Genomic DNA, 144,179 nt, shown 5'->3' with positions numbered 1-144,179 from the left:
AACATGCTGTCTAGGTTGGTCATAGCTTTTCTTCCAAGGAGCAAGCGTCTTTTAATTTCGTGGCTGCGGTCACCATCTGCAGTGATTTTGGAGCCCAAGAAAAGAAAATCTGTCACTGTTTCCACTGTTTCCCCATCTATTTGCCATGAAGTGATGGGACCAGATGCCATGATCTTTGTTTTTTCAATGTTGTGCTTTAAGCCAACTTTTCACTCTCCTCTTTCACTTTCAGCAAGAGGCTCTTTAGTTCTTCTTTGATTTCTGCCATAAGGGTGTTGACATCTTCATATCTGAGGTTATTGATTTTTCTCCCATCAATCTTGGTTCCAGCTTGTGCTTCATCCAGTGCAGCATTTCGCATTATGTACTCTGCATATAAATTAAATAAACAGGGTGACAATATACAGCCTTGACATAACTGTTCCCAATTTGGAACCAGTCAGTTGTTCTATGTCCGGTTTTAACTGTTGCTTCTTAACCTGCATACAGATTTCTCAGGAGGCAAGTAAGGTGGTCTGGTATTCCCATCTCTTTAAGAATTGTCCACAGTTTGTTATGATCCAAAAAGTCAAAGGCTTTGGCATAGTCAATAAAGCAGAAGTAGATATTTTTCTGGAACTCTCTTGCTTTTTCTATGATCCAATGGATGTTGGAAATTTGATCTCTGGTTCTTCTGCCTTTTCTAAATTCAGCTTGAACATCTGGAAGTTCTTGGTTCATGTACTGTTTCTTCTTAAATAATCCTAAGTATGTACTAATGAAATAAGTGGATTTATTGGGCTCTATACAACTGCTCAAACCTGGGAACTAGATTGAACATGAGCCCCTTCATTTCCCGTCCTACAAAAGTTTTTACATGAAACTTTTTTTTTAAATCAGAACAACTGCCATAAACCCAGCTTCACAGAGTTATGACATCTGACATTCAAAATGCAAATTACCTTGACCTGGTAGTTTGAATGTTGGCCGATAGATGTCGCTGTGTTCCTTTCAAAAATCCTCTAAAATATTCTGTGGTGCCCAGGGGCACCTGGAGGCACAGTTTGGGAACTGCGGACCTAAGAGATGATCTTGGACAGAGGGTGTTCAGTAAACTGTAGTTGTGAATTTTTACCACCGTTCTTGCCTACTGCGTGAGCAGATGTTTGCAACATTCTGGCAAGACATAGGCTTCTACTTAGGAAGCAGCACAAGAGGGGTGCCCTGTCATCCAATCTCAGGGCTCTCTCGGAATTTAGTTACCACCCCCACCAAGCCCACCTCAGGACACATCTGTTTTCATTCTCAGACTATTCTTCCTCCCAGCCCCACTGCCTTTTAACCTTTATTGAACAGTTGCTGCTATATGCAATTTTCATGCTTTTTTCATTTAACCTCTCAGCAGCCTCATGAGGTAGGTACTTTTAGCCTCGTCTTACAGGTGAGCAAACTGAGGCTCTAGGAGGCTATATAATCTGCCCGTCTAGTGCTTGGCAGAGCTAACTTTGAACCCAGATCTCCCTGATGTCAGAATCCAACCCCTTGACCACTATTCCATGCCACCCTGCCTTTGAGGCAGTTCACGCTCGTTAAACACTTGCTACTATTATTTTGGTTGGTGTCGTCATTGTTTGTTGTTCTGGGTAAGTGTGACTTCCCACTGGCCTTGTCATCTTTGTGCTGGTTTTTACAGATGAAGAGACTAAAGGTGCTGAGGTGGAATAAGGCACAGTGGTTAGGGACTTCTCTGCTGGTCCAGTGGCTGAGTTCATGCTCCCAATGCAGGGGCCCAGCTTTGATCCTTGGTCAGGGAACTAGATCCCACATACCACAACTACGAGTTTCCATGTCCCACCTAAAGATCCTGTGTGCCACAGTGAAAGCTGAAGATCTTCTGTGCTGCAACTAAGACTCTGCACACCAAATAAATACCTAAATACTAAAAAAAAAAAAAAAAAAAAAAAAAGACACAGTGGTTAAAAGCAGAGACTCAAGTCCAACTGCCTGGATTTGAGCCTGGCTCTGTCACTTACACTCGGACATGACTGGGCGACTCAACAACTGCCACTTACCAGCTGTGTGACCTTGGGCAACTTACTTCTCTGTGCCTCAGTTGCCTTCTTCTGTAAAATGAGAATGAAAATGCTATCTGTTCCGAGAGCTGTTAGGAGGACTGATGAAGTAATTCACAGAAAGCACCATGCCTGACCGGAGAAGGCAGTGGCACCCCACTCCAGTACTCTTGCCTGGAAAATCCCGTGGATAGAGGAGCCTGGTAGGCTGCAGTCCATGGGGTCGCTAGGAGTCGGACATGACTGAGCGACTTCACTTTCACTTTTCACTTTCCTGCATTGGAGAAGGAAACGGCAACCCACTCCAGTGTTCTTGCCTGGAGAATCCCAGGGACGGGGGAGCCTGGTGGGCTGCCGTCTATGGGGTCGCACAGAGTCGGACACGACTGAAGCGACTTAGCAGCAGCAGCAGCACCATGCCTGACACACTACCAGCACTCCCCATGGCTGAATGAGTGGCTGCTCCACTCCCATTGTTTGTTGCTTGTTCAGTCGTTCAGTCGTGCCCGACTCTTTGCAACCCCATGGATTGCAGCACACCAGGCTCTCCTGTCCTTCACCATCTCCCAGAGTTTGCTCAAATTCATGTCCACTGAGTTGGTGATGCTAACCATCTCATCCTCTGCCTCCCCCTTCTTCGTTTGCAAAAGTTCTCCACATCAGAGTTCCTGCTCTCTGCTTTATTTGATTCTTAAGCCCTGATTCTGGCATCCAAGGCCACCAATACCTCAACCCCACTCTCTATCCAATCACAGAATTTGTCCTCTCCACAGCATACCTGAAACTGTCTCCCATCCAAGGCTTTTGCACACACTGTTTACCTGGAGACCCTCACCTGTGAACCTGTCTTCAGGATCCTCCTGAGTCTCCTCCTGATTCCTTCTGCTGCCCACAGCAACATGAGCCTTCACTAGCCAGCCTTCCCTAACTCAAGGGAGCAGAACCAGCAGCCACAGAAAGCCTGGGGTTGGGGATTAGAAGCTCAGATTCCTGACTCCACACTCAAAGGGTTAAGCTCAAAGTGTGCCTGCTCCTTGCATCAAAGGGTAGAAAACTGAATTGTGTTACTTTGCGAATCAACAATAAATGGGGTTGTATGTGTGTGTTTGGGAAAGATGAGAAAGGATATAATCCAAGCTGTCAACATCTTTGACACAGAACTATGCATAAAGAAAACCAAAAACAGTAGCGGGAGGAGAGAAAGAGAAATAAATGTCGAAAGAAAGGAAGAAGAATCTGTAACTATACAAGGTAATAGATGTTAACTAAACTTACCGTGGTAGTCATTTCACAATATATATGGACATAAACCAAGCCGTCACGTTGCACCTTGAACTAATACGATGTTATAAGTCTACTAAATCTCAATTTTAAAAATTGGGGAAAATTAGATTATGATGATGGTTGCAGAACTCTGGTTATATACTAAAATCATTAAACTGACTTTGTCTGGCTGTAGGACATGGGGGATTTCAGTTCCCCGACCAGGGATCGAACCCATGCCCCTTGCATTGGAAGCATGGAATCTTAACCACTGGATGGCCAGGGAAGTCCCTGAACTGACATTTTAAGTGGATGAGTTATATATATGAATTATATATCAATAAAGATCTTAAGAAAACAAGAAAGGAAGCCTGAATAAAACGCTGCATGTATAATAAAGTGGATATACATACGTGCGTCAGTATAAACCACAGTGTGTGTGTGTGTGTGTTTGTGAGTTGCTTAGTTGTGTCTGACTCTGCAAACCCATGGACTGTAGCCCGCCAGGCTTCTCTGTTCATGGAATTCTCCAGACAAGAATACTGGAGTGGATTGCCATTCCCTTCTCCAGAGGAACTTCCCCACCCAGGGATCAAACCCTGGTCTCCTGCATCACAGGCAGATTCTTTACCATTTGAGCTACAGGGAAGTCCCTAAAACACAGTGCATCATGTGGAAAGATGGACTTCAAAGGCACATTTGCAAACATTGCTAGGTGGTTAGACTTCAGGGCTTCCCTGGTAGCTCAGACAGTAAAGCGTCTGCCTACAATGTGGGAGACCCAGGTTCGATCCCTGGGTCGGGAAGATCCCCTGGAGAAGGAAATGGCAACCCAGTCCAGTACTCTTGCTTGGAAAATCCCATGGAATGAGGAGCCTGGTAGGCTACAGTCCATGGGGGTCACAAAGAGTCGGACACGACTGAGCGACTTCACTTCACTTCTTCACTTAGACTTCAGGTGATTTTTACTTTCTTGTTTATCCTTTTCTGTATTATTCAAATAGTTTAGCATGAATATTTATTTTCATAGATATAAAATAGAAAAACAATAAAGGCACTTTTATTTGGGTGGTACCTCCTCTCCAAACCCCACCCCAGGTTCACGTGATGCTCAGAGTTTGGTCCCCCATCTTAGGTGTCTGTCCCTGGACCCCCACCAAGCTATAAGCTACAGCTGTAAGAACCATGGTATGTCTATTCCTGGGCGCCAAGGGCTCCCAAGTACTGATACCTACATTCGTGAAGCTCCAAACACAGCGCATGCTCAAGAGATACTTGCCGGATGGAGCCCCGTCCACTGCTTCTGAATGAGCTTCTCATGATTTCCTGAAGATGTCTTATTCTGCGAGAACAAGGGGAACCTTGACCTTCCTTTTCCTCACCTTTGCCCCTGCCCAGCTCTGATCTGGGCACATAGTGACCCTGAAGGGTAGAAGAAAAATCGAGGCAGGAGAAACACCTGCTGAAGGAAGGGGCCCGACAACCCCGCAATGGCTGCGTCCGTTTTACTGTCATCCTCTTTACCGAGAGCAGAGGGCGCTCTTATTCCACACAGCAGAAATTTCCAACCCTGTCTTTTCTTTAGAACTCCGGGTCAGGGGAGCAGGAAAAAAAAAGACCCAGAAATCCAAGGCCCCTCCCGCATTGTTCCTGAATCAGACTTGCTAGCAAGCCTGCCAAGGAATCCCTCCTTTGAACAAACACCTCAGGAAATTTTCTCTGGATCAAGCAAGTGCAAAAACACAGCCCTCCTGGACCTCCGTGATACTCAGCCGGTAACGAATCTCCTGCAATGCAGGAGACCCGGGTTTGATTCCTGGATCCGGAAGATCTGCTGGAGAAGGGATAGGCTACCCACTACTGTATTCTTGGGCTTCCCTGATGGCTCAGACGGTAACGTATCTGCCTGCAATGAGGGAGACCTGGGTTCAATCCCTGGGTTGGGAAGATCCCCTGGAGAAAGGAATGGCTCAGATCAGATCAGTCGCTCAGTCATGTCCGACTCTTTGCGACCCCATGAACCGCAGCACGCCAGGCCTCCCTGTCCATCACCAACACCCGGAGTTCACTGAGACTCACGTCCATCGAGTCAGTGATGCCATTCAGCCATCTCATCCTCTGTCGTCCCCTTCTCCTCTTGCCCCCAATCCCTCCCAGCATCAGAGTCTTTTCCAATGAGTCAACTCTTCGCATGAGGTGGCCAAAGTACTGGAGTTTCAGCTTTAGCATCATTCCTTCCAAAGAAATCCCAGGGCTGATCTCCTTCACAATGGACTGGTTGGATCTCCTTGCAGTCCAAGGGACTCTCAAGAGTCTTGTCCAACACCACAGTTCAAAAGCATCAATTCTTCGGTGCTCAGCCTTCTTCACAGTCCAACTCTCACATCCATACATGACCACAGAAAAAACCATAGCCTTGACGAGGGAAAAGGAGTACGTCAAGGCTGTATATTGTCACCCTGCTTATTTAACTTATATACAGAGTACATCATGAGAAACGCTGGACTGGAAGAAACACAAGCTGGAATCAAGATTGCCAGGAGATATATCAACCTCAGATATGCAGATGACACCACCCTTATGGCAGAAAGCAAAGAGGAACCAAAAAGCCTCTTGATGAAAGTGAAAGTGGAGAGTGAAAAAGTTGGCTTAAAGCTCAACATTCAGAAAACGAAGATCATGGCATCCGGTCCCACCACTTCATGGGAAATAGGTGGGGAAACAGTGGAAACAGTGTCAGACTTTATTTTTCTGGGCTCCAAAATCACTGCAGATGGTGACTGCAGCCATGAAATTAAAAGATGCTTACTCCTTGGAAGGAAAGTTATGACCAACCTAGATAGCATATTCAAAAGCAGAGACATTACTTTGCCAACAAAGGAATGGCTACCCACTCCAATATTCTGGCCTGGAGAATTCTGCAAAGAGTAGGACAGGACTGAGCCACTTTCATTTTCTTCATATAGCCCTCCAGGTGTTTACAAGGTAACTAACCATGATTCCTACAAGCAAAGAGCCCAGAGAGACCTGCAGTGGTGTGAATCAAAACGAGGAAACAAATTCTTTAGCCAGGTTGTCACACTTCAGCCCCAGGGCTACGTGATGGTGTTGCCCAGAGGGCAGGCTATTACAAGCTTTCAGTTCAGTTCAGTTGCTCAGTTGTGTCCAACTCATTGTGACGCTGTGGACTGAAGCACGCCAGGCTTCCTTGTTCATCACCAGCTCCCAGAGCTTGCTCAAACTCATGTCCATCAGTCAATGATGCCATCCAACCACCTCACCCTCTGTTGTCCCCTTCTCCTTCCACCTTCAATCTTTCCCAGCATCAGGGTCTTTTCCAATGAGTCATTTCTTAGCATTAGGTGGCCAAAGTATTGGAGCTTCCATTTCAGCATCAGTCCTTCTAATGAATATTCAAGATTGATTTCCTTTAGGATTGACTGGTTTGATCTCCTTGCAGTCTGAGGGACTCTCAAAGTCTTCTTCAACACCACAGTTCAAAAGCATCAATTCTTCTGCAGCTCAGCTTTCTTTATGATCCAACTCTCACATCCATACATGGGAAAACCATAGCTTTGACTATAGGGACCTTTGTCGGTAAAGTAATGTCTCTTCCTTTTAATACGCTGTCTAGGTTGGTCATAGCTTTTCTTCCAAGGAGCAAACATCTTTTAATTTCATGGTTGCACTCGCCATTTGCAGTGATTTTGGAGCCCAAGAAAAGAAAGACTGTCACTGTTTCTATTGTTTCCCTATCTATTTGCCATGAACTGATGGGACTGGATGCCATGATCTTTGTTTTTTGAATGTTGAGCTTTAAGCCAGCCTTTTCATACTCCCCTTTCACTTTCATCAAGGGTTCTGTAGTTCCTCTTTGCTTTCTGCCATTAGGGTGGTGTCATCTGCATATTTGAGGTTATTGATATTTCTCCTGGCAATCTTGATTCCAGCTTGTGCTTCACCAAGCCCGGCATTTTGCATGATGTACTTTGCATATAAGTTAAATAAGGAGGGTGACAATATACAGCTTTGATGTACTCCTTTCCCAATTTGGAACTAGTCCATTGTTCCATGTCCAGTTTTAACTGTTGCTTCTTAACCTGCATACAGATTTCTCAGGAGGCAGGTCAGATGGTCTGGTATTCCCATCTCTTTAAGAATTTTCCACAGTTTGTTGTGATCCACACTGTCAAAGGCTTTAGAGTACTCAATGAAGCAGAAGTAGGTGTCCTTCTGTACTCTCTTGCTTTTCTATGATCCAACTGATGTTGGCAATTTGATCTCTGGTTCCTCTACCTTTTCTAAATCCAGCTTGAATATCTGGAAGTTCTTGGTTCACGTACTGTTGAAGCCTAGCTTGGAGAATTTTGAGCATTACTTTGCTAGCATGTGGGATAAGTGCAATTGTGCAGTAGATTGAACATTTTTTGGCATTGTCCTTTTGGGGATTGGAATGAAAACTGACCTTTTCCAGTCCTGTGGTCACTGCTGAATTTTCCAATTTGCTGGCATATTGAGTGCAGCACTTTCACAGCATCATCTTTTAGGATTTGAAATAGCTCAGCTGGAATTCCATCACCTCCATTAGCTTTGTTCCTAAGGATGCTTCCTAAGGCCCACTTGACTTCACACTCCAGGATGTCTGGCTCTAGGTGAGTGATCACACAATCGTGGTTATCTGGGTCATTACGATCTTTTTTGTATAGTTTTTCTGTGTATTCTTGCCCCCTCTTAATATCTTCTGCTTCTGTTAGGTCCATATCATTTCTGTCCATTATTGTGCCCATCTTTGCATGATATGTTCCCTTGGTATCTCTAATCTTCTTGAAGAGATCTCTAGTCTTTCCCATTTTGTTTTCCTCTATTTCTTTGCATTGATCACCGAGGAAGGCTTTCTTATCTCTCCTTGCTATTTTTTGGAACTCTGAATTCAGATGGATATCTCTCCTTTTCTCCTTTGCCTTTAGCTTCTCTTCTTTTCTCAGCTATTTGTAAGGCCTCCTCAGACAACCGTTTTGAATTTCTTTTACTTGGGATGGTTTTAATCACTGCCTCCTGTACAATGTCATGAACCTCCATCCATAGTTCTTCAGGCACTCTGTCTATCAGATCTAATCCCTTGAATCTATTTGTCACTTTCACTACATAATAGTAAAGGATTTGATTCAGGTCATCTGTGAATGGTCTAGTAGTTTTCCCTACTTTCTTTAATTTAAGTCTGAATTCTGCAATAAGGAGTTCATGATTTGAGCCACAGTCAGCTCCTGGTCTTGTTTTTGCTGACAGTATAGAGCTTCTCCATCCTTGGCTGCAAAGAATATAATCAGTCTGATTTCAGTATTGACCATCTGGTGATGTCCATGTGTAGAGTCGTCTCTTGTGTTTTTAGAAGAGGGTGTTTGTTATGACCAGTGCATTCTGTTGGCAAAACTCTGTTAGCCTTTGCCCTGCTTCATATTGTACCTAAGGCCAAACTTGCCTGTTATTCCAGGTATCTCTTGACTTCCTACTTTTACATTCCAGTCCCCTATGATAAAAAGGACATCTTTTCGGGGTGTTATTTCTAGAAGGTCTTGTAGGTCCTCATAGAACTGTTCAGCTTCAGCTTCTTCGGCAGTAGTGGTTGAGGCGTAGACTTGGATTACTGTGATATTGAATGGCTTGCCTTGGAAACAAACAGAGATCATTCTGTTGTTTTTGAGATTCCACTCAAGTACTGCATTTTGTATTCTTTTGTTGACTATGAGGGCTATTACAAGCTTTGCCTTGTACTAACTGTTGATCTGAACGTTCCCATAATCTTTAAACTCATTTCCTCATTTCCAAAGTAGGGACGAGGTGGACCTGAGAGACTGCTATGAGAATTCAGTGAGATAAACGGCAATTGTATTTATACAGCAAGCAGGCATTTGGTTAAACGTCAGTTGTCATCCTTCTAAAATTAGCTGATTTTTGAGCACCTACTACCAGCCAAGCCCTGCTTCACATTTTACATTCAAGTGGTGTCCATTTATCTTCTTTTTGTTTTGCCATGCAGTATGTGGCATCTGGAGAGTCCCTTAAACAGCCAAGAAATCAAGCCAGTCAATCAACCCTGGTTGATTCAGGGGAAATCAAGCCTGAATATTCATTGGAAGGACTGATGCTGAAGCTGAAGCTCCAGTATTTGGCCACCTGATGCAAAGAGCCAACTCATTGGAAAAGACCCTGATGCTGGGCAAGATTGAGGGCAAGAGGAGAAGAGGGTGACAGAGGATGAGATGGTTGGATGGCATCATTGACTCAACGGACATAAGTTTGAGCAAACTCCAGGAGATGGTGAAGGACAGGGAAGCCTGGCGTGCTGCAGTCTATGGGGTCGCAAAGAGTTGGACACAACTCAGCAACAATGTGGGATCTAGTTCTACCACCAGAGGTAGAACCTGTGCCCCCTGCCTTGGACTCACAGAGTCTTGACCACTGGACGGCTAGGGAAGCCCCTTATTTGCTCCTTTAAGCCTCGAAACAGCCCTATGAGGTAAGTTCTGTTTCTCTCCCTATTTCACAGATAAGCAAACTGAGGCAAGGAGGTTAAGCAACTGGCCCACTGTTTCCCAGCTAGGAAGTGGCAGAACTGGAATTTGAATTCAAGAAATGTGGCTCCAAGCCCCAGGAGGAACTGACCCCATGGGAACAAAACTAAAACATCATTTAGGAATCCTAATAATTGGGACTTCTCTGGTGGTGTAGTGGTTGATTCTGGGCTTCCAATGCAGGGGCCCAGGTTCGGTCCCTGGTCTGGGAGTTAAATCCCACATACCCCTGTCACAACTGAAATCCTGCATGACCCGGGGCAGCCAAAAAAAAAAAAAAGTTGCCCTTGGTTTCTTTGGGGAAAAGTATACCACTCAGGTGAGGGAGTCCAAAAATGAGTTGAGGGGCCAAATGCAGGCTGCCAGCCAGGATTCCTCATCCTAACTTGTTTGCCCGGATTGACTCTTACACACCTGAATTACCAGGAAGGGCTTAGGGTCTTGCTAAAGCCGGTTCCTGTTGGCCCACCTGCCTTGGACTAATGTCCGTTAGTTGCGATCTCAACATCACTTCAGTTCAGTTCAGTCGCTTAGTCGTGTCTGACTCTTTGCCACCCCATGAATTGCAGCACGCCAGGCCTCCCTGTCCATCACCAACTACTGGAGTTCACCCAAACTCATGTCCATTGAGTCAGTGATGCCATCCAGCCATCTCATCCTCTGCCATCTCCTTCTCCTCCTGCCCCCAATCCCTCCCAGCATCAGAGTCCCTTCCAGTGAGTCAACTCTTTGCATCCGGTGGCCAAAGTACTGGAGTTTCAGCTTTAGCATCATTCCTTCCAAAGAACACCCAGGACTGATCTCCTTTAGAATGGACTGGTTGGATCTCCTTGCAGTCCAAGGGACTCTCAAGAGTCTTCTCCAACACCACAGTTCAAAAGCATCAATTCTTTGGTGCTCAGCTTTCTTCACAGTCCAACTCTCACATCCATACATGACCACAGGAAAAACCACAGCCTTGACTGGACGGACCTTTGTTGGCAAAGTAATGTCTCTGCTTTTGAATATGCTATCTAGGTTGGTCATAACTTTCCTTCCAAGGAGTAAGCGTCTTTTAATTTCATGGCTGCAGTCACCATCTGCAGTGATTTTGGAGCCCAGAAAAATAAAGTCTGACACTGTTTCCACTGTTTCCCCATCTATTTCCCATGAAGTGATGGGACTGGATGCCATTATCTTTGTTTTCTGAATGTTGAGCTTTAAGCCAACTTTTTCAGTGTCCTCTTTCACTTTCATCAAGAGGTTTTTAGTTCCTCTTCACTTTCTGCCATAAGGGTAGTGTCATCTGCATATCTGAGGTTGATATTTCTCCCGGCAATCTTGATTCCAGCTTCTGCTTCTTCCAGCCCAGCATTTCTCATAATGTACTCTGCATATAAGTTAAATAAGCAGGGTGACAATATATAGCCTTGACGAAATCCTTTTCCTATTTGGAACCAGTCTGTTGTTCCATGTCCAGTTCTAACTGTTGCTTCCTGACCTGCATACAGGTTTCTCAAGAGGCAGGTCAGGTGTTCTGGTATTCCCATCTCTTTCAGAATCTCAACATAGGACCTGGTTAATTCCAGAAAGCCCTGGTTTCTGGACTCCGCCCACTGGAAGCAAGGCCTTTGTGTGGACACAAAGGGGCAAGAGGGAAATCGCACTGAACCAGTGTCCTCCCCACATAGCGTTGGGGTCACGTCCACTCACAGGCCTGGCTTGACTCACAAGTTATTGATAATCCCGAACAAGCCAACAGAAACCTCGCAGTCACATTTCTGGATGGAGAGATGCAATGGAGCCTGGGAACACTGTTTCCTGGGGGAGGGGAGCCCAGAGTCCAGAGGACAGGATGGGACGAAGATTTTGCTTTTGTGCAGCTTTCAGTTTTACACCCAGAGCGAGGTGGTCAGGGTCCTGGCAGGACACAGCTGGCACTTTCTCAAGTGTGTGCATGAGTGCTCAGTCACTTCAGTTGTGTCCCACTCTTTACAACCCCCATGGACTGTAGCCCACCAGGCTCCTCTCTCCAGGGGATTCTCCAGGCAAGAATACTGGAGTGGGTTGCCATGCCCTCCTCCAGGGGATCTTCCCGATCCAGTGAGATGATGCAAACAGGCTTTCCTGCCCAGGATCTTTACCAAAGTGGGAGCAGATGTAGGCAGGCCTAGGGATGGCGTGTCCAGGGGTGGGGCTGGGGCAGGTAACAGTGGGGAGCTGTTGGCAGGCCTGGGCCTGGCTGGGTGGGGGGGGCTGGGAATGGCTACCAGTGCCATGGGAAGGGCTGTCCTGGGAGGACTGGTGACTCAAAGCCCAGAGGCGGGGAGGGGCAATAAATACCTCCACCTCTGCCTTGCTTCAGTGCTGCCCTCCAGCCTTTTTTTTTCCCCCCAAATATTTATTTATTTGGGTGTGCCAGTTCTTAGTTGTGGCACACAGGTTTTTTAGCTGCCGCACGAAGGATCTCTGACCAGGGCTTGACCCCGAGCCCCCTGCATTGGGCGCTGGGAGTCTCAGCCAGCACACCAGCAGGGAAGTCCCTGCCCTCCAGTCTGCTGCTGGCCGCTCCACTTGCTGAAATCAACCACCAGGCAGAGACGGGGGAGACTCCGAGGGGCGCAGAGCAGGGTGGAGGCATTCAGAGACCACCTGTGCGGAGCAGACGAGACCCCCGCACTGTAGGCATGGTTATGGAGATCTGGTGGTGTCAGAAGACATGTGTGTTTGGTCTCCATCCCAGGTTCCTGGCACAGAGCTTGTAAACCCTCGTAAAACTGAGCGATGGGGTGATCAGAACGTCTTTTGTTACACTGTTTGATGTTAGTCCCCGTTCCTGACGTAGAGCTTCTGAGACCTTTGTACCTCCAAAGTAACTGAGTGTCTTTCTGTATGTAAAGGAGATGATTGATGACTGGGAACTACACGGTGAAGGGGTGGGTGGTCTTCATCTGGACTGGAAAGACCTGGGCATGGTTAGAGGGTTAAACTTTTCAGCCCCATCCCCACCCCTGACCTCTGGGGGTGGGATTAGCGATTGAGGTAATCACCTGAATGGGTGACTCATTCATGCTTATCTAAGGAAATCTCCATGAAAATCCTAAATGAAAGGGTTGGCTTTGTTTGTGCTTGGGGATATTTTCATGAGCCTGGAGGGTGGGACACTTGTGTCCTTTGTAACATCCTTTATGCGTACTGGGCAGGCTTAGTCCAGTCCGATTCTTTGCAACCCTACGGGCTGTCACCCACCGGGCTCTTTTATCCATGGAATTTTCCAGGCAAGAATCCTGGAGTGGGTTGCCATTTGCTACTCCAGGTGATCTTCCTGAGTCAGGGATCAAACCCGAGTCTCTTGTGTCTCCTACATTGTCAGGTCCATTCTTTACCACTAGCGCCTCTTGGGAAACCCAAATATCCTTTATAATAAGTCAGTAATTGGGACTTGCTTGGCGGTCCAGTGGCTAAGACTCCATTTGCTTCCACTGCAGAGGGAGCAGGTTTGATCCGTGATCGGGGAACTAAGATCCCCCATGTCCCGCGGTGCAGCCAGAACAGTAACAATAAAGCGGTAAGTTGGCGCTAGTGGTAAAAGATCCGCCTGCCAACGCAGGAGATGCAAGAGATGTGGGTTTGATCCCTGGGTCGAGACAATCCCCTGGAGGAGGAAATGCCAACCCACTCCAGGATTCTTGCCTGGGAAATCCCATGGACAGAGGAGCCTGGAGGGCTACATTCCATGAGGTCACAAAGAGTCAGACACGGCTGAGCGTGTACAAACACTCGCAGTAATATGTAAAGTGTTTCTCTGAGCTCTGTGAACTGTTATAGCAGATCATCCAATCTGAGGAGGAGGTCACGGAAGCCCCTGATTTTGTAGCCAAGTCGAGTAGAACCATGGATGCCCCAATACTTATGAATCCAATATTTGTGACTGGTGTCTGGGGTGGGGCTATCTTGTGATATAAAACCCTTAACCTGTTGGATCTGCATGGACCCCGGGTGGTTAGTTTTAGAATTGAATTAAAGAATTAATTAATTAATTAAATTAGTTCATTGAAGTTAAAAATAACCTTTAATTAAATCGAATTAAAAGTTGAGTCCTCTAAAAGTCTCATGCAGGGTTTGGTGGTCCAGTGTTTAACAGCTTTCACTTCTGTGGCCCAGTTTCAATCCCTGGTCGGGGAACTAAGATTCCACAAGCTGAGTGAGTGGTGTGGCCAAAAAAAAAAAAAAAAAGTCTCCTGCAGTATTTCTGCCTGTGATTCACTGAACAAAACGCAAAATCACACGACCACACCTTGGTGTGAGAGAGGCGGAAAAGTATCTTTATTGTAGGCAATGAGACCAGGGTTCTATTACTAAAGAAAAAAAAGAGGAGAATGTATATTAGGTATGTAACTAGCTACAAAGGATAACCATAGCATCTCCATTTATTGAGCACTTACTGTGCAGGAAGCACAGTGCAGAGCACTTAATCAGTGTGGTCTGGTCAAACAAGATTGCCCTCTGGTAGCCAGGAAAACACACACAAACTCACAGAGAGAAGCCTTTTAGGCTCAGCCTGTTCACTGGGAGCCATTGATGTGGAAAGTCTCTGTAATGTGATCCAGCGGGAGGGAGGGGGTGAGGTCCCCTTAGCATAATAAGGTCAGGATTACTGAAATCAAATCAAAATCTGTAACCTGGAGGAAATATGAGTGTCCCGCGCAGAAGGTAAGGGGGAGGGATGTTTTCAAAAGGAAATTAATCTTTGTGGTTTGTGACATGTTTGATTTTAAGTACCTTGAGAGAAAAGCAGCCACTACCTGACCGGGGAAACCCCCGCTGTTCCAGCCAACCCCATCCTCCCCACTCCTGTCCCCAGAGGAGTCAACAAACGATGGGGACCAAAGTCCCTCTGTCCCCCCTCTGCGAGTCAGCAGAAACTCGGAGAAGAAAGACTTTTAACAGTCAGCAGACTCCGCGAACTGTGTACTTAGCAATTTACAAAGAGGGGCTTCGCCAGGGACTTTGACATTTTTACAGAGAAGGGTGATGTTTCATGAGTTGTGAAAAGGTTGGAGACAGAAGTAGGCGGTTCAGAGAGAAAGGGAGCATCGCAAGGCTGCCATTTCGCACAACCCCAGGGTCATGCCCACCCACAGAGAAGAGAGGATGTCACCGGCTCTAAAGACTCAGGACACAGGGGATTGGAATGGGAGGAGAGGGAAGGGGTTGGAAGAACTGTTGGAGGGCTAAAGGCTGAAGCAATGGGAGATGCCCTGGGAATGGAGACAGGCTTGGGGTTCCCAAGTATCTGGGGAGGCTGCATCTGAACTACAAGCAGCCAGTCTGAACAAAGACGCCTGAGCCAACACTTGGCACAGAGAGAGAGATGTTGCCAGTGTTCAGGGGCTCCGTAGGACTAATCAAAGGGCATGTGAGGGTCACCGGTGTAGACCAAAGAACAGCTGACCCAACTTTGTCACATAATTCCATCTGGCTTTGCTAGCTAGTCTGGCCTGAACAGGTGGACCAATGAGATGCAAGGAGGACCGTGGTCTGAGCTAAGGCCAGAAGGCTTCCCCCAAACTGTTTTGCCTGGATAGGAATCCCACCACTCCCGTACAAGACAAGAGATAGGAAGCCCTGAGTTACGATTAAGCGTGCATGCGTGCGTGCTAGGTTGCTTCAGTCGTGTCCGACTCTGTGATCCCATGGACTGTAGCCCGCCAGGCTCCTCTGTCCATGGGTTTCCCCAGACAAGAATACGGGAGTGGGTTGCCATGCCCTCCTCCAAAGGATCTTCCCAACCCAAGGATGGAACCCACGTCTCCTGTGGCTCCTGCATTGTCGGGCGGACTCTTTACAGCTGAGCCACAGCCTAAGCCTACATACTGACTTCCCTAACACGTGGAAGTCTTGGGTCAGGAATAAGTTGATTTCAGAACGCTTAAGTGATGTTCCCAGATTCCAGTCACCATCACCATCATCCCAAAGCTGAGAGGGTTTGATATCATTCAGTTCAGTTCAGTTCAGTTCAGTCACTCAGTCCTGTCCGACTCTTGGTGACCCCATGAATCGCAGCACGCCAGGCCTCCCTGTCCATCACCTACTCCCGGAGTTCACTCAGACTCACATCCATCGAGTCAGTGATGCCATCCAGCCATCTCATCCTCTGTCGTCCCCTTCTCCTCCTGCCCCCAATCCCTCCCAGCATCAGAGTCTTTTCTAATGAGTCAACTCTTCGCATGAGGTGGCCAAAGTACTGGAGTTTCAGCTTTAGCATCATTCTTTCCCAAGAAATCCCAGGGCTGATCTCTTTCAGAATGGACTGGTTGGATCTCCTTGCAGTCCAAGGGACTCTCAAGAGTCTTCTCCAACACCACAGTTCAAAAGCATCAGTTCTTCGGCACTCAGCCTTCTTCACAGTCCCCAACTCTCACATCCATACATGACCACAGGAGAAACCATAGCCTTGACTAGATGGACCTTTGTTGGCAAAATAATGTCTCTGCTTTTGAATATGCTATCTAGGTTGGACATAACTTTCCTTCCAAGGAGTAAGCATCTTTAATTTCATGGCTGCAGTCACCATCTGCAGTGATTTGGGAGCCCAAAAAAATAAAGTCTGACACTGTTTCCACTGTTTCCCCATCTATTTGCCATGAAGTGATGGGACCAGATTCCATGATCTTCGTTTTCTGATTCTCTTCATCTTCCCTCTCAGCAGTCCACAGCATCAGCTTCCCTGAAGGTCAACTGCCCAGATGGTCACAAAGTGGCTGCCGCTACTCACTGAGGCACCTTGGTTTCGCAGAGGGTTGGGGGAGGAAAGGGAGGGGCTGCTCACACCCCTTAGCTCAGACCACGCCCCTCCTTGCATCTCATTGGTCCACCTGTTCAGGCCAGAGTCTGAATCCATCGCTACCAAAGCCAGATGGAATTATGTGACAAAGTTGGGTCAGCTGTTCTCAGTATGGTCCCAAAACCAGCAACATGCACATCGCCTGAGAACTTGTTAGAGATGCAGATCCTTCAGCCTCGTCTCACACCTGCCCAATCACAAACCCTAGGGGTGGGACCCAGCGGGCTGGATTTTCACGAGCTCTCCAGGGATTCTGATCCAGGAACCCCTGCTTTAGGTAAAGGTCTTCTGGAACTGCTCTCAAGGTCTAGTCGTGGGGATGACTTTGGAGGAAGATAGTGGGGCCGTTTGAGGGTGGGGGAGGGGAAGAATACCCTCTTCAGTGGGCATTGCAGAGCCTGCTGTGGACAGCAAGATGCCAGGGACATTGTGGACTCAGGAGTCTGCATCTGCAGTAAGGAGACAGCAAGACTAAAGTCTCCTCTTAGGACCAACCCGCCGACCCCCACCCCAGAGGAAAAGGATAAGTCAAACGGACAGGAGGAAAAAAAAAGAACTACACGCATACTATGTCATTTGACCTCACAGCTTCCCTCTAGAAGGGGTGTTATTAAATTCTCAGTTTTTAGTGATGAGGAAATCGAGGTTCAGAGAAGTCACTGCTGCAAGTCTACACACAGCCGCCTATTCCCTGTGCATCTCTTCCAGCTTCGTGTCCACGTGATGTACCAGTGGCAGGGGCAGTGGGAGTCGTGGGCATCAAAGGGGTGCATTTGGTGTAGACAACTTTAAAACTGTAATAAAGCAGGCTAAAAGTCCTTCATTGTGAAAGTGTAACAGCAATTTTTAATGATCAAAATGCAATAGCAATTCTAATTATTTCTCAAAAAAACTGGGGAAAAATAATAAAAGAAAAAAATGGAATAGCAATTCTAAATAAGGTCAGAGGCAAGATTCTCTCCCCTGAGTTGATTTTGGGTTCTAAACAATCTCTGTGGTTAACTGTTGAATTTTAATAATAGAAATGATAATATAGGGAATTCTCTGGCCGCCCAGTGGATAGGACTCTGTGCTGTCACTGCCGAGGGCCTGGGTTCAATCTCTGGTCAGGGAACTAAGATTCCACAAGCCCCGTGGCATGGCAAAAAAAAAAAAAAAAAAAAAGACAAAATAAAAGTTAAAATATGACACAAATAATATAAATTAAAAACAAGCACTTTTAAATAACTCCTCTTTTAACAAACCAGAGAAGGCAATGGCACCCCACTCCAGTACTCTTGCCTGGAAAATCCCATGGACGGAGGAGCCTGGTAGGCTGCAGTCCATGGGGTCGCTAAGAGTCGGACAGGACTGAGCGACTTCACTTTCACTTTTCACTTTGATGCATTGGAGAAGGAAATGGCAACCCACTCCAGTGTTCTTGGCTGGAGAATCCCAGGGATGGGGGAGCCTGGTGGGCTGCCGTCTATGGGGTCGCACAGAGTTGGATACGACTGAAGTGACTTAGCAGCAGCAGCAGCTTTTAACAAACATTGTAGTCTCTGCTAAGTCACTTCAGTTGTATCCAACGCTCTGTGACCCCATGAACTGTAGCCTGCCAGGCTCCTCAGTCCATGGGATTCTCCAGGCAAGAACACTGGAGTAGGTTTCCATATGCCCCTCCAGGGGATCTTCCCAACTCAGGGACTGAACCCATGTCTCTTTTGTCTCCTGCATTGGCAGGTGGGTTCTTTACCACTAAGCTACCAGGGAAGCCCTCCATGTAGGGAGCTAATTCAGAGAATTCTCAGTTATACAGCTAATCCCTGACACAGTTGGTCTCAGCCATCTTGGTTTCAAAAGAAAGTTTATAATAATACAAAATTACAGGGCATGGTTTATCACTTCCAGCCCCTTTGGTACTACATCTCCCTCATTTAAGCAGTAGATTAAAAAAAAAAATAGTACAGTGATTGCCAAGCTGAAGAAACAGAACCTAGCCTGCTTCATTTCTGTCAATCTATATGGCCACTTGGAGTTTTTATTTGTGTTTAAAATTTAAAATAGTGAAATAGCAGGTAAATGATAAGGTGGAATGCTTTTGTTCAGTCAGTGTTAATTGTAGTTCATGCATGAAATAGTTTCAGTTCAGTTCAGTTCAGTCGCTCAGTCGTGTCCAACTCTTTTCGACCCCATGAATCATAGCACGCCAGGCCTCCCTGTCCATTACCATCTCCCGGAGTTCACTCAAACTCACAACCATCAAGTCGGTGATGCCATCCAGCCATCTCATCCTCTGTCGTCCCCTTTTCCTCCTGCCCCCAATCCCTCCCAGCATCAGAGTCTTTTCCAATGAGTCAACTCTTCGCATGAGGTGGCCAAAGTACTGGAGTTTCAGCTTTAGCATCATTCCTTCCAAGGAACACCCAGGGCCGATCTCCTTTAGAATGGACTGGTTGGATCTCCTTGCAGTCCAAGGGACTCTCAAGAGTCTTCTCCAACACCACAGTTCAAAAGCATCAATTCTTCGGTGCTCAGCTTTCTTCACAGTCCAACTTTCACATCCATACACGACCACTGGAAAAACCATAGCCTTGACTAGACGAACCTTTGTTGGCAAAGTAATGTCTCTGCTTTTCAATATGCTATCTAGGTTGGTCATAACTTTTCTTCCAAGAGTAAGTGTCTTTTAATTTCATGGCTGCACTCACCATCTGCAGTGATTTTGGAGCCCAAAAAAATAAAGTACTGTTTCCCCATCTATTTCCCATGAAGTGATGGGACCAGATGCCATGATCTTCATTTTCTGAATGTTGAGCTTTAAGCCAACTTTTTCACTCTCCTCTTTCACTTTCATCAAGAGGCTTTTTAGTTCCTCTTCACTCTCTGCCATAAGGGTGGTGTCATCTGCATATCTGAGTTTATTGATATTTCTCCTGGCAATCTTGATTCCAGTCCAGCGTTTCTCATGATGTACTCTGCATAAAAGTTAAATAAGCAGGGTGATAATATACAGCCTTGACGTACTCCTTTTCCTATTTGGAACCAGTCTGCTGTTTCATGTCCAGTTCTAACTGTTGCTTCCTGACCTGCACTGAATGTCAATAATACTTTTAAAATTGAAATGCATTTCTACTTCCTAGTTGTTGACAGTTTTAAAATGAAAGAATGAATCAAGAAAATGATGATGATTAATAGTGAAAATATTTTTATCATCTAGATGTTACCTAAAGGTGAGGGGTCCAGCTGCTCATCTCTCAAAAGCCAATAAACAGGACAGGTTGGTGGAAAGGAAAGTTTGCTTTATTTCAGATGCCAGCAACTGGGGGCAAAGTCCGACTCCACCCGCACTGGCAGCCAGTGGAGCAAGAGCCTTTATAGACAGAAGGAGGCGGCTACATGCAGAAACAGCACAGTCAGCTCTGACAGTCACCTTCAGATTGGTCATCAGTGGTCTGACCAGTGTCATCTTGGTTAAGTACAGTTCATCTTCGGTTCCAGGGTTCACTTGTTCACATTTCTTTGAGGCCAGTTCTTGGAATTGTGGCGGTGTATGTCCTGGGTACAGTCTGGTCATCGTGTAGTTAATTTCTTCACCCTGGTGTTTTAGTATCTATAAGACAGCTCACAGGATGTGGCTCAGAATATTATTGGTGGCCCTTGAGAAAGAGCTAAAGGTCTTGACTGTCCTTAATCACGACATTATTTGGTCTCCTTTGACTGTTCCTTTTTTTCTGTATTTCTCATTTCTCTGATTAAACTTATTCATTGACTAAAGTTTTCCACAGGCAAAAGGCGGACAGACACTTTGTGACCCCATGGCTTGTAGCCTGCCAGGCTCCTCTGTCCATGGGATTTTCGGGAATGTTAAAGATGATATATGCTGGGTCAAGTACAATTCTTCAAATGTCTGAAGACGATTTTATGCCATTGCTGAGAGTTCTCTCTTCCTGGCTAAATGGCTCTAATTCCTTTGTCTGCTCCTCAGCTGACACATTTCAGATGTCTGCTTGCCCAGTATCACCGCTAGAGCCTGGTGGAGGCCTTCTAGGACTGTGGCATCCAGAGAGGAGAATTCTGCAGGAGAGGAGAGCCAACACAAGCCTTAGAATCGGGTGTGCCTGGCTGCAAATCCAGGATGTGGCCATGTGAGCTTGGGCAGGTCATTTTCTCACTGAGCATGTTTCATCATCTCTACAATTTGGTTAAGGATGTTTATCATCTCTTAGGGTTAATATGAGAATTAGATGAGCTAATTTATTGTTTATTGAGGTGTGGTTATTCATCCTTTTTCCATCCCCACCTTCTAAGCGGAGAGGATTCTTGCCAACTCAGCTCCATGATACATTGCCTTTATTATGCAGGACCCTAGTCCTGGGTTATATCTTGGGAGAGAAGGGGTCGGGCAGTTTTGAGATCTGAGAGTGTGTCTAGGGACTGACTTCTCTAGGGAGAGCTCTCTGTAAGGGAAGAAGAAATGTTTTGAAGAAGTCATACTTTGCATTGAAAATAAGCTCCCTCCAAATCCAAATCCATACCTATTAGAATGGCTACAACGAAAAAGACCAACCTAATCAAGTGCTGGTGAGCATGTGGAGCAAATGCAACTCTCATGCCCTGCTGTTAGAAGCATCAGGTGGGAGGATTTCCTGGTGGTTCAGTGGTTAGAACTTCATGCTTCCACTGCCGGGGCACAGGTTCAGTCCACACACACACACACACACACACACACACGCACACGCACACACACACAGAAATGTAAAGCGATGCCAATACTTTGTAGTTCGTAGTTCTGGTTTTTTGTGGGGGCTTTTTGTTTTTGTTTTTTTGGCCACAGAGCAGGCAGGATCTTAGTTTCCCAGCCAGGGATCAAATCTGTGTTCCCTACACTTCAGGGAACACTAGAGTACTAGAGTACTAACCGCTGGATTGCCAGGGAATTCCCAGTTTGCAGTTTCAAAAAGCTGAATATATAACTACCATCTGATCTAACTGTTCCACTTTTAGGTATCCACCCTTAAGACACGAAAATATGTGCAGAAGCAAACTTGTACCACTAATGTGCCTAGCAGCTTTATTTGTGAAAGTGAGAAGCGGTTTAGTCCCTCAGTCTTGTCTGACTCTTTGTGACCTCATGGACTGGAGCCTGCCAGGCCCTTCGAGCCATGGAATTCTCCAGGCAAGAATACCGGAGTAGGTAGCCATTCCTTTCTCCAGGGGGTCTTCCCAACCCAGAGATTGAACCTGGGTCTCCCCACATTGCGGGCAGACTCTTTATCGTCTGAGCCACCAGGGAAGCCCAGTTGGAAGCAACCCAGTGACCATCAACCAGTGAATGGATAAACACAGGGTGTTGCATCCATACCATTGATTGGGACTCAGCAACAAAGTGAAAGGAGTTAATTATACATAAAACTACGTGAGCAAATCTCAAAATAATTACACGGAGTGAAAGAAGGCAGGCGAAAATGAGAATTACTGTGTGATTTCACTTAGATAAAAGTCCAGAAAATACAGAGTCATCTGCAGTGACAGAAGGCAGTCCAGTGGTTACTGGGTACGGTGGGAGGGCGGGAGAGGCAGGAGGAAAGGATTCCAAAACGCAGGAGGAAACCCTTGGAGGTTACGGGTGTATTCATTATCTTGATTGTGGTGATAGTTTCACAGGTGGACTTCTGTCAAAACTTGTCAAATTATACACTTTAAACACGTGCAGCTCATTGTATGTCAATTACACTGCAACAGAGCCTTGTTAAAAATGTACTCATCCATTTGCATTCTTTTGAGAGACAGGGAAAGGGTCTTAATTACTTTCATTTTTCCTGACAAATAAGTCACCATGCAGCGACAAGGCCACCAGAAGCCCTGGGTATATTCAGTTTACATATATGACGCAGACAGCTTGGTGGCTGGCTCAATGAAAAGCAGTGATTGGGATTATTAATGCAGCATTCCAGGTACCATGTGAATGAATTCTCTATTTAGACCAGAAGCTGAAAATTTAGAGAACTTTAGGGGCCAGGCAGGTGAAATAAAGCAACAGTGAGACAGGCATATATAATAGGTAATGGTAGAGACTGGGCTTCTCTGGAATCTGCCTGCAGTGCAGGAGACCCGGGTTCGATCCCTGGGTCGGGAAGATCCCCTGGAGAAGGGAACAACTACCCCATCCAGTATTCTTGCCTGGGAAATGCCTGGTGGGCCATAGTCCATGGGATTGCAAAGAGTCGGGCAGGACTGAGCGACTAACACACACACAATGGCAGAGACTATGGCAAAAATAATTTATGTCCGGTCCAAATGCATTCAGGTTCTAAGTGTTAAACAGCACACATGGGTGGCCTGAATTGGGCAAGTTTTGGGGTAGGGGGTGGCATGGCAGTTCCCACACTATCCCTATAACAGAATACATCAGGTCAAGCAGGTCCTTGAAACTTAGTGATGTGATAGCAACAGCTGACATTTTTTTGTTTTTATATATAAAAAAATCTTGACCACACCCCCATGACATGTGGGATCTTAGTTCCCCGACCAGGGATCGAACCCTCACTCCCTGCATTGGAAGGCAAAGTCTTAACCACTGGACTGCTGGGGAATTGCAGCATCAACTGATGTTTCACAACATGCTTTTATTCGGTCCTCCTGACAACACCCTATGCTTGATAGGATTATCCCCATTTTCTAGATGAGAAAATGGATGTTCACCAGGACTCCCACCCAGGGCCAGTGAAACTAAGACTCTGCCTTGCTGCTTCTCATCCTGGCTTGAGTTTTTCCCCATCCAGCTGCACCTGTGATTGTATTAGCTTTGTTTACTCTGGTGGAGAAAACTCAGCTATCTCTCCATTCTCACAGTGGTCACCTCTGAGACCAAGGGTGTTCTGGAAGGAGAAAGAGCTCAAGAAGCCCCCTGGTGGACATTCCAGGGAAAAAAGGAGTTGGAAACGCTGCCTGTTATGACTCTGATTTTTTAAAAAATAAATTCCCTTTGTAAGGAGTTCATCTGTGTCTGAACATCCTAGGATATAATGCAGGTAAGTTCACTTTAAGGAAGCTATTATATATGGTCAGTAATTATGTAATATCTTTATACGGTGTCAGATGGTAACCAGACTTATCATCGTGATTGTTTTGAAATGTATAGACATACTGAATCACTGTGTTGTGTAACAGGGACTAATGTAGTATTGTGGATCAATTACACTTCGAAAAACAAACTGGGGGACTTCCCTGGTGGTCCAGGGACTGAGAATCTGTGCTCCCAATGCAGGGGGCTCGGGTTCGGTCCCTGGTCGGAGACTTAGGTCCCACTTGCCACAAATAAGAGTTGGCATGCCACAACTAAAGATTCTGAATGCCAAAACTAAGACCCCTAACAGACAAATAAATCAATATTAAAAAAAGAAAAAAACAAACTCATAGAAAAAGAGAACATATTTATGGTTATCAGAGGTGGGGGCAGGGGGAGGAGGAATTGGACGAAGGCAGTCAGTCAAAAGGCACAGCCCTCAGGGAATTCCCTGGAGATCCAGTGGTTAGGACTACACACTTCCACTGCTGAGGATCCCTGGTGTGGGGACGAGGATCCTGAAAGTTGCGGGGCGTGGACAAAAACAGAAGTTATAAAATCTCAGTTACTAGGGGTGTAATGTACAACATGATAAGTATGATTAACACTGATGTATGTTACATACGAAAGTTAAGAGAGTACATCCCAAGGGTTATTCTCATCACAAATAAAAATTTTTTTTCTATTTCTTTAATGTTGTATCTATGGCTTCCCATGTGGTTCAGTGGTAAAGAATGTGTCTGCCAAGGCAGGAGATGTGGGTTTGATTCCTGGGTCAGGAAGATCCCCTGGAGGAGGAAGTGGCAACCCACTCCAGTATTCTCGCCTGGGACATCCCATGGACAGGGGAGCCTACGGGGCTACAGGCCATGGGGTCGCAAAGAGTCACGACAGCGACTGAACAGCAACAACAATGTTGACAGATGATGAGTGTTCACTAAACTTATTGTGGTCACCATCTCGTGATGTTTGTAAGTCAAATCATTGTGCTAATCAAATAAAAAGCAGTCAAATAAATAAATTTATTTATTTATAAATAAATAAATAACTTTAAAAATTCTATCATCTCCATAGAGGAAAAGCGGGGTGGGCGGGAGTTATTCAGGTCTAGAGAAGTGGAACCCGTTCTGGTTTGGGGAGTCAGAGAAAGGGACTTTCCTGAGGAAGTTCTGGTGAATAAAGCGGGGGAGGTGGAATGACAGGCAGACTGGAAAACCTTGAGACAGATGGGAGAAGAAATGTGGACGTGATGCAGAAAGCCAGTGGAGAACCCAACAGAGGACAGTGGTCAAATTGGGGGTGTATTGCGAATATCGCTGACTAAGAGGGACAGAGGGGAGCAGGGGATGTCCCTGCCAAGTCCCGGCTTCCCCTCGCATGATTATTAGGAGAAAGGCAGAAGCGAGGGCAACTGTGAAGCCTGTAGCAGAGTCACTGGCTCCCAATGTGAGCGGCTCAGGGCAGTGGAGAGACCACGCAGCCCTGGGACTCAGACTTTGAGACCTCCCCTCGATGGCTTATTGGGCTTCCCAGGGGGCGCAATGGTAAAGAACCCACCTGCCAAGGCAGGAGATGCAAGAGACACGGTGGATTCGATCCCTGGGTAGGGAAGATCTCCTTCAGTAGGAAATGGTACTCCACTCCAGTACTCTTGTCTGGAGAATCCCATGGACAGAGGAGCCTGGTGGGCTACAGTCCATGGGGTCGCAAAGAGTTGGACACGACTGAGCACACGCGTGCACACACACACACACACACACACACATTCAATGGCTTATCAACTGGGTGTCCTGCAAATAGTTTGCCCTCTCTGGGCCTCTGGGGGCTCTGGATGGACTGGGGGAGGTGAGGCTGTGAGGATCTGAGCTGCCTTCTCAGCGTTTCTCAGCACGTTGTACTCTGGCCAGCCTCGGGCTGTGCTGACAACCGCTGGAGTCCCCACGCCGCCGCCTCCTACGCATGGCTTCAGAGTCTCTAGGTAAATTCCAGGCCCCGCCCGGCCAAGCCTCAGCTCTTAAATGACAGAGTGCTGCGTTAGGAGAGTGTGTCCCCACTCCAGGACTGCACCTCTGTTCCGTGGTTTCTTGAGCCCAGGCTTGTCCCCAGCCGGCCTCCAGGGGCAGGGAACAGGCTCTCTGAACTCCAGTTTCACCATCTGCATCACGAGGATTTGTGAGGATTCAAGATTTCTCGGCACACAAAGTGTTCAACCCACAATGTGGTATGCAGTGACTTCCAATAACACTTTTCATTTTTAAAAAAATATTTATTTATTTGGCTGTGCTGGGTCTTAGTTGTGGCATGCAGGATCCTCAATCTTTATTGGGGCATGTGGGATCTCTAGTCGTAACGTGAGCAATCTAATTCCCTGATCAGGGATCAAACCAGGGCCCCTTGCATTGGGAGCTTGGCGTCTTAGCCACTGGACCACCAGGGAAGTCCCTAACTTTTTTATTTTTTAAAAGACATTTTATTACATAATAGTCAACACATACCCTGTGACATATTTATTCTAAAAACATTGATGAAGGACCTGCTGGGTACCAGACCCCGCGGTAGATACTGGGGATACAGCAGGGACTAAGATCTCATTGCTGTCTCTGTAGAACTTACCCTGTAGAAAGAGTGATGGGTGCGTGAGTGCATGTGAAGTCATGTCCGACTCTTTGTGAGTCTATGGACTGAAGCCCACCAGGCTCCTCTGTCCATGGGATTCTCCAGGCAAGAATTCTGGAGTGTATTGCCATGCCCGCCTCCAGGGGATCTTCCCTACCCAGGGATCAAACCCACATCTCTTACATTTCCTGCGGGTTCTTTACCACTACCACCACCTGGGAAGCCCTCAACAAAGCAATGGCTGTCATATTATTATTTACATTTCTCTATTACAGCCTACCCCAGTTTTAGCCATCTTAAGAGATCCCCACTGGACTTCCTTGGCGATCCAGTGGTTAAGACTGAGGACTTCCACTGTAGGGGGTGTGGGTTCAATCCCTGGTCAGGGAACTAAAATCCTACACGCCACAGCGGGCATGGCCAAAAATAAAGAAGCGGTCCTTTAGTCTTTCTCCATCCTCCTCCATCAAGAGGGCTTCCTGTTTTGCCACACCTCACATTCGTCTCCTTACTGATGAGTCCTGAAGCGCTTTACAGCTCAGTTAGAAAACCTGAGTCAGGAGTCCTGGGTTCAACATGTTGCTTAAACATAGGTTCTCTCTGTGACCTTGAGCGAGTCATTGGTCTGCTCTGTACCTCAGTTTCTCCATCCTGAAACCGAAAGATAAGAGCCTCTTCAAGACCCCTTCCAGCTTAGACCATGGATTGGACTGTCTATGTTTGTATGTGTGTGTGTGTGTGTGTGTGTGTGTGTGTGTGTCTTTCCAGTCCCATCTCTCATTCCTGTAGTTTGGAGGATCCACCTTGTAGATCAGATATCAGATTTTGTATGGAACAAAAATATCAAATACTTGTTCTCACCAGGCTGGATCATTTGGATGGAATCCCTTGAAGCACAGGCAGAAGGCTCCGTGGGAGGAGAGGTGGCCTGGACTTTGGGTGGCTACCAGTGTCCCTTGGAGGCAGCAGGCTCTTTGTGGCAAAATCCTTAGCTGTGGTTTCCGTCATCTACTTCCGCTCCCCAGGGTTTCTGCCAATTTTCAAACCTGTCTCACTCGCCAATTCTCTAAGCTTACAGGTATCCTTCCAACAACCTCCTTTCTGCTAAAGTTACCTAGATTCTGTTGGCAACCCTTGGGCTCAGACCTTCAAGTGGTCCCTGTGACATAACCACAGGTCTTGCCTTTTCTTTTTTTTTTATTCTTAACTTTTTTTGTTATGTCTTGTCTTTTCTGAAAAAAATATTTATTTTATTTATGGCCTTGCTGGCTCCCTGTGGCTGCACGTGGTTTTCTCTAGTAGCATCTAGTGGGGGCCAGCTTCTATTTGCAGTGCTTGGCTTCTCATTGCGGTGGTTTCTCTTGTTGCTGAGCACAGGCTCCAGGCACGAGGGCTTCAGTGGTTGCAGCACGTGGGCTCTAGAGCACAGGCTCAATAGTTGCAGCACAAGGGCCCAGCTGCTCTGTGGCATGTGGGATCTCCCTGCATCAGGGATGGAACCTGTATCTCTTGCATTGGCGGATGAATTCTTTACCACTGAGTCACCAGGGAAGCCCTAGTTGTTTGTTTGTTTGTTTGTTTGTTTTAACATGTGTGGGATCTTAGTTCCCTGACCAGGGATCGAATCCTCACCCCCTGCGCTGGAAGCATGGAATCTTACCCACTGGACAGCCATGGAATTCCTCCCATGTGTCTTTCCTTAAGTGTGTCTTGCCTTTTGGATGCGTGTGACTTATGTCTCCTCACCCTTAACCTCCCCTCCCCAGACAGAGGGGTATCTTGAGGGCTCCAAAGCAGTGCAAAAAATCAAAGCCAGGTGTTTCATAGAAATGGAATCCTTCCAAAGTTCATGGAGCATCTTCTAGAGGGTCAAATTGTCAGCCTGATATAGCCAGGCTATACCAGAATTCCATGGAATGTATAGTCCATAGGGTCGCAAAGAATCAGACACGACTGAACAACTTTGACTTTCAAGAGGCACTTGAATTTGCATCTCTTGTTTCGGTGGGTAGAATGCTGCAGTTTCTGCCTTATTGTCCTTGTGCGCGTGCACGCTCAGTCATGTCCGACTCTTTGCAACCCCATGGACTGTAGCCTACCAGGCTCCTCTGTCCATGGGATTTTCCAGGCAAGGAAAATTGGATTTTCCAATTTTCCATTATTGGAGTGGTTGCCACTTCCTACTCCAGGGGCTCTTGCCGACCCAGGAATTGAACCTGTGTCTCTGGCATCAGTCGGTGGGTTTTTTACCACTGTCGCCACCTGGGAAGCCCCTGTTGTCCTTGAATGTGTCTATTAAGGCCATGACTGGGATAGGGGTGGCAGAGTGAGATGAGCACAGACTTTGGAGTCATTCACTAGCTGTGTAACCCTTGGAAAGTCCCTTAACCTCTCTGACCCTCAGTCTCTTCACCTCTCAAATGGAAATAATAATTTGCAAGAATGTTGTGAAAAAGATCAGCCTGACACCGAGGAGGTATTCATTAAATGTTTATGAAAGACAGGATTCTGAGATCTTAAATTTGGAAGGGCACAGCAGGAGACTTGGCTCAGAGTGGGTGCTTTGAAAATGGGCTTTCTCTTCCCTCAGCTTGTTTTTTTTCCAAAGTAATCTCTCTCTCTCTTTTTTTTACTTTTAATTTCATATTGGTATATAGCCAATTAACAATGTAGTGATAGTTTCAGGTGGACAGCAGAGGGAACTCAGTCATATGTATCCATTCTCCCCCAAACTCTCCTCCCATCCAGGCTGCCACAACTTTAAGCAGAGTTCCCTGTGCTATACAGAAGGATGAAATAATCTTTTTTGATTGAAATACAGTTGCTTTAAATATTGTATTAGGTTCAGATGTACAGCAAAGTGAGATATATATATATATATATATATATATATACACACACACACACACACACACATACTTTTAATCTCTTTTTCCCATTAAAGTTACTATGAGATATTGAATATAGCTCCTTGTGCTATACAGTAAATCCTTGTTCCCCCAGCTTTTTGATGGCTGGGCGGAGTTCCTGGCTAAGGATGTTTTGGCTGAGCTAGATTTGGGCACTCAGGCCACAATGCCTTCCAGTGAGGCCCTGTGGGTTAGAAATAGACGAGTCCCCAAATGGCTTGGGGACCATAGGTATAAGGTACGGCTCGTGGGCTTCTTGGAAACGAATTGATATCCTGTCCAGGCGGGTGAACCTGGAATTCAGACAGGCTCAAACCAGCCCAGCAGGCTTGGAGGGGCAGAAAGAAGCCAGATAGAGGGAGGAATAGGGCCCTGAGGCAAAAATCATAGGAGGAAGGCAACTGGCAGAGAGGGCAGGCTTGACAGAGGACGGGGCTGAGATGCGAGAGAACGGCTGTGCTGGGAACAATCGGAGACTGTGTGTGCCCACGTGGTCCTCGCTGGCTGTGGATGGAGAAGCCTGTGGTGAGAAGGCTAAAAGGGACTCAAGTGGGGCTCTGGCAAGGGGCCCCCCTCCTCCCTGTAGAAGGTCCACGGGAAACACGGCAGGGGTCAGCAGATAGCCTCCCTGGTCAACAGGCAGGGGGACAGGGCCTGAGACGCACCCCTTCCACCCCACCCTCCAGACAGCAGACAGCAGCTCTAGCTCTCCTGAAGTAACTGCTCTCTTCTGGGACCTCACAAAGCGCCACAGCACTTGTCAGAACCCACAGCATCACTAGGACATTCGGTGAAGGGGACCGTGTCCAGGACAGGACCTGCGTGCCCACCATGCTGTGGGGGCGGGGCACGAGCGGTTATGGAGGCCTTGGAGCACCAAGACCGTCAGCGTAGGCCTGGCTGTGGCCGTGGTCCCTGCTGTACTCGAGGCCCATCTGCAACTGTTTGTTCGCCAGCTCTATGCCAAGCTCCAACCCAGATGTACAGTGGGAGCAACAGGGAGGAGCTTCAAGGCAGCAGGGGAGATAACAAGCAAGTGATCAGGCGATCAGGTGAGTCACTGGTGATTTGGGGTAGATCAGCTGGGTGGGGCTGAGCGCCCAGGGCAGACTCGGTCCTTTGTGTCACTGTGGGAACAGTGAGAGAGGGACAGAGGGGCCACTGTTCTTTCCCCCCCAGGATTTGCCTTGTGGGGGTGCCTGGCCCACCTGAGAAGTCAGGTTGGCAGAATGGCCTGCCCAGGAGGGCAGGTCAGCCTGGTAGCCCCTCAGCAAGCCCACCCCAGCCTTCTCATCTTAGGAATGAGGCCAAGTGGGCGAGCATGCTCAGAACCACTGGTGGGGTTGGCATTGTGCTTCTGCCTGTCCAGGCTCCAGGGCTGGGGCGTCACCTGTGACTCATCCCAGGTGGTGCTGGGGAGCAGCCTGCCATGCCCCACCCCCACCAAACACACCACACACACACACACACACACACACACCCCGGCTCTGGACTTCTACGAGAGGACCTGATCAGTGGTGTTTATGGCAGTGGGGGCTTATGATCACTGGGGCAGCAGCCCAAACCCTCCCCTTTGCAAGCTCCACGGTGGCCGTGACGAAATTCAAGGCTCCTTTCCACCCCTTCCTGTGGGCAGGGGGTGTGGTTTGGGGGGACATTATATCAGCGTTTCTTAGGGCAGGGGCCTGGGCTGTCTTGCCACATCCAGAACACTTGCTCTAGGAGGCGACCAGCTGGCTGTCCCCCCACCCCCACCCCCTTTGCTTCTTCTCCCTCAAAAGTGCTTGCTTCAAAGTCCACTCTGTTTCTGCCTTTGCACCCCCATCGCATTCATTCAAACTGGGACACCCCGCCCTTTTGCTTCCCAGGTCATCACCTTTCTCTGGATTCAAAGCCTGGTCCCCGTCCATTTATTACCTCTGTATTTTCAGTTTCTCTATTCGTAAACTAGGAAGAGTCTAGCCTCATAGGGCAGTTATCAGATTTTTCATCCAGCAAGTACTGTGTGAGTTAAGAGACCCAAAGCCCTTTGAAAAGTGCCTGGCATACAATAAGCACTCAATAAATGGTAGCTATTTCACTATTACTCTAATTAAATATTTACCGAGTGTCTATTCTGCTAGGCCCTGGGGATTCAGTGGTGAAGAAAACAGACAATATTACAGTGGATGAGGTCAGATAAAGGATGTGCGGCATCTGACACCTAAGGACCCCCAATAAGTAAGGGGGGTCCTCCTGCCTTTCCCCCCAGGAGTATTCCCAGCTCAGAGACCCCTCTGGTTCTGTGTTCATCAAACCTATAGGCTTGACCTGAGATGGAGGTTGTGAGATGCTTCTGGCTGGCGGTAGGGCCCCCAGAGTGTCTAGTCACCTTGGGGTGGGCCATGTGCCACCTAGGAAAACTTTCCCTGGGGAGGAGTCCTGGGGAGAAGTCTAGCAGATGCGGGGGTGCAACTTCGAGGGTGGTGGTGAGTCCTTTCTCGTATCCCAGCCAGCTTCTAGAAATGGGGTGTCAGGAGCTTGCCTTCCATGAGTCCTTTTGGTCGGGCCCAGGTTCCCCTTAGGACACTGACTCAGGCCTGACTCTCAGCAACAAAGTTGGTTCGTCTCAAAGGTTTAAGCCTGGTTTTGCAATTTTCACATCTCATTCTGGAATGCAGACTTGCCACTCAGGGCTTCACGTGAGGGTGTGGCCTGGTGGTCGTGGTGGTTTAGTTGCTCGGTTGTGTCTGACTCTTAGCGACCCCACGGACTGTAGCCCGTCAGGCTCCTCTGTCCATGGGATTTTCCAGGTAAGAATACTGGAGTGGGTGGCCATTTCCTTCTCCAGGGGATCTTCCTGACCCAGGGATCAAACCCAAGTCTCCTGCATTGGCAGATGGATTCTTTACCACCATGCATGCAGAGGGCATGGCCTAGGAGGTCCCAATCATAGGCAAGAAAGAGCACAGGCTGAGGCGGAGGGTATCTGAGTCCGTTGTAAGAAGCACTTCCAGGCTCTGGGCTCAATTTAAAATGCTTCTTGGGCCTTCCCTGGTGGCCCAATGGTTAAGAATCTGTCTTCCAATGCAGGGGAAGTGGGTTCAATCCCTTGTTGGGGAGCCAAGATCACACATGTCCCAAAATGAAGACCTGGAAGAATTTTTTAAAAAAACCTTCTTGCTCCAGGGCAGAGGGACATCATTGGGGATGGATCAGTTGCAAAGATAGAGGCTGGGTTAACTTTGCAGAGAGAGGGATTTTAAAATACCTTAGAAGTTATAGATATGGTTTAACTCTGGAAGTTGGATTTAGGTAGGAGACAGGACAGAGCTCCAGGCAGCAGAAAAGCTGAGGATGTTTATCATAATAAAGTCTCCATGGAGTGTTTATAGGTGTCAGGTGCTGTGCAAAATACATCATGTGCATTATCTCATGGAATCTTTACAACAGCCTCATGAGGTTGCTGCTGTTACCATCTGCACTGAAGAGGAAAGAAGGCAAAAGGCTCAGAGAGGTCAGGTCAGCCGCCCAAGGCCACTCAGCTAACAGGTGACGGAGCCAGAACGTGGGCCCAGTGCCACTGTCACTGCCTGGGCGAAGCACGATGCCAAAGTCAGAGTCCTGAGCTACAGAAGAAAAGGAATACTGGTGGGAGGTGCTTTGCCTTTATTAGAGGGATTTTTTTTATTTGACTGCGTGGCCTGAGGGCTCTCAGTTCCCCCACCAGCGACTGAAGCCAGGCCACAGCCATGAAAGCGCCAAGTCCTAAGCATTGGACCACCAAGGAATTCCCATACCACAGGGATTTTTAACCCTGGCTGGGCACTAGAATCATAAGGAAACAGGGACTTCCCTGGCATTTCAGTGGTTAACACTCTCATTTCCACTGCAGGAGGCTAAGGTTCGATCTTCCATCTCCCGATCTCTCCAGTTGGGGAACAAGATCCCACAAGCCTCGCGGCACTGCCGGAAAAACAACAACAACCAGGAAACAGTATAAAATGTAGATTCTTCGTCCCTACTGCCGGAGATACTAATCCAGTAAATGGAGCCTAGCATCCTTATTTTTCAGTTTTGTAAATGACTCTGTTGATTTGGGTTGAAAACTATTGCCCTACCCTGAATGGGGGTTTTCAGGGAGCTGACCTCTTCCCAATTCCAGTGGGCTTTAGGCTGGAATCCAAATCATCCTGAAGATGTTTGGGAATGGGTGTGAAGTGGATCGAGGATACGGTTATGTCATTTGGTTGGTTTCAAATTGTGACTCTGCCGTGAACTAGGTATGTCACCTTGAACAAATGGGTTCACTTTTTTCAAAGCCTCAATTTAATAAAGGGGGCTAATTATACTGACTGTAAGGGGACACCCTGATTAATAAAAGGGTTAAAGAATGTAAGGGGTGGCAATGGCCAAGTAGTTTCATCAGAATATTTTTGTGTGTGTGGCCTCAGTTGTGTCTGACTCTTCGTGACCTCATGGATTGTAGCCTGCCAGGCTCCTCTGTTCATGGAATTTTCCAGGCACGAATAACTGGAATGTGTTGCCATTTCCTCCTCCAGGGGAACTTCTGGACACTGGGATCAAACCTGCATCTCTTGCATTTCCTGAATTGGCAGGTGAATTCTTTTACTGCTGCACCACCTGAAGAATAAAATGAGCAGTCTTGAGAGAAACAACAGAATCCAGGGTCTGTACAATAACCAGCACACAAAAATCAAGTGCTAGACATAGGAAGAAATAGAAAACGGACTCAATCTCAAAGAGAAAAAGTGATGACCCAGATGTTAGAGTTAGCATCAAGAACTTTAAAGCAACTCATAAATATTTTCAAACTCTGTGCCCCCCCCCCCAAATATAGTCATAATGAAGGAACAGATGAGGAACTTCAGCAGAGAACTGGAACTATTAAAACAAAATCAAATGGAAATTCCAGAAGTAAAAAGTACAGTAACCGAAATGAAGAACTAACTTGATAGGTTCAGTAGCAGAATGAACATGACAAAGGAAAGAGTGAATCTGCAGATTGATCAACACAAATTATCCACCCTTAAGACCAGGGAGAAAAAGAAGTCACTGGAAAAAATTATACAGAGTTTCATGGACCTGTGGGACAACATTCAAAGATCTACATACCACATGTCATTCAAATTTTAGAAAAAGAAAAGAGAAAGAATGGGGCATAAAAATATTCAGAGAGAGGGAGTTCCCTGGTGACCTAGTGGTTAGGACTCCAAGCTTTCACTTCTGTGGCCTGGGTTCAACCCCTGCTCAGGGAATTGAGATCCTGAAAGCCATGGGGTGCGACCAAAAGAAAAGTATTTGAAGATATAGTTACTGATGATTTCTCAAATTTAATAGATACATTTATAGATTCATGGGGAAAGAAATGGCAACCCTCTCCAGTATTCTTGCCTGGAAAATCCCATGGACAGAGGAGCCTGGCGAGCTATATAGTCCATGGGGTCGCAAAGAGGTGGACACAGCTTAGCAACTGAGCATGCACATGAATGATGATAGTGACATTAAGGATCTCTGCATGGATGTGTTTAACATCTTTATGTCTTCTTTGGAAAAATATCATTTGAGTCTTTAGTCCATTTTTAATTGGATTGGGTTTTTCTGATATTATTGTATAAGCTGTTTATACATTATGGATATTAATCCCTCACTGGTCATATCATTTGCAAATATTTTCTCCCATTCAGTTGGTTGTCTTTTTGTATTGTCAATGGATTCCTTTGCTGTCCAAAAGCTTTTAAGTTTAATTAGGTCCCATTTGACTTATTTTTGCCTAGGTCTCCTTTATCTTACGATATATATATATATATAACTACGATTTATGTCAAAGAATGTCCTGCCTATATTTTCCTCTAGGAGTTTTATGGTTTCCAGTCTTGTATTTAAGCATTAACCACTTTGACTTTATTTTTGTATGTTATGTGACAAAATGTTCTAATATCATGTAACTGTGCAGTTTTTCCAGAACCACTGATTGAAGAAACTGTTTTTTTCATCATGTATATTCTTGCCTCTTTTGCCATAAATTAATTGAACATAAAAAATGTATAGATTCCAAAATCTCTGTGAATATTCACCAAAATAAGTCAAAGGCTGAGCCATAAACAAACTTTAACAAATCCCAGAAGGTTGAAGCCTTACAGAGGATGTGCTCTGACCACAGCAGAATTAAATCAGCAATTAATAACCATAGGATAGCTAGGAAAGCCCCACATATTTAGAAATTAAACAGCACACATCTAAAAATCCCATGGTATTCCAAAAACCTGCACAAAGATATTTGTTCTATTTTATTCATACTTGCCAAAACCTGAAAGCATCCTAGATGTCCTTCAGTAGGTGAATGGATAAGCAAACTCTGGTACATTCATACAATGGAATATAATTCAGTGATTAAAAAAAGAAAAGTTATCAAACCATGAAAAGACAGAGAAGACTTAGCATATTGCTAGGTGGAAAGAAAAAAAAAAGGCCCAACTGAAAAGTTTACATACTGTATGATTCCAACTATATGACATTCTAGAAAAGGCAAGTCTATGGAGACAATGAAAAGATTGGTGGTTGCCAAGGATTTAGTGAGTGGGGGGCGGGGGGAGTGGGAGGGTGGGAGAGAGGGAGGGAAGGATGAACACAAGGGAATTTTAGGGCAATGAAAGTATTCTCTATAATGGTGAATACATATTATACATTTGTCAAAACAGAATCTACAACACTGAGAGTGAACTCTAATGTAAACTACAGACTTTAGTTAATAAGGATGTACCATTAGTGGGTCATCAACTGTACTGAATGTACCACGCTAACGCAAGATGTAAATCATAAGGGAAAACTTGTTGGGGAAGAAGGGGTGTGTGGGAACTCTCTGAACCTTCCCATCAATTTTTCTGTAAACCTAAAATTGGTCTTAAAAAGTTAAAAAAAAAATTTTTTTAAAGGAACTCATGATCAAAGACTGAAAGTGACCTGATACCTAATAAGATCAGCATGATGTCCCTTCCCTTCAATCCTCTGTCTTACCCATGTCCCTAAGAGAGATTTCTCTTCCCTTAAGGCTTCTCTTTCTCAGTCAGAGAGAAGGTCGTGGGGAACAGGGAGGGATGCTGAATTCGAGATCATGGGAGTCATGGGACTATCAGGTAGAACCAGTTGTTTTGAAACCTGGTTTGCCTTTTCGCTCACTCAAGCATTCATTCCATGAACTTTGAGCTTCTTTGCGCTGAGTTCTGCACTGGGATCTGAAGGTGAAACTGGCCACAGTCCCTTCCCATAAGGCATGCACAGCCCAAGGGAGAGGATGACAAGTCAACAGGCACTGACCGTTCACTGTGCTAAGTTAAAGGACACGGGGAAACTCAGGGGTCTGTGGGAATGTGGGAGAGGAGTGTCTAACTCAGCCTGGATTTGCTCAAGTGAGACTTTCTGAAGGAGGGGACATAGAATTTAGTCATTTCTGACTCTTGCAACCCCACGACTGCAGCTTCCAGGCTCCTTTGTCTGTGGGATTCTCCAGGCAAAAATACTGAAGTGGATTGCCATTTCCTCCTCCATGGGATCCAGGGATTGAACCTGTGTCTCCTGCATGTGCAGGCGGATTTGTTACCACTGAGCCACCAGGGAATCCCGGGGAGATAGAAACCAAGCCTCAAGTTTACGAGCAGCTGTTAAGAAGCAGAAAGCACAGCCCATTGGAAGCTGCAAGCGGTTCACTCTGTGTGTGTGTGTGTGTGTGTGTGTGTGCGCGCGCGCGCGTGTCTGTGTGTGTGTGTATGTGTGTATTGGAAGGGAGTGTTGGAAAGAGGTGATAAGTGGGCTGGAGAGCCAGGCAGGGCCTGGTCAGACCTGAGCCCTTAACCCTCTCAGAAGCAGCGCCTACGCAGCCCAGTCAAACCTGGCAACGCCTGCTCCCTGGAGCCTGCACCTGAGGCGGGTGACGCGTCATGGGGAGACTCACCAAGTCTCTTTTGAACACACTGGGTAGGAGGAGCAATCCTATAATTACTGTGGTGATAATTAGAGGAACTTCCCTTACCTCTTTCAACAAAAATTTCACAAGCTGTGGCCCTCTCACCTGTGCAGCGGTGGAGGGTGGGGTGCGGGGAGCCGGGCACCCCTCCTGTGGGGAGCAATGCCTGCGTCTCCTGCCAGGCACACCTGACTCCCTGGCTGAGGCCCAGAGGTGCCATGGATACCACCTGGGACCGCTCCAGCTTGGAGCTGAGTGCTGCTGGCAGAAGGACTGAAAGTGACTCCCCAGGTGCCCCAGGCTGGGCAGCCTCCAGCTGATGCACAGACTTGAGATTTACTCCGGCCTGGCCTTCTCCGGGAGGCTTCAAGCCTGAAGCAGTCCTGACCGGCACCTGGAGGTGCCTTCCCCATCTGGGCAACCTTAGCCTGACATACTCCAGCTACCAGTTTCTGGGCACACACTCCATCTGCCAGGACCACATACACAGGCTTCCATGGCCTGGGTGTCCTCTGGCCCTGCCCAGTGCTATTTGGCTTCCCATAATGGTTCGCGTTCATGTGTTTTCCCAAGAGACACTTGGAGGGGCCTCTAGTTTACATGGAAGAGAAGGAAACCTTTCTTCTCATTTCTCACCCCATACTTTCTCCCAGAACCCTTCTCGCCCCTTTCTTCCAGTGGAATCCAGGGCCCAGGATTCTCAGGGCCCAGAAGGGTCCCTTTGCTTCTGGGAAGGCCTTGACCTTCTTTCATCAGCACCTCCTGTTCCATCCCTCCAAAACTTGAGCTTTCTCTTGGCTTTGCGTCCTGTGACTCAGCGGGAATGAAAGCCCAGGTGAACTGCCCAGGGGCACAGTGTGTCTTTTTGTTTTGTTAGTGACATGTCTGATCGGTTTTGTTCTCAGTTCTCCAGGGAAGGAGCTTCCTCACCTCCCAAAGCCATTTGTGCCAGTAGCTTCTAGCCTTTTCCAGGGCCCCGATGTTTCACGTTTTTGAGACTCAGAATGACTACGTGTCACATTCAAGGGTACACTTGGCATTCTGTAAGAGCATCTGGAAAAGTAGTAAGGGCTAAATGAACATCAAAAATTTAGGCTCTTTGCTTTTCCATCTCCCCATTATATCCCCACATCCAGTGCCATTTAGAGCTGGGTAGGTATTTGCAGGGAGAAGGCAATGGCAACCCACTCCAGTACTCTTGCCTGGAAAATCCCATGGATGGAGGAGCCTGGTGGGCTGCAGTCCATGAGGTCGCAAAGAGTCGGAGACGACTGAGCGACTTCACTTTCACTTTTCACTTTCGCACATCGGAGAAGGAAATGGCAACCCACTCCAGTGTTCTTGGCTGGAGAATCCCAGGGACGGGGGAGCCTGGTGGGCTGCCGTCTATGGGGTTGCGCAGAGTCGGACACGACTGAAGCGACTTAGCAGCAGCAGCAGCAGCAGGTATTTGCAGGCTGGTATCTTTCTGTGAAAGGTCAGAGGAAGGGCCCTTGGTGGTCTGGTATATTCTTGGGGTCCTGCCTCCAAATGTCTGGGGGGAACCTGATCGTATCATCTAGCCCTCTCCCAAGACTCACTAGTGGAGCTTCAGGAAACACATTGAACCCAACTGGTCCTGGTCGCCAGCAGTGGGGGAAGGAGGAAGGAGAGATTGCTTCTGAACGAAAAGTACATTTGGCTTTCTCATGAAAGGGTTCCCCTTGGGGAACAGGCAAGCAGCAGATGTATGGGCAATGGCCAACTGATCCATTTGAAGATAGATTCAGGGCGTGGTGTTCCCCCGTAAGGCTGGGCAGGTCCTGGGAAACTGGAGCAGCGCTTGATCCCGGCCTGAAATTGGGCCAGCTACAGAGGATCTTGAGAATACTGGTTTTGGGTGTGCCAGCTCTGCTCCCTGTGGAGACTAGGGGTCTGAGAAGTCTACTGTGTCTGTTGCCCAGGCATGCTTCTAAAGCCTGGAGCTGCACTGATCATTTTCATTCATGAACCTAGTAAGTGGCCAGGAGGCTTAGCTAGGCCCTTCACAGTCTAGCCTCAGAGCAGTCTTTCAGTCTCTTCTCTGAACACTCTGCAGCAGGAATCATCCATCCCACTCCTGGATCCAAGCTCACTCCAAGCCTTCACATCGTTGGGACTTGCCTCATGTCATTCTCTTTCTAAAGAGTGTCTTATCTCCTAGTAACAGGCTCACTCTTTCAGACTGTCTCATCAACTCCTGGCAAAGCATTCCCCAGTGCCCCGGGGTTCAGTTCATCTCTCCCTTCTCTCTCCTCCTAAGCCCCAGATTCACTCTGTGAATCTGGTCTGCTGCTGCTGCTAAGTTGCTTCAGTCGTGTCCGACTCTGTGCGACCCCATAGACGGCAACCCACCAGGCTCCCCCTTCCCTGGGATTCTCCAGCCAAGAACACTGGAGTGGGTTGCCATTTCCTTCTCCGATGTGCGAAAGTGAAAAGTGAAAGTTAAGTTGCTCAGTCGTGTCCGACTCTTAGCGACCTATGGACTGCAGCCTACCAGGCTCCTCCATCCATGGGATTTTCCAGGCACGAGTACTGGAGTGGGTTGCCATTGCCTTCTCCGTGAATCTGGTCTAGCCCCATTAAATTTACTTCTATGTCTGCCTCCAGATGGACTGTTCCCTGAGCTTTGCTCTTGCGTGGTCAGCTCCTTCTCATCCTTCAGGTGTCGGCTGTCATCTTCTCTGCCAGGCCTTCCTTCACCATGGAAACTAGGCTGCACACCTACTCACGCTGTGTCGCATTATCCTGTGTTATCATCTTCAGAAAACTTAGCAGCATCTGCAAGCACCTTCACTTCTTTGTCGGCTTGGGCTACCTGTAAGTCTTTTCCTCTAGAATGTAAGCGCTCAGAGGGCAGACCCAGCAAAATGAATTGATACATGGTTGGCACCCAATAAATATCTGTTGATGGATCACATGAAGGCCAGTATGGGGTATTCGATTTGGCCCCTCGAGGACTTGGCACAGAGCCTGGGCGCAATAAAAGCTGGCTGCGTGGAGTTATTTGCTAAACGAATGAACGAAACAACGAGCAGACCAACTAAGCGAAGCAGCGTCCCGCCTGCTGACTGACAGGTTGACTGACACTTGGAAGCCCGTGGCCAGCAGACTCTTGATGGATGGGTGACAGCTGAGCGGCAGTCAACAGACGCGCACGGGGTTCCTGACTGGCTGGCCGCAGCAGCCCCTCGGAAAGGGTAAGGGAAGAAGGCCCCCCCACGAGGCGACCGCCCCGCGTGGGGAGGGCGCGGCACCAAGCGGCGGGAGGCGGCGCAACCGCCAGAAGCCGAGCGAGCAACAGTCGCCTCGAACCGAGGAACCGACGTCTCCGCGCATGGGCCCGGCGCGAGGGGCGGGGCGCGCGCGTCACGTGAGCGTGTTTTGGGCACGTGACCCGCGCAGGGCCAAGGCTCGCCCCCCGCCCCCTCCTCGCCTCCCCTTGGCGGCTGTGAGCCGAGCGGCCTCGCCTCACCGCCTAGCGCCCCCCTCAGTCGCCGCCGCCTCCGCCTCCGCCCGCCGGCCATGTCCCCGGGCCGCCGCCGCCGCCGCACGAGCGCGGCGCCCCTGCGGCCCAGCGCGCAGTGAGCGCGGGGCCCTCTTGCCGTTCGCCCGCCCCGGGGCCCCCTTGTTCTCAGTGCCGCCGCCGCCGCCGCCGCCATGTTGGGTTTAGAGCCGCAGCGGAGCCGCCGCCGCCGCCGCCGGTGAGGGAGGCCGAGAGCGGAGCCCGCCCCGCCCCGGGGCCCAGGGAGCGGGTCCGCCTCGGAGCCGGCCTCTCCCCGCCAGTCACTTTCCCGGCCCGCCCGCCCGCGGTGTGAGCGAGAGTGCGAGCGAGCGAGCGCCGGGCCGCGGCCGCGCCTTCCGCTCCCGGCCCGAACGAGCCCGCCGCCCGTTTGTTCCCCTGCCGCCGGGCCGGGCCCGGCCCGAGCCTGCAGCAGAGCCCTCGAGAGTCAGCGCCATGGCGGAGCAGACCTACTCGTGGTGAGTGCGGGGCTCGGGGAGGCCGGGGCGCGGCGAGGGTGGGGGTCGGGACGCCGGTGCGGCCGGCCGGGGAGGAAGAGGAGGAACAGGTGCGCTTCCGGGGTGGAGGGGGGCTGGGGACCGCGGCATAGGGGTGCACGCCCCCCTCGCCCCCTGCCGGAGGGGGCGGCTGGCGCTCGCGGAAGGCGGTGAGCGGCCGGGGGCCCGGCGTCCGAGGAGTGGCTTGGAGGAGGCGGCGGCCGCGGCGGATGTCATCTGGTCATGGGCGGAGCAGGTGATGGAGAAAGGGGAGCTTGACCCCGAGGTGGGAAGCCCACGCGAGGGAAATGGATTCCCATGGGCACTCAGGAACCGACCCGAGGCGGCAGGCTGCTGGAAAAGAGGAATGGACACGGTGGAGAGGGGCGGGTCGGGGCAAAGGCGGGGTCCACCGGGCCGAGAGGCATCTTCTGGGAACAGGTGATACGAGGTCGAACTTGAAAGTTGTCAGGGAGGAGGAGCCACCTCCACTGGGGCTGCCCCTTACCCCTGGGATGGGGAGTGAAGGGAAGAGTTGGTGAGGTGGGCAGAGGCCCAGACATGAGCAGAGGAAAGCCGCGGAAGGGAAGAGTCCAGGGAACCCTGGAGGCTACACCCTGCTGAAGAGGTTGGAAAGGGAGCCTGTTCGGATAACTAGATTTTGGAGAGGAAGTCGCTGATGATAGTGGGGCCTGGCAGAAATCTTTGTGAGGGTTGGTACCCTGTTCTGTAGAATAGGACGTAGCCTGATGCCCTGGGGCAAGTATGGGGATGAAGGAGCTACAAGTCGTGTCCATTTTAAAGAGACTTTTTAAAAGTTATAAAATACCTTGCTAAGGGCTGACAAGCGTACTGTGTAGTTCATGGAATGAAAACTATACCTGTCCTGAGAAGGGAGGGCTGAGCTTTGGGGCGAGAGGGATGCACCTCCCTTTAGCAGGCTGAGGTGGAATATATGCTGGAGGGGGTTGAAGGAGTGACGATAATATCCATGAGGAGTGGAGTGGAGAGGAAGCGAGAAATGGGATGATGGTAGGTGCAGAGATGGAAAATCTGGTTGCAATCTAGAGCGATTGTTCGAAATTGTTTTCTGTTGGAAGCAAATGTGGTTTTTGATAGAACTGTAGGCTTTCCCTTCTTAGAAAAGAGCATAATAGAGTGGGAAGAGCTTGGCGTTTAGAGTTGGTTTGGACGTCGGGTTCACCTCTTAACTTGCTTTATAACTCGACAAGATAGTAAGTTCTCCATTCTTTTCCCCTTACCTACAAAATAGAATTATCTTTCTCATAAGCTGTAAGGAGTAAATGAATCAAGTTTACAAACTACAGGGTGAACTGTAAGGTGCTACACCTCACTACATTGTAATTATCTTAGGGGAACAGCGAAGAAATGAGTAATACCTGAGAAGAATGGCTTTGGATGAAGGTTTAACCCAGGGGATGATTTGTGGTGGATGGGGTTATGTAAGTGAGGAACGCATTATGTCTTCTCATAGGGAAAGAGGATTGGTGATTGAAGAAGATAATTCAAAAGAGAACTTCAGTTACATACATACAAAAAAGAAAAAAAAGAAGATAACTTAGAGAAAGCAATGCTAAAGGAAGAATGAAAATCCTAATGAACAGTTGTGACAACATATATTTTTTAAAAGCTGTTTAAACTTCCTTGATGATTTTGAGCAACGGTGAATTATTTTGAGCAACGGTGAACTGCCTCTTCATAGCACGTGATTCGGAACACCGGGATTAGAATTCGCGCTTTCTCGTGGACAGAGTAAGAAAGCAAGTGCAGGTGCCCTTGCATGCCTCATCTTGAGCTTCTTAACACGCTGGCCCGGCTCAGTGTCCTGATGGCCGCCCTGCTGTCTGTAGCGCGCTGTAGAGGGGCTGTGGATGGTTCAGAGAGTAAGCGCAGCGGCTGAGAAGTGGGGATAGTGGGAGTGTTTTACTAGGTAGGCCACACTCTTGTGTGATGTTGGACGGCTCTGCTGGGGGGAGGTGGGGAGTGTTGTAAGGCGGAGGTGTTTTGTGAAGTTTGATACTCTCTAAGATTTATCCTCCTGAATACTTGCTTCAAGCTCAGGTCCCTTAATTTGCTTTAAGGTGAAGAAAGAAGCTCCTTGAAATCAGAACGCTTAGCTCCTCATCTTTAGCATGTTTTGAGATGGAGAAAGTTTTTACATTATCTTGAGAGAGAGAGTTGGGAAACCAGGCATCATCCTGAGAAAGGGGAGAGAGGATTGGGAAACGAGGCAGCTTGCTTCCTGACTAGTTCTTCCCAAGTCAGTCGGGGGTGATATAAAGAGCCAACCATGTGGCATTTAACATACACACTCAGTTGATTCTCACAAGTACCTGAGGCAGGTGATCTTTCTCTGTTTTATAGAGGAGGAAACAGGCTCAGGAGCCCAAAGGATTTGTCCAAGATACTTCACCTGTGATGCTTTTTTTTTAGGACATGAATTCCCCATCATTTTATTCATGTTCATTGAACTATTAAGTTCAATGAGAACTTAATAGTCAATGAGAACTTAACTATTGAACATATTAAGTATGGAAAAGGTAATCTCAAAGTACATGCAAACCTCTTTGGATTGTCTTGTCATATTGGAATAACTTTGTCACTGTTCTGTTGGTTTGTGTAAACAATCAAGAGTTGATTTTTTTGAAAATAGTCTTGCACTTTATTTGTATGTGCCTTTAGGAAAGTCGGCCTTGTGGAGACTACTGTGGTATGGATTTGTCTGAAGATGGAGTCAGTGAAAAATGTAGGAACATTCGAAAATAGGTTCCTTTAGGGTTTTTGTGAGGCAAACATGTAAATTATAAGAGAAAATTGACCTTGAGTTGATGATTGTTGAAGCTCAGTGGCGAGTCCATTTATCCTGTATACATTTTACATGTTGAAATTTTTCATGATAGTTTTTTTTTTTTTTTTTTTTTTTAAGAAAGCCCCTACACATATGTTCATGCTATTCTCTGGTTTCTTGTGCCTGCTTTTTTTCTAGCAAATTCGGTCAGTTCTGTTACCCAGCTATGATACTTTTTCTGACCACCTGGACTGAAAGTGAGCTCTTTGTTTTTGACACTTGTTCTGTCTGCCTTACTTCTTCTTTTCACGTGTGAATACCTAGTCTCCTCACTGGATGGTAAGCTTTTTGATCAGCAAGGCGTTTTCACCTGCTCCATTTCCGACCTGGGCAGGTTCACCCCTCCTTAGGTAGCTTGGTGGTCCCCCACTCCTGAGAGGTCACCATATTGATGCCAAACTTAGTGCAGACACCTAATCAGCATAGTACATAACAGCCCAGAACTCCTGGGCTCAAGCCATTCTCCAGCCTTAGCCTCCCGAGTAGCTGGGACTACAGGTGCACGCCACCGAGCCCAGCCAAGCTTTTTGAAGGTCTGTTGTTTAGTTGCTAAGTCTTGTCTGATTCTTTCCGACCCCTTGGACTGTAGTCCGCCAGGCTCCTCTGGCTATGGGATTTCCCAGGCAAGGATACTGGAGTGCATTGCTATGCCCTCTTCCAGGGGATCTTCCAGATCGAGGGATCTCCATTGGCAGGCGGATTCTCTACCACTGAGCCACCAGGGAAACCCAAGCTTTTTGAGGGTTAGGATGCAATTCCACTAACTTTTGTCCTCCTCTAGCGCCCAGCACTTTGTCTTGCCTATAGCTCGTGCTTAGTAATTACTGAACGATTGAATATATAGGTTTTCAAAGGGTAGTTCATCCTTTATTGAAAGGATAAGTGTCGGGGCAGATCCAGAACCTTTACACCAGGGTGTTTATAGGTGTTGTCCCTGAGAGAGCTTGACTTTGGCTCTCAGTACTGCCACTTCCTTCCTGGGCTGAATGTCATAAAGTATCTATCTCTCTGCTCAGTTTTCCACCTTCCCTTTTTCATGCAGCCAAGCCTCAGATCGTTTTTAAAATCAAAACCCAGAAAATAATCCTCTCCTGTGCACAGGTTTCCCGACTATATTCTAGAGAGAGTAGAATATGTTTTATTAATATCAGTTCAAGCCTAAACTTACATTAATCTAGCTTCCTCAACCAAAATACCAAATAGGTTATTTTGTTAACGTCACCAGTATCCTATTAACTGCCAACTTCAATAAAAATTTTTTCACACTGAAAAAAGAAAAAAATGTAAGGGGAAGCTGCAGACAGCTGAATGTTTGTAAACTTATAGTTACAGAAGAAAGCTGGTAACTTAGTTCCCTGGTGTCTCAGTGCTGTCAGAGTGAGGGTACCGTCCCTTAATAGTTTTAAATAAAAACGATTGACAGAAGTTAAAATAATTGGTAGTAACACCACAGTCTTGATCACGGTCAACCGCAAGGTTCTCCTTGTCTCGTTTTTATTCATAAACACTGAGGAAATAAAATAATGCATGTGAAAACACACATTGAAGGTGCAAACTAGAGTTTCGTTAATTTGAGAAAAACACCTTGCTCAATCTATATATATGAGCAGTTGTTTTAGCGTAAGGTGGGTGAGAAACATCCTTCTCTCTTGATGGAGTCACTGCAGTACTTGTGTATAATTGCTCTTGGTAAAAATTACTTACGTTAGGGTTCATTTTGGTGTAAGCAAGGGTTGGGGGGAGGAAGTGAGCCCATGTGAACCTCATTCAGATGAATTTGTTATCAAAGAATTGATAGTATATCATAATTTGTTGTGTTTTCTGTGTGCTGCAGCTTTAGAAGCATTGATCGATAAGGAAACCAAGACTCAAGGGTATAACTAACTTGCCCAAGTATATAAATGGAAAAATGGTTCTAAGTCTAGACTATTGGACACCAAAATTCTAACACTGACTCTCTGCTGCTTTGTCCGTAGTCACTACCCTCAGCCAACCCTCTTCTGCTTGAATCTCTTTTTAGTTTCCGCACTGGTTCCCTCCGTTCTCTGCACAACCACCATCCATTCTCCTGAGTAGTCTTCTGACAGCCTGATTCAGGTCACCTCAGTCCTCTGTTCAAAACTCTTCAATGGCTTTTGGCCACATTAGAATAGAATCCAAATTCCTTAATGGGGCTCCTCACATTTTGTGTGTTTTTGAAGGATGTCAGTAAACCACAAGTTACACAGATGAAAGTCTTTCTCTTTTGGTGCTCTGTCCAGTGCCTGGCATACAATAGGTGGTTTGGCAAATATTAATATTTACTGAACAAATGAATGTGCATACCTCCCCCTGGGCTGCCTATCTGAAGATCTGCTCTGAGGACTGCATTATATTGGGGTGATATGTTGTTGTGATAAAGGACATCGTTATGTCAGATGCTTGTGAATAATGCTAAAACTGGAGAGTGAAAAACAAGGTGGATCTCTGGAGCAAATGGGAGTTACATCTGTTTTTGGATTTCTGTTATGTATCACTGTATCTGTTGTGATCATATCTGATTGTGCATTGTGATCATTGCATCTGCTGAAAGTTTTTCAGAGGGAAACTATTTACTTGAAGATGTGTGAGCAGCATTGTAGACTTTAGATTTGCTTTTATTTTTAAAACATGTTTTGCCTATAGTTACAGTGCTGTAGTAGTAATGTTTTGGTGATACATGATTCAAGCTAAAAGTAGCCGAAGCTAAGACTATGAATTTGTATTGAAATAATTTTCCTCAGTGTTTCTTATAAACCCTTGGGGAGGGGGAGAGCTGAAGAGTTGGTAACCATGTCAGCCTGTAATTTATCAAGTAGTACTGTGAATTAAAATGCCTATTGTTCAAGCATTTCTCAAAATACATTTCAGTAATCATTTATTTTAGAGATATAAATGCCACTGCATCGAGGTATTATGTAGTTCTCTATAATTGTATTTTACTTTAACATTAGTAACTTAGTTTTCATCATTCTTACCTGTTTCATTAAGCCATCCTGTGCAAAATCAAGGATGTCCTGAGAGCGTCTCATGAGGTACTGTTTTAGTTGGCTATGTTTAGCACCTGAAACTTTTATTTGATTGCTGTCCCTGACGTAGAGCCATAAGTATAATTTGATTTTTCAGAATTCTATATTTTCTGGAGTTTAATGATTCCTTCTTAGGATTTAAAGGAAAGTAGTGATTTTATTTGTTGTATGTATAAATCAAGAAACATCAGCAACTTTGAGTTTCTATGGGTTATTTCCTAATCCTCACTTAAAGAATTAGAGGCAGAGTGCGCATCTTCTGGAATTTTTAACCCCTTGGGTATCTAGAGGAGCTCCAGGTGATCAAATTCAATTTTACAGGGAAAATCTACAGTTAGTTCCCATGATGCTCACAATGAATTACCTCTCAGATTTTGTTAATAGGTCTCATTAGAGCCGCAGCTTAAAATAAAGCAGATGCACTCATTTGCCATGATAAGACTAGATTGAGCGCCTCTGAAAAAGGTAGGTTTTTAAATACTTTTAAGGCATTAGTCTGATGAATATGCATTAGTCTAATAGAGACCTAATAGAAAATCCTATTTCTTGGTTTGTTCAGTTTACTCTATCTTGTAAAGAAAACTTGATAATCTCTGTTTTGGAGTTCCAGGTTTGATATGATGAAGAACTGCTAAAGGATTTTTTTGAAAGGCACTAAAGTAGAGGTGTGTCTTGATTGTTTTTTACATGTTTGTAAATTATACTAAATATAAGTGATTACTCATTAAATTTTATTTGAAACCCTAAGATAGGGTCTAATTCTGTTCTGGTTTCTTTAAATTGATAAATCTTTAGTTGGAGGGTGATTTTCATCTCTGATTCAGTTCAGTTCAGTTGCTCAGTTATGTCTGACTCTTTGTGACCCCATGAACTGCAGCACACCAGTCCATGTCCATCACCAACTCCCGGAGTTAACTCAAACATGTCCATTGAGTCGGTGATGCCATCCAGCCATCTCATCCTCTGTCATCCCTTTCTCCTCCTGCCTTCAATCTTTCCTAGCATCAGGGTCTTTTCAAATGAGTCATTTCTTAGCATCAGGTGGCCAAAGTATTGGAGTTTCACCTTCAACATCAGTCCTTGCAATGAACATTCAGGACTGATTTCCTTTAGGATGAACTGGTTGGATCTCCTTGCAGTCCGAGGGACTCTCAAGAGTCTTCCAACACCACAGTTCAAAAGCATCAATTCTTCTGCGCTCAGCTTTCTTTATGGTCCAACTCTCACATCCATACATGACTACTGGAGAAACCATAGCCTTGACTAGACGGACCTTTGTTGGCAAAGTAATGTCTCTGCTTCTTAATATGCTGTCTAGGTTGGTCATTGGAGAAGGCAATGGCACCCCACTTCAGTACTCTTGCCTGGAAAATCCCATGGACGTGGGAGCCTGGTGGGCTGCCGTCTATCGGGTCACATGGAGTTGGACGCGACTGAGCGCCTTCACTTTCATGCATTGGAAAAGAAAATGGCAGCCCACTCCAGTGTTCTTGCCTGGAGAATCCCAGGGATGGGGGAGCCTGGTGGGCTGCCGTCTATGGGGTTGCACAGAGTCGGACACGACTTAGGCGACTTAGCAGCAGCAGCAGCAGCAGGTTGGTCATAACTTCCCTTCCAAGAAGTCTTTTAATTTCATGGCTGCAGTCACCATCTGCAGTGATTTTGGAGCCCCCCAAAATAAAGTCTGCCACTGTTCCCATCTAGTTGCCATGAAGTGATGGGACTGGATGCCGTGATCTTAGTTTTTTGAATGTTGAGCTTTAAGCCAACTTTTTCACTCTTCTCTTTCACTTTCATCTCTGATTAACTGGTTCAGTCCCTGGATCAGGAAGATTCCTTGGAGGGAGGGCATGGCAACCCATTCTAGTATTCTTGCCTGGAGAATGTATGGACTGAGGAGCCAGGCAGGCTACAAATACAGTCCATAGGGTCGCATAGAGTCAGATATGACTGAAGTGACTTGGCACACAGGCACAGTCTTGTGTTAGTCCCAAGGTTGAATTTGGTACAGTGGTTATTAATTCCTGTCCTACTCCACAGGGTTATTGCCAGTATTCAGTGAGATCATACATGTGAAAAGGCTTTGAAAATTGCTGCATGCAATATAAAAGCAAGTTATTTGTTCTCTACGTTTGTAGACCCAAATTGGCTCTAGGTAGAGTTCCTCACTGCAGAAAAGATTTTTTTTTCCCTAAAAACATTTAAAAAAAAAAAAAACATGTTTTAAAATTGAAGTATAGTTGATTTACAACGTTATTGGTTTCAGCTGTACAACATAGTGATTTAATGATTTAATATTTGTATAGATTATACTCCATGTAAAGTTGTTATAAAATATTAGCTGTATTCCTTGTGCTGTACTGTATATCCTTGTAGGTTATTTGTTTTATGCATAGTAGCTTGTACTTCTTCATCCCCTATCCCTTTCTTGTCCCTCCCCACAAGAAAAGATTTTTCTTGTTTCACAATTTAACCAACATTGAAACTTTGAGATGTTTATTCTGGTGAGAATTCTGTGGAGATGTTTGAATAATGCTGCATAAAAAGAACTAGAAATGTTAGTTTGTAAGTTGTCATTGATTTCAGTCGTTGCCTTTGAAATGTGTTATAAGTGAAACGCTAGCTCGTTGGTTTCTGACTCTTTGAGACACCATGGACCGTAACCCTGCCAGGCTCCTCTGTCCATGGAATTCTTCAGGCAAGAATACTGGAGTGGGTTGCCATTTCCTTCTCCAGGGGATCTTCCCAACCCAGGGATTGAACCCAGATCTGCATTGCAGGCGGACTCTTTACCATCTGAGCCACAAGGGAGGTCTTGGTGTTACAAGGTCATCTTTTATTAACAAGTTTCACAGTCCACTGCTACTTAACCAGAAAACAAGAAAAACTGTGACTTCAGTTAAAGTTAAATTTTTTTGTAAGTTTAGTTTATTTTGATCTTTTGAAGATAGTTTTCTTCATAATCGTGGATAATCCTCTTCTTTGCCTGTTTTTTGTTTTTGTTTGAAGTGCACAGGAAATTTTTCTACCTTAAAGTGCCTGAGGAGGGGCTGCGAGCGGTGGGTTATCTGTTTTCCTCACTCTTCACGTCCGCCAGGCACACCCACTTCCCTCTGAAGGCCTCAGGCTTGGGCTTCACTCTTGACCTAAATAGGACATGTGTAGCCAAGTTTTGTTAATTGTTTCTTCAACCTGGTTATACACATTTGACCTAAGTATAGTGCATGACTTTTTGTTGTTTCCTTATCTTAATTTTTGCCCAGAATAGTCTGGCTTGGCTTTCCAAATTTGACTAAATGTTCAGGCCTTGCCTGACAGTCTTAACTTTTAAACCTTTGACTGTATGCTCTGGTTTTGTAAATGCCTAGAAATTTACATTCATTTCTCAGAAGTGCTTGCAAAAATACTCCTGTTAGGAGTAAAAGCTAGTTTTAGAGAATGAATTCTCTTACTTATGCCATTGAGTAGTACAAGCACTAATATCTTAAAAATATTAAGGTTTAATACCTTAAAAACATTTTCAAGTCTAACTTCATAGGGCTCAGTTGAGTCTTATTACAGGAATACTTCCTGGGACCAAAGGTGGGAGAGCTGAAGGGAGAGTACGGAGAGGAAGAATGAAAGACTCGAGTTGAGCCCTGGGATACTCAGTTGAGAAATGGAGGAAAGAAGAGTAGTCAAGGGATGCTTCATCAGAGGTAGGGTAATTAGCAAAGTGTGATGGTGACGAAAGAAAAGGCTCAGAGAACCTTTAGGGGCAGTAGTGTAAAAAAGCTTCCAGTTGAGCTATTTCAAATCCTGAAAGATGATGCTGTGAAAGTGCTGCACTCAATATGCCAGCAAATTTGGAAAACTCAGCAGTGGCCACAAGACTGGAAAAGGTCAGTTTTCATTCCAATCCCAAAGAAAGGCAATGCCAAAGAATGCTCAAACTACCGCACAGTTGCACTCATCTCACACGCTAGTAAAGTAATGTTTAAAATTCTCCAAGCCAGGCTTCAGCAATATGTGAACCGTGAACTTCCTGATGTTCAAGCTGGTTTTAGAAAAGGCAGAGGAACCAGAGATCAAATTGCCAACATCCGCTGGATCATGGAAAAAGCAAGAGAGTTCCAGAAAAACATCTATTTGTGCTTTATTGACTATGCCAAAGCCTTTGACTGTGTGGATCACAATAAACTGTGGAAAATTCTGAAAGAGATGGGAATACCAGACCATCTGATCTGCCTCTTGAGAATTCTGTATGCAGGTCAGGAAGCAACAGTTAGAACTGGACATGGAACAACAGACTGGTTCCAAATAGGAAAAGGAGTATGTCAAGGCTGTATATTGTCACCCTGCTTATTTAACTTATATGCAGAGTACATCATGAGAAACGCTGGACTAGAAGAAACACAAACTGGAATCAGGGTTGCTGGGAGAAATATCAATAACCTCAGAATGCAGATGACACCACCCTTATGGCAGAAAGTGAAGAGGAACTATAAAAAGCCTCTTGATGGAGGTGAAAGTTGAGAGTGAAAAAGTTGGCTTAAAGCTCAGCATTCAGAAAACGAAGATCATGGCATCCAGTCCCATCACTTTATGGGAAATAGATGGGGAAACAGTGGAAACAGTGTCAGACTTTATTTTTCTGGGCTCCAAAATCATTACAGATGGTAACTGCAGCCATGAAATTAAAAGACGCTTACTCCTTGGAAGGAAAGTTATGACCAACCTAGATAGCGTATTCAAAAGCAGAGACTTTACTTTGCCAACAAAGGTCCGTCTGGTCAAGGCTATGGTTTTTCCAGTGGTCATGTATGGATGTGAGAGTTGGACTGTGAAGAAGGCTGAGTGCCGAAGAATTGATGCTTTTGAACTGTGGTGTTGGAGAAGACTCTTGAGGTCCCTTGGACTGCAAGGAGATCCAACCAGTCCACTGTGAAGGAGATCAGCCCTGGGTGTTCTTTGGAAGGAATGATGCTGACGCTGAAACTCCAGTACTTTGGCCACCTCATGCGAAGAGTTGACTCATTGGAAAAGACTCTGATGCTGGGAGGGATTGGGGGCAAGAGGAGAAGGGGACGACAGAGGATGAGATGGCTGGATGGCATCACTGACTCGATGGACATGAGTCTCAGTGAACTCCGGGAGTTGGTGATGGACAGGGAGGCCTGGCGTGCTGCGGTTCATGGGGTGGCAAAGAGTCGGACATGACTGAGCGACTGATGTGATCTGATCTGATCTGAGTGTAAAAAGCTTCAGGATTCAAAGAGAATGAAGAAAAAACGGGCTATGGAATTTGCAAAGGACATCATTCCTGAAAGTGCACTAATAAAGATCAGAGTAGAGGGGGTGAAAACCAAATCAGGGGTGGATAGTGAAGAAATAAAGGCATCCTTTGGGTCTGGCCATTTGTTTGAGAGATGAGATGTGAAAGACACAAGGAAGGATGGTTGATAGAGACAGCAGAGTCATTAGGGTCTTTTGTTTTTATTTTATGTAGGGGAGAGAATTGTGTATTTGAAGCCAAGGAGGAGAAATTGATCTTGGAAAGAATTTTTTTTGTTTGTTTTTACTGTAGTTTAGAGTTTGTTTTTTTTTTTAACTCATGGATTTCAGTTAGGAGTTGTGCAGAGGACTCAGTGGAGAATGAACGCTGTGTAATGTACATATAGTCTTTGTTTCTTTTGATCTTTACTTGTCACTTGTTTGGATTGTATTGCATTTGAATTCGTAGGATTTTTTTTAATTGCCTACAGAGTAGAATCCAGTCTTCGGTCTGATTGTCAAAATAACCTGGCTTTTTAACCCTACTGTCCTGTATCTTCTTTAAAAATTTGTTGTTTCTGCCAGGGTGGATTACTCACTGTTCCCTTTTTCTTTAAGCTGGCTGGTATACCTGGTTAGCCTTTCTCTGTCTTTCAAGGTCCAGCCGAAATGCTGTCCTCTTTACAGCCTTCTGATTGGCCCAGGAGAAATATTTTTCTGATGCCTGTACTTCTTTATCTGATCTTGTCAGATGGCTGTGCTTTTACGATTTTCTGACCTTGTATTGAATGTATTTATGTGGCTCTCTTCCCACCTTGGCAGTGAACTCTGAAAAGGTAGGATCAGAGTCATTAATTTCGCGGTTTAAGGATCTGTAATACATGATAGATGATCAGGTTTTTTTTTTATTTTCCTCCAAAGAATGATTCCTTTAGCGGTGAAGTTTGTCAGGTGCAGGATTTTAGAATAGAATGTGTCCTTAAAAATAAAATGACAGGGCACACAGAAGAGAGAAAGTGATACTTGCCTGATGTCTCATTACTCTTTGAAGAAAATACAAGAGTAGAATTGTTACTGTTAAGTTGGGTCACCTGTTGTGGCCAGATGTACCTGACTTCCTAATATCCATTCAGCACGTAGAGAATGAAAGTGGCTCAGCCTGGGAACTGAACTCCTAAGGGAGACATTTACAAAGGACCACAGGCCCTTTAGAGTAGTCATCTTCGTTTCTCTCCAGTCCTCAACGCCCACACACTGACTGCTAACTATTTGTTTATAATTCTCCCAAATCAGCACTTGTTAAATATGTGACATATAGGACATGTATGACACATATACAAGTAGAGGAGCTCTGCTGTTTTGTTTTTGCAGTTAGCGAAACAGTTTTGGGGAAATTTTTTTCAAATGAAGATAGTTTGCAGAAAACTTCCTTTGAGAGCTCAAAGCTATATGGAAACTACTTTCTGAACAATTTAACATTTTCTCTCTCGTTACTATTTCAGAAATTCATATTTTTTGTGTTTAAGCTTCTGTTTAAAAAGTTAATGTTTTTAAAAATAGAAACTTACATTTCATCTTTTTCCTGTTTCTAAAAGACTATTAAATTTTTTTTTGTTTAATAATTCTTCAGAGTGGCAATTAGAGTTGTAATTTTAATTTTTAAAATTTATTGGAGTATTGTTGATTTAAAATTTTGTGTTTCTGCTGTACAGCAGAGTGAATCAGTTATACATATATCCACTCTTTTGGGGGTATTCTTTTCCCATATAGGTCATTACAGAGTTTTGAGAAGTTCCCTGTGCTATACAGTAGATCCTTATTGGTTATCTATTTTATATAAAATAGTGTGTCAATCCCAGTCTCCTAATTTATCCCTTCCGCCCTGATAGCTGTAAGTTTTCTGTGTCTGTGACTAATTTTGTTTTGTAAATAAGTTCATTTGTACCATTTTTTTAGATTCCTTATATAATCGACATCATATGATATTTGTCAGAAAGGGCAATTTTAAAAAATCTCCTGAATTGGTGTGTGCATGTTTTAAATTTCATAGATACAGTAGTGAGTCAGTCTTAGGTCAGAATTAATTAACCTAGTCGTATGGAATAGGCATAAACCTGAAGCTGGGGAACTAGGAGCTTGTTTTTGAACCTTTGCCTTCTGTGCAATGGTGAAAAATAACCTGCGGGCCTGAGGATGATATATTAGCTTGGCTAGCAGAAGTTCTGGCTTTCGTGAATAGCAGAAGTTCTAAAAGCTGAACTACAGGTTATCACGAACTTGGAAAGGAATTACAGGTAGGAGAGAAGTCCATAGCAGTGGACAGCAGTGAATAACAGACATGATTGGACAGTGGAAGCAAAGGCAAAGGCTAGAGACTCAGGAAGCTTCCAGTAATGAGACCAGATGGTCCAGTGCCAGCTACTAGAGGATAGGAAACTAAACCCGAGTCATTGTATACAAAGGTACACAAGGCTCCATGAAGGTCTGGAAATTCAGCTCTGTGCCTCAGTTTAGCCTTAAGTTTATAATGAGTCTGCATCTTTTAGCCTGTCCCATAGCTGTTGAAAGCATCTGGTTTGAGCGTCACAGCTAAAAACCTTGAAGACATTCTTGATTTTCATCAAGCATGTCAGTAAGTCCTGATGATGGAGACATCTTTGTGCATGCGTGCCAAGTTGCTTCAGTCATGTCTGACTCTTTGCAACTCCATGGACTGTATCCCACCAGACTCCTCTGTCCATGGGATTTTCCAGGCAAGAATACTGGAGTGAGTTGCGATGCCCTCCTCCAGGGGATCTTCCCAACCCAGGAATCAAACCCTCGTCTCCTAGGTCTCCTGCATTGGCAGGTGGGTTCTTTACCAATAGTACCACCTGGGAAGCCCTTTATAATTATATATTACATGTATATAATTTTAAACATTTGCCTCCTCTTCATTATCTTTGCTCCTGGATGACCCTTCATGCTCTCTTAGAACACTTCATTGCCTCTTTCAGCTGTTGTTTGTTTCCTTGTTTATATCCCTGTAAAGTTTTGAGGATGTGGGTTATACTTTGTTCATATCTTTATCCCTAGTGGTTTAGTACATAGTTTATTTAAATTAGTTATTATTCCATCTTTCATTTTTTTAAATAAAAATACTAAAATAATAAAATTAGATGAAAGAGTGTATAATATCTTAAGTTGTTCTCAACCTTTAGTTTAAGAGGTTAAAGGGACAAGCATTAAAATTTGAGATACATATATTCTCTTAAGCTGAGTAAATTAAACTTTTTATTCAAGGTGTTAAGCTGGACCTACCTTGATAATCACTCTTTCATGGAACCTCTTCAAAATACAGTGGGAAAATTGGTTACTGTATTACTTTAATATCACCACCATAATACTGCATACCAAAGTGCCCCAGAACTCAGTGCTTAAAATAGCCATCGATCTGCATGTTGACTTGGGCAACTTTGCCCTTGGCTTCAGATCTGTCAGTCAGCCGGGTGACTCTGCTCCATGTGTGTTCAGTTCGGAGCTCAGGCTGCATGGGCAGCAGCTGCCCAAGGGAAGTTCTCATGACGGTGGCAGAAGCTCAGCAGGGCACATGGAAACGTGCAAGACTTCTTGACGTTCAGGAGTGGCACACTGCCATCTGTCCTTCATTCTTTCAGCCAGAACAAGTCACGTGGTGGAACCCAGAGACAAGGAGCCACAAAATTCAACCTTGATCGTTTGGTGGGAGGAGCTGCAAAATCACAGGGCTGAGGAGTAGATTTGGGAAGGAGTGAGGCATTTGGGCCGGTAATGGCAGTTGGTCATAATTGAAATTTTCTCTTTTCTTTTCGTATGGCTAGCTATCATTTGTTCTCTCTATTCTAAAATGAAGCATTTCATATAGGTCCCTTTCTGGAGCATTATGGTTTTCATTCTAATGTTTTACATTTTTATAATGGGTTTACTGAGATAAAATTCACGTACTATTGTTGTTCAGTCAGTAAATCATGCCTGCAGCACACCAGGCTTCCCTGTTCTTCACCATCTCCCGGAGCTTGCTCAAACTCATGTCCATTGAGTCGGTGATGCCATCCAACCATCTCATCCTCTGTCACCATCTTCTCCTCCCTGCCCCCAATCTTTCCCAGCATCAGGGTCTTTTCCAAACAGTCAGTTCTTCGCATCAAGTGGCCAAAATATTGGAGCTTCAGTATCAGTTCTTCCAACGAATACTCAGGGTTGATTTCCTTTAGGATTGACTGGTTTACTCGTCTTGCTATCCAAGGGACTCTGAAGAGTCTTCTCCAGCGCCACAATCAGAAGGCATCAGTTCTTCGGTGCTCAGCCGCCTTTATGGTCCAACTCTCACATCCATAACATGACCTACTGGAAAAACCATAGCTTTGACTATACAGACTTTTGCTTTCAAAGTGATGTCTCTGCTTTTTAATACAGTGTCTAGGTTTGTCATAGCTTTTCTTCCAAGGAGCAGGTGTCTTTTAATTTCATGGCTGCAGTCACATACTATGCTATACAATTCATTAGTTTAATGTGTACAACCCACTGGTTTTTCGTACATTCACAGAGTTGTGCAACCATGACTACAATCAATTTTAGAGCATTTTTTTCACCCCCAAAGAAACTCTGTAGCTGTTAGCAACTCCTTCCTTCCCTTTTCCCCAGCCCTGGCAGCCTCTGACGTGCTTTTGGTTTCTGTGGACTTGTCTATTTCATATAATTATGGAATAATAAAATAATGTCTTCTGACTGATTTTGCTTAGCGTAATGTCTTCAGAGTCCATTATGTTGTAGCATGTGTTAGTGCTTCATTCTTTTTTATTGCCAAATAGCATTCAGTTGTATGTATATGCCACATTCTGTTTATACACATTATAATTGTTCGGGTTGTTTTCACCTTTTGGCTATTATGTACAATAATGTTGTTGTGAAGACACATGTTTCCATTTCTCTTGGGTAGAATCCTAGGAGTTGAATTGCTGGCTCTTAGGGTTTTGGGGTTTTAACATTTTGAGGAACTGCCAAATAGTTTTCCAAAATGGCTGCACCATTTTTTATTCCCTTAGCAGTGTATGCGGGTTCTGATCTCACCAGTTCTTGTCATTGTCCGTCTTTTTTTTTTTTTTTTTTTTTTTAGTATTTATTTATTTGGCTGCATCAGGTCTCAGCTGTGGCATGTGGAATCTTTGTTGCATCATGCAGGATCTTTTGTTGTGGCTCTTGGGCTTAGTTACCCTGTGTCATGTGGGATCTTAGTTCCCTGGCCAGAGATGAACCTGAGTCTTCTGCATAACAAGGTGGATTCTTAAGCACTGGACCACCAGGGAAGTCCCTCATTGTCCATCTTTAATTATAGACATTCTAGTGGGTGTGAAGTGGTTTTGTGTAATTTATGTTTAAGGATTTATAGAAGAGGAAGGAAATGGTGGTTTTAGAATGTTACATCTGTTTGTTCTTAACAGTTTAGTACCAAAATTGAACCTTAGTTTTAATCACCTAAAAATCTAGCATTGAGGGGAAAAAATATCATCTTTTGACTCGCAGATTTTTCTTCCTACTCCTTGTTTCTTTTACATGCTAGAATCATTTAGGAAGAAAGTAGCCTCAGGTTTGTTAAACTAGTAACTTACCTCTGGGTTTGTGAGGGATCAGATTACTCTGGCAACCTGCTGCATTGTCAGTAGTCATGGGACTGGCTTAATGACTGAAGTTGTTGTTTGTATGGGTGGGGGTGAGGCTTCAGATCTCTTTTTGCCAGGAAAGTAATCATTGGAGGAGTTAGTTGTAGAATTCTAGGGCAGCACTGTCCAGTAGAAATATGAGGAACATACATGATTTAAACTTTAGTTGTAGCCAAATTAAAACGTAACAATCAATAGGTGAAATTAACTTTAATAATATCATTTATTTATTTAATATTATATATATCAATATATAGGACTTCCCAGGTGGCTTCAGTGTTAAAGAACCTGCCTGCCAATGCAGGAGAAGTAAGAGATGCAGGTTTGATCCCTGGGTCGAGAATTCGCTGGGGAGGAAATGGCACTCCACTGCAGTATTTTTGCCTGAAAAATCCCATGGATTGAGAAGCCTGGTGGGCTACAGCCCATAGGGTTGCAAAGAGTCAGACATGACTAAAGCAATTTAGCACACATAACAATATATGGTTCCTCCCTGTATCTCAGATAGTAAAAAATCTGCCTGCAGTGTGGGAGACCTGAGTTCAGTCCCTGGGTTGGGAAGATCCCCTGGAGAAGGGAATGGCAACCCACTCCAGTATTCTTGCCTGGAGAATTCTATGGACAGAGGAGCCTGCTGGGCTACAGTCCATGGGATCATAGAGAGTCAGACAGGACTGAGCGACCAACACTTACTTACTTATCAATATATCAAAAGTATTTATCGAATCATTTATTGTATGTAACCAGTACAAAATTATTAGCAAGATACTTTATATTTTTAGTACAAGGTCTTCTCAGTTCAGACTAGCCACATTTCAAGAGCTCAGTAGCTACACGTGGTTAGCAGCTACCATACTGTACAACACAGTCCTGAAGGTCTAAGAGCTTTGATCTAGATTTTCTGCTCACGTGTATGCTGATTGTGTATCTCTGGAGAAACAGATGAGTGCTGATCAGCCTGTATTTCTGGTTCTTAAATTTTAGTTGTTACATAAAATTTCTAACAACACATTTAAGTTTAAATTTATGTTATTTTATGCCTGACTTTTTTTGTGTGTTCTATTTTAATGTGGAAGACAGTCTTTAAAGGGGTACAGAGAAGCAAACTCCTTACAGGTCAATTTTTTTATCGTGAGTAAAGATTAGCAAGAGGAAAAAACAGTGTGTCTCCCTCATCCTAAAGGATGTTTGAGTTTCCATTGTTCTTACAAATGAAAGAAATCTGTTAGATCTGCTATTGTTTGGTCCTGATTATAATTGTTCTGTATGTTTAGGGTCTGCTTTGGCCTGTTCTTTATCACTTACGCAGTACTTGTACTGTTTGACCGAATAACTCACTTGGTTAGACATTAAAAGTTGTAGGTTTGATCTCTATAATTAATTAATGACTTTATGCCTGCTGGGACTCTCTCTCCTATGAGTTTGCAATGTTGTTAGAGACTATTTGGCATTTGCTAGGTCAAATGCCAGCAACTGTGATTAAGACAGCTTTGAGAGAAAGGAGGTGTCAAGAGTGGGTTGTGGGTCCCAATCACTTGATTACTAGAAGGACTAAATTTGGTCAAGTGTCTTAATATTTGAGTGTCTTTACTCATGGTGTACATTTTCTGATTTGGCTCAGTCCCTACCACTTTCTGTTCCTGTACACTGAGTCTCTACATCACTGGTTTGTGTTATTTATTTAGCCCTGAAGGCAGGTTGTGGCCTCCTGGTGTCTGATCAATTCATTGCCTCAAGGATGGGTTAAGGGGACTTGCCTGGTGGTCCAGTGGCTAAGACCCTATGCTCCCCTTGTAGGGGACCTAAGTTCAATCCCTGGTCAGAGAACTAGATCCCACATGTTGAAACGAAGATTGAAGATCTTGCATGTCACAGCTAAGACCCGATGCCGCCAAATAAACAAAGATAAATAAAATAAATATTTTTTAAAAAAAGGATGGGGAGATAACAGATCAGTGCCCCAGTGACACTGGATATAGACACTTGCATATTGAAGGCACAAATACTGTCACCAAATGTGACCATTGCATTCAGTATCACTCACTCACTCTTGGGTACCTTAATGTTCTAACAAATGTTCTGTCAGCCGTTGTGATTTTCTGAGTGCTGAAATGCCGTTACTGTAAATGAAATTCACATGCCTTTGGACTGGGTTCTGTGAGTGGTGTCCTGACCGAGAAAACAAAGATCACGAGTTAATGCACACGTGTACGTGGCACAGCCTACTGCACTCATCTTTGTGCTCTTGGCATTTTTGATCATGTGGCCCCAGGACCCGTTTTTGAGTTCATGGATTTGAAGGCCATGTGAAACCCTTTGTACTGTGGGTCCTTAGTGCACAGTTGTGGGATCAAGGAATACTATGAGTGGTACTGTTGTTTTTTTTTTGGGGGGGGTGGGGGTCAACAGTTTCTTTGGCTTTGTTGTGTTTTTGGCACACGTTATGATTTTGATAATTTCCAAATAAAGTCTGACTCTTCGTTAACTTTTTGAAATGGGCTTGCAAGCGTTTGCCTAACAGAAGAATAATGATGCTTTTTAGTGTTGAGTTTTAAATGCTTTGGTTTGTTGGTATGATGAAATATTAATTTAAGGGCTGTTTTATTAATGCCTGTTCTCAGCTGAGTGCACAGTCTGCAAGTGGCTAAGCTTCAAGTTGGTTGGGCCAGTGGGGCAGAATTGGAAGCCTTACTTCTTCTCTTGTCTTGTAAGCTAAAGAATTCCATTCCTCTGGTAGTAAAATATAATTTAGAGCTCTTCTGTAGTAAAAACACAAGACTTGAACTAATGTGAAGTTAGTTATGTGACCTGTTTATTCCACTTAGTGTAACTCTTCACTTTGCTTGCAGGAATGTTTGTGGGGCTTTTTGTTTTGGTTTTTCTGCTGCAAAACTTGCAGGATCTTAGCTCCCCAACCAGGGATTGAACCCAGGTCGTGGCAGTGAAAGTGCCGAGTCCTAACCACTGGACTGCCAGAGAATTCCCTAGAAGTTTGTTTTTAATTGCTGTGTGGATATATCTCAATATGTTTACCATTCAGTCAGTTGATGGACACTTTCTCCTATTTTTTTTGGTTATTATAAATAAAACTGCTATGAATATCCAAATACAAGTCTTTTTGTGGACACATGATTTTATTTCTCTTGCGTAAAACCCAAGAGCAGGAATGGGTCATGTCGTAAGTGTATGTTGAATCTTAAAGAAACTGTCAAACTGTCAACTGACTGTCAGTTGAGTTAGTTGTTCTGTCTCAGTTGGTGAGCTGTGAGACTGTTCTCACATAGTCTCCAAAAAGACTGTAGCATTTTGCATTCCCACCTGCAGAGTGTAAGGTCCAGTTTCTCCAATCTCCTAGCAGACAGTTTTAGTTGCTTCATTCTCTAGCATTCTAGGTGTGTAATGGCATCTCACTATTGGTTTAAATTTGTTTCCGTGGTGACTGATAATGTTGAGCATCTACATTTGAGCATTTACACGTGTTTAGTCGAAACTAGTCTGTCTTCTTTGTTAATGTCTATTGAAATCTTTTACCCATTTTTTCCATTGGTTTTTTGTTTTATTGAGTCATAAGAATTCTAAGTATATTCTGGATACAAGTTCTTTGTCAGATATATTCTTTGCATGTTTGTAACTTTTGAAGAACAAAGTTTTTAAAATTTTGATGGTCTAATATATCCCCCCCACTTTATTATGCATACTTTTCATGCACTAGGTGAGAAATCTTTGCCTAACCTAAGGTCATAATAGTTTTTCCCTGGGGTTTTTTCCAAAAAGTTTATGTCCTTTGTTCAGGTCTTTGATCCATTTTGTGTTAAATTTTGTGTATGGTGTGAGAGGTAAGATACTGCTTGTTTTTTATTTCCATTTCCATGTGAAGATACAATTGATCCAGCACCATTTTTTAAAAAGACTGTCCTTTTCACATTGAATTAGTTGCACGTTTGTCAAAAACAATTAACTATAAACACATGTGTTTATTCGTGGTTTCTCTGTTCTTTCGATCTGTGTTTTTATGTTTACATCACTGTTACATTGTCTTAATGACTGTATCACTATAGCTGTATAGCAAGTCTTAAAATCAGAGAGGGAAGATATTTCAGTTTTCTTCTGTTTTAAAATTGTTTGACCTATTCTGGGTCCTTCCTATTTTAGAGTCAACTTGTGGATTTCTAGTTTAAAAGTCTGATGGGATTTTGACTAGGATCCTGTTGAGTCTCAAGCTCAATTTGGGAGAATTAACATCTTAAGGATATTGAGTCTTAACAGTATCTCTGCTTAGACTTTAAATTTGTTACTTTAAATTTGTTACAGCAGTGCTTTGTAGTTTTCAGTGCATAGTTCTTCCTCATACTTTGTTAAATGTATCTCTTTTCAAATTTTTGATGCAATTGCAAATAGTGTTTGTGTTGAAATTTTAATTTTCAATTTTTCATTGATAGTATATAAAAATATAACTGTTCTAACTGCTCTTGTAGTTTGCAACCTTGCTAAATACACATTTTATAGTAATTTTTGGTGGGTTCCTTAGGATTTTGTACTTGCACAGTTATATCATCTGCAAATAGAGGTACTTCTGTGTAATCCTTTTTAATTCAGATGCCTCTTCTTTTTCTTGCCTCATTGCACTGACTAGGACTTCCATCAGAATGTTGAGTTGAAATAACAAGAGTGGACATCTTGATCTTGTTGTTGATCTTAGGTAGAAAAGATTGAGCCTGTTACATTCTCTGTGATCTAGGTTTTTCTTAGATACCATTTATGTATTTGGCTGCGCTGCTTGGCTTGTGGGCTTTTAATTCCTAGACCAGGGATTGAAGCTGGACCCTTGCCAGTGAGAGCATGGAGTCCTAACCTCTGGACCATCAAGCGATTTTCCTAGATGCCTTTTATAAGGATGAAGTTTCCTTTTATTCCAAGCTTGTCATGAGGTTTTATCAGAATGGATGTTGGATTTTGTCAGATGTTTTGTATGTGTCTGTTGAGATGATCTTATATATATGTTTTTTCTTGATATGGCAAATTACACTGATTTTAGAATGTTAAACCAATCATGCATTCCTGGGATTATGATGTATTTGTGGCAAGGTTTGGTTTGCTGAAGTTGTGTTATAGACTTTTGCATCTATATTCATAAGATGTATTGGTCTACTATTTTCTTGTAACATCTTTGGTTTTGGTAGTGCTGGCCTCATAAATGAGTGAGGAAATGTTTCCTCCTCTTCTGCAAGAGGTTTGTGTAGACTTGGTATTATTATTGCTTCCTTTAAATGGTTGGTAGATCACCAGTGAAGCCAGCTGGGCCTGAAGTTTTCTTTATAGAAAGATTTTTTAACTATAAATTCAATTTTGTTACCAGAAACTGGGCTATTTAGGTTTTCTTTCTTCTGGAGGTTGATTTAGGGTTTATGGTATATATATCTATCGCTGTTAGTATTGCAATTGGTAGTTTGTCTTCTCAGTTATTCAGGTTATTCCAGGTTGTCTTAATTTGTTGGCATAAATTTATAATATTTTATTAATTCTCATAATATTATTTCTTATTTTCTCATTACCTTTTATTTTTGTGCTGTGTGTTACGATATCCCTTCTTTCATTTCTGGTATTGGTAATTTGTGTCTTCTTTTTCCTGATCAGTCTAGCTAGTTTACTAATTTTGTCTTTTCAGAGTCGCTTTTGTTTTTTATTGCTGACTCTTCAGTGGGTTTTTTAAAATTTTATTTTAAATGTCTGGCCTTATGTTTATTATTTCCTTTCTTCTTATGTGGTATATTATTTGCTTTTCTTTTTCTGGTTTCTCAAGGTGAAAGTTTAGGTCATTGATTTGAAATCTTTCTTCTTTTTCAAAATAAGTATTTAAAGTGATAAATTTACCCCTCAGCACTTCTTTACCTCTAGCCCATAAACTTTAATCTGTTTTCTTTTCATTCAAATCAAAATATTTTCTATTTTTCTGAAAGTCTCCTTGGACCCATGGCTTATATATTTAGAAGTGTATCTTTCTATTAATTTATAGTTTCTCTTCTAGTTAGAGAATGTGCTTTTTATTATTTCAGTTCAGTTGCTCAGTTGCGTCCGACTCTTTTCGACCCCATGGAGTGCAGCACGCCAGGCCTCCCTGTCCCTCACCAATTTTTGTTTTTCTGATTGCAAAATTTTAATTTTAAAATTCATTTATTTATTTTAAAATTTATTTTTAATTGCAGGAAGATTGCTTTACAGCGTTGTGTTGGTTTCTGAATCAGCCATAGGCATACACATGTCCCCTCCTTGACACCCTCCCGTCTCCCACGCCACCCTTCTTGGCTGTCACAGGGCAGCAGGCTGAGCTCCCTGCCGGTACAGCAGCTTCCCGGTAGCTATCTGTTTGACACACGCTAATGTACATATTTCACTGTTGCTCTCAGTTCCTCCCACCCTCTCCTTCCCCTGCTGTCCACAGGTCTGGTCTCTGTGTCTGAGTCTCTGTTCCTGCCCTGCAAATCGCTTCATCAGTACCATTTTTCCAGATTCCATATATATGGATTCAGTCAGTTCAGTCTCAGTCGTGTCCGACTCTTTGTGACCCCATGGACTGCAGCATGCCAGGCCTCCCTGTCCATCACCAGCTCCTGGAGTTTACCCCACCTCATGTCCATTGAGTCAGTGATGCATCCAGCCATCTTATCCTCTGTCGTCCCCATATATGGATTAATATACAATATTTGTTTTTCTCGTTCTGACTTACTTCACTCTGTATAACAGGCTTTAGGTCCATCTACCTCACTAGAACCTACTCAAATTCGTTCCTTTTTTTGGCTGAATAATATTTCATTGTATATGTGTACTTTTTTTTTAGTGGTCCAAAATATGTTCATGTTTTAGGTAAGAATGTGATTTTGCTGTTTTTGGGTAAAACATTATATAAATATCTATTAGGTCAGGTTAATTGATAGTGTTCAAATCCTTGCTGATTTTTTAAAATTTTGTCAATTACTGAGAAAGATGTGTTGAAGTTTCCAACGTTAATTGCTTTGCCTGTTTCTTCTTTCAGTTCAGTGAATGTTGAATTCTGTTCAGGATACGTGTTTAGGATCGGTATGTCCTTTTGATGATTAACCCCTCCTTTGTTATGTAATATCCCCTATTATTTCTTGTTCCACAGTCTGTTTTGCTGATGTTTGTGCCACTCCAGATTAGTGCCTGCATAGTGTATATATATATTTCCATCCTTTTACGTTTAATCTATTTGTGTCTTTGTTTTTACACTGGGTTTGTTATAGTTAGCATAGGTTGGGTCTTGCTTTTCCAGTCCAATCCAATCTTTGACTTTTAATCAGTTAATTCATTCACATTTACTGTATCATTGATATTCTTGTATTAAGATATTTTCTTTCTTGCTTTTTGTTTTCTATTTGTTCCATCTTTTCTTCCTCCTTTCTCATTTTTCCTGCCCCTTCTTAACATTAGCCGAGTATTTTTATGATTCCATTTTGGCTTTCTTGGCTTACTAACTTAACTTAATGTCATTGTTTTATAATTTTAGTGGTTGATACAAGATTTACAGTGTACATCTTTAATTTATCACCATTGCTCTTGAAGTAATGTTATGCAATTTCACCTAAAATTTAAGGAGTTTACAATGGTATACTTTACTTTTTCCTGTTTCAGTTACGTTCATGGAATAAGAAGCCACCAGTAACTTAGTACCTTAAAACTATGCTATTAGTTTTGCAAACCTTGAATGGGGCACAGTGTGGATGATTTGTGTCCGTTCTGTGATGTCTGTGCCTCTCCTGAGGCAGCTCAGAGCTGGGGACTGAAGGTAAAATCTTATTTTTATACTCTTAGTAATACATACCACCAGCATAGCTTTGTACTTCCTAGGCACAAAAACTATTTTAAAACACGAATACTGAGGGACAGGAATAATCTGTTAGGAGATTGGATTGTTTTTTATATGTTATTTGAAGAATGTGATGTTTTAAAAATCTACCAGAGATTTGATTGTAAGTGTAATGTCAGACAGTGTTCTCCCCTGCCAGTTACACCACGATTCAGTCCTTTGCTAAAAAGTATATAAACAAGGATATTTTATCTGTGTAGTGTCATCTTAGGGCACTGAAGTTTATTTATTAAACGAAGCAGAAGTCCACTACAGTCTGGTTCACGAACAACTAGAAACATGGCTGATGGATAGCTAAAGGAAATCTAGATCACATGGGTAGCAGTCTCTTCAGGATTGGTTTCCAGAAATCGTACTCTTTTCTAAAACCCTTCCCAAGGTTCTTTCCTTTCAGAATATTTTGTGCTTTGTCTCCTTCCTTAGCCTATTTTTCTTTAATGTTACGCTACGGGAGTCAGCAAACTATGACCTGCAAGCCGAATCTGACCCACCGCCTGTCTCTGTAGCTCAAGTCTTGTTGCAACACGACCAGACCCGTTTTGTTTGCCTGTCAGCTGTGGCTTCTTTGATGCTGTAAGAGCAGAATTGAGTAGTTGCAGTAGAGACTGTATGGCTTGTAAAGCCTGAAATATTTACTGTCTGGCCCTTTACTGAAGAAGTTTGCTGGCTTCTGCTTCTTAAACTATTTCTGATAAAATACCAGTTCCTCCTTCCTTCCTCCCCCCAGTTTGTCACAAACAGATTTTTGGATAAAATACACTAAACATAAATTACCAGATTTAAAAAAACCTTACAAAATGCATGTCCCCAACTTTCATTCTCAGGGTCAACAGACATAAAATTACCAAATTGTGTAAATGCTTTGCAACATTTATTCTTTGTTTTTAACCGTCCTTTTAAATGGATCGGTAACGAATGGTTTGTGGACCAGTACCAGTGCCGAACCACACTTTGAATAGTCCTGCTCTAGTAGTCAGTGTTTGATGAGAAAACCTTGACATTTATACAGTTTACTCATCCCTTTCTAGCCAGTATTTCGTAGACCAGGTATATTATACACTTGTGGTTAAGTGTGCCAAAAGAGGATGAAGCTACCTCCTGAAAGTGGTGTGACTCTTCCAGCGGTGAGCCGCGCCCTTCCTGGGTCACGTGATGTGTGCTTTATCACCTCAGCAACTGACAGGACTTTTGGACTCTATATTTTCTATTGAAATTTAACAGAGCTTTCTTATTAATGGGGACAGTATGACTGTAGGCAGAAGTGTTCAAAAAATTCTTTTAAATCAGTAATTCTTTAAAAATTTCTGTTTCACGTACTGCAGTTGTTTTGGTAGGAGGGTGAAGTAACCCACGACACTACTGTGTGTAGTCTGGGCACTGTACTGCCACAGTTCTAACCTCAGTTACTGCTCGATAAAAGCATGCAGATTTGGCATTCTTTGTTTTATTTAGGAGGACATGTTAGCACTTAGCCTTATATTTTGTGTATAGCACACTATAAATTTACTGCATATATAAAATCTTCCTATTGGAAAATTGTTGTACTCTGCCTCCAAGAGACATAATGAGACAAAATTTAAAAAATGAAAATAAAACACTGTTCAGTTAATAAGTAAAGGAAACACTAATAGTTTCTAAAAAGGAACTGGCTCTTAAAAAGTTAAGCAAATTTGCCGTATGACTCTGCAGTTTCACTCCTCCTAGTTTGAGTGCTTGTAAATTCTTGACTTACATTTGGTTTCCTCAGTGCCATGTAACATTGCTGTCAAAGACTAACAATATTCTGATAGTCTTAACATTGCAAGTGACTTTGACTTTTTGCCAGTATGCCAGGACTTCCGCTTTATAAAAGATCCAGTAATTATACTATACTGTTTCTAGAGTTGGTCATTAGGGATTGGGTGATTCAATGTAGACTTTTTTTCGTGAAGTTTTTCTTACTTTTTTTTTTAAGTATTATGTTGCATTGCTTTGATCTTTTCTCCCCCTTTGGGGCATTAGGACATTGTTACATCATTTTGTTAAAATTTTAAAGCTTGCTTTGAAATACAGTTTTCATGTGCTTTTAAAGGATTGTTTTTCTAGTATGCTTTCATTGTTTTAGGTATGCTATCTGTACCCCCCCCCCATTTTTTTTCTTTTCCATATAATATCTTTTAGGTATAACTACACTACTATTTCTTGCTCATTTTAAAGTGAGATTAATTTTTCTAAACTATTAGAAAAAGGTGAGTCTTGAAAACTTTTCTAGCTTCATGGTTCTAGAGCTCCCTCTTCTTAATTTTCTCATTTTCTGGCCCTTTCTCCTCCCAGTTCCGTGTCTGGGCTGCAGCCTCCCTTTACTGTTCTTGTCTCTGTTCTGCTTAATTTGGATTCTGTTCCATACTAGTTTCTTCTCAGTATAAGACTCTCTGTTCTGAAAAGAACTTCAAATGACTAACTTTTTTTAAAGATTATTTTTTGGCTGTGCTGAGTTGTGTGTGTGTGTGTGTACTGGGTCTTTGTTGCTTCTCAGGCTTTCTGTAGTTGTGGTGATCAGGGGCTTCTCATTCGGTGACTTCTCTTATCACGGAGCTGGGCTCTAGGGCTTGAGGGGCTCAGTAGCATGGGGGCTCAGTAGACCGTTCCCGGACCCTGGAGCACGGGCTCAGTTGATGTGGCTCATGGGCTTAGCTGCTCCACAGCATGTGGGATCTTTCTGGACCAGGGATCAAACCTTTCCTCCTGCTTTGGCAGGCAGACACTCAACCACTGGACCACCAGGGAAGTCCCAGATGGTTAACTTTGAGTTTATAGGGCCCAGAGTACTCCTCACCCATTTGGGTGAGACGGACTGCCAGTCTCACCCATAAGTAGAAATGTACACAACTTTCCAACTACTCTCATTTTGGCCCGCTGCACTCTCCAGTGACTATCTCTTGTCTCTTTGGGGTTTTCTTAAATTCAGGTTCATCAAATACCCTGTTGCTTTTCTCACACAGATGGTAGTTCCACATGAGCCTTTAGCAGTCAGTAGTGCCTCCCCACCTATTTGTATCTGGGGCTTTGTGAGGATACCTTCTCACTTAGTACCGTTGTGAGTGCAGTTTTGCTATGCAGATGCTCAGTGTTTTTTATGCGAGAATTTAGAAGGATTCAGGAAAAAACTGTGCCCTGGCTGCTGGCATCATTCTAGACGTCCTGTCCCATAATTAAATTTCTGAAAAAAATTTTTTTAGCACAGAAGTGCCAAAAATTGTGAGCAATAGTGTTTTAGCTTTGTTTTTTAACTTCAAGTGTGCATATGGCCTGTTTAACACAATAAAGTAGAAAAGTTCCAGTGTGATCCACTTACTTGATCCGGACAGATTTGAATTATTTCACTTAGTCTGTGTTTATATGATTAGTAAAATTCATAATGTGTTATTGGACCATTATTTGGTTTCAGATCACTTAGACAATTAAATAATATGTATTTTGTAATTGTTTAATGTAAAATGGTACAGAGGGAGGTGAATGGAGGAGAAATTAAGTTAGAAAATTTTTCTGTTTGTACTTATACCTTACTAGTTATAACTTGAAATGAGTCCTTGGATGGTAGTATACAGGTGGTTAGTTTACTGTTAATGATATGTATTTACTTATGTTCCTTTAGTAGTCTGGCCTTAATATTTGCTGATGTGATTTTTTTAGCGAAGTACTTATGACCCATTATTTAGGATAAATTCTAGAGTTTCTTTCTTTCTTTGGAATTGACATCAATATCGATATTTAAATACCTCGGTTTACTTCACTACTGTTCTAAGGAAGGGAGTTTACTTCATCCACTTGTAGTTTGTTGCTTTTGTGAATTAGTATCTCTTCAGCTGCAGTTAACCAAAAAATCCTAATTTTGCTGACTTAAACAGTAAGAATTTGTTTAATTCTTATGGACAGGGATTTTTATCCCTTATGATCAGTACTGTATCTGTAATCAGTGCTTAGGAAATATCTGAATACATGAAAATATGTAAATATCTTACTAGATGAAAATGTTATCTTCTCAGGAGTGGTCAGGCAGCTCATTGATGTTAGCTTCACGGGGCCGTGTTCTCTCATTCTTCTGTTCTGCTCTCTCCACCATATTTGTGTCACTGTAGGTTTGCTGCCCCACTACTGGGAAGATCGCTGCAGCATTTCCCAGACTCCACATCCTCAAGACCATATCCAAAGGCAGAGAAAAGAATTTTCTCTGCCTTGTGTGTGTGTCTCCCTGCTCCACCTCCCTAGTACAAGAGGAACCTTTTCCTCCTTTCTCATTGGTCAGAATTGTGTCATAAGCCCAAGCCAGATCACTGCCAGGGGGACTGGAATCTCCAGGATTGTCCTAAATCTCTCTTGTTCAGTAAGGTAGTCACTAGCCACATGTAGTTATTTAAATTTAAAATAAAATGACAGAATCAGGTCCTCAGTCACACTCGCCACTTTGCTAGTGCTGACTTTCTGGACAGTGCAGATATAGAATATTTTCATTATTACAGAAAGTTCTGTTGGACAGTGCTGGTTTAAGATTATCAGGAGTCAGCCTTTGGGCCTTTTAGAATCCCACTGTTGAGACTGGAGTTCTCTCGGCTGCCCTCCAGGGGTGTCTGGGTGGGGAATGTGCGCAGTGTCTGCAAGTGACTCCATCCTGGTGCAGCTCTCGGGCTTCAGGCACACCTCTGCTCCTTACAGGAGTGGCTTAGTCCATCCACATGTGGACGAGAGCAAGGCTGTCGCACTGCCAGAAAGAAGACAGCACATTTCTGAAGCAACTATTATTTTCCTTGAGACCAGTAATTTTTTTTGAAATTTAAGCTTTTAAGTCATAATACTAATTAACAGGGACCTATGATTTATTTGACAAAAATTGGTTTATATATGTTTGCCAGTTTCTAATTGGGTAGTTGAAAAATACCATTAATCTATGTTATTTCTGTTCATTTATTGAGCTCTCTGGAAGCTCTTCCGCTGGGAAAGTCTACTTCGTAAGTTATTAGAATCAGAAGTTGAGAAGTTGTGGAGTACCCAAAAGATGCTAAGTTGTTAGGTCATAAATGCTTATTAAGTTTGGGCTTCCCTGGTGGCTCAGCGGTAAAGAATCTGCCTGCTAAGGCAGGAGACATGGATTCAATCCCTGGGTTGGGAAGATCCCCTGAAGAAAATGGCACCCCACTCCAAAATTCTTACCTGGGAAATCCCATGAACAGAAGAGCCTGGTGGGCTACACTCCATAGGGTTGCAACGAGTCAGACACGGCTTAGCGACTAAACAGCAGCAGCTTATGAAGTTTGGACCAAACAAACTGTTAGGCATTTCTTTTGCCCTTGGGCGTGCCATGTGTAAATGACATTCTGAGGGAGCAGTGACCTGGGACAGTTTAGGAACCTCTGGTGTGGTCTGGATTTTTTTTGATACTTTGCAGTTTGGACTTTCATTATGTTAAAAAATTGTTGAAAACAAAGAGGAGAAAGGCCAGGGAATTATAAATAGCATCATAGAGGAGAAGGCAATATGTAGCTCTGGTTTTGAGTCCTGATTCTTTGGCTGATTTTATGATGCCAGAGAAATTAGCTTTCTAGACCCACTTGATCCTTAATTTAAAAAAAGTAATGAGGGACTTCCCTGGTGGTCCAGTGGTTAAGACTTTGCGCTTCCTTTGCAGGGGGTGTGGTTTCCATTCCGGATTGGGGAAGTTCTGCATGCCTTGAGACACAGTCCCCCCACCCCGAAAAAATTAATGACAACACCTCATAAGGTTTGAGTGAGATATTGTTGATAAGTATACTTTATAGAATTTAAAATCTCTGTACAGGTGTGTGGCAGGCTGAATAATGGCCAGCAGAGATGTCCACATGCCAATTCCTTTTGTGTGTGAAATGGTGAAAGAGACTTTGCAGATGTGATTATGTTAAGGATCGTGGATGAGAAAATTAGCCTGGGTTATACTGGTGAGCCCAATATAATCACAGGGGTCCTTAGAAAGGGGAGACAGGAGATGAGATTTGATGACAGAAACAAGAGGTTGGAGTGGTGTGTTCAAGGGCAGGCCTCTGGAAGCTGAAAGAGGCAAGGAAACTGATTCTCCCCTCAGAAACCCCAGAAGGAACCAGTGCTCCCAGCATCTTGATCGTTAGCCCCATAAGACTCGTTGCAGGTCTGTGACCTCCAGAAGTTCTATTGTTTTAAGTCAGTCTGTGATATTTGTTGCAGGAGTAATAGAAAACTAACAGGGTATTACTCAAGTTGAAAAGGGGAAATTTTAAGAAGTCATTAGTCCATTATTCAACATTCTTTTTCCTAGTGTGAAGTCTGGGATAGCAGCAGTCGGCTTTTCAGACTTCTACCCTGTGGTATAAGCTTCCATGGTGTGGAGGATTGCCTTTGGCTCTAGAGACTGAGTAAGTGATTAGATTGGAAAGGGGCAGTGGGGAGGACTCCTAAACCTCTGGTGCATCTGTGATAAGAGTGTCTCCAGAAGGCTTAATTTAGTGAAGAGGGTTCTAGAACTTTCTCCTGGAAGCTTCTGGAGCTGGGTTTTGTTTGTTTGTTTGTTTTTTTACTGATCATCCATCCCATTTCCAGGTTTAGTTTGGTCCAGGAACTTTCTTTAGAACAGTTTCTCCAAGCTTAGTGTATTTTACGTGTGTACACCAGAGGGTAGTATTTCAGAACCTCTGAAGTGCACACTTAGGGTTTTCCGCAGCCTGGCGATTCAGCCGAGGGGAGCATCTGACCAGTGCCTGCCTGAGTATGTCTGTTACACCATTAGGAATGATTGTTTTTACTGAGTCCTTGTCCACATTTTTTTCAGTCTTAAATTTTCCAATAAAAATTCTCGCTAAATAGCATTTGCCCAGTCCTCGAATGCCTTAGATAAAGCCAGATCGTTTCTTGGAGATTTTCTCAGATGCCATATGCAAAAATCATACACAGAATGTTGGTCTCTCTTTTTACAGCAGTTTTGATTTTCTAGGTAAAAGTCATGATTTTTTAAACAGTTGCTGTTGTAAACAGATCACCATTTCATCTGCTTTTTTGGTGACCCATTAATCTGTCAGTAGCTAGGTAAACAGTAGCTTAGGAGATGTCCTGCCAGTTGGCCACAGCTTTGTAGAAGTTGGTATAAACTACATGAGTTTTCTACCTTTAGAAAACTGACTTAGGTGGCTTATATATGTGGTGTGTGCTCAGTCCTTTCAGTTTCGTCTGACTTTGTGACCCTATGGACCAAATGGTCTTTTCGACCCTATGGAATCCTTGCCACCCTGTGGAAGCCTGCCAGGCTCCTCTGTCCATGGGATTCTCCAGGCAAGAATACTGGAGTGAGTTGCCATGCCCTCCTCCAGGGGATCTTCCTCGCCCAGGGATCAAACCTGCATCTCCTGTATTGCAGGTGGATTCTTGACCCACTGAGCCACCTGGGAAGCTCAAGTGGTTTGATAAATTGTGCCATAAAGCTACAAACTGTGGAAAATTCCTAAAGAGATGGGAATACCAGATCACCTGTCTCCTGAGAAACCTGTATGCAGGTCAAGAAGCAACAGTTAGAACGGGACATGGAACAACTGACTAGTTCAAAATTGGGAAAGGAGAACATCGAGTCACCCATAGTGACTTGGGTCGTCACACAGGGTATATTGTCACCCTGCTTCTGCTTATTTAAATTATATCCAGAGTACATCATGCGAAATGCTGAGCGGGATGAATCATAAGTTGGAATCAAGATTGCTGGGAGAAATGTCAACAACCTCAGATATGTAGATGATACCACTCTAATAGTAGAAAGTGAGGAGGAACTAAAGGGCCTCTTGATGAGGGTGAAAGAGGAGAGTGAAAAAGCTGGCTTAAAACTTGGCATTTAAAAAACAAAGATCGTGGCATCTAATCTCATCACTTCATGGCAAAGAGATGGGGGAAAAGTGGAAACAGTGACAGATTTGATATCCTTGGTCTCCAAAATCACTGTGGATGGTGACTGTAGCGATAAAATTAAAGGACACCTGCTCCTTGGAAGGAAAGCTATGACAAAGCTAGAGAGCGTATTAAAAAGCAGAGACATCACTTTGCCGACAAAGGTTCATATGGTCAAAGCTATGGTTTTTCCAGTAGTCAGCTGAATGTCAAAGAATTGATGCCTTCGAATTGTGGTGCTGGAGAAGACTCTAGAGAGTCCCTTGGACTGCAAGGGGATCAAACTAGTCCATCCTAAAGGAAATCTACCCTGAATATTCATTGAAAGGACTGATGCTGAAGCTCCAATACTTTGGGTACCTGATGCAAAGAGCCGACTTGTTGGAAAAGACTCTGATACTGGGAAAGGTGAAAGGCAGGAGGAGAAGGGGGTGACAGAGAATGAGACGGTTGGATAGCATCACTGACTCAATGGATGTGCGTTTGTGCAAACTCTGGAAGATAGTGAAGGACAGAGAAGCTTGGGATGCTGCAGTCCATGGGGTCACAAATAATTGGACTCGACTTAGCCACTGAACAGCAATAATAAAGCTGTTTAGAGTTGATGATCCCATCTGTGGTAACTTTGTTAGGGAGAGTACTTGTGTGGGGGATGGGGGGGTATGTGTAAGTTTAACGTTAGTTTTGCTTTCATTAATGTAAAAACATTTATATACCCTAATCAAGTTTGCATTACACCTTGGATCCCAAAAGATGGTTAAAATAAATAACTGAATGTCTTTTGGATCATCTCTGGTGTGCTTATTTTTTGTCATTGGTGTTATAACAGAGGAGAGAAAGAATAGTTCATGCAGTTTTTTAAAAAAATTCTTTTCCTTACTGTTCACTTCCTTCATCATTTCCTTATTCTTAGATGTAATAAGATATGCTGCAACAGCAGTATTTTAAAATACTTGTGAAACGCCCATCAGAATGGCTGCCATTAAAAAGTCTACAAACAATAAATGCTGGAGAGGGTGTGGAGAAAAGGGAACCCTCTTACAGTGTTGGTGGGAATGCAAACTAGTGCAGCCATTATGGAGAACAGTGTGGAGATTCCTTAAAAAACTGGAAATAGAACTCCCATATGACCCAGCAATCCCACTGCTGGGCGTACACACTGAGGAAACCTGAATTGAAAGAGACACGTGTACCCCAGTATTCATCGCAGCATTGTTTACAATAGCTGGGACATGGAAGCAACCTAGATGTCCATCAGCAGATGAATGGATAAGGAAGTCGGGGGACATGTATACAATGGAATATTACTCAGCTATAAAGAAGAACAACACTTTTGAGTCAGTTCTAATGAGGTGGATGAAACTGGACCCTATTATACAAAGCAAAGTAAGCCAGAAAGAGAAACACCAATAGAGTATATTAATGGATATATATGGAATTTAGAAAGACGGTAACGATGACCCTTTATGCAAGACAGCAAAAGAGACACAGATGTAAAGAACAGACTTTTGAACTCTGTGGGAGAAAACGAGGGTGGGGTAATTTGAGAGAATAGCATTGAAACATGTATTTTACCATATACAAAATAGATGACCAGTGCAAGTTTGATGCATGAAGCAGGGCACTCAAAGCCAGTGCTCTGGGAAAACTGAAAGGGATGGAGTGGGGAGGGAAGTTGGGGGGGTGTTCAGGATGGGGGACACATGTACACCACCACAATATTGTAAAGTAATTAGTCTCCAATTAAAGAAATTAATTTAGAAGAAAAAAATACCTGTGAAAAACCTAGCGTTTCTCTTTAGCCTAAGTTTGACTTTTGGAAATGAAACCATTAAGAAATAGTTACAAAAATTATAAATTTGGCTTCCTTTAATCTTAAATATGTAGATTAATTTCACAGTTAATCTGTATGAGATAGGCAGATGATTAAAGTCATATAGCGATTCTAAATATGATTAAAGTAGTTTTAGTCCAGTTCAGTCACTCAGTCCTGTCCGACTCTTTGCGACCCCATGGACTGCAGTACGCCAGGCTTCCTTGTACATCACCAACTCCCAGCATTTACTCAAACTCATGTCCATTGAGTCGGTAATGCCATCCAACCATCTCATCCTCTTTCGTCCCCTTCTCCTACCTTCAATCATTCCCAGCATCAGGGTCTTTTCCAGGGAGTCAGTTCTTCACATCACGTGGCCAAAGTATTGGAGTTTCAGCTTCAGCATCAGTCCTTCCAATGAATATTCAGGACTGATCTCCTTTAGGATGGACTGGTTGGATCTCCTTGCAGTCCAAGGGACTCTCAAGAGTCTTCTCCAACACCACAGTTCAAAAGCATCAATTCTTCATTGTTCAGCCTTTTTTATGGTCCAACTCTCATATCTGTACATGACTACTGGAAAAACCATAGCTTTGACTATATGGACTGTTTTTTGGTAAAGTAATATCTCTGCTTTTTAATATGCTCTTTAGGTTTGCCATAGCTTTTCTTCCAAGAAGCAAGCGTCTTTTAATTTCATGGCTGCAGTCACCATCTGCAGTGATTTTGGAACCCAAGAAAAGAAAGTCTGTCACTGTTTCTATTGTTTCCCCATCTATTTGCCATGAAGTGATGGGACCGGATGCCATGATCTTAGTTTTCTGATTGTTGAGTTTTAAGCCAATTTTTTCACTCTCCTCTTTCACTTTCATTAAGAGGGTCTTTAGTTCCTCTTTTCTGCCATAATGGTGGTGTCATCTGCATATCTGAGGTTATTCATGTTTCTCCTGGCAATCTTGATTCCAGTTTGTGATTTATCCCGCCTGGCATTTCACATGTTCATAGAAGTTAAATAAGCAGGGTGACAATATACAGCCTTGACATACTCCTTTCCCAATTTGGAACCAGTCTGTTGTTCCATGTTCAGTTCTAACTGTTGCTTCTTGACCTGCATACAGGTTTTTTAGGAGGCAGGTAAGGTAGTCTGGTACATCTCTTTAAGAATTTTCCAGTTTGTCATGATCCACACAGTCAACGGCTTTAGTATAGTCAGTGAAGCAGAAGTAGATGTTTTTCTGGAATTCTCTTGCTTTTTCTATGATCCAACGGATGTTGGCAATTTGATCTCCGGTTCATCTGCCTTTTCTAAATCCAGCTTGAACATCTTAAAAGTCTCGGTTCATGTACTGTTGGAAGACTAGCTTGGAGAATTTTGAGCGTTACTTTGCTAGCTTGTGAAATGAGTGCCATTGTGTGGTAGTTTGAACTTTTTTTGGCATTGCCCTTCTTTGGAATTGGAATGAAAACTGACCTTTTCCAGTCCTGTGGCCACTGCTGAGTTTTCCAGATTTGCTGACATATTGAGTGCAGCACTTTCACAGCATCATCTTTCAGGATTTGAAATAGCTCAACTTGAATTCCATCACCTGCACTAGCTTTGTTCGTAGTGATGCTTCCTAAGGCCCGCTTGACTTCACATTCCAGGATGTCTGGCTCTAGGTGAGTGATCACATCATGGTGGTTATCTACATCATTAAGACCTTTTTTGTATAGTTTTTCTGTGTATTCTTGCCACCTCTTCTTAGTATCTTCTGCTTCTGTTAGGTCCTTACCACTTCTGTCCTTTATGGTGCCGATCTTTGCATGAATCGTTCCTTTGTTATCTCTAATTTTCTTGAAAAGATCTCTTAATTTTTCCCACTCTGTTGTTTTCCCTCTATTTGTTTGCATTGATCACTTAGGAAGACTTTCTCTCTCCTTGCCATTCTTTGAAACTCTGCATTCAGATGAGTATATCTTTCCTTTTCTCCTTTGCCTTTAAGCTTCTTTTCTCAGCTATTTGTAAGGCCTCCTCAGACAACCATTTTGCCTTTTTGCATTTCTTTTTCTTGGGATGGTTTTGATCACTGCCCGCTATACAATGTCACGAACCTCCATCCGTAGTTCTTCAGGTACTCTGTCAGATCTAATCCCTTGAATCTATTTGTCACTTCCACTATATAATTGTAAGGGATTTGATTTAGGTTATACCTGAATGTTCTAGTGGTTTTCCCTACTTTCTTTCAGTCTGAATTCTGCAATAAAGAGTTCATGATCTGAGCCACAGTCAGCTCCCGGTCTTGTTTTTGCTGACTGTATAGAGCTTCTCCATCTTTGACTGCAAAGAATATAATCAATCTGATTTTGATATTGATATCTGGTGATGTCCATGTGTAGAGTATTTTCTTGTGTGGTTGGAAGAGGGTGTTTGCTATGACCAGTGCATTCTGTTGGCAAAACTCTGATAGCCTTTGCCCTGCTTCATTTTGTACTCCCAAGGCCAAACTTGATTGTTACTCTGGGTATCTTCTGGCCTCCTGCTTGTGCATTCCAGTCCCCTATGTTGAAAAGGATATCTCTTTTTGGTGTTGTTATTTCTAGAAGGTCTTGTAGGTCTTCATAGAACTGTTCACCTTCACCTTTTTCGGCATTAATGCTTAGGGCATAGACTTTGATCACTGTGATATTGAATGGTTTGTCTTGGAAAGGAACAGAGATCATTCTGTTGTTTTTGAGATTGCACCCAAGTACTGCATTTCAGCCTTTTTTTTGACTATGAGGGGTACTCTGTTTCTTCTAAGGGGTTCTTGCCCACAGTAGTTGATATAATGGTCATCTGAATTGAATTCACCCATTCCGGTCCATACCTAGACAGCATATTAAAAAGCAGAGACGTTACTTTGCCAATAAAGGTCCATCTAGTAAAAGCTGCAGTTTTTTCCAGTAGTCGTGTGTGGATGTGAGAGTTGGACTGTAAAGAAAGCTGAGCGCCGAAGAGTTGATGCTTTTGAACTATGATGTTGGAGAAAACTCTTGAGAATCTCTTGGACTGCAAGGAGATCCAACCAGTCAATCCTAAAGGAAATCAGTCCTGAATATTCATTGGAAGGACTGATACTGAAGCTGAAACTCCAATACTTTGGCCACCTGATGTGAAGAACTGACTCATTGGAAAAGGCCCTGATGCTGGGAAAGATTGAAGGCGGGAGGATAAGGGGACGACAGAGGATGAGATGGTTGGGTGGCATCACTGACTTGATGGGCATGAGTTTGAGCAAGCTTCCAGGAGTTGGTAAAGGACAGGGAAGCCTGGTGTGCTGCAGTCCATGAGGTTGCAAAGAGTTGGACACAAGTGAGTGACTGAACTGAACCAAACTGATAGCCAAAATGTTATGTTTGCGCTTGCCATCTCCTGTTTCAGTTCAGTTCAATCTCTCAGTCATGTCCGACTCTTTGCGACCCCATGCACTGCAGCACTCCAGGCTTCCCTCTCCTTTACCAACTCCTGGAGCTTGCTCAAGCTCATGTCCATGTTTGACTGCTTCCAGTTTACCTTGATTCATGGCCTAATGTTCCAAGGTCCTATGCAGTATTGTTCTTCACAGCATTGGATTTACAGGTCAGAGTCCAGTCTTGTAAACACAGACCACCTCTCCATTCCACTCCAGTGCTTATGAACAAGTCTAGTTTAGTTTTGTTGCAAAATGCCTTACTTCTTCTCTATCACCAGACATTCAACTGCCTATAAAAATGACTCTACCAAATAGAGATTTTCCCATTTATCTTAGCAGTCAAGTTGCCTACAGGTTCACATTCACTCTGGCATTTAGAAAGTAAGGGTACACACCCAAACTGATTATGGCATGTAAGTACAGAAGAACAGGAAGACAGTGCTCTGCTATGGAACACTAGTTATGAATATTGGCACTATTTTTTAATTAGATTAAAATTGGGTTCAAATGGCTACTTTAAAAATAAACCTAATCTGTATTTCCTGCCTTCCCAGAGGACTAACAAGATTAGGTGGGGTTTTTTTCCCCCTTTCTTGTTTTCTTTCTCTCAGGTTAGTGTTGAAATCAGTGTTAAGTCTTTTTTGTGTATGTGAAGGGGTCTCCTTTGTTTGAATCTTCTTTTTCCTGATGCTTGGTCCTGTGCATAGTGAAGCTCCAGGCTGTTGGTTCGGGTGTTCAGTGACATAAAACTTCCATTTATTGATGTTTTTAAATCAGAATCCTGTTTCACTTCTTCCCGAGCCTGAGGGGAAATCTCAGAAAAGTCCATTGAGATTTAAGTTATAAACACACCACTTAATTACTGCACAGGATTAACCACAGAATTTGCTGTCACAATATAAATACCCAGATGAAAGCTGGGGAGAAACCTCCACACTCCACCCCCATGAACTCTCTGGCTTTCCTGATCCTGCCCTCTGTCTTGCAAACAAAAATATGAAATCCATTCCAAGAGCTTCTGTGAAACAGGTTTAAAAACCTTATAAATTACTCCACTGAGTGCTCAAAAACTCTGTTTCTCTTCTCTTTTGCCAGCTTTTTCCAAGCCCTTTTTTTTTTTTTTTTTTTAGTTTAAAAGAAATGGTTATTATTCTTGAAAACTTACCGTATTTCACCTACTTTGCTGCACGTTTTTTTAAACTCCAATTGTAAAACTCGTTTCTCTTTCAAGTCTTACGTAGCATAAAGTAAATGAGCAAAACATCCTTGGCTCACTAGTTTATTCTCCAAAGCCTTCATAGGATAAAACATGCTCAGGCTTTAGGATTCTCATACGACTATTTTAAAGTGAAATCACAGCTGTGGGAGTAAACCAGAAACTAGTATGGTTCATGTTTCATCAATTTAAAACAGTAAAACAGTGCCTTTACAATTAAAAATTTTATTTGAAGAGCTCGACATACACCATTGATGAAATGGTGACACTCTAAACAAATATGCCGTGCTCCACGTGTGTTTGAAATGATTTTATGAAATTTGAAGGCTTTGTTTTCACTTCATTTTTTAAAAAATTTTTGTTAGAGTGTAGTTGATGTACAGAGCTTTTGTTAGAGTATAGTTGATATACAGTATTGCATAGGTTTCTGCTGTACAGCAGAGTATTGGTTACACAGACACCTATATCCACTCTTCTTTAGATTCCTTTCCCCTGTAGTCATTACAGTGTCTTTGAGAGTTCCCTGGGCTATGCAGTACATATTATTTATCTTTTTTATATATGGTAGTGTGTATAGGTCAGTCCCAGTCTCCCAGTTTTATCTCCTTACCCCTTTCGCTTTTCTTCCTGGTCACCATAAAAGTTTGTTTTCTACATCTGTGACTCCATTTCTGTTCTGAAAATAAGTTAATTTGTACCTTTTTTTTTTTTTTTTTGAGATTCCACATATAAGCAATATATGATATTTGTCATTCTCTGACTTAATTCACTCAGTATGACAGTCTCTAGATTCATCGATGTTTCTGCAAATGGCATTATGAAATGAGAAAATGATTGTATCAGTCCCTGTAGCATGTCCCTACTTTTCAGTTATGTAGAATGTTTTCAGAACTCTGGGTGTGTGCGAGGCACTCCTGTAGGTGGTAGGGATGCAGCAGTGGTCACAGTGTCAAAGGCCCTGCCTCAGGGGAGCTGCCCTGCTCACGGGGAGCAGTGAACTAGTGTAAGAAAGGTACCAAGAAGGAATTCTAAGCAGAGAATGAATAGAGAATGCCATCTAGTGATGGGGATGGCCCCGAAATTGGGTGGGCAAGAAGTGCCTGGCTGAGAAGGTGACATTTAAGCTGATGTCTAACAAGCCAACCATGCCATGATCAGAGGCAGCATGTTCTAAGCCAGAGGGCCTAGTATCTTCGGTGGGAATGAGTCAGATATTCAAAACAGAAAGGTGGGCAGTGAGGCTGAATGATAGTGTTTGTGTTGGTATAGTATGGGGTGAGGGAGGGGATGTTTTAGGGAATAAGGATAAGTTTGAGGTCAGGTAGGCAGACAGGAGTGAGGCTTTTATTGAGACAGTGGCATGCCACAGGGGGTATTTAACAGAGGCATAAAGAATTGGTTGTGTGGGTTGGGAGAAGGAGAATGGAAGACAGACCAGTTTGGAGCTATTACAGTAGTTTAGGGTAGACATGGTGGTGACTTGAATTAGGATGCTTACACTGGAGATTAAAGTGGAAGGATTTGGGATAGGTCTTTGGAGGTATGGTTGATTCACTTGTGTTGCAGATTTTGATTTGAGTACCAGGGCGCCTGGTGCCCTTTACTTGATATGGTAAAACTGGGGGAAGAGCAGCTTTGGAGAAAAATCAAGTGTTTCTGTTTTGTCTGTTTTAAGCTCAAGATATCTGTTACTGGATAGTCAACTGGAGATCTCAAAATAGCAATTGGGTGTATGTCTCTGGAGTTCGCAGGAGAGGCCAAGTCTATGAGTACACATTTAGGACTAAGCATTAGAAAGCAAGTGCTATTTCAAAGTACTGGCCTTTATAAGATCATTAGAGAAATTGTAGATCGAGAAAGGAAGACCTAATACTGCTGACTGAAAAAACTGCCCAGGGTGAGCCTTAACAAATTAAATTTTATTTGGGCCAGATTGAGGACTGTAGCCTGGGAGACAGCATTTCATATAGCTCTGAAAAACTGCTTAGAGGTAGGAGGGAAGGTCAGTATATATGTGATTTTGGTGAAGGGGGAGTACATGCAATCAAGTACATATTTTTGGAAAAAGTTTCTGCTGGTCACTAGGATCGGACTTCACCAAGAAGGATTTTAGTGTTTTTCAAGATACAAGGAGATGCAAGAATTGCACTCATAAATAAAGTCATCTCTTGAAAATGTCTATGTGAAAACCTTTTCTGCCAGTTTTTCCCAGAGTCCAGGGGGCCTCATTTCTGATCCCCACCCTGAGCTCATTTCAGGGGGTGTCGAGGGTGAGCAGCGGCAGTGGCTCATCATCTTACCCTTGCAGAGGCTAATTGTTACAGCTCAGTTGTGTCTGACTCTCTTGCGTCCTCATGGACTGTAGCCCGCCGGGCTCCTCTGTTGCCTGGCGTTTCCAGGCAAGAATACTGGAGTGGGTTACCATTTTCTTCTCCAGGGAATCTTCCCAACCCAGGGATCAAACCTGCTTCTCCTGCATTGGCAGGTGGACTCTTTACCACTGAGCCACCAGGGAAGCCCTGTGGAGGTAAATGGCAAATGCCAGTTTGTAGGTGACAGAACCCTGAGGACTCCAAGAGAAAGAGCCAGCAAAGGTGACTGAAGAAGAATGACCATTGACGTGGGAGGAAGCCAGTGGATTGTGGCATCAGAGAAACCAAAGTGGAAAGTTTCAAGAAGGAGGGGTAGAAATCAACATGCTGCTCACAGATCAAGTTAAATAAGGACGACAGTGACACTGGTTTTGAGAGTCACACATGATCTTGACGAGAGCATTCTCGGTGGTCAGGGATTAGAAGTGAGGAAGGAGACAGCAGTTATACAAACTCTTGAATCAAAAAGTGTTGTATCAAGAATAGATAGAACAGGTAATTAATGCTTTCTGAGCGAGAACAGGTATACCAAACATATACTTTGTTCCTAATACAAGTCAACAAAAATGTCCCTATGTAATTTATATAATATATGTATCTGCCACCTGGGGACCCGGACATATATTAGTAGAACTGTGAGCCCTCATGGTGTGAATGCTCTTGAATGGAGCACAGGCTCAGTGGTCCTTCATGTAGCTGCACTCCTGCCAATGGGCTCAGGAATTCACTCTACTAGTTTGAGGCTATAGTTTAATATATTTCAAGCTAGAAATAGTGCAAAATGTGTAGTTGTGTGTCTGTGTGTACTGCCTCTTGGAGCTTCCAGATCATTGATCAGCTCCTGTTCTTTTGCATTAAAAAGAAAAAATGCCTTGGTGTTTTTTTCCATTAACTGAACGTTAGCGCTCTGTCTTTAATACTGTATTTTTTTCCTTTTCTCTATTTTTGAAAAATAATCTGTTCGGAAACATTTTTTCACAGGAACGTCTTCTAAGCTATTGGTGAGGTTCCGCCCGCCCTCTGTAACTTGGAGTGTAATATAATGTTTTGTCCTGTCAAGAAACAAAAGTTTTCTGATATTTGTTTGTATTAATAGATGTCTTTAACTTTGTGGTATGCATTGGCATTGTTACTTTTATCAGTCAGATAGACCATCAGAGAACTTTAATGACTATTTTCTCTTACTACTCTACCTAAGGATCAACTTCCTGTGTGTGCTTCTGACCCACTATCTCAAAAATCAAGTTGTACCCTTCTTTTTGCCACCACAGCTTAACAGCTACACTTTATTTTCTCTCTCTAGTGCTACAGTCCAGTAGAAGAGATTCAAGACAGTCTCTGGTGGTGATCAAAATAAATCCAGGCTGCAGATCCTTAACTTTGCCATTCCAGATAGTAAGCTAGTACTGTGGTGTGGTAGAAGCTTAGGATGTCATAGTTACTGTGTCATGTTTTCCTTAAATGCCTAATAGTACTGGTGCATATTTAAATATGCAAGCCAGTAGTTCTGTGATTCAGGCTATTTATTGATTAGCAGTCAGAGGAGAAAGAACTTACATTGATGCTTATTTTGCTTTGAAGAAAGAAGTTGTAATTGTGAGGCAGTTAGATACTGAGACTGCAACCCAAGGAAAATTCAGTTATCACTCTGTGTCTGACCTTTCACTTTCCCAACTCAGAAACTGAATAGATTTAGATAACAAGGGGTAGTTGTTTTTAGATAACATTGGGCTAATTGTATAAAGCACAGACTGGGACTTGCCCAATTAACACATTTTGTTTCATATTCCAGAACTTCTGACTTACACAGTCAAGTAATTTAACCTTATTCACATGAAGGAACAAATGAGGCAGTTTCTGTTTTCACTCTTTTATGGAAAATATGTAATGTGGCCTTTTATTTATCCTCTTGCAACAAGGTTTCAGGAATATATAATAATAAAAAACTGAGTTGCAGGAAGGAGACAGCCCAGATGTTTTCCATATAAGTAATCTTTTTATTTAAAAATGCATAGCTAAGAAAACCAGTGAATAATAAAGATATGAACAGTTCAAAGCTTTTATTGTTTTTTAAAATAACAGCTTTATTGAGATGTAATTAACATAAAATTCATCCTTTCATCGTATATAGTTCTCTGGTTTTTAGTTATGCCACCATCATGATCTAATTTTTATTCCTCCCATAAGAACTCTCGCATGTACAGTCACTCCATTCTACTATCCCCCATCCTAGCCCTAAGAAGCCACTAATCTACTCTCAGTCTCTGTTGATTTGCCTCTTCTGACATGTCATATGATTGAAATTATGCAATATGTGGCCTTATGTACCTAACTTTTTTCACTTAGCATAGTGTTTTCAAGATTCATCCAGGTAGTAGCATATGTCAGTACTTCATCCCTTTTTGCCCATAGCATGGATATACCACAGTTTGTTTATCCATTCCTGAGTGGTTATGCATTATCTGTGTACATGTTCTTTCTGTGCGTGAACATGTTTTTTCAGTTTTCTTGAGTATATACCTGCAGATGGTGACTGCAGCCATGAAATTAAAAGACGCTTACTCCTTGGAAGGAAAGTTATGACCAACCTAGATAGCGTATTCAAAAGCAGAGACATTACTTTGCCAACAAAGGTTCGTCTAGTCAAGGCTATGGTTTTTCCTGTGGTCGTGTGTGGATGTGAGAGTTGGACTGTGAAGAAGGCTGAGTGCCGAAGAATTGATGCTTTTGAACTGTGGTGTTGGAGAAGACTCTTGAGAGTCCCTTGGACTGCAAAGAGATCCAACCAGTCCATTCTGAAGGAGATCAGTCCTGGGTGTTCTTTGGAAGGAATGATGCTAAAGCTGAAACTCCAGTACTTTGGCCACCTCATGCGAGGAGCTGACTCATTGGAAAAGACTCTGATGCTGGGAGGGATTGGGGGCAAGAGGAGAAGGGGACGACATAGGATGAGATGGCTGGATGGCATCACTGACTCGATGGACGTGAGTCTGAATGAACTCTGGGAGTTGGTAATGGACAGGGAGGCCTGGTGTGCTGCGATTCATGGGGTCGCAAAGAGTTGGACACGACTGAGCGACTGATCTGATCTGAGTATATACCTAGGAATAGAATTGCCCCGTTTCATAATCTTATTGTTAGGTAATATAGTTGCTGACTAGTTCATTGAATGGAATTATCAGATGTATCTACATATAATGTAGCCATGGAGTTAGGAGTAGTATTATGCTATTTTCCACCTTTGGTTATTGAAAGAGAAGGACTCTTAAAGATAAGTTGAAGGTAGCTCATTGAATGTTTTGAGTCTGCCCACTTTCTTGGACTGGTGGCTGATGTATAGTACTTTGGTACTCATGTGCTCCTTGGTAACTCTAAAAGTCTTATCAGTTGAATGTTTGGAAGCAAATAATAAAATAGAAAGCCCAGTGGCTTAAGCAGTACTGAGGCTTTTCTAGAACAGTAATTGAAAAGTCCAGGTAACACTGCCTTTGGGCAAGATTTGTTTCTTCACTCTTAGAGTTCCTTGGTGGCTTAAACAGAAGGCCCATTTGACTCTTATTGATCCTGTTGATCTGTCTTGGGTTGCATGCTTATCTTTGGTCAGGATTTGGTATGAGCTGGAGCTTCTCGGGTGCAACCCAGGCCAGCGTTCTGTTAGGAAAGGAAGCATGTGCTGGAGATTGCAGCAAGGGCCCATTGCAGAGTCGCCCTTCTCTCTGTAGAGCTGCTAAGGAAAACGTAAGTGTGCATTCCCCGCATGCGAGTCTGCATTTGGTGACCTGCTGAATTCAGAAAGCCCATCTTTGCTCAGAAGACCAACCCTATTCTTTTTCTGGCCTTTCCTGCAGATCCTTTGGATGTCTGTGTCCTTTTATTTTTTTTATATAGTTTTATTTATTTGTGGCTGTGCTGGCTTTTCGTTGCTGCGGGGCTTTTCTCGAGGTGCAGCGTGCGGGCTTCTCGTTGAGGTGGCTTCTCTTGTGGAGAACGGGCTGTAGGGCACAGGCGCAGTAGCTGTGGCACACCGGCTTAGCTGCTCTGCAGCGTGCGGGGGCTTCCCGGACCTCCTGCCTTGGCAGGCAGATTCTTTACACTGAGCCACCGGGAGAGCCCTATGCCTTTTTATTCTTAAGTATTTCTGTTGGTAAAATATTTTGTTGCTTTTTTAAAGCAAAACTGACTCCTTTGTTTTAAATAATAAGCGTGGGCCGAATTCATAATCACTGTCCGAGTTTTCGTTCTAAAGGGATGGTGAAGAATGTTTTTACTTTTGCTCAGTGATAGTCTTGACACAAAGGTTGGGCTTTTAGTGACCAGGGTAACTTGAGTTTTGTCTGAAACATCATCTCTATATGACCCTTCCAGTTAATTCTGATAAGTAACAGGACAAAGAAGTGAATAAGGTGGCCTAAACATCCTCCTGTGGGCATCAGTGAGGAGAATGAGATGAGCATTGAGTGGGTTTCAGCATTTCATGTGAATTGTATCCAAATTAATTTCCTGGTATAACTCTGGTGGCCTTTTCCCCCCTTGCTGGGTAACAGCCTCAGAACCTCAGTGGATTACAACCAACAACATTTATTTTTGTTCATGGGTATTCAGGTTGGTGTAGTTCTGCGGATCTAGGCTTTGCTTGTCTAGGCCAGGCTGGGCTTGAACTTCTGGCCAGGTTCAGGTTGCTTTCCTTCGTTTGTGCTCTGGAGCCTAGGCTGAGAGCAGTGGCTCTCTGGGCATTTGGCTACATGTTCTTCTCACATAGGGTTGCAGGAGTTTCAGATGGTGACTAGAAATGCATTGTCTCTTAAGGCTTCATCTGGGAACTGGTGTGCTGATAACTTCTCCCAGTTTTAGTACCCAAAGTAAATTACATGGCCAAGCGCAGCATCAGTGGGGCCAGGAATAAACTGTTTCCACAGAGTGAGATTGCAAAGTCACATGACAGGCAACGCAGGTGTATAATTCTAATAAGGATGGAGTGAAGAACTGAGAACTATAATCTGTGTAGTCATAAGTATTGTTTTAGGAATAAAGGTGCGTAAAACTGTGACAAAAACAGATTTCTCTGTAGAGTTGAGTAGATTAGGATTATGTAAGAATATACTTGGGTACATTTTAATAGTGTGATTAAAACCATTAATAAAACTCAGACTAAATTATTAAATGATGTTTTATTTACTACAAATTTGGATAACTCAGCAGTGGCCACAAGGACTGGAAAAACTCAGTTTTCATTCCAATCCCAAAGAAAGGCAATGCCAAAGAATGCTCAAACTACTGCACAATTGCACTCATCTCACATGCTAGTAAAGTAATGCTCAAAATTCTTCAAGCCAGGCTTCAGCAATACGTGAACCATGAACTTCCAGATGTTCAAGCTGGTTTTAGAAAAGGCAGAGGAACCAGAGATCAAATTGCCAACATCTGCTGGATCATGGAAAAAGCAAGAGAGTTCCAGAAAAACATCTATCTATTTCTGCTTTATTGACTATGCCGAAGCCTTTGACTGTGTGGATCACAATCAACTGGAAAATTCTGAAAGAGATGGGAATACCAGACCACCTGACCTGCCTCTTGAGAAATCTGTATGCAGGTCAGGAAGCAACAGTTAGAACTGGACATGGACCAACAGACTGGTTCCAAATAGGAAAAAGAGTACATCAAGGCTGTATATTGTCACCCTGCTTATTTAACTTATATGCAGAGTACATCATGAGAAATGCTGGACTGGAAGAAGCACAAGCTGGAATCAAGATTGCCGGGAGAAATACCAATAACCTCAGATATGCAGATGACACCACCCTTATGGCAGAAAGTGAAGAGGAACTAAAAAGCCTCTTGATGAAAGTGAAAGAGGAGAGTGAAAAAGTTGACTTAAAGCTCAACATTCAGAAAACGAAGATCATGGCATCCGGTGCCATCATTTCATGGGAAATAGATGGGGAAACAGTGGAAACAGTGTCAGACTTTATTTTTCTGGGCTCCCAAATCACTGCAGATGGTGACTGCAGCCATGAAATTAAAAGATGCTTACTCCTTGGAAGGAAAGTCATAACCAACCTAGATAGCGTATTCAAAAGCAGAGACATTACTTTGCCAACAAAGGTTCGTCTAGTCAAGGCTATGGTTTTTCCTGTGGTCATGTATGGATGTGAGAGTTGGACTGTGAAGAAGGCTGAGCGCCGAAGAATTGATGCTTTTGAACTGTGGTGTTGGAGAAGACTCGTGAGAGTCCCTTGGACTGCAAGGAGATCCAACCAGTCTATTCTGAAGGAGATCAGCCCTGAGATTTCTTTGGAAGGAATGATGCTAAAGCTGAAACTCCAGTACTTTGGCCACCTCATGCGAAGAGTTGACTCATTGGAAAAGACTCTGATGCTGGGAGGGATTGGGGGCAAGAGGAGAAGGGGACGACAGAGGATGAGATGGCTGGATGGCATCACTGACTTGATGGACGTGAGTCTCAGTGAACTCCGGGAGTTGGTGATGGACAGGGAGGCCTGGCGTGCTGTGATTCGTGGGGTCGCAAAGAGTCGGACACAACTGAGCGACTGAACTGAACTGAGAAAGCAGTCATGATGGTGCCATGTTCAATTCCTTACCTCAGTGTCTGGAGACCTTTACTAAAGTGCTTCTGTTGTTGTTTAGTCTCTCAGTTGTGTCTGGCTCTGCAACACCGTGGAGTGTAGCCCTCCAGGCTCCTCTTGCCAAGGGATTTCCCAAGCAAGAATACTGGAGTGGGTTGCCATTTCTTTCTCCAGGAACTTCCCAACCCAGGGATCAAACCTGTGCCTCATGCATTGATTGGCAGGCAGATTCTTTACTACTGAACCATCAGGGAAGCCCCAGTTTATATTAATACATCATTTGTTATAAGACTTTCGTAACTGCTAGAATATAGAATCAATGAAAAGATGGGGCATTTAAAATTATATTTAGAAATATCCAGGTCATCTAAGGACCATTTCAGAATTGTCATATGTTCCCATGGAGAGAATTATAAAATTGTTTTTTGTCTTTTTTGAGAGTTTCCAGTTCCAGTGCTGGCAGAGTAGTGACTTTTGTAGACTTGGAGAAATCTAGATTTTAATGGCTAGGACAGTATTTTCCCTCCTAACTGAACTATGGAACCCTTTTCCACAAGAAAGGGATATTTTGAAAAACTATGATTCCATGAGATACATTTTGGATTATACTGTTGTAGACCATATTTATGTAATACATAAGTTTACCTGTATGTAAGAAGTATAAGTAATATGTAATAAGACCCCTGGTCTTCCCATTGGTCATGTACATTTGTGAAAGCTGGACCGTAAAGAATGCAGAACACCAAAGAATTTATGCCTTCCTCTTGTGGTGCTGGAGAAGACTCCTGAAAGTCCCTTGGACAGTGAGGAGATCAAACCAGTCAGCCTTAAGGGAGATCAGCCCTGAATGTTCACTGGAAGGACTGATGCTGTCTCATGCAAACCGACGGCTCATTAGAAAAGTCCCTGATCCTGGGGAAGATCAAGGGCAGAAGGAGAAAGGGGTATCAGAGAATGAGATGGCTGGACGGCATCAGTGATGCAGTGAACATGAACTTGGGCAAACTCCAGGAAATGGTGAGGGATAGGGAGGCCTGATGTGCCGCAGCCCAGGGGGTTGCAAAGAGTCAGTCACGACTGGGCCACTGAACAACATATGTAATAAAAACTCAAGATAATAGTGACTTAGAAACAGGAAACAGCTATAAAAAACACAAATGTTTTGTATTTAAAATGCAGCTAGATACATATTTGAACTTCAGAAAAGCTCATATTTTAATGTATTTCAGCTAACCTCAGACTGCTCATTTGAAATGACCCCATTATGTTTGTGCCACTAAAAAAAGAAAAAAGGAGGAGGGGGGACTTCCCGTGGTGATTCAGTGGTTAAGAGTTTGAGCTCCCAATGCAGGGGGCCACGTTTTGATCCCTGATGAGGGAACTGCATCCCACATCCCCCAACTAAAGATCCCGCATGCCACGACTGAGACCTGGAGCAGCAAATAAATATTTTTAAAAACTGTCGATTTTTAAACACTTCAACTTCAGAGATGTTGAAATGTGGGAAAGTGCGCTGTTGATGGTCTCGCACATTTGCATGTGTGACTTTTGTGTCTGCGCATGCGTCTTCAGCGAGTTGGAGGAGCGTGTGTGTGATTGAGAGCTGCTCGGCCAGAGGCAAATAAAGGAGGCACCGTTGCTGCCACTACTAGTAGCACTTGGTGAGGGCGGCCTTATGGCCAGTGAGCCTCCTGGGGCTGCCCCCGTGGCATCGGTTACGAGGCCCCTGCCAGTGCAGGACGTGAGCGCTTCATCCCCGGCTTGACAAGATCCTGCCAGTGCAGGAGGTGAGCGCTTCATCCCCGGCTTGACAAGATCCTGCCAGTGCAGGACGTGAGCGCTTCATCCCCGGCTTGACAAGATCCTGCCAGTGCAGGACGTGAGCGCTTCATCCCCGGCTTGACAAGATCCTGCCAGTGCAGGAGGTGAGCGCTTCATCCCCGGCTTGACAAGATCCTTGGACAAGGCAATGGCAACAGGAGGAGCTTGGCAGGTCATAGTCCATAGGCTCACGAAGAGTTGAAAGTTGCAAAGAGTCAGACACAGCTGAGCACACCCTTAATTTTTCTCTTATAAAGCTGAGCGATTAGTTATTGTAAAGTTTACTGCTCTGTGTCACTTAACTATTACTGTATAACCACTTCCAAATCTCATAGCTTAAAATAACTTTTCAATTGGCATTAAATTTGAGATAATTGTAGATTCACATACAGTTGTTAAAAAAATTGTTTTTTTTTAAATAATGTGGAGAGATCCCATGTCTCCTTTGCCCAGTTTCTCCCATTGGTAAGTTTTGCAAAACTGTAGTGTAGTTTCACAGTCAGCATATTGGCATTGATACAATCCACTGATCTTACTCAGATTTTATCAATTTTATCTGCACAGGTATGTGTGCACATGTATATGTGTTAAGGTCTGCACGGTTTTGTCACCTGTGTCTGTATAGCCACCACCAAGCCAAGGTTCTGAGCAGGACTAATACTAAAAAAGTACCCTTGAGGACGTCCCTGGTGTACCAGTGGCTAACACCATGAGCTCAGGGGTTTGATCCCTGGTTAGGGAACTAGATCCCCCATGCAGCAACTGAAGATCTTGTGTGCTGCAACTAAGATCTGAAGCAACCAAATAAATAAATATTTTTAAAATAGTTTAAAAAGTGCCCCTCATGTTGCCCTTTTATGAGCATACCCCACACCCACCTCCTCCTTGAGGCTGATCTGCTACCCTCGCTTCCATTCCTAACCACTGGCAACCACTGTCCGCCATTTCTAAATTCTAACCTTTCAGAAAGAGTATGTTTGCTCTGTGGATTTGCAGTTAGGGCTGCTCTCAGTTGAGTTGGTTTGTCTTTGCTCCGTGTGGTATCTGCTGGCCTGTGCCGGGACTGGAGAATCCAGAGTGGGCTTAGCCACATGCCTAGAGCCTCGGTGCTGGCTTTCCATTAAGGTGTCTAATGCTCCTCCCTACAGCCTCTTGTGTGGTCTGTTCTGCTCCAGGGCCTCTCTCCACATGGCCTCTTGCTTCTAGCTGTAGAGCCTGGACTTCTTTACTTGCCAGCTTTGGGCTCTAAGAGAGCAAAAATGGAAGCTGCCAAGTCTGTTTTGAGCTGGGCCCCAAACTGGCACAGCCTTACTTCTGTAGCAGTCTGTCGGTGGAGCAGTCACAGGGCTAAGCAGGGCTCCAGGGCAGGGGAGATCGACTCTGCCTCCTGGAGGGAAGAGCTGCCGGCGTGTGCGGACATGAGCGGCATTGCTGGAGGCCAGCTTTGCATGCTCAAGATAAGACAGTTGCATTATAGAAGTGATGGCGCGTGTGTCTGCTTGGATCTGTTGTAAACGTTATCTTCATTTTGAATCGTGCATTAATTTTAATTCCATAAAAAGTGCAAAGAATATGGTAAGATTACATAATATTCTTCCGTTAATGCCTGTTTCAAATAGAACAGTTCCTTTGCAAGACAATTTGCTAAGTTCAAGTTACCAACCAGATCTAAGAATTCCCAGGGGGCCTGTGGTATTTTTCAGAACAAGTGGTTGCTTGAAGTGGCTGTTAAGATGTTAGGAATGGTTCACCTCTCTTTATTTTCCCAGGCTAGCTGTTTTCTTGTGATCTTAGAATACCAGGGCCTTTTTGTATACATCGTTCCAGCTTTCTATATTACTAAGTTTAAGAGACCATACAGAATTTTGTTTTTTCATTAGGCTTTTTGGGTAGGACGTAAGGATATTGTTTGTATCTTTTCCAAGGTGTTTTCAACTTAATATAAAAGATCTTTTAAGGGAGAATAGTACTCTTGCCTGACAAATCCCATAGACGGAGGAGCCTGGTAGGCTGCAGTCCATGGGGTCACTAGGAGTCGGACACGACTGAGCGACTTCACTTTCACTTTTCACTTTCATGCATTGGAGAAGGAGATGGCAACCCACTCCAGTGTTCTTGCCTGGAGAATCCCAGGGATGGCGGAGCCTGGTGGGCTGCCGTCTCTGGGGTCTCACAGAGTCGGACACGACTGAAGCAACTTAGCAGCAGCAGCAGTATTATATAGAAGGAAAGAGACCCTCGTTTCAGCAAAGGATTTGAAACCAGAAAAGCGTTTTCTCTGAAGATTTTTTTTGACTGTCAAATGTTACGCTTCCTTTGTTTTGTTGTGAGAGTGGCAGCTGAGTAAGTTAAAGGTTAGAGATTCTGGACTTTGCTGGAAGAATTCTCGATCGTCTATTCAAACTGTAAGGAATAAGCTTTCATAGAATTTGTGAAATGAGAGATAACCAGAGCTACTGCTCAGTGAGGACTACATGGTTAGCCTTTGTGAATCAGGAGGATGGTTAAGTACAGTGTGGTTGCCATTATAGAAAGGAGTTTTTCACTCTGAGCTTTAGAACAATATGTTATTTGGCTGAGAGTTTCCTTCCTTCCTTCCTTTCTGAGTGATGACTGATTTCACAGACATTTACTATACACTCTGTACTTCCCTGGTGGTTCAGACGGTAAAGCGTCTGCCTATAATGTGGGAGACCTGGGTTTGATCCCTGGGTCGGGAAGATCCCCTGGAGGAGGAAATGGCAACCCACTCCAGTACTCTTGCCTGGAAAATCCCATGGATGGAGGAGCATGGTAGGTTACAGTCCATGGGGTCGCAAAGAGTCGGACACGACTGAGCGACTTCACTTTCACTGTCTTTCTGTATGCATAGGACACTCTGTTGGATATCATTAACAAAAATTAGAACAGGGTCTCTATTTTCCAGGATATTGTGGTCCAACAGAACAGAAAAGATGTTCACTAATAGCTGGTATATAACACCCCTATGGTGATAACGTTGAAGTTCAAAACCAGGAGAAAACATTAAAGCAACAAGCTAAGTAAGCTGTCTGAACTTCATTTTTCATTGCTATAAAATAATTGTAAACCAGTTATCTTCCATCTCTAAAGTACTGTAATTCTGAAATGTATGTTTCAATTATTGGAGGCTTGTACTTTTTTTTAAAGACATATCAGATTCCATGTGATGACGTGGAAGATTTATTACCATGTATTTTTGGCACGTTTTACTCAGTACACAGATGAATACTTGTTTTATTATTCATTAATGAAACACAGAATTATGGAAAGGGAGACCCAAAAGGGTGTTTTTATCTTTGGGTAAACCGGAGTAGTGTAAGACCATCATTTAGTGCTTTTCATACCATTCATAATGGTGAGAATAGTACAACTGATCCCTGTTCACTCTAGTAGGAAAAGAGAATTCTAAAATTGCAGAAGGCAGTGTCACATAGGCCGTCTGGAGAGAATGTCTCCCTTTGTTGTAGTAGGCTGCTAACTGCTCCGTCTGTGGCAACACCCCTGGTCCTCCTTGGCTGCCCACCTCCTGAATGTTAGGTGTCCAGGTGGGTCCTGTCATGGCCCCGCCGCGGATCTTTTCCACAGTGTCTTAAAGGGTACTGCAGAGGGCGGCGTCCTGTCGCCCCCGCCGCTCACCACCGCTGTAGGAGACCACCAAGCCGACTTCCGGACCGCCGAGCCCCTCTCACTACTGCGGCCCCTTATTAACCATGGGTGGCACACCTGGCTTGAAATTGGGTAGCGCGTGTAATGGTGCTAAAGAGATCAGGGAGCTTGGAGGAATAAAAATGAACTAAAAGATTCTCATATACTAGCTTGTGTGCCTGTTATGGACTGAATGCTTTTAAAACTCAGCCTGGTGAGGTTTGCTTTGTTTCTGCATTCCAGACTCGGGGGAACATAAGCGTTCTAACTGTGAACTCACAAGCTAGGAAGAATTGATAGGCCAAGTACTAAAATCTCAGGAGCTAGTGATAAGTAATCTTGTGAGATAAGTATCATCTCATTAGGATTAAAGAAGAATGTAAGTGTCTAATCCTTGACACACGTTTATTCTGAGTCTACAAAGGTTGTTGTTGTTTAGTTGCTGAGTCACATCTGACTCTTTGCAACCCCAGGGACTGCAGCACTCCAGGCTTCGCTGTCCTCCACTGCATCCTGGAGTTGGCCCACATTCATGGTCATTGAGTCGGTGATGCTCTCTAACCATCTCATCCTTCGTAGGTCAGGGCTCTGCAAATTTATAATCACCTTTCATATGTGTATGTTAAGATGAAATCTCAATTTTCAGCTCTAGCCCCACATTGGCAGCCCACTTGAGTTATATAAAACAAACAGAAGTGGATCTCTCCACTTCCATAGCTGTCACCTGAAGCTCAGTGTATAAGGAAAAACTCTTTTCCCTGTCCTTCTTGCATGCATCTGTTTCTCCTCCTTTGCTTCATGCTTATCTTTGTTACTGTACTACCACCCTCTTACTTAACCGGCTTTGCTCCTGTTTCTCTCTCACTCCACTGTATCAAGTGCTGGCCATTCTGCCTGTCTTCTACCTCTTAAAATGATTGAAATAGTCTTTCCTGTCTAGGCGGTCTCCTGGTCACTGCCACTGTTTTCAGGCCTGTTGCCTGTCTGCCCACAGCTACCCGGTCTTGTTTTCCTCTGTTTCGCCTCTGGTCCTTGTGCTCCCGTTACCTCCAGGTACTTAGCACACCCCGCACTTCCTTGTCGTTTTGCCACATTCCTCTTGTAGCCTTTGCTTCTGAATGTTCTTCTGCCTCTTTACAAGAGGCTAAGTTAACTCTGGTCAGAAGCAGCCTCTTCCTCCTCTCCTGTCGCTCTTGTGTTGCTCCTTTTACTGGACTTTAGCTCTCTTGCTGGGTCACTTAGAGTTGTTTGTGTGTGTTTTCTCTTCCCACCTAGATGGTAGTCTTGAGGTCACGAGCCAAGAGGTATCACCATATTGCCACAGGGCTGATGTAGTGCATAAAGTACCCCTTATACTTCGGAAGGGCTCAGTAAAACATCTGTCCCAAGCCCCTGTTTTTTGAAGAGCCTTCTTGCAGTCAGATCTCTTATATTAAGCAACAGTGTGCAAACAAGATGCCTGTACAGTATAGTGAGCCCTGAACTGCTGTGAGAGCAACTTGACATTTTCAAACAACCCGTTTTCTCTAAGAGGGGGCATACTTCTGTTTTTCTTTTTTCTTTCAAACATTAGAGCCAGGAAATAATAGTCTAAGGCAGAGACCGATCTTTAATGATCCTTTGGGGATTAATTAAATGCCATACTCTACTCCTTAGTATACAGCCTAAATATTGGACATTCAAACCAAATTTTAAGTACTTGATGCTTATTTTATTTCTAAGGTTGACGTAATACCTCCTGTTTTTATGAATGTTACTGTAAATTGAAAGCTAATGTGGCACGTGTAAAATAGGATTAACAGTAATGATAATTTTGTCACAGAATTATTTTGAGTGTCACATGGACTGATTTATTTAAAACACATAGCACAGCACCCTACACATACTAATGGTCAGTGAAACCAAGCAGCTGTAATTACGATTAGGAATTTACAGTCTGAGAGTTAAGATTGTTGGCGGTATAAAGGCGAGTGTCCTGCTGGTTTTTATGGATTGAACTGTGCCAAGTAGTTTCCTAGGAATTAGATTAGCCTGGAAATGCTTTGTCAGCTGAGGATTTTGGTTTCTAGGTGACAGTGCTACCATCAGAGGCAGGACTGGCGTCCCTTCAGAGGAGAGACCTTCCAGTAGGAATCTGTAGTAGCTTTTTCTGTCTCTTCAACTCGCAGGTTAAAATGATAGTCAATGTAAAGGAGAAAATAGAGAGCCCTTGCAGAAAGGATTGGGACCTCCAGAACTTCAGAGGAACTGCTAAGAGATAGCAGAAATGAGAAGCTGTTTTTGTTTCTATTAAGCACACACTTTATTAGTGGAAATGAAAAACTGCATGATAGGAAGGAGAAGCTGTATGAGAAATATAAGTGATTCAGATATGAACTCCCGAAGGATACAACCTCTCTTCCACATAAACTGGTGGGGTAAACATTTAACATAAGGAGTGAAATACAGAAATAGGAACATGGAGGAATTTCTTGTACAGGGGTGTGAGTGGAACCTGATTAAAGGGGCCAAAGGTCGTGAACCCATTTTCCCCTTTTGTAAGAGAAGCAGGCCTAACTTGCGGGGAGAACGGGTAAATTCTTCAAGCTGCAGTGAGCAGAACTGTGTGGTGGCTGGGCTTCCCTCTAGAGTCACAACAAAGTCTACATATTAGGACTTCCGACTGAAATGGAGAACGCAGTGGTGTTTACAGAAAAAAACAAACCATGAGTTTAATAGTGGCATTATGTATTTTTATAGCAGACTAGAACTTAGAACTGAGTTCCTGACCCCGCTCCCAACCCCCTTGCCTACCTCCGCGGACATACATTGTTCCATCTGTAGCCTTCCCATCTGCCTTGATGGTGGCTCCATCTTTCCACTTGACCGGGCTGAAACCATAGTAATCAAATCCTTTGCTCCTCTTTCTCTCCTGCTCCATGCTCACTCTTACCAGGAAATTCGGCAGAGCTTGTCTTCAACATAGAACCAGAATCAGATCACTTCTCATCACTACCATGACTTTTACCCCTGTGCCAGCCACCTTCTGTCGCCTCGTGCCTGGATTCCCACAGTAGCCCATTCTCTCTGCTTCTGCCTTACCCCACTAGAATCTGTTCCCCCACTCTCCATTTTAATATGTACTTTATTTTCGTATAGTTGATATACAAATTTATGTAAGTTTTAGGTGTACAACATAGTGATTCACAGTTCTAAAGGTTACATTCCACTTATAATTACTGTAAATTGACTATATTCCCTGTGTTGCACTGTGTAGCCTTGGAGCTTATTTACTTTACACATAGTAGTTTGTACCTCGTAATCCTCTACCATCTTATCCTTCCCCCATCCCTCTCCCTACTGTTAACCACTAGTTTGTTCTCTGTATCTGTGTTTCTTTTTTCTTATATTTTATTCACTAGCTGTATTTTTTAGATTCCACGTATGCACTTACATATCATTACAGTATTTATCTTTCTCTGTCTGACTTACTGCACTTAGCATAATACAGGTCCATTCATGTTGTTCTTACAAATGACAAAATTTCATTCTATGTTTGAGTAGTCATTTTGTTTATATATTTTTATATAAAATATATATTTTCCACATTTTCTTTATCCATTCATCTGTTGATGAACCCTTAGATTTTTTCTGTAATCTATTCTTAATACAGCGACCAGTCATCCCTTTTCCCCGTACTTTCCTTAAAGTCAGATTTCTTAAGGTACAATTTACAAACAGTAAAATTCAGTTTTTTGTAGCTGTAGAGTTCTGTGGATTTTCACAACACACACTCTTGGCCCAACCATCATAGTCAAGAAATAGAATGTTTCCATTGCCCCCAAAAGTTCCCTTATGCCCCTTTGTAATCATCCCTTCCTCCCAGCCCCTGGAAGTTAGTCTCTTTTCTCCCATGAGATTTTTTTCTAGAATGTCATATAAATGGGGTATATTTGTAGTGCTTTGAGTCTGGATTCTTTCACTAAACATAATGCATTATAGATTGATCCATAGTGGATCGCTCAAGAGTTGGTGGCTTTTCATTGCCGAGTACTTCTCCACTGTGTAGGTACCACAGTTTCTCCTTTCACTAGTTGATGGTATCTGGATTGTTTCCAGTTTTTGTCAGTTTTGGATAAAGCTGCTGTAAACATGCACATATAATTCACTCTGCCGTGAAGAAATTTAAAAGAACAGCTTGGAAAACTGTTACAGGAAGAAGCATGCTGAAGACCAATATATCACATAATCCTCCTTTTGTTAAAAATGGGACTCAATATTTCACATTTCTTTATTATTTGAATTTTTAAAATAACACTAAGTTTTTTTAAAATTGTGTTTAAATTTTAAACATTGTGGTGTACATGTTAAGAAAAGGACAAAGAAGTTTTTGTGATTTCTTATTTTGCTATACTTTGTTATTTTTAACCAAATGCTAGAAGCTTATATTTTATGATTAAATATAACATTCCTATATAGTAGAATTTTATTTCAAAGAGCCGCAATTAAAGATGAAGTTTTTCTAAAACTAAGTATCAACAACATTGCAGTTACATATATATATTTTAAAATTTATTTAGTCACATCACATCAGTTGAGAATCTTGATTCAGCACTAAACACTGCTGCAGGTAAATGCTGCTATTCTGGTTACTAATACTGCTTTTCACATAGGAGACAGCAGCTAACTTCCATACCTTAATTCATCTGAAAGGACAGCTAAAAAAATACAGATCGTATTTGAATTCCAGTCTCCCCAAACCCCATCTCACCCTCTTTTGGAAACTTTCTAAGTTTCTCTGTTAAATGTTACATTCTTCTACCTTGCCTTGTTCAGTGTCTCTTTACTAGATTGTAACTGTCTTAAATGACTGTCTTATTTTCTGTATCTTCAGTTCAGTTCAGTTGCATCCCACTGTTTGCGACCCCGTGCACTGCAACATGCCGGGCTTCTCTCCAGAGTCCATCACTAACTCCCAGAGCTGGCTCAGACTTATGTCCATCGAGTCAGCGATGCCAGCCATCCAACCATCTTATTCTCTGTCGTCCCCTTCTCCTCCCACCTTCAATCTTTCCCAGCATCAGGGTCTTTTCCAATGAGTCAGATCTTCGCATCAGGTGGCCAAAGTATTGGAGTTTCAGCTTCAGCATCAGTCCTTCCGATGAATATTCAGGACTGATTTCCTTTAGGATTGACTGGTTTGATCTCCTTGCAGTCCAAGGGACTCTGAACAGTCTTCTTCAACACTACTGTTCAAAAGCATCAATTCTTCGGTGCTCAGCTTTCTTTATAGTCCAACTCTCACATCCATACACAACTACCGGAAAAACCATAGCCTTGACTAGATGGACCTTTGTTGGCAAAGTAATGTTTCTGCTTTTTAATATGCTGTCCAGGTTGGTCATAGCTTTTCTTCCAAGGAGCAAGCATCTTTTAATTTCATGGCTGCAGTCACCATCTGCAGTGATTTTTGGAGCCCAAGAAAATAAAGTGTCACTGTTTCCATTATTTCCTCATCTATTTGTCATGAAGTGATGGGACTGGATGCCATGATCTTAGTTTTCTGAATGTTGAATTTTACGCCAACTTTTTTTACTCTTCTCTTTCACTTTCATCAAGAGGCGCTTTAGTTCCTCTTCACTTTCTGCCACTAGGGTGGTGTCATCTACATATCTGAGGTTATTGATATTTCTCCTGGCAGTCTTGATTCCATGATTGTGCTACATCCAGCCCAGCATTTTGCATGATGTACTCTGCTTATGAGTTAAATAAGCAGGGTGACAATATCCAACCTTGACGTATGACTTTCCCTATTTGGAACCAGTTTGTTCCATGTCCAGTTCTAACTGTTACTTCTTAACCTGCATACAGATTTCTCAGGAGGGAGGTAAGGTGGTCTCGTATCCCCGTCTCTTTAAGAATTTTCCACAATTTGTTGTGATCCACACAGTCAAAGGCTTTGGCATAATCAATAAAGCAGAAGTAGATGTTTTTTTGGAACTCTCTTGCTTTTTCGATGATCCAGTGGGTTGTTGGCAATTTAATCTCTGGTTCCTCTGCCTTTTCTAAATCCAGCTTGAACATCTGGAAGTTCTTGGTTCATGTACTGTTGAAGCCTGGCTTGGAGAATTTTGAGCATTACTTTGCTAGCATGTGAGATGAGTGCAGTTATGCAGTAATTTGAGCATTCTTTGGCATTGCTTTTCTTTGAAATGAAAATTGACCTTTTCCAGTCCTGTGGCCACTGCTGAGTTTTCCAGATTTGGTGGCATGTTGAGTGCAGTACTTTCACAGCATCATCTTTTGGAATTTGCAATAGCTCAACTGGAATTCCATCACCTCCACTAGTTTTGTTCTTTGTTTTGTATCTTACATATGAAGATTTGTTAAATTTCATCTGATCAGATACTTATTCCGTTACTATGTTTAGAATACATGCTTGGCTTTTTTTCCCCTGAAAATAAGAAAAAAATGTGAAAGACCATTACTGTGAACATTGTGATAGACAATATTTTAGATAAAAATACAAATTTCTGTTTCAGTGTATTTCACCGTTAAGGGAAAGATTGTACCATTTCTTAGGCCTGGAATATAAGTCATATTTTGCATATTGTATTTGAAGTTGGACGTTTTGCAAAGCAGAAACAAATTGTAGCTACCCTGCTGTCTTATGATCTGTTAGAATCGCATGTGAGAAAAAGTGTTTATATAGCCAGCAGTTCTCAGATTGTGACCAGTGGATCACTGGGGTTTACTCAGACCATATCAGGGAATCTACAGGGTTAGACTGTTTTCATAGTGCTATTTTTTTTTAATTTGTTTTTTTCATTTTGAATTTTTTTTTTCTTACAGTGAAAAGCAGTGGTGGGTTAAAAAAGAAAAAAAGTCACTGTGATGCTGTAACACGAATCAAGCTGAACTAGTAATCATTGTATTCTTCACCACCATGCACATACTGCTTTAAAAAAAGAAAAGTTTCACTTAGGGTGAAGCAGTGAAAATTGCTTTTATTAAATCTCAGCGCTTGAGCACACTTGTTTTTCTCTAATAAAATGCAAAATTTCCCCTTATTAAAAAAAAATGGGCAGAGGACCTTCTTTTCCAAAAAAGATATACAGATGGTCAACAAGCACATGAGAAGATGCCCGTTGAGACTAATCATCAGGAAAATATAAATCAAAACCACGGTGAGATACCACTCACCCCTGTCAGCATCACTGTCGTCAAAAAGACAAGAAGTAACAAGAGTTGGCGAGGATGTAGAGAAAAAGGAACCCTCTAGCACTGTTGGTGGGAATGTAAATCCATGCAGCCACCATGGAAAACAGTATGGAAGTTCCTCAAAAGATTAGAACTGCCATATGAACCAGCGGTTCCATTTCTGGCTGTTTATCCAAAGAAAACAGAAAAACTAATTTGAGAAGGTAATGCACCCTAATGCTCATAGCTCATAGCAGCCTTATTAACAATAGCCAAGATGTGGAAGTAACCTAAGTGCCCATTGATAGATGAATGGATAAAGGGGACCTGTGTATACATACATACCCACACACTGTGGAATATTACTAAACCATAAAAAAGAATGAAATCTTGCCATTTGTGACAATAAGGATGGAGCTGCTAGAGGCTGTTTTGCTTAGTAAAATACATCAGACAGAAAAAGATGGATACCATATGTGGAATATAAAGAACCAAACAAACAAATATAACAAAACAGATACAGGAAACGAACTAGTGGTTAGCACAGGGAGAAAGAGGCAAAATCGGTAAAGGGAATTAAGAGGTACAAACCAGCAGTTAATAAGTCACAGAGATGTAATATCCAGCGTAGGGAAGGTAGTATTTTATAACTTGTATGATGTGTAATCTGTAAAAACCTGAAACTAGTATATTGTAAGTCAACTACATACTTCAGTTTAAAGCAAAACAAACAAACAAACAAAAAAACCCAAAAAGTTATTGTTAAGCACTTCAGCTATATAATAAAAGTACTATTAGTTCTCTTAAAAAAAAAAAAAAAAGACAAAAAAACTTGTGTGGTCATCTAAAATGCTAGCTGAACTAGCTACTGTTTTCTTGGGACACCATTTTTACTTGAAGAATAAACAGTAGACAAACTATGGAGTTATTCACACTTTAGTGTGTGGCTGACAGTTTCTCACAAATGAATAAAGTGAGCCTGTCACTTCAAGGAGGGAAAAAGTTATTTTTGCCAGTGATAAAATTTGCATGAAAATAAGGCATTTTGGAAATTTTGCCTCCATTATCATTAGCCTCAAGAGTGAAATTAACAAATGAGGTTTTTCAGATATTTTGTAATGAAATGTGACAACATCTGGAGGAGCTGTGGGACTTAGTGACCAGTATGTGATGTTACATCACCCATGGATAAAAGAACCATTTGATAGCATAGTCTTTGAGATTTTAATGTAATAATTTTTTTTTTCTTTAATTCACAGACAAGGTTTCAGATTTCACATTTCAGGTAACCTGTAAGAAATGACGACTTGTTGAATTTTAGGGTAGTATCAAAGAAGAGTATCCTTAGTTATCTGAAAAGATTATTCCAATGTTCTTCCCTTTTCTAGCTACCCATCTATGTGAGGCCAGATTTTCCCCCCCATAAAGTTCAACTAAAGTAACATACAGCAACAGATTGAATGCAGAAGCAATTATGAGAATCTGGCTGACTTCTACTTAAGTCAGACATTAAAGAGGTTTATGAAAACGTAAAAGGATGCCCCTCATCTAAATTTTTTGTTTTGGAAAACTGTTATATTTCCTTTAGAAATGTAATTTATGTGCTCGTGTTGTAATGGTTTTATTATATTTAAGTGAAATAGTAAATAAACATTTAAAACTTTTCTAACTTTTAACTTCTAGTGGCATAAATATCAGTAGATGTAACCTGAAGGAACAGAAGTTCTCAGGGTCCTTAATTTTACGAGTGTAGATGGTCTCAAGACCAAAAATTTGCCAAGTGCTATTCTCAGTCAATGTGCAGGGTTGGAATAGTAGTGACTTGGTTTGTTGGGTGGACAAGAATGCTTTCATTGTATAGCTGCAAGGCTGACACAGGACACGCTATAGAACAGTACACTCTGTGTCTCGGTTTGGCATGATTTTTAGCAGGATATGTGTCTAAGCACTTGCTGGTAAAGCAGCTAGAAATAGATGCTTGACTGTAGAGCAGCTACTAAAATCCAGTATGGTTCTAAAAATCTTAGGGTATGGAATATAACCTTACATATGCGAGAACTTTCTGGTAGTTCTTTGTCTTTGTCTATTAAGACTTGGGGGAATGCAGTTAAAAAATTAATGGTTTTTGTAATAACCATATAAAATATTGCAGCTCAACAGCTGACCAATACTCCTACCTCATTTGGCCAAGTCTTTGAGTCTGTTTTTAGTACATTTGGCTAACCTGATTTCAGTGTGTCTCAAATGCATGTATTTAGTTTCTGTTTGCATTTCTGTAGGAATTCCTTTTACTTCAGAGTGTAGAGTAATTCCTGTCTTTTTTAAAGTGAGTCCAGAGTCGCTGGAAACAGACACCTTGTTGGAGGGCCCGAGAAATGATACATGCCTGTTGATGCTTTGTGGAGTCTGAAGTATAGGATAGACTGTAAAGTAAGGTAGACCACTGGGCTTTGATTTTAATTCCTGTTCTGTATTTTATACTACTTTTTGTTAAAGGCTTTTTGTAAAACTGCCATAGTTGTAGGTTGAGTTGAAAGTATATGAAATTTCAAATAGCACTGTGAAATAAATCATAACTTCTAATTATGTGAAATTTGGTACAGTTTGCAAAGTTGTTAAAAGTTTTTTAAAGTTTTATTATAAATTATGCCATGAACTATATTTTGAGTCAGCTTTAACCAGATTTCTTTAGTATAAATTTATTTGGAAAATAAAATCGTCCAGTATAGAAAAAAGCATTAAATGAAACCATGCATTTAGCTCTCTAGTGGGTAGTGTGCAGGTCCAGGAAATGGAGATGAGAACTGGTAGTGCTAATCAGCCTCTTCATAAGATATTTTGCACATGGCCAAGACTTCACCTTGAAAAGTAGATTGTGAAGAACATCAGTGACTCAGTATAGTTAGTCACGCAGAGCAGAGCACAGGGGATCTGTGGAGGAGGGAAGGCTGGTTTAACAAAACTTCAACCCAGACTTATAGAAGTCTTAAGTGATGTCTCTGGAGAGTCTGTGTTGATTTGACAGTTGTAGCAAGGAAACAATAGTATCAGACTTAAGACGAGGAGTTTGGCAAGTTTAAACATTTAATCTACCTTTTAGGGAATGACAGTATGCTTCAGAATGTGAAGGGTACGAAAAAGTCAAGTCATCCAAGTAAAACACTAGCAAAAGAAAAGTCAAGTCCTTCTCCTACACACACATACACACACGCTCATTTCACTCACACACACACACACACACACACATGCTCATTTCATGCTTTATAGACCAGGCATTTAATCATATGAAAAGCTACTCAATCTCACTTTAATTCACTTTGAAATTAATTACATCACAAAAGTAATTAATGCAAATGAAAACCATATTGAAATATGAATCTTCATCTGTTAGATTGGTTAAAAAAAATTCAAAAGTTGGACAACACTCACTGTTGACAAGACTTTGGAAAACCGAGACGCTGGTTTGTTATGGTCATAGTGCGAAATGATAAAACCTCTCTGGTGAGTAGCTTGACCACGTTTATCACGCTGCATTTCCCCCACATTTATCATGCTGCATTTCCTCCTCCATCCCACAACCTTATTTTCAGGAACTTTATTCTCTGGAGATGTTAGTTCTTGTGTATGACTGTGAGTATAACTTACAAAGCTCTTTATAACAGAATTGTAGCAGAATTTTTAGAAGCAAAAGGGATTTTTGCTTTTTGGGAAAAAAAAAAAATGTGGTATGTCCACACAGTGGAATACTATGCAGATGTTTAAAGAAAATAAAGATCTCTATATACTGATAGGGGACGATCTCTAGGCTGTATGGTAAAGGGGAAGGTGGAGGAGTACAGAGCAGTGTATTTAACGGCCTGTCTTGTGTGTGAAGAAATGGTAAGAAGTAGTATGTTTATATGTTTTAGAAGGCTACTGAAGAAACTAATAAAACTGGTCCTGTGAGGAGGATATGGGGGAGGAGGCTAGGTGGGAGTGAGACTTGTCAGTGTGTACTATACACAGTTTTGATTCCTGTTCCCCCCAAAGGTATTTTTTAACTTCTAGAAAACACTCCCTCTAAAGAGAGGTCATTTGTTTTGAGAATTTTGAAAGATGTGTGCAAAGATTATGGCAGAGCATGAGATAACTTTAGAGTAAAGGGAAATTGAAATCCATTTTCCTAATATAGGAAATGTACTGTTCCAGGTATCTCTTAGTGGGTAAGCTGATAGCTGGACAGAAGCTAGCGAAGGGGCTGGAGTGGCCGTCCACTGTCTCCTGCATCTGCATACCCTTTGCTGACTGAAATTTTAGGAAATTGTGGGTGCCCACTGTGGGACAGAACTCATGACCCAGAAAATAAATGGCTGTATTCATTCACCTCTCATGCTTTTCATTGTCTCACCTTCTCAAAGACTACTGTAAAAAAGAGAATTTTTCCTTTTGTGTGTGTGTGGAGGTTTTCAGAAAATATGCAAAAGCAGAAGAGTATAAGGAACCCCCATATACCTGTCATTCTAGTTTCAATAATTAAAAACAATTTCACCTTAAAAAAAAAAACATCCTTCCTACCTTTTCTTATTCCTGGAATATTTTAATGCAAGCCTTATATCATTTTACCCAGAGCTACTTCAGCAAGTATCTTTAAAGATGAAAAATTTGACAGTACAGGCCACAGTGTCTTACTGTGAAATTTCATTTTATGTCCTGGGTTTTTTTAGAAAGGTTAAAGGAAACTTATCCTTCTCTGTGTTCATCCGTCTTTCCTCTTCACTGGTATAATTTCCAGTCAGCATACAAGAAAGGTTGAGTATCTCCTGTCTTTAAAAATAAATTAAGACTTCCCTTACCTTACATTCATTCCCCTCTAGCTGCTGTCTCCGTTGGAACTGTACTTTTCAAAAAGCTATCTCCATTTCCTTACCTTAACTTCTCAGCCAGTTCCAGCCTGACTCCTGTCCCCACTGCTCACTCCATTAAAACTGTTCTTGCTAAAGTCATCAGTGACTCACACATTAAATAAACCCAGTGACTCTGCGGTTTTCATCTTACTTGACAACTCAGCCACCTTCAGCACTCATGACCTCTCCCTCCAATACAAGCAGTGAACATTGAGTGATTACTGGGTTCAGCTCTGTGCGTGAATTCTCATTTCATTCTTTTTTTAAGCAATTTGTTTTACTAATGTAGAGCTTTGTCTTAATCTTAATTCTGTAAAATTTTATTTATCTATTTATTTTGGGCTGCGCAGGGTCTTGGTTGCTGTGCGGGCTTCCTCTGGTTGTGGCATGCAGAGCCTGCTCTGGGTTGCGGTGGGCGGACTTCTCATTGCAGTGGCTTCTCGTTGCAGAGCGTGGGCTCTAGGGCGCAGGGCTTCATCAGCTGTGTCTTGCAGGATCTAGAGTGCAGGCTCAGTAGTTGTGGCGCAAGCTTAATTGCCACATAGCATGTGGGATCTTCCCGGACCAGGGATCGAACCCACATCTCCTGCATTGGCAGGCGGATTCTTTACCACTGAGCCACCAGGGAAGCCTCATTTAATCCTTTGACAGCTCTTTGAGGGAGGTGTTGTCATTATCCTCGTTTTACAGGTGGGAACTAGCTAAAGCTTAGAGAGGTTAAGTAACTGGTCAGCTGCGGTCAGAGGTAGAGCAGTTTTAGGTTCAGGCACCATCTCGTCTGATCCTGCTGCCTCTTTGCAAACACTTCACCTTGCTATCCTGGGTCTTCTTCCTGATCTTTAGATTTCTGGCTTTTCGGGCTTTCATCCTGGGTCCTCCTCTCGTGCAACCCGTGGCTTCAGTTTCCATGTGGAGGGTTGTGAGCTCCCGGTCTGTGTCCTTAGCCTAGAGCTGCTTCTGAACTCTGGACCCAGGGAGCCAGCTGCTCCTCGCCACATTGGGAACTTCAACTCTGCTCCTCCTGTTGTTGTTGCCTTTTTTGCCAGATGGTACAGCCATCTACCAGCTGCTTAGCAGAAACCTGGGGTCCTCTCTCCTGAACAGTCACCAAATCCTGTTTTATTGAGTCTTGTGTCTCTCTCATTCATCTACCACCCTAAGGAAGCCCCCCACCCCCAGTTCGACATCTCAGGGTATCCTGTACTTGTCTTCCTCCCCTTTATAACATTTTCAGCAGTTACATTCACTTGCTTATATTAGCTTTTTGTTTTCATTCCTTTAGCCCAAACTTTAATTTTTAAATTCCTTTAGAAAGACATTAAGAGACAGGACCAAGACAACCTCATTTTTTATTCCATCCCTGCGGGCTGGCAGAGTGCCAGGCACAGAATCATCATTAAATATTTGATGAATGAAAAGAGGAAAAATTTGTTCTGGGAAAATCCCTAACATGAATGGATACTCGGAAGGGTGAATTTCTGAAGACAGACTTGAAAACACTGGGACTTGCCTGGCACTCCAGTGGTTAGGACTCCGAGCTTTCACTGCAGGGCATCCAGCTTTGACTCCTGGTCAGGGAACTAAAATCCTGCGTGCCACACGGTGTGCCCCAAGATTTTTTTTTTACTTCTGATAGTCAAGCCATAGAAGGGAGCTAAGGAATTGGCAGTAAAGTTGAGAGAAATAGGGTATTTATTTTTGTTATTCAGTTGCCAAGTCGTGTCCAACTCTTTGTGACACGATGGACTACAGCATGCCAGGCTTCCCTGTCCTTCATTGTCTCCTGGAGTTTGCTCAAATTCATGTCCTAGGCAATATTGTTCTTTGCAGCACTGGACTTTACTTTCACCACCAGACACATGCACAACTGAGCATCATTTGCGGCCCATCTTCTTCATTCTTTCTGGAGCTATTAGTAATTACCCTCTGCTCTTCCCAGTAGCATATTGGACACCTTCCGATCTGGGGGGCTCATCTTCTGGTGTCATATCTTTTTGCCTTTTCATATAATTTTGGGGTTCTCTTGGCAAGAATACTGTGGAGTGGGTTGCCATTCCCTCCTCCAGTGGACCACGTTTTGTCGGTTCTCTTTACTATGACCCGTCCATCTTGGGTGGCCCTGCACAGCATGGCTCTTAGCTTCGCTGAGTTACACAAGCGCCTTCGTCACAAGGCGGTCATCCGTGAAGGGGAGGTTATTTGGGGAAGTGGAAGTTGTGGGACTTTCTGACTGTCAACATAATATGGAAAGGAAGGGAAGAGGGTGTCAAGAATGCCGAAGGAATCATGATATGCCCTGAGAGGGTCAGGTATGAAGGGAAGAGCAATGACTGTAGTTTTCAACCTGTTGACTTTCAGGAACCTTTTATGGGATATCCACATGAAGAGAACCAATAGACAGTTAAAAAAAAACGAAACTAGAATCCAGGAGAGACATGGCTTTACTTTATTACTGAGTAAAATCACTAAGATACTACTGATAATTCAGAAGTACCGAGTTGGCAGATGTTTTGGTACTTGGGAGTGGAAGCACGTGTGTGTGTTATAATGTGACAGGGGTTTTGCGTTGATACCCTTGAACACCCAGTGGAGGCAACTAATGAAAACTGGGAATCTGTACCAGATCTGTGTTTCAATGAATATTTGTTCATGCCAATTTATACCTTTTTTCCTTCTTAGATAAAAATAAAGCTTAGTGGAGTTTATAGAACTCCATTAGACTGTAAACTCCATGCGTTTGCTGCCATGTGATTAAATTTTTTTCCCTCTCGTTTCTTTAGGGCCTATTCCCTGGTGGATTCCAGTCAAGTGTCTACTTTTCTGATTTCCATTCTACTTATAGTCTATGGTAGTTTCAGGTAAGATGCTCTCAAAGTGGGATTGATTTCTGTTGGAGGTGGAAGACGCATTGTTCTGGGTGTTGGGACCAGAATTTATTGCTTCTTTGAAGAGAAACATGACTTTGACAGGAATTGAGTTGAACAGGATAATTCTGATATTTATTCTTTGGTTGGCTGTTAAAACACTTCTTGGTTTTGCTTATGTCTTTGGCATTTTAATGCAAATAAGTGAAAACTAGTCGCTTAAATTCTGGTTCTGTGGGAAAAATGATTCACATTAAGTATACTTATTGAGAGAGTTAAGGAGAGAGTCCTTGACAGTGATTCTGCAGTGTCTCAAAGGGACAGAATGTTCTTCTTAATTAAAAAAAAAAAAATACATTGACCTATGTTGACCATATATGATATTGCCAGTAGATAGTCAACTTTTTTGACATACACGTGTAATTTTATAAGGTTCAGGATACTATTAGGAGAATTGTGCACAGTTGCATTTACCAAGTATTCTCTTTGCTGACCTTAGGAATGCTGAGACTGGATCTTCTTGAAGTTCCCATCCTAGCAGACAGCCATAGAAATACAAAGATAAGGAAGCTAGATACTCACTCCCTTCTTTTCACTATTCTTACTTTAGAGAAATCTTAGTGGTTGTATAACTGATAGTTCTGTGGTGGATAAATTTAAAAATGAAAGCTGCCTGGAAAATTTTAAATTGAGAACTTGAAAGGGAGCAGCAGTGTTAAAGGAAATAATCAAGCTTAAGGATTTTGAATTACCCAGTACTATGTTTGGATTTTAATGAGTATTTGGTAAAATTACACACTTCCAGGCTTTATCTCAGCATTGAGTAGAACAAGTAAAAAACTGTTGATAATGCCAGTATCAGTTGATAAATGTTTTACTCATTGAGACTTCTGCTGAGAACCCTAGGTTCCTAGCCACCCTTAGGAAGCATCAGTCAAGCCAGAGCAGCTTAGAACTTCATCAGCATAATCCTGTATTTTTTGTATTTCTATGCTTTAGACAAATTTTTGGTTTTTTCTTTTTGAGTATATAATAACATTTCAGAAGTTTTTACAATTAAAAAAAAAAACAAAACTTTAGACTCACAACTCTGAAACTCCTTTTGTTAGTTCAAATGACATTTTATTTGGCATGTACTTACATACTGTGTACATTTTTATAGTTTAAATCCACTGTCCCCAGCCTTTTTGGCACCAGAGGCCAGTTTCATAGAGGACAGTTCTCCCACAGACTTTGGCAGAGTGAGGGGGCTGAGGGTGGTTTCCGGATGATTCTCATAAGAAGCGTGCAACCCAGATCATTCACATGCACAGTTCACAGCAAGTTTGCACTCCCGTGAGAATCCAGTGCCACCACTGACCTGGCAGGAGGCGGAGCTCGGGTGGGAATGGGAGTGATGACCCAGTGCAGCCAAAAACAGTCCTTTTCACGGCAGCAGAAACAAAACTGGCAGTGGCCAGTGAGCAAGGCTGCTAGAGTGATTTCCTGAGTTCTTGCTTTAATGTAAACAAGGCATAGCTGAATGAAGAACTGACCGATTACTTATTTGGACATGGATTGCTTGATGAAAATACAGGGAATTCATTAGGGCACAGCCAGCTGGTACCGTTGTTCAGTCAGTCAGTCATGTCCGACTCCGCAGCCTCACGGACTTCAGCATGCCAGGCTTCCCTGTCCTTCCCCATCTCCTGGAGCTTGCTTAAACTCATGTCTGTTGAGTCAATGATGCCATCCAACCATCTCATCCTCTGTCTTCCCCTTGTCCTCCCGTCTTCGATCTTTCCCAGCATCAGGGTCTTTTCCAGTGAGTCAGTTCTTCACGTCAGGCGGCCAAAGTACTGGAGCCTCAGTTTCAGCATCAGTCCTTCTAATGAATATTCAGGACTGATTTCTTTAGAATTGACTGGTTTGATCTCCTCGCAGTCCAAGGGACTCTCCAGATTCTTCTCCAATACCACAGTTAGAAAGCATCAGTTCTTCGGCACTCAGCCTTCTTTATGGCCCAACTCTCATGTCCATACATGACTACTGGAAAAACCATAGTCTTGACTAGATGGACCATTGTTGGCAAAGTAATACCTCTGCTTTTTAATATGCTGTCTAGGTTGGTCATAGCTTTTCTTCCAAGGAGCAAGCATCTTTTAATTTCATGGCTGCAGTCACTATCTGCAGTGATTTTGGAGCCCAAGAAAATAAAGTCTGTCACTGTTTCCATTATTTCCCCATCTATTTGCCATGAAGTGATGGAACTGGATGCCATGATCTTAGTTTTTTGAATGTTGAGCTTTAAGCCAACTTTTTCATTCTCCTTTTTCACTTTCATCAAGAGGCTCTTTAGTTCTTCGCTTTCTGCCACTAGGGTGGTGTCATCTGTATATCATATTCATATTTCTCCTGGCGATCTTGATTCCAGCTTGTGGAATCATCCAGCCCAGCATTTTGCATGATGCACTCTGTATATAAGTTATACAGGCAGGGTGATAGTATGTAGCCTTGATGTACTCCTTTCCCAAGTTGGAGCCAGTCCATTGTTCATGTCCAGTTCTCACTGTTGCTTCTTGACCTGCATTATAGGTTTCTGAGGAGGCAGGTCAGGTGGTCTGGTATTCCCATCTCTCTAAGAATTTTCCGCAGTTTGATGTGATCCACACAATCAAAGGCTTTAGAATACTCAGTGAAGCAGAAGTAGATGTTTTTCTGGAATTCTCTTGCTTTTTCTATGATCCAGTGGATCTCTGGTTCCTCTACCTTTTCTAAATCCAGCTTGAACATCTGAAAGTTCTCAGTTCATGTACTGTTGAAGCCTAGCTTGGAGAATTTTGAGTGTTACTTTGCTAGCGTGTGAAATGAGTGCCATTGTGCAGTAGTTTGAACATTCTTGGCATTGCCTTTCTTTGGGATTGGAATGAAAATTGACCTTTTCCAGTCCTGTGGCCACTGCTGAGTTTTCCAAATTTGCTGGCATATTGAGTGTAGCACTTTCACATCCTTTAGGATTTGAAATAACTCAGCTGGAATTCCATCACCTCCACTAGCTTTGTTCGTAGTGATGCTTCCTAAGGCCCGCTTGACTTCGGACTCCAGGGTGTCTGACTCTAGGTGAGTGATCGCACAGTCGTGGTTGTCTGGGTCATTAAGATCTTTTTGTACAGTTCTTCTGGGTCCCCTGGGGTGCTAAATGGTGCTGACTAGTCTCTCTTGCTGTCTCGCTTCTGCTGTTGCTACCAGTTTAGATGCTTCTCAGACGTTGTGAGTGACTTCTATTTGTTACTTTGAGGGGGTTGTTTAGAGATGTATGATTGTTACTGGCTACTAGAATTTTTTTTGGTTAGACGTTGACTTTATTAAAGAAACCTGATGAAGAAAATAGCTAATGTTTTACTGAGCATTTATGTTCCACGTACAGTGGTAAATGCTTTACCTAAAGTCTCATTTAATCTTTATATCAATTCAACAGAATAGATACTGTTATTCCCATTTTATAAATGAGGAAACTAGGGCCCAGAAATGTTATGTAGCTCACCCAAGTAATAAGGGATGAAGCTGGGATTTAAACTCAGGCAGTACTCTACTGCTGCTGGCTATTGAGAACAATAACATTTCAGTTGTGAAGCAAATAAACTGATCTGACAGTAAAGTCAGAAGAAATGAGAAGTTTCTTAAAAACCCCTTTTTGTGATTTTTTTTGTTTGTTTTTCTTCCATAGGGTTCTCCAACCATAAGAATCATCTGGGGAGGGTTGTTCAGTAGGCTTAGGATGGGAGCCCTGTACTCTATCCTCATTGAGGTGACCTGCACACTGGATAAACTCTTTCCGTTATTGCGCATTGTTGGCCCTTCATTGCTGGTGGCACTTTATGGGCCCACTCATTGATATGTTTTTAACCTTTTACAATTCTGTTGAAGCTCTCCTGAAGTTCTCAGAGTCTCCTTTTTTTGCTAAGTCAAAAACATTTCTTCTCAGTCTTCATCCTTGCCAAGCCTTGGTGGTTTTATCACCACTACTTCCCGCAGATTTCTCCTCCCTTGGCCTCCGCTTTCATGTTGCCTTCCATATAGGACTTGCACAGGAAATGCCTCTTGAATTTGATTAGCCCTATCCCTATTGTCTCTCCCAATGCCCAGCCAAATGTTCTTACCTCCTCTGATTTAGGACCATAAAAAATACATTATTTGCTCATTTAAATAACACATTGTATTGAGAGAAAATCATAAAACGCAGAATGAAAGGTTTGTGCATTGTACTGGTTATTTTCCCCCAGGCTTTCACATTTCTAAGTACAGAGGGGAGAACTGTGGCAAATAAAACTAGATTTTAAAGCCCCAAACAAATCCTCAATCTAAGAGCCCTTACATTTGCCATGCCTTGGCTGAGCTCTGCTTGCTGGACTTCCTGTGTTACTTAAAGATGACACCTGATCGCCCTAATCTTTCCAGCTGCTCAGGGGGAGAAAATAGCATAATTACTCATGTAATAAGTATTTCTCCACAGCCTTTGACAAACCAACAGGAAAACATTAATGGAGGGGCAGGGAAGGTGAAAGGGACCACTCAGATGGGCATAGGGACCCAGGAACACAGTGTGAGATGGTTTAGAATTTTTTAGGCAGCTTATTACTGTGAAGATACTTGAGTTCTGTCCCCACGGGAATCACAGACAAAAAAAAGAACAGCAGGTTTGAAGTAGATCTAAAAGGAAATCAAAAGGAAGATGTACTTTATAATTGATAAAAAGCTAATACATAAATATAATACAGATGTATCTGTTTATGTTTATGTAAAGTTACTATATAAAGGAACAATGGAACTTTTATAGAGTAACTACTCTTTTTTTAAGGCAAGCACCTCCTTGTGCTTTCTTTAATTTTGAGGGTAGTTTATTTGCTTATACCCAAACCTGCTCTAGGAAGACAGTGCAGAGATGATAAGGAATGTACTTTATATGATTCTTTTGACCTTTATACCAAATGCAGGTAACTGTAAAGTTAGACCAGGTTAACCAAAGTAAGTCTTATGGTTCACAAACCAACTCACCATGAGCTATGCTGTGTAGGGCCACCCAAGGTGGACAGGTCATGGTGGAGAGTTCTGACAAAACATGGTCCACTGGAGAGGGGAATGGCAAACCCCTTCAGTATTCTTGCCTTGAAAACCCCATGAACATTATGAAAAGGCAAAAAGATAGGACACTGAAAGATGAACTCCCCAGGTCATAGGTGCCCAATATGCTACTAGAGATCAGTGGAGAAATAACTCCAGAAAGAATGAAGAGAGGGAGCCAAAGCAAAAACAACACCCAGCTGTGGATGTGACTGGTGGTGGAAGTAAAGTCCGATGCTATAAAGAGCAATATTGCATAGGAACCTGGAATGTTAGGTCCATGAATCAAGGCAAACTGGAAGTGGTCAAACAGGAGATGGCAAGAGTGAACATCAACATTTGAGGAATCAACGAACTAAAATGGACTGGAATGGGTGAATTTAACTCAGATGACCATTATATCTACTACTGTGGGTAAGAATCCCTTAGAAGAAATGGAGTAGCCATCATAGTCAACAGAAGAGTCCAAAATGCAGTACTTGGATACAGTCTCAAAAATGACAGAATGATCTTTGTTCGTTTCCAAGGCAAACCATTCAGTATCACGGTAATCCAAGTCTATGCCCCAACCATTAATGCTGAAGAAGCTGAAGTTGAACGGTTCTATGAAGATTTACAAGACCTTCTGGAACTAACACCCAAAAAAGATATCCTTTTCATTATAGGGGACTGGAATGCAAAAGGAGGAAGTCAAGAGATACTTGGAGTAACAAGCAAGTTTGGCCTTGGGAGTACAAATGAAGCAGGGCAAAGGCTAATAGAGTTTTAGAACTCACTGGTCATAGCAAACACCCTCTTCCAACAACACAAGAGAAGACTCTACACATGGACATCACCAGATGGTCAACACCAAAATCAGATTGATTAAATTCTTTGCAGCCAAAGATGGAGAGGAGAAGCTCTATGCAGTCAACAAAAACAAGACTGGGAGCTGACTGTGGCTCAGATCATGAACTCCTTATTGCAGAATTCAGACTTAAATTGAAGAAAGTAGGGAAAACCACTAGACCATTCAGATATGACCTAAATCAAATCCCTTACGATTATATAGTGGAAATGACAAACAGATTCAAGGGATTAGATGTGATAGAGTGCCTGAAGAACTATAGACAGGGGCATTGTACAGGACGCAGGGGTCAAGACCATCCCCAGAAAAAGAAATGCAAAAAGGCAAAATGGTTATCTGAGGAGGCCTTACAAATAGCTGAGAAGAGGAGAGAAGCAAAAGACAAAGGAGGAAAGGAACGATATACCCATTTGAATGCAGAGATCCAAAGAATAGCAAGGAGAGATAAGAAAACCTTCCTCAGTGATCAGTGCAAAGAAATAGAGGAAGACAATAGAATGGGAAAGACTGATGATCTCTTCAGGAAAATTAGAGATACCAAGGGAATATTTCATGCAAAGATGGGCACAATAAAGGACAGAAATATAATTTATTTCTAATATCCTTGATCTGCTATCAAGAAGAGGTGGTAAGAATACACAGAAGAGCTATACAAAAAAAGATCTTAATGACCCAAATAATCTCGATGGTGTGATCACCCACCTAGACCCAGACATCCTGGAGTCCCAAAGTCAAGCAGGCCTTAGGAAGCATCACTACAAACAAAGCTAGTGGAGGTGATAGAATTCCAGCTGAGCTATTTCGAATCCTAAAAGATGATACTGTGAAAGTCCTGCACTCAGTATGCCAGCAAATTTGGGAAACTGAGCAGCAGCCACAGGACTGGAAAAGGTCAGTTTTCATTCCAATCCCAAAGAAAGGCAATGCCAAAGAACGCTCAAACTACCACACAACTGCACTCATCTCACACGCTAGCAAAGTAATGCTCAAAATTCTCCAAGCCAAGCTTCAACAATACGTGAACCGTTAACTTTCAGATGTTGAAGCTGGATTTAGAAAAGGCAGAGGAACCAGAGATCAAATTGCCAACATCCATTGGATCACAGAAAAAGTGAGAGAATTCCAGAAAAACATCTGCTTTATTGACTACATCAAAGCCTTTGACTGTGCGGATCACAACAAACTGTGGAAAATTCTTAAAGAGATGGGAATTCCAGACCACCTGACCTGCCTCCTGTGAAATCTGTATGCAGGTGAGAAGCAACAGTTAGAACTGGACATGGAACAACAGACTGGTTCCAAATAGGGAAAGTCGTAAGTCAAGGTGTTGGATATTGGCAGCCTGCTTATTTAACTCATAGGCAGAGTACATCATGCAAAATGCTGGGCTGGAAGAAGCACAAGCAGGAATCAAGATTGCTGGGAGAAATATCAATAAACCTCAGATATGCAGATGACACTACCCTTATGGCAGAAAGCGAAGAAGAACTAAAGAGCCTCTTGAGTGAAAGAGGAGAGTGAAAAAGTTGGCTTAAAGCTAAACATTCAGAAAACTAAGGTCATGGCATCCAGTCCCATCACTTCATGGCAAATAGATGAGGAAACAGTGGAAACAGTGGCAGACTTTATTTTGGGGGGCTCCCAAATCACTGCAGATGGTGACTGCAGCCATGAAATTAAAAAACGCTTGCTCCTTGGAAGAAAAGTAATGATCATAGACAGCATATTAAAAAGCAGAGACATTACTTTGCCAACAAAGGTCCGTCTAGTCAAGGCTATGGTTTTTCCAGTAGTTGTGTATGGATGTGACACTTGGACTATAAAAAGAAAGCTGAGCGCCGAAGAATTGATGCTTTTGAACTGTGGTGTTAGAGAAGACTCTGGAGAGTCCCTTGGACTGCAAAGAGATCAAACCAGTCAATCCTAAAGGAAATCAGTCCTTAATATTCATTGGAAGGACTGATACTGAAGCTGAAGCTCTAATACATTGGCCACCTGATGCGAAGAACTGACTCATTGGAAAAAACCCTGATGCTGGGAAAGATTGAAGGTGGGAGAAGGGGATGACAGAGGATGAGATGGTTGGATGGCATCACCGATTCAATGGACATGAGTTTGAGTAAGCTCTGGGAATTAGTGATGGACAGGGTAGCCTGGCTTGCTGCAGTCCATGGGGTTGCAAAGAGTTGGATACGACTGAGTGACTAAACACATGTCATGATGTATTTATCACACACTGATGTGTGATGTGTTTATCTTTTGAATTGTTCTTTTGCCATCTCATATCCTGTCCTATCTTAAGAAAACATTTATAGAAATCTGAATTCATCGGATAGTGTGGGGAATGGTTATGTACATTGTAATGCATATGGACAAGTTCCTTGATATATATAACAGCCTCATCAGTTCCTTTTTCAAGGTTCCCTTTATAGAAACCACTCTATAATTTTTCTGGGAACACACATTTAGCTTACAGCAAAGTTCCACCATATAGTGTTTACCTTGACCAAGTGAATGCTCCCTTTCATTGTACTTCCTTCCAATATTAGAATGATCAAAAAACATGGTAGTCTTAAAATACTAAAATAAAAAATTCCATTTTGCCTTTCTTCTCCAGTATTCATAATTGTATTCCATTATCAGAATTCAAACAGGTGAACAAGTAAAACTTTTCAGTAAATGTGTTCTCAGCTCCCTTTTGCTTCCTGCAATTGTCAATTGTTTATTTTCAACTCTGCCCTGTTCAAAAGTATTTCAGACCATTAAGTTTTAAAAGCTGTGATGAGATAAGGTAACTTAGAATGGGGCCAAAGAAAAGGTATGGGTGGAGACAAAGTAGAGCCAAAAATAAGTCTAAAAATACATACCATAGTGGCCAGCACCCCTCCTGGTGGTCCACAGATACACAGTAAGCTTTCTAGCAGCCAACTTTCAGAAGAATGAAAGATATTTAAAACTTTACAATGTCCTGAATAAAAGAACCAAATTGTGTAGGTGAATTGCAGTTATTCTTGCTTTTAAGATCAGACATAGGTTTATCCCAAAGACCCTCAGAAGGAGGATGCAACGTTGTATTGCATAGCATTTCATAACAGATATTGATTGTTTGTTGACTGAATTATAGTACTCTTCAATATAACCTGGTGGCATTTCATGAAATTAGATTTCAGCAAAAGCAGTTTTGCCAAAATTGAGGAGACAAAACCAGTAGCAGAAAATTGTGGTCTAGATTGCTAGCTTACTGTGATCTAACGTTACACTTTATAATATCTAGAGAAATCAGTGCGTTATTAGTTCTTCAACTGCTTATTTCTGAATATTGATTTCTTGATAAACGTGGGCAGTGGTCCAGACATGTACTGTATGGCTGGCTGAATATAGGCCTCTTTGTCTTAACAGTTCTCACGGCACATTTGCATTTTTATCACAACCTAGGAACCTAAAACAGCCTAACTATAAGCCCACATTTCCCCTTGTCCCAAGCAAGCAGTGGAAGTTCTTATGGGCCCAGGACTTTCCCAGAAAATCCCCTGTAATTCAATCTGGTAAGTTGATTTCCTTAAGTTCTATTCTTTATAGCTGAATCAGTTTTAGCCTGAAAAAACATTTAGAGCAAATATCACTAGATCTCCACCTCCACCCCAATAAAACCTTAGTAAAGCACTCAGAGAATGTTAAACTACTTCCTGATGTAGTATTTGAATCAAACTATTGGGTTGGCAAAAAATTTGTTAGAGTTTTTCCATAAGATGTTATGGGAAAACCCAGATGAACTTTTTGGCTAACCCAATATATCAAAGTGACCCAAAAATGCACAGTGGGATTTGTACTTGTATATCAGCTTAAATTTGAAGAATGTTGATCAGTTGTCATTCTTTCTGACACTATTTATCTGGCAGATTCAGTTGTTGGTTATACCCCACCCAGTTCAAGATCAAAACTGTATCATCCGCCTGTAAAAGGTTGCTTTTCTTACTGCTTGTCCCTAGTAAGGCAGGAATTGAGCCAAAAATGGTATCAGATCAAGTTAACTCAAGGAGAAATATTTTGGCTTTTTTAAATAGAATTATTTTTGGCTGTGCTGGGTCTTCATTGCTTTACAAGGGCTTTCTCTCATTGCAGCAAGCGGGGGCTACTGTTGATTGCTGTGCGCTGGCTTCTCATTGCGGTGGCTTTTCCTTGGAGCAAGGTTCTAGGGTGCGTGGGCTCGGTCGTCGCAGCTCCTGGGCTCTAGAGCACTGGCCCAGTAGCTGTGGCGCACGGGTTTAGTTGCTCCTTGGCGTGTGGGACCTTCCCGGTCCAGGGATTGAATTCGTGTCTCCTGCATTGGCAGGTGGATTCTTATCCACTGTGCCACCAGGAAGTCCCTATTTTTTTTTTTTTTTTAATGTAAAGGAGTTGTATGTATTGATGTGGAAATATATCCTTGGCGTACTATTGAATGAAGAGCAATTTGTGAAATGGCAGCTGTGCAGTGTGGGTAGCCATTACTGGACCTCAGTCACAGTAGCCCGGCATCTGTTAAACCTAGGTCCACGGATCTTGTTTTAGAAAGCTGGAATACATGTATCTTCATGTTTGAGCAAATATATGGATCCTCACAGCCTCATTTAGCCAGACTTCTGTTTTGTGTGATAGTGACCAATGATAATGTTTGACAGGGCAAGGCCAAAAAAAAAAAAAGAAAAATTGACTACAGTGATAAATACAAAAGATTTTTTTCCCCTTATTTAAAATTCCTTATAAAAGATAATGGATTATATAAACAAAAATAATAATATAACATGGAGTTCATAATATGACATGTAAAAATAAAATGCACGGTAATAATAGTACAAGGGTTGAGAGGGAAATAAACGTAAACTGTTGTCAGGTTTTAATACTATAAATGAACTACTGCCATATAACTTGAAGGTAGACTGTGTTGATTAGAGATGTACACTATAAACTTTACAACAGCCACTAAAATAAAAGAACAAAGAGTTATAGCTAATAAGACAACAAAGGAAATAAAACAGAGTCATTAAAAAAATACTGTGTTAATCCAAAAGAAGGCAGGTACAGGGGAGCAACAACAAAAAACATAGTCTCCAACCTAATCATAACAAAAATCACATTAAATGAAATTGGCCTAAAAACCCCAATTAGAAGACAAGTGTTGGTAGAGTGCATAAAAAAGTAAGATCCAATTACATGATACTTACAGAAAGTACACTATAAAGCCATAAAAAGGATTTAGGGTAAAAGGTTGGGAAAAGATAAAACTTATACTCATCAAAAGAAAGCTGGAGTGGCTATACTGATGTCAGACAAAGCAACTTTGAGAGCAGGTAATATTACCACAGACAGAAACCCTTCTTTCATAATGATACAAGGGGTCAGTTAAGCAACAAGACATAATAATCCCTAATGTTTATGCATCTAACAGAAGATTTTCAAAATACATGAAGCAAAAGCTGATACAACTTCAAGGAAGAATAAAACAAATGCACAGATGTAGATAAAGATTCCAGTACCTCTCTCTCAATAATCGAAAGAACCAAGTCGGCAGAAAATCAGTAAGGTTATAGTCGCTTAAGCAATGTTCTCAACCAGGTCAAGCTGGCATTTATTGAACACTTCAGCAGTGTAATAATACACATGTTCCTCAAGTATATGTGAAATATTTACCAGGATAGGATGTGTTTGGGGACATTAAAAAAAAGTCTCAGTAAAAGGATTCAAGGCATACAAAGGATGAACGCTGATCTCTGTTAGTCAGCTGGGGTTGCCATAACAAAATACCACAGACTGGGCAACTTAAACAACAGAAATTTTTCCCATAGTTCTGGAGGGTGGAAATCCAAGGCCAGAGTGCCACCACAGTTGGGTTCTGGTGAGCCGTGTCTCCCTGCTTGAAGATGGACACCTTCTTACAAGGCGCTCATGTGCATGGTCTTTCTTGGGCGTATGGTTGCCCTGGAAGGGAGAGAGGGAAACAAGGAGTGAGGGGAGGAGAGAGATCTGTTAGAAGGATACACTTCTATTGGGAGGGCCCCACCCTCAAGACCTTAGGAAAATTACCTCCCAAAGGCACCATCACCAAATACCATCCACCACATTGAGGGTTAGGGCTTCCACAAATGAATCTTGTCTGGGAGCCAAACATTTGGTTCCTAACAAATCACAACTGGATTGAGCAGAGAAAGCTCTGGAGAAATCCAGATGTTTGGAAACAAAAAGTAACACTCTTCCATGTATCAAACAAGACATCAAGAAGGAATTGGAAAATATTTTGAATTAAAGTTGAAAACATACCAAATTTATGGACTGCTGCGAAAGCAAAGGGAATTGTAGCTCCACATACCTGGATTAGAATAAAGAAAAAGTTATCAATGATTTAAACCTTTTACCATTTCTGACTAAACCAGGAAAATGGAGCAAATGAAACTGTATTCAGTAGACAGAAGGAAAGAATAAAGATCAAAGCCAGAGTAAATCAAATAGATTTTCTCTGTGGAGAAAAATGGCTGAAACTAAAAGCTGATTAAAAGAAAAATCAATAAAGCTGGTACCCCTCTAGCCAGACTGACTTTGGGATGAAAAGAAGACACAGACTTAATGTCAGGGACGAGAGGTGACACTACGGGATGCACAGATATCAAAGGCTAATAAGGGATGACCGTAAACAACGTTATGCCAATCAGTTTGATGACTTAGATGAAATGGATAAATTTTTTGATGTATCTAAAAATCACAATCTATGCCCAAGGTCACTCAAGAGAAACAGGTAGCCTGAGTGGCCTGCACTCACTAAAGAAACTGAAAATGCCACAGTGTTTTCCGCAAAGGCTGCAGCAGTTGACAGCCCTGCCTGCAGTGTGTGATGCCTCACAGCCTTGCTGACCCTTGGTGGTTATCTGACGCTTTGGTCACAGCCCTCCTAATTGAGTGGTACCTCATTCTGATTTTGACTTATATTTCCCTGATGACTAGTGTTGTTAAAGAACTTTTCATGTTCTCACTGGCCATTTGCTTATCTTCTTTGGTGAGAGATTATTCACTGCCCACTTTTTATTTGGGTTGTCTATTATTGAATTGGAGGAGTTCTTTCTATATTCTGAACGTTCTCAGATACATGAGAGCACATATTTTATCCCATCTTTTGCGGTTGTCTTTTTTTTTTTTTGAAAGTGTTCCTTGGTGCTCACAAGGTTTTTAATTTTGTTGAAGTCCAATTTATCAATTTTTCAGTTGTGTTTTTTGGTGTCATAGGTAAGAATCCACTGCCAAATTCAAGGTCACAAAGATTTTGTCCCAAGTTTTATCATTTTAGCTCTCAAATTATTTAAATGTAGATTAATTAAAATGAAATGGAATGCAGAATTCAGTCCTTCAGTTGCACTCGCACGTTTCAAGTGTTAATGGGCTCATGTCTACCAAATAGGTCAGTACAGGCTACAGGGCATTTCCACCATCACAGGAAGTTGTTTTGGACACACAGACACTTGAAATGAAGCCGGCAGTAGAAAATGAGCTAAGGACTTGAATGGTTCAAACAAAGAGAAAGAAATGGTCAAGGTCAGTACATAAAATTGTTTAGTGGTTAAAGGATTCTAAATTAGGACATGCACAGCATTTTTAGTCCCCCAGATTGAATGTGTCTACTTTCTTCAGGTCTTGACTCAGAAATAGTACCGATGAGCCCTGCATGCCCCATTTAAAATTTCATATCTACCCTCTCCATTTCCTGCCTTTTTCCTTAGCTGTTACCATTAACATACCATATACAGTATTTAATTTTTCTTATTTATTGTCAGTCTCCCTGGTCCTCAAATATAAAATCCATGAAAGCCTTTTTTTCTCTCTACTTGTTTCTCTCCAGTGCCTAAAACACGCTCGGATACAGCAGTAACTCAATACATGTTGCTGTTGAGGGAGAGCTGATTCGGTGAAGAGAAACAAGTGCTCTTGATAGCTCATGGTGTACGATGTCGAATTTGTGATCTCCGAAGAAGATTTAGCTTTGGGACCAGGAACCGGGCTTGATCACTGAAGACCTTTTGTGTAGCAGAGTTTTATTAAAGTGAAAAAGGGACAGAGAAATCTGACACAGACCTCAGAAGGGGGACGGAGAGTGCCCCGTCCGTAGTCTTAGCAAGGCCTTACATACTTTCTACCAGACCTACTCCTACAGCATACATCTTAAGTTAACAAGATTAGAACTGACAATAGAAAGGTCTTACCAAACCCACTCTCACAGTATACAAGTTTTAAAATAACAAGATGAGTTAAGGAGAAACAAATTCTTGAGCAAGATATGTTGTTGTTATATAGTCATTGGTGCAGAATTTAAGGGAAAACATACATCCTTGAGCAAGATGAGTTGTTTTGTTGTGCAATCATCAGCTCTGGGCTTAAAGAAAAAAAAAAATGTTTGTCCTTTTCTCCTCCTTGAGAACTCCAGACCCCTGTCTCCTCCTTAAGAGCCCCAGACCCTTTTCTCTTCCTCGGGGACCCCAGACTTCTTATCCACCTGCCTAGGAATTGACTCTCACTCTCATGCACTGCTCTGAGAGTAAATTGGTCCACCCTTTTTGGAAGCAGTTGTGTGGTATGTAAAAGTTTCAAAATTGTGCTTGCCTTTTGACCCAGTATTTCTCCTTCTAGGTATTCCTCATACGGAAGTAATTAAAGATGTGCAGAGATATGGCTGGAATATCCAGCCACAGTGGAATGCTTTTTTATGCGTCAGGAAAACTCTTGAACTAGCATGAAGAACTTTGCAGAGCTGTTCAAAAGAAATCTTCCTTTCTTCCCTAGTGCTTTAACATTTAAAACTATGTCTCATTACTGACTTTTCTGATCTACTTCTTTCTTGAAACTAAAACTTACCTATACAATTTTCCCCACAGGTCCCTTAATATGGACTTTGAAAACCAAGATAAAGAGAAAGACAGTAACAGTTCTTCTGGGTCTTTCAATGGCAACAGCACCAATAATAGTAAGGCATTTTTTGACAATTAACTGTCTACATGTAGTGGTCTTAATTTGATTCTTTCTATAACCCCAATTGATAATTTACTGGGTTTAAGGATTACAGTTGATATAATAATACAGTTGAATCTGTATGGTATAATTTAAGTTTTATGTTCTGAATCTGAGCTACAGATTTCTTGTGAATTCCTTTTAACTGTGCCTCAAAGCTTGCAGCCAAGATTCTTTATTTTCTTAAAGACAAGCAAGATAGATGGGTATCTGTCTGCTTGTAGCTTCATTTAAGTCCTTTGGTGAGACTGATAATTTTGTAGGTGTTGATCATAAATTCATTTAGTGACTCTTAAAGATAGCTACTTGTAGTACTTGTAGAACTGTTGTATCTCCTCTGGTAGTTCAGATTTTAAAGGATGTTTGCTTTGAAGAAACATAAGTATGCTATATGGCAAGTGTTCAGCAGCATTATTCATAATAGCCAAAAAGTAGAAGCAACTCAAAGATCAGTAAACTAGTTAATGGGATAACAGCATACACTATGTCCACACAATGGAATACTATTCAGTATTAAAAAGAATGAATTACTGAAACATGCTCCAACATAGATGCACCTCAAAACATTGTTAAGTAAAAAAGGCCAGATGGAAAACTACGTATTTTAAGAATCCAATTATATGAAATTTCCAAAAAGACAAATAGAGACAGAAAATAGACTAGTGGTTTCCTGGGTCAAGAGATGGGAAGGAGAATTAACAGTTAACTGGCGTGAGGGATCTTCTTGAGATGAGGATATTCTAAAACTAGATTATAGTGAACCTTTCACAGTTGGTGCACGCTAAGTCACTTCAGTCGTGTCCAGCTCTTTGTGACCTTATGGACTGTAGCCCACCAGGCTCCTCCGTCAGTGGGATTCTCCTGGCAAGAATACTGGAGTGGGTTACTGTTTCCTCCTCCAGGGGACCTTCCGGACCCAGGAATCAAACCGCGGTCTCTTATGTCTCCTGCATTTGCAGGTGGATTCTTTACCACTAGTGCCACCTGGGTAGCTTCACACTTGATAAACTTACCAAAAAAATACTGAATTACTTAATACTGGTAAATTTTATGGAACGTGAATTGTACTAGAAAGTTGGTAATGCTTGTTATAGAAGGTACTAATTTAGAAATAAGGAGACTTGATAATATTAAGAGATTGATACTGGGTACCTACGATTCACCAGGACTTCCCTGGTGGCTCAGATGGTAAAGTGTCTATCTACAATGCGGGAGACCTGGGTTCAATCCCTGGGTCTGGAAGATTCCCTGGAGAAAGAAATGGCAACTCACTCCAGTACTCTTGCCTAGAAAATCCCATGGATGGAGGAGCTTGGTGCAGGCTACTGTCCATGGGGTGGCAAAGAGTTGGACACGACTGAGCGACTTCACTTTCACTTTTCTTTCACCATTCACTTGACATTTATTAGGTATTTTGAAAGTTGCAAAGAGAGTTAGTACTCAAGCTGTCGCATAGGCAGTGTGGCCAGAATACCCCCAAGGTGTTAATAAAGTGCTAAGACAGCAAATACCACTTTCCACCCTATACCTCGAGCAGGTGCTTTTTCTAATGGACCTTTACCATAGCCTCAGAGTCCCTTCTGAACCAGCATCTGCTGTCAGTAGGTCAGAGTAAGCACCAGTGGTGAAGTCATTTTGACCTCCATGTACAAATAGACTAGAGAGAAAGACGAGCCAAGATGGGCAACAGTGGGTGAAGTTAGTAAGGGGTTCTCCTGGAGAAGGTGAATTTGACATGAAACAGTGATCTTGGATCACTGGAAGAGCATAGCATACGGGCCCCTGCTATAGTGAAGGCACTACGGGGACAGCAGGGAGTACATAGTCGCGCTTCCTAGGAAAGAATCCGAGGGCCTTGGTGTTCTGTATCGTATGTACTAATCCCTAGAGCTGTCTGCACCTTGATGAGTTAATGTATTTCAGTCCATGGGCGCAGAGCCTGTTAACGTAAGCTGTTACTATGCTCCTTTCTCTTTCAGGCATCCAGACCATTGACTCTACCCAGGCCCTGTTCCTTCCGATTGGAGCATCTGTCTCTCTCCTAGTAATGTTCTTCTTCTTTGACTCAGTTCAAGTAGTTTTTACAATATGTACAGCAGGTAAATGAGTTCTGCTATCTAGTCTTAAGCTTAAAAGGAAATTTTTTAACGTTTTTAAAAATCACCATTCAAAAATTAAGATTTATACACCACTCTTTTGCAAGTTTTTCTTCCTAAGTCTTCTTTGTCCCCAAGTCTGCCTTTCCGCCCTCCTCCCCACCTCTCCCTGAACCACCTGATACCTCTGTCATCAGTTCTGACTCGCCAACTCAGTCTGGATGAAAGGCTAGGGTTTAAAAACTCAAGAACTTTGTGGCACCAGAGCAGAATTGCTTTGGCTTTGACTCCTTGTCTGATAAGTTACCAGAAGGTCCAGTTTGGTAGAGTCGTCGTTGGCAACCCTTACCCATGCATGTTTCTGCAGATAGGAACACTGAGAGCTAATCACAGTAATTTGACTGTCAGCTAGCTGATCAGTTTTCATGATGATTGATGGTGGACATGTATCAATGTAAAACATTAAAATGCTAGCCTTCAATATTGTAATTAGCCTCCAATTAAAATAAATTAATTTTAAAAATGCTAGCCTTGTTAGATCATACTCTGGCCTGCCGTTTATCGTTTCTTGTTGAGATAGATGAGAAAGAGAAAACCTGCCAGCGCTACCCCTACCTCAAACCAGGAGTGCAAAGTGGTTATCTATGTGCTGCTAAAGAAAGACACTGTTCTTTTCTCTAGTTAATTAATATTATTGTATGCACTTGTGGAGGAAAGTATTGTAGGCAATAATTATTTCTGTAAGTCATGCCATTTTTCTTATGATTAGTAAAACATTAAACAACAAAAAAATTAACCATACCTTTTCTTTCTCTAGTTCTTGCAACGATAGCTTTTGCTTTTCTTCTTCTCCCGATGTGCCAGTATTTAACAAGGCCTTGTTCACCTCAGAACAAGTAAGAACTTGGGATTCCTCTAAACTTATAAGTGTGTATGTTTTTTTTCTTCGTACTTGATAGCAATATTAAGAGTACATTTTCTGATATTGACTGAAGCACGAAAATGCCAGAAGACTAGAAAATGAGATGTTTGATTTTTTAAAACTGGAAAATGATACTTCTTTTTGCACCTTCTCATAGCAGAGGAAATCTAAACAAATCTTAGGAAGTCAGAGTCATTGCAGTATGCTTCCTTGCTTAGATTATTTAAAGATGAGCAGTTTTTTTTATCCCTTTTCTAGTTAATAGAATATGAAAATCGTGCTTGACTCAGACATTCTTTCCCTTTTGTCTCTGATGACCTAGATATATACTAGCCACTTAGGTTTAATTCTAGTGTTCACACCTTAACTCCTAAAGCTATTGCTTCATGGAAACAAAATGCTGTGCTAATGGAGATGCTATAAGTTCTTAGGAAATCAGTTGCTTGGGGTGGCTGATTTTCCCAGGAATTAGTGATAACCAAATAGATGGACTATCTTAATTTTATTCACCTTTGGTTAATGAATTGAATTATTGACTTTCCTCATTTTATTTTCCTCATAAGAATTAGAAATTTCTCTGTATTTAATTTTTCAAATATTGATATTATCACTTCAAACTTCCCAATACCCATGTTGGTATCTGGGATAAAAGGTACATTATCTAATGGGTGCAGAAATGTAATCCTTTTGAACTTTCTGTAGTTTCTTCCAAAGAAATTCGGGTATTTTGGGTTTCTGGGTATCTCGGTATTGCCTCCTATTTTACTCTGGCCATCGCAGATTCTGAACATGAAGAACCAAAGGAGAGTTTGCTTCCTGAACGTAACTTACTGTCTGTTAGTCCAGTCAGTGTTGTCTGTTTCCCAGGATCTCCTTTGGTTGCTGTGGACGTTTCACTGCCGCTGAGCTACTGTCCTTCTCTCTGTCTGTCATGCTCGTCCTCATCTGGGTTCTCACTGGCCATTGGCTTCTCATGGATGGTAAGTAACTACTGGGTGACAAGTTGAAATTGTAATATCATTTATGGTTAAATTTGTCCTCTTCCTCTACTTTCTGTGTTTTAGTAATATACTACTTCTGATTACCATGAATTATTAGGTGTCCAGAGATGGTGTTTTGTTATCAGTTTTTACCCACACTCTTAAGATATTTTCTAATAACAGCTTTTTTGAGATGTAATTCACATATCATACAATTTATATATTTGAAGTGTACAATTCAGTCGTTTTTAGTATGTTCAGAGTTGGGCAGCCACCACTTTAGAGCATTTTAACACCCACCCTCCAAAACCCACACCCATTAGCAGTCACTGCCCCGTTCCCCACCCCAGCCCCAGATATACCCTGGTCTACTTTGTGTTTCAGTGAATGTGTCTCTTACAGACATTTTGCAGAAATGACATCATGTATGACCTTTTTTGTCTCTTTCACTTAGCATACTGTTTTCAAGGTTCATCCATGTTGTACCATACATCAGTACTCCTCTGTGCCTTTTTATGGCCAGATATTGTTTAATTTTATAGATGCATCAGTTTTATTTATCCATTCATTAGTTGTTTTCACTATTTTGACTGTTGTGAATAATGCTACTGTGAGAAATGGAGTACAAATTTCTGTACTTTGTTAATATACATGGGCTTATACTATAATATATCTATATTATATATAAATATGAGGACTATATAATAGTGTATTGATATAAATACATGTCTATATCATTATATACAGGGTAATAATAGCTAACATTGAGCTGCTGAGTGTTTTACATGGATTTTTTCATGAAATCCTGAAAACAGCTCTTTGAAGTAGGTACTGTTGTTGTTCTTATTTTACAGAAGAGGAAATAATTTCAGAGAAGTGACTTTTAGTCTCTTCTTGATTTAAGACCCTGTAACCATCTTCACCTCCTTTTTCATTCATTCCTTCTCTCGTTTTCACAGTTCACTTTACTCATCTCATGAGAGTTTATCTGACTGCCTTGCCCCACGAAGTCTGTTCACCCTTTGCTTTCTTTTGATGTTTCAGAAGGGAAGGAAGTTGAAATACTACAGTCAGTTTTATGCTGTTTTAGCTCATCCATGTTGTAATGTGTATCAGCACTATCTAAAGAATTTTTTAAAGTGGGGAATTTGGAAAGCAGAGATATGGGTATGGGTGGCACTTCTTCCTCTAACCCATTCCAACAACCACAAGGCTAATCCAGGCCTTAGGACAGAGCTTTTTGAAGGCACTGCCAAGTCTGAGGGCTCCTCCTCTTGCCAGGCTCCGTGTCCTGCAGCTCGGAGGATGGCACGCCTGCAGCGGTGCTGTCTCAGCGCAGAGCAGGGTGTGGCCGTGAAGGGACAGCACAGGGCTTCTGCGGGGCGACACACTGCTCTCTGCTGAGTGTGGGGGTGGCTCTACACGTCTCTGCACATGTTCACACCCACAGAACTGCATGTCTGAAGCCAGACTGCTGTTTCTGCTGGTGATAATCTGTGAAACGTTAAATATATGTACTTACGATTTTATATAATTTGTTTGTATATATTTGAGGCTGTCCAGGTGCGGGTCAGAAAAGAATTTCCAGACACAGAGCATCTCAGAAGGGAAGGAGTTTATTAAGAACAAAGAGCAGAGATACTGTGGGCACTGTGAGCACAGTAGGCAGACCTCTGGACAGACCAGGGAGAGTTGACAGTATTCGTGAGTTAATAGCCAGTTTTTATAGCCTGAAGACAAAGTAGCTTCCCGCCAGAAGGCTGGCATTAGGTGTCAGGTTGGGGCGCTACAGGGTGTTTACCGGAGTGGGCATCTTTGCCTAACTGGGAGTCAGGAAGCCTGATAGTGATGATCAGGGGCTTTTGGCAACGGTTACAAAGGGGATCAATTAGCTTTGGAGGTGACCTTGGTTCTGGGCTCTGCTTCTGTGGCCGTGGTACAAGGCCTCGCACCTGCGGCCTGGGATATGACTCTGCATACTTGCTGTCATACTTGTTGTTGGGTGCCTTTTTTTTTTTTAAGTGCCTACTATAGACCAAGTATGGGAACTCAAAAGCAGTTCCTTGAGGTTGCAGATCAAGTTACCGTTTAGACTTACATACAGACCTTTAAATGACTCAGTAGGAAGTCAAGAGTCTCAATCACCAGGCCCAGTCTGTGTAGTGACGGACTGATCTCTTGACAGGCGTGGTCTCTTGTGGTAGTGCCATATATTGCCTGATTAAAAAAAAAAAATTAACTATGATCATTTGCTTCAGTACTGGAATACCCACTGCGCATATAAATATGCATTCTGAAGTGTAGTGTTTAGAATTTTTAAGTGGTTTATCGAACTGCTAAATTTCCCAGATTCAAGTATCTGTGCTTTCAGTATCCTTGTGGATTGGTGGTTGATAACTTAAGTGCTTCTGAAGGTTGATAAAGAATAAGTTGAGAAGAAGTTCCATCCACAGTCACAGCAGGGCTTGGCCAGATTATAGCAGAAGGGTAAGAACTGTTTTATAGAGACTAGAAGTTAGTAGTCGTAATGTAGCCATTAACCTGCATTTGACTTTTCCTAACATTAACTCCTGATTCCTTCCAAGGGCTGATTTGTTAACCAAGAGCAATATTGAAATTGAGCATGTAGGTGATTTTGAAAGACTTTAATAGAACCTAATTGGTCTTTAAAATATGTATTGTAGAAAATTAAGGAGTGTTGGTCCTGTTAATGATTAGAGTAGTGTCAGTAAGTCAGTCTCACAGCTGCTTTTGTGATTATAGCCCTTTAATCTCATCCAGTCCAGTGCTTCCTGATGAGGAAGCAAACAGCCATTTCTCCTCTACTACTTCTGAACAAAAACTTGATATAAAGGTTGGTTAGTTGGTTAAAATCTAAACTGAATTATTTCAGTCCCGTATAAATTGACAGTTTGGATGATTGTTAGCTACATATTAAGAGAAAATGTTCTGTGATGATGTCCTTAAATGACAGAGCCCTTTCCCATAAATGGCACCCCTAAGTTCATGAACACAGAGGAAAGCTCCAAGCACAACAGTTTCACCTAGACCTCTGGAAACCACAGTCACCTACCTGGGACTGGTTAGTCTCCATCCTGGCACTCAGAGCTGACGTGGTGATGGTGATGCTTGAACAACCTTGGAGCTTCTGGCCCCTGGGTAGTCTGAGGCTCTCTGTAATCCCACTCCATACTGTCGGTGGCTCTGCTTCAGTGGAGCTGGGGCTTCCCAGGTGGCTCAGTGGTAAAGAATCCACCTGCCAGCACAGGAGACATGAGTTCAATCCCTGGGTTGGAAAGATCCCCTGGAGAAGGAAATGGCAGCCCACTCCTGTATTGTTGCCTAGGAAATCCCATGGACACAGGAGCCTGGCAGGCTACAGTCCATGGGGCCACAAAGGAGTCAGACACGACTGAGCAACTAAACAACAACTGGACACACATGATACTGTTTACAGGTTTTGCTAAGGATTTGAAGTTTACTAAGCTGCTGACCCAGTTTTTAAAAGACTAGGTTCCTCTCAAAACAGCAAGCAGCGTATCCTTCATACTCCATTCTCTCCTCTCCTCGAGCATTACGTAGGACCGGAAAATACCAAAGTAGCGTGCCTCTAAAAAAGAAGAGGTTGGCATGAGGGAAGGTGATGTTCTTTTCCAGATAAATTGATTTGCACAGCCATCTGAAGCTCAGTTTTGAGAGCAGTCAGCTGAATGGTCTGTACTGCACGGCTGCAGGTAGGGTGGGGAGAGCCCTATTAGACTCTGTAGCAAAGTGGGGGCAGCAGCTCTCCACACGCTGTTCTACAGGGACGGGGCCATCTCCCCACGGGATTCTTGCCTCTAGACTAGAGTCAGTACAAATTGGCCATAAAGGACAAGCTTTATTTTCCCAGAGACCAGGATCAGAAACAAATTTCCATTGTGAAATGTACCTAATAGTTGACATTTTTTGAGTGTTCATCTAGGCTCCCCAAACCCTTAGTGGCCCTAACTTGTAAACTTATATCATTTTCTATCATTTTTGCTACTTCCCCAAATGATAAGGATCTCTTACTGGTTATACTGGTTAAATTGTCCTTGTGACCAAGTTTACAGTTTTCCCTAAAAAGAGAGAGAGCCTTTGAGCTTTTAGTTGTTTGTTTCTCATATATATCATTGTCTGATATGTTTGTGACTTGTTTTCTGCTGTTACAGAAAAGCTAGCTTGCTAGCCACACATCTGTAACATTCTGAAATATGTTCTCCCCTGACATGCAAACTGTCTTTCCAGACTTCTGTGCAGAATCAGGTATCATTTTGTAGGTAGTGATAATGTGGATTTCTTTTAAATGAGTGTTTTTTCAATTAAATCCTATTCTTTGAAGTTAATTTACAGTGAAAACAGAATGATAAATATGGTTATTTTAAAGGGTGAGGCTTGAAGCTTGTTTTCAGAGTTGTTCTGAGAAGCAGTAATATTAAGAAGGTACTTTATAGAGTTTTCTTGAACTAAATCTATAGCTTCTTTTTTACCTACTCAGTTTCCTACTCTTAACAAATTAACCTTTTAAATTTGGAAGGACTTGAAAGAATTTGACCAGTAAGTGGTGTGGTATGTTACAAAGGCTGATGAATCTTGTACACACATTCCTCATGTTCAAGGACCATTGAGCCAGGTTCATACTCTACTTCCCCTGAGCAGTTCAGGGCCTAGAAGAGCCCTGACAGATAGATGTCTCCTTTTATAGCTCTTCCTATTTGCCTAGGATTAGAAAATGGTCAATCCCAGAAATCTAGCAGTTGATCTTTTTTTTTTGTTTGGTTTGGTTTTAAAATGCTAGACTCTGGCGCTTGGTCCACATCCAGATTAGCTTTGCGGAAGCCTTTGTCTTAGATGTGAGCACTGCTTAAGACCTTCCAGGTTACACAGTCCTTTTAGAGAACATTGCGTCTTGGCTTGGTGTCCTTTTCTTTGTTCCTGGCCCTCCTGGTTGAGAAGGAGAAAGTGATCGAGAGTCTATCAATAGTATATTAAAAATAATTATAACTAAATGGCAGAGATTAATAATTTACCTCTCTAACATTTTTGATTAATTTACATTTAACCAGAAGTTAAGTCTGTTGGTAAATCTATTAGGGAAAGTCTTGGGTTTTCTCAGGCAGCATGCAGTGAGGGAAAGTTGTCAGCTCTATTCCTTAGAAGAACCCAGAAGAGGAGGTAAGATTTTTTAAGGATGACTTGAGTGAAAGAATGAAGAAAAAGAAAGGCCAACCGGATGAATACTTGAGAGTGTGTTTTGGGGCTGTGACCGGCTGGTGGCGCTATTCGGTTGGTGGGCATTGAACTTATTGTCATTGGACTTGTGCTGAGAACCTTCTCTGTAGTAGTCAGACGGGATGCACGCTGCCTTTTCAGACATGGAACTTGGGAGTTTGGTGGGGAGACTTGGTTGGCACGGTTGGAAGGAGGTTATCGCTCAACTCAGATGGGGAGGAGGATCAGTGGAGGAATAGGAACACAAGAGGAAACTTGGGGCCAGGCCCCTGCAGCATAGCCTGTGTGTGAGTCGTGCCTCCTCAGTCAGAAGTGATCCATCACAGAGAAGGGGACCTCGTGACTTGAGGCAGGGGATGATTTTTGACAAGGGCAGTGAAGAGTGTAAGCGGGGGAGAGAGAAAACAGGAAAGGATACACACAGCAAAGCAGGAAGTGTGGGGAATCTGGACCGAGATGTGCAGTGGTGGTAAAGAGGAGCACCCCAGATGGTAGCAGCAGCCTGTGCACGCGTGAGGAAGGTTGTGTTAAGTTGAAAAGGAACGCAGGGTTTCTTGCTTCGAAGATGAGCAATAGGATGACATTGTGTGGAGTCATGAGAAACCCTGTCATTGAGCAGTTCTGTCTTGTCCCCTTTACTATAGACCCAGGTGGAGAGGATGAGCATAAAGGAGTGACTTGACTGGAACAGTGTCCTTAAGGAAGTGAAGAAGATGTGCTCTAGGGTGTGGCTTTAAAGGAGTAAGGGCAATGCAGTGAAGTAGTGGGGGAGGCAGGAGACAGAGCTGGGAGAGCTGGGCTTGGCCTAGAGCTTTATCATTCAAAACAGCCCTGGGGGTCTTAGTTGACCACCATCGCCAGCATAAGGCAAGGGGTTTTCCCAAATACCAGGAGGTCAGAATGGGCTGAGGTGGGCACATTGCACTCGTGGAGTATAAGCACCTCACCTGGGGCGTAGGGCTGAGGGACTTACAAGCTCTGTTAGGTTTCCGAGCTGAATAGCGTGTGGAGGGAGGCTGTGCATGTGCTCCACTCTGACCGCCGTCTCCTCCCCAGCCCTGGCCATGGGTCTCTGTGTCGCCATGATCGCCTTCGTCCGCCTGCCCAGCCTCAAGGTCTCCTGCCTGCTGCTCTCAGGGCTTCTCATCTACGATGTCTTTTGGGTGAGTGTTCCCCCAGAGCTGCTGCTCTCCTTCGGGTCTGACTGGAACATTCACTCCTGAAAATGTACTCGGTACGCCAAGTCTGCTGGCCAGGGTACCTCCTGTCCAAGACCACTCCTCCGGGCCAGCACTGTACCTGTTGGAACATGAGCGGGCCTGTGTGCACGGAGACTTGTCAGAGTAGAGAGTCCGTGGGTGACTCTTGGGTGAGGAGGGAGCACAAGGCTCTCTGCCCTGGAGAGAAGCAAGGCTCTCAACCCTGGAGCATGGCCAGCTGTGCGCTCAGGGCTCCCTCTCTGGGTGTGGAGAGAAGAAATCTGCAACACATACAAGAGCAGAGATCTTCTGTTTCCTCAAAGCGTACAGTCTGAAAAGCCTGATGCTGCAGTCCTGAGACTCTGCTTTCAGAAACAAAGAGGGCTGGTGGTGGGGTCAGGGTGCCTCTAGCTCCCTCTGGTAAAGGTGACTCTCCCCTGGCAGGTGTTTTTCTCCGCCTACATCTTTAATAGCAACGTCATGGTGAAGGTGGCCACGCAGCCGGCTGACAATCCCCTTGACGTCCTATCCCGGAAGCTCCACCTGGGGCCCAACGTTGGGCGCGATGTCCCGCGCCTGTCTCTGCCTGGAAAACTGGTCTTCCCTAGGTAGGACTGGGCCTCGTCTCGGGAGGGTGAGGACCCCACCCTCCTCTGCCCCTCCGTCCCCGCTTGGTTGTCGTTGTCATCAGCATTCTGATGGGGACCAGGAAAGGGTTGTGAATCGTCTCCATCTTACAGATGACAGGACAGGAGTACTGACAACTTCCAGAGATGGGTCATTAAGTGATGCGGATGCAGCTTTTTAATAATTGATTAATGTTATCAAACAGCCATACATTACTGCTGTACTGCAGTTTAAAGTTGGCTAGAGGGGATTAACAGGAGGATCTGGGTCTTTTTTTTTTTTTACTTTTCAGACATTTGTAAAAATGTGCTAATGCTAAAATTACAGAGTCCCTGGAACTATAATCTTGGAAAAATTAATGTGCTGCTTTCATCTCCCATGTCTGGTAGTAGTCGGGTGCTTACGGGAAATCTCAGCAGTGAATGTGTGACACATGGTGAGCTGACATCTCTAGAGGCGGCAGCACCATGCGGAGCTTCAGCAGCCGCTTAGGTGGTGCTGTCCCACAGCGCTGGCTGCTGCAGACCATTCTTCCAGTACTCTAGTGGCGCTCAGTCTCCACACTCCTCTAACAGCTAGTGCTGTCAAACCAGTAGCGATTGCCATCAGCCGTCAGATGAATTCTTTTTGGCTTCTTAAAAAGCGAACAGACCTTGAGCAGGAGGAGGTGTGGGGTTGTAGAGGGTGAAGCCCCTGACGTGTGACACTGCGTTCCAGCTCCACAGGCAGCCACTTCTCTATGTTGGGCATCGGAGACATCGTGATGCCTGGACTCCTGTTGTGCTTTGTCCTGCGTTATGACAACTACAAGAAGCAAGCCAGCGGTGACTCCTGCGGTGCCTCCGGACCCGCCAACATCTCCGGGCGCATGCAGAAGGTTTCCTACTTTCATTGCACCCTCATTGGATACTTTGTAGGTAAGAGGACCTGGGAGGCTGCATGCGATCCCCTCCCTGACTATCTTCCAAGCCCCGGAGTTAACCCAGATCTTGCAGCTACAGATGCTGGAGGAAGAAGAGCAGTCACTCTAGTCGTTGCTATAAACAACCACAAAGGGGAAGGAAACTCCTGACCCTGAGGTGAGGCCAGCAGCCTCATTCCCTATCCAATAATAGTGTGTTTGAAGGACATTGTAGGAAAAGTGTGGTCGGGCCTCAGAGCTGAGAACACCTACCACACGGTGATGGAGCAGTGTGTGTGCTTAATTACATCTTCAGCGTGAGTTTAATGGATGTCATGTTTATTTCCTCTGCTGTTTGACAGATATTTGCCTTCATCTGCTCTGACATTTCCATCACCTCTCACCTGGACTCTCCCATGGCTAGTGTTTCTCTAGCCAGCTCTGTTTTGGCTGGACAGGGAGAGACGGTTGTATGTCTGCCCTGCGTGAGCTGTGACAGCGAGGGGAGAGGAGCACCTTGCTCACCTCAGTGCCTCCTGCTGAGGGAGCCCTGCACAGTTCCATGGCGCTTTCCTAGGCCTGCGCTCATTTCCACTCCAGCAGCTCCCAGTGGGCCAGGGCCACTGCCCTGAGGCTTGAGATGTGCAAGGCCACATGGCTGTCATAAGCAGCAGGGCTAGAACTTGAACCCAGGTCTTTTGCCTCCAAGTCTGTCCTCATCCAGCTTCCCAGTGGCACTAGTGGTAAAGAGCCCACCTCCTGCCAATTCAGGAGACATTAGAGATGCGTGTTCCACCCTGGGTCGGGAAGCAGCCCACTCCAGTATTCTCGCCTGGAGAATCCCATGGACAGAGGAGCCTGGCGGGCTACAGTCCATGGGGTCACAAAGAGTCAGACACGACTGATGCAGCTTAGCACGTCCACACGCCTGTCATCATCATATATATAGGAGACGGGGAGACCAGGCACATTTGGGGCCGAAATGAGGTCTGGAACCAGGGACTTGGGCCACTTACAGGTCCTTGGAATTCTAAGTTTTTAAAAAGCTGTGCTGCTCCCTGTTTCTTTCCCTGCTCAAGCTAGGCAAGTCACTCCCTACCACTGGAGGGAGCGTCACATTAGAGCTGCACAGTCTCAGGGCCATGCTGCGAAGCCGTCAGGTGGCAGAGGCCTCCTCCCGCGGGCTTGCTGCTTGGAGTTACTCACCAGCGTTTCTCTCCCTGCAGGTCTGCTCACCGCGACTGTGGCGTCTCGGGTTCACCGAGCGGCCCAGCCTGCCCTTCTCTATTTGGTGCCATTTACCTTATTGCCACTCCTCACGATGGCCTATTTAAAGGTGAGAAAGGCAGGTATAAGCCAGTGGAAATGATAAAATGGCATTGACCCTGGACTTGGCTAGGTATTTCCCTTGCTTGAGGTATTCCCCTAAGCTCTTCATCTTGGGATCTGTGTGTTTTTGCTAACCTGCTACTAGCAACCTCTTCCAGATTTTTAACAGCCATTGGCTGAAAATACTAATGAGTTAGACCCCTCACCACCTAGTCATGGATTAGTTAACTGAAATCCCTAAAACCCTGCTGCAGAGACTTCCTGTTTCTCTTAAAAGCAGCATGCTATTGCCACCTAATAGCTCTTTTAGTACTCTGCATTAAAGACTGGAAATAAGAAATGTAAAACCTGAGGGCCCTATCTGATTCACAAGGTTTATACTGTCACTCACATTTTACAGACTAGGAAGCAGACACAGAGGTTAAGTATGAGCCTGGATCATATGACTCACAAGTGGTTGAACTGCCCCCAGGACCGAGTCAGAGCCCTTTCTGCTCGGGGTGCCAAGAGCCCTTCTAGCAAGTTCTTCAAAGAACTGGGAGGTTACTTTTCAATGAGTAAAATGTGAATGTTCTTTGATTCTGCACAGAATCAATCTGCTCTGAGGTCAGGAGTCAGGAAGGGCTTGTACATAGATAGGTGTGCCTCGATCTGAAACATGTGGCTGAAGTCGTTGTCTTTCCCAGGGTGACCTACGGCGAATGTGGTCTGAGCCATTCCACTCCAAGTCCAGCAGCTCCCGATTCCTGGAAGTATGATGGATCACAGCGGGCGACCAGAATGGCCTCTCAGTCCTTCTCTGTCAACGTGTGGCTTGTTTCCTCTTAGAGCTGGCCTGGTACTTGGAGATGCACCTGTGTAAGGACTGCCGTGTGCCCAGATTTTGCATTTTCGGGAGCGAGGTGCTGGAGCCTGCGTGGTTCCTTCTCTTCCTGCCGCCGGAGAGGTGGAGCCCCTCCTGGAGTGACAGGTCCTCCCCCACCCCCCAGCGCACCTCCCTCCCCCGTTTTTATGGATCTGCACCGGACTGTTACCTGCGGGGGATGGAGATGCGGCTGTTGACACTGACAACGGCAAGCAGTCGTTCTGTACCTTTGACACTAAAAGGATGGAAACCTTAGCAAACTGGTTTCTTCAGTGAACCCTCAAGAACTTTGGGACCAGTTTCCTACGGGGGACTCAGTTTCAGAGAACTGAGACAGAAGCTCTTCTGTCGTTATATTCTTCTTTCCTTTTTTTGGATTTATTAAATATTTTCTGTGGTGTGAAGTGACTTATTAAATCCACAGACATTGAGTGACTTCTTACAACATACACATAAGAATTTGTTGTAATGAGTTCATGTCCACCCAGACGTCGTGTTGGCAGTGAACGAGGGCACGGTTTTTATACGTACATACACACCCACATGCACATAGATATATATGAATAAACAGAAATTAAAACCCGCTAAGCTCATGCTGTGTAGCGGACAGGGGCTTGCTGTAATTTCTAGCATGTAGAGCAGTTCCCGCTGGCTTCCTTGTATACAGACAAGCTGCTGTCTCTCCCTCCACGACTGAACGTGCAGTTAAAAACCAGTATAGTATTTGTACTGATAGACTCATGGACTATAGGGGACTCTCATTTGGTTTTGATCAGTGTAGCAAATTAGGGATGAAAAGTTAAACCTCTCTGGCCCGTTTTTTTGTTTTGTTTTGACAGGCTTCTTCCTCGCAGGGTTTTCAGTAGTTTCTTGAACCAATGCATGTATTATGGCAGCAGGTGTCTGTGCTTCTGATCATAGTAATGTACTACTTGTAAATACATTTTTCTATTTTCTATTTTTTTTGTATTTTTTTTTTTTTTTTTTTGGCCTTTTGTTTCATTGGTGTGCTGTATTTTCCATGCCCTCACTCCTTTAAGAAAAAAAAAGGAAAAAAGCAACACGAGCCTGTCCTTGCTGTTGTGATTGCAGTCTTGGTTTCCCTGTGGTGACAGCTGGGCACTGGGGACAAATTTCAGACGCCCCCCAAAGACGGGCCCTCCGTTGCAGGAGTCGCAGCTCGAGCTTGCAGCTACAGCCTCGACGGGGGGCCAGCGTCCAGGCGGTGACCAATGTGAGTGGCATCCGTGGGGTGCCTGATGGGGGAGTTGCCTGTCATCTGGATCGAGGGAAGCCGGGGATGGGCCTGTACACCTGGGAGCACAGGCTGGAGAGGGGCCTGCTGTCCTGGGCTCTCCCTGAGACAGGTGACCTGTGTAGAAACCGGGGGCACTGGCCCTGTGGCTGGAGGTCGCGGTGTGCGGCATTCACAGGCGGGCGGTGCATGTGGCCATCAGCGTACTGCATCCTCCATGTCTTCAGGTCCCACTGAAGGCTCTTTGGTGGTTTTGTTGGTTTTTGTTGTTATTGTTTTTAATAAGTGCCTCCTTTCTAGCCTTTGTTACCTCACCTTCACTTTTGGGTGTTGGTACCAAGTGGAGCTCCCGTCACCACCTACCTGCTCGGCCTGTCCAAGAGACCAGCGGCGTCCCCCGCAGCTGTGGTTCATGCTGCACACGTCCCAGGACAGAGGCTTCCGCTGTCCACACAGCTCCCAGCAGTCTCTGGGTTCAGCGGAGACGAGGAGTACACAGTGTGACCCCTGCTGAGGAGCCAGCCCTCTTATGCCCTCGAGGATGCCGATAGCTAACTAAGGGGCGGGGCGAGAGGCGGGGGGGGGGGGGGGTGGGGGTGGGGGGCTCTTCCACAATGACCCTGATCAAGGGCAAGTGCTGACCAGAGTCAAAAATAACCTTCTGGCAGTTGGCCATTTTCATTTTTCTGACTTTTCATTACAAAACAATTCCAGACAGAAGGTAAATTTCTGTCATCACTCCTATGCAGGTTTAGTGGGGGGAATACCCATACAGGACTCCTGAATGTAATCGGGATTCCAGCTGTAGTCTGCAGGGCACTTGAAACTTTGGCAGAGTGACCACAAATGTTCCTTTTGTTTTAAATTAAGCCCAGGAGCCGCGCCAGAACGTGCCCGGTTCTGGAGGTGGTGTGGTCTCCTGACAGGGAAAGGTGGGAGGCGGGGTGCAGTTAAACTGCGTGCTTCCAGTTTCTCCTTCCAGCCTCTCAGCCTTGCTTGATACACTTAGGTCCTGGTCTTACTTTTCCTGGTTTCTCAGATATTCTTTGAGTTTTGGGGTTTTCTGTCTAAGAAGTCTCTTGCATTAATTAGGCAAGGGATGTTGGCAACGTTCCATCATGGACTGCCCCCCACACCCTCAGTCTGGGGATCTTTTTCGTGCAACAAGTCTGCATGTTGGAACTCCCACTAACTCGCAGTCACTTTCTTCTAATTTGAACGAATGGAGACACGACAGCAGTTTATCCAAAGCCTAGCACGTCACATTACTATTATTACCACTTAGGCCTTTTCTGAGTAAAACAGCTACACAGTTCCCTGTGTAGGAGCAGTTCAGGCTGGGGGGGCTACAGGGGTGCGGCCGGCTGCTGTGTGAACTGCCTTTGTAGCATGCCAGCACAGGCCTTGGCGAAGCAGGTGAGTTACGTTACCCGCAAGAAAAGGAAAAGGGCTAGTTCTCTGTGAGGGTGGAGGGAAGGGAGCTCTGTTTCGCCAATAAAGTGTTAAAAATAGAATCCGCCGTGCCTGCATAGCAGTGCTCACGGAACCACCAGCCCGCTGCAGCGTCGTCCGCAGGTGTTTGTGTTTTGTAACGTCTGACGTGTGTTACAGCCTCAGAATGTAGCAGTCTGGTACATGCGTGAATGTGCGCTGTGCGGCTCTCCTCCTCCACGGAGGCCAGCCCGCTCGGCTCCTGGTCCTCCAGCGCGTAGGGGCCCGGACAGCCTCCCACCTTCACTCGGTCCCATTGCTTTGGCAGTTTCCAGCGATGGGATCACTTCAGGAGCCAGGGCTCCTAGCACCAGTGTCAGCCTTGCCACAGACGTTTGTACTGAAGAGCTGTGACTTAGAACCCAGGCCCTCCCCTCTTCTTGGAGGTATAAGCCAGGTAAGAGACTTTTGTTTGTTTTTTAATCCAGAAATTCTATTCCCACGCAGTTTACACACTGCTTTCCACTTGTGAAGTCTTTTCTCCAGGTTCGGAATCCAGCCTCTGGTGTATGGAGCTCGCCCAGGACTGTGTCAGCTATGACTTGTTTCCTCCCCAACCTTTTCCTTGGAATTCAAAGCCCTTTGCCTCTGTTGGAAGTATTTCAGTTACGTTTCAGTTTAAGCTGTGTCAGTCACTAAGTGCTCCTTGAACAGAACCAGACACCCTGATGCCACCCTCGTGGTCTAACGCCAGCCTTGCTTCAGCTCACCTGGCATGTGAGGCAGGTGGGGTGGCGGGCATCCCCCCGTGAGGCGGGTGTGCAGCAGTAGCTCTCAGTGCACAACTGGGGGCCTAGCCGGGAATGCCGATCCACAGGGCTGGGTGTGCCGGCCAGGAGGAGGTTGGGAGCAGGGTGGGGAGTGCTCCTCTGTCCCGATGGACAGAGGCCAGCACTGGGCCAAGGGTCTCTCTGCCCGCTGAACTCAGCGCCAAGCCCATTTGGATGTCTTACCGCTCAGAGCCAGCGGTCAGCAGGGGTCTCATCTCAGTGCCTCGTGGTCCGCTGTGGAAATCTCACTCAGTGCAGTGCTCTTCAGTGGTGACCCTTGGCTGTGCAGTGGCGCTCTTAGATACCCGAGTTAGTGGAGATGGACCTGGAGGACTCCAGCTGAGAGATGGATTCTGCCTGGTCAGTTTCTTAAGATCCAGGAAGTCTACCCCCTGTTGGGTAGAACCTGTGAAGCCTTCCCCTGGTTCCTAGATGAACAGAGGCTCTGAGGGTCCTGAGATAGGAGGGTGGGGTGCCTGGGTTTCCTCCAGTGCCCACTGGACCCCAGGAAGACAGAGGAATGGGGAGGCTGAGGGGAGTGAAGAGGTCTGCCAGGCAATGGGCGCAGACTTCTGTCTTGTGAGGAATGAGAGGCAGGAAGTGAATGTCCAGAGGACAAAGGCAGAGGGCAGCACGGGGCAGGAGGCCCCGCCAGCCAGCACTCCAGCCCCGGGGTTCTGGGGGCCTCACCCCGGGCAGGTTACGCGTCAGCCTTCCAAGGAGAGTTCACTGGATCCTCCCGGGCCTGGCGAGCTCATGCGCTAACTTGTGGCGGTCGATCCTTTTCTGTCGGAGGCAGTGGATTTCTCACACTTTGGGTCAGCACTGTGGCTTGTTTTCGGTCCCCTCCCCCTGCCCTGAGTGTAGGGTAGCTGTGCCCAGCCATGCAGGCTCACAGGGGAGGGCAGAAACCTGGCGTCAGTAGAGGAGATGGAGGAGTCGGTCATATGGGAGGAGTGGCCCTGGCCTCTGAGCTGATGGTGTGATGAGTCACGGCCTCACCAGCTGCGCGACGGCGGAACAGTGTTGCCTCCCCAGCGCCGTCCACGGGGGCCACGGCCCTGCCACCCTGGCCGCCGGTGCGTTCTGTGTCTGCATCGTTCAGTGTCACCTGCTGGGTCTCCCTGCCTCTCTCTGTCCTTCACTGAGCTCTTCTGCCAATAGGCCTTCCCGTGAGAGCTGACCTGGGCTCTTGGAGTGGGAAGAACAGACAGAACTTGGTGCCACGGTGGATGCAGAGGGTGGGGGCTGGATGATGACTCTGGCTTCTGACCTGAAAACAATTAATTGCCAAAACTAAGATAAGGAAAAGATAGGGAGTCCTGGTCTAGTTAGTAGAGTAACTAAAGCTCAGAGATTGGGATGAAAGCATGTTGTCGTTCACTCACTCAGTTGTGTCCGACTCCCTGTGACCCCATGAACTGAAGCCCACCAGGCTTCCCTGTCCCTCATCACCTCCCGGAGGTTCCTCAAACTCATGTCCACTGAGTTGGTGATGCATCCTCTGCCACCCTCTTCTGTTGCCTTCGATCTTTCCCAGTGTCAGGATGAAAGCTTAGAAATGGTATTCAAAGCCTTGGGGGATATATTTATACAAGCTGTACTCAACAGTGACAGGTCAGAGAATCGCTCCCACAAGGTTCTGTGTGTCAAGGTTCCTGGAAGCACGTGGCCCTCATGGCCACACAGGACCTTCCTCGATGACAGAGCTCTTCAGAGCCTTAGTTTCTCAGTCTGGAGTGGGAATAAAGGGGCCTTATTTGAAGTATCACAAGAATAT

General features: G+C 43.4%; 1 protein-coding gene across 2 annotated transcripts; it reads left to right on the top strand.

Moving 5' to 3' along the window:
• The first annotated feature begins 40,704 nt into the window (after positions 1-40,704).
• SPPL3 (signal peptide peptidase like 3) lies at positions 40,705-139,291 on the top strand. Of its 2 annotated transcripts, none has more exons than XM_055550598.1 (11): positions 40,705-41,247; positions 109,654-109,731; positions 124,579-124,667; positions 126,691-126,810; positions 127,625-127,703; positions 128,597-128,709; positions 135,019-135,125; positions 135,606-135,769; positions 136,506-136,705; positions 137,916-138,025; positions 138,705-139,291. In XM_055550598.1, the coding sequence occupies exons 1-11, from the start codon at positions 41,225-41,227 to the stop codon at positions 138,774-138,776; spliced, it is 1,155 nt and encodes a 384-aa protein (XP_055406573.1). In that variant the 5' UTR covers positions 40,705-41,224; the 3' UTR covers positions 138,777-139,291. The 2 variants fall into 2 exon arrangements, with proteins under 2 accessions (XP_055406573.1, XP_055406574.1); XM_055550599.1 differs by lacking the exon at positions 40,705-41,247 and adding an exon at positions 41,718-43,038.
• The last annotated feature ends 4,888 nt before the right edge of the window (positions 139,292-144,179 follow it).

The sequence above is a fragment of the Bubalus kerabau genome, chromosome 16, assembly GCF_029407905.1.
Source record: "Bubalus kerabau isolate K-KA32 ecotype Philippines breed swamp buffalo chromosome 16, PCC_UOA_SB_1v2, whole genome shotgun sequence".
Lineage (NCBI taxonomy): Eukaryota > Metazoa > Chordata > Mammalia > Artiodactyla > Bovidae > Bubalus > Bubalus kerabau.
Note: the sequence above shows the minus strand (reverse complement) of the source record. Positions and strands in the feature narration are given on the sequence as shown.

Coding starts and splice junctions, on each gene's coding strand:
- SPPL3 (XM_055550598.1), top strand. CDS start 41,225: ATGGCGGAGCAGACCTACTCGTG. Junction 127,704..128,596: donor CCTTGTTCACCTCAGAACAA/GTAAGAACTTGG, acceptor TCTGTTTCCCAG/GATCTCCTTTGGTTGCTGTG. Junction 136,706..137,915: donor CCTCATTGGATACTTTGTAG/GTAAGAGGACCT, acceptor CTCTCCCTGCAG/GTCTGCTCACCGCGACTGTG.